The following is a 144,179-nucleotide window of genomic DNA, read 5'->3' as shown; positions in this document are numbered from 1 at the left end:
AGAACAGCTCTTGCAGGAAGCTAATTAAACTGTATGGCAAATACAGAAAAGCCTCATTCATTAAAGTTATATAAAGGCCCCAACCCCAAACTCTTTCTACTGGGACCAAACGTCCCTAAAACAAAGCAGTGCTCTGAGAAGCCCAATCAAGTGAACTGATGAACAATCTTGTTGACTTCAGAGAAGCCGGTTTCTGGACCTCCTGGAGAGCTTACAGAGCTTCGGGATAATGTACTATGCATACTGTAAGAGACTGGCAGTGGCACCTCCCTTGGTATACTCTATACCGTGGTATACTCTAGACTTAATGCTCTTACAGCTCCCACCCCCAACTCCTTTAGATGGTAATATATATTACTTCACTTGCTTCAACACATGGCAAGCCACGCCTGATGCATTTGAGGGTCTCCTGCTCATTCTGCTGAGTGGGGCCCTGGGCTTCTGCCCCAAAGGTTTGATGGCACCACTGAATGCATGAATATAAGGATGCACAATATAAGGGAGAGAAGAAGTTGTTCTTTGCATCTTTGACTAAGGGACAAACTAGATGATATGTGGGAAAATCCATGATTGGGTCTCCTGACATTTCCCCTTAAAACAAAACAAAACAAACCAGCAGCTGGGGACATGGCATGAGGGTGGGGCGTTAGTTCTTCCCCCTTGCACTGTTTACTTGATCACCTCCCCACAAAGCTGCTGGTTGCCCCACTGGAGATAACACACAAGTCTCTTTTTGTTTATAACACCTCAGGAAGATAATGTATATCAGAAAAATAGCATGGGAGAAAAAGGCTAACCTCATATCCCTAATCAAATGGGGGCCGGAGGGGAGGTCTATAACTGGAGATCTGATAATAGATCTTCCACGTCTTCTCTAGCTTTGCCCTAACATATTAAGGTCTTGTGTTCAAATTGGGGAGAAGCCAGATACACCTACCTATTATAGCATTCATACTAGGGCTACACCGCTAAATGTAGAGAAAAGAGAAAGAGATGATGATGATGATGATTAGTTTTAATAATAATAATAATAATAATAATAATAAAACAACTCCCGTTTCTCTAGTGCATTGACAATAGACAATTGTTCATACAATTTGTTATTCATGACAACAACCCTGATCCCTAATACTGTAACTTTTAGGGCTGCCTCATTCCAGCCCTTCTAAGTGTAATCTGTCTTGCCATCGTATGGCAATACTTGGATTTCTGTATGTATAATGTGTGTGTCTGTGTGCCCTCCCCAAAAAAACTTTCTGACAGAAATTTGTTGCTGCACCATCATGCCACAGACACAGGAGACACTAAGTCTCAAGAACAAATTGGGAAGCAATTGGGAGACAGCTAATATCACCTTTGTATTTTGACTGAACAAACGCAAGTTTTGCTCAGAATATTTCCAGAGATTTTTTTGCAACCAAATTAAGTTGTTCCTGGGTAAGCACAATAGTGTATTAGATTGTTTTGTTCTCACAAGACAATATACACATTTATGTTCCTCAATTAAACACTGTTGGAAAAAGCGTACGGCTACAAGTGCCACTATATTGACCAAAACACTCAATTTCTGTTGCCTTCAGATCAGATTATATTGCTGTGAGATTCATGTTGCCTTCCCCCCCATTTTGTGTGACTAATTAGCCACTTTCTATGATTTATGTGGCCCTTTTCTTCAGAAGAACATGAAGAATTTTTTTTTTTTAAGTTTATAACATTTGAGAAGACTTCAGGTCTGGGAGTTTTAAATCATCTAAACTTGACACACGTACATTAGGTGTGTATTTTGTTTTCCGTAAACACAGTGATTCCCAAATAGTGGGTCACATCACACCACTTCAGCATTGTGTAGACAGTGCTGGACATTAAGAAAAAGAGTCCCAGATACACCACATAGCACCAACATTCATGGAATGGTGATGGCACTTTGGGTTATCCTCCTTTGATGGGTTTCGTAAGGAAATGTTTACAACAGCAAAGAAAGAAAATGTGACATACGCTAGGCTTTGGACCAATTCACACCACTGTGTTCATCATGTGGTAATTCCAACCATCAAATGGCAGCTTGATTGACTGAATATATAGTCATAGATAAGTTACCGCCGATACAGCTTTATAGTTGCATCCGGTGTCCATCAATGAAATCATCTTTATGGTGTCATTGTTTGATAACTCAATTGTTATGTGAGCTAGCCCTTTCTTTATGGTCAACCTGTCTGGTTTAACTTCTGATCTGCAAGTAAAATCATTTCAGCTCTTAGTTCTGCAAACAATCTCTACTGACAATCTGGTGACCCATCTCCAAGGTTCCTGTAACCTTGCTTAGTGGAAGAGTCACAATGCTAGAGCTCACAAATAATTTCCACTGACTGCAGCTAAGCCCAAGTACATGTAACATGTAATTGCTGTGTTATTGTGACGAACTGAGTATGTTGAGATTTTAGAGGAAGCTTCCCAATTAGCCCTTATGTTAAACATTTTCTTTTAACAGCTGGGGGAAAAGGAATAGCATTCATATTAGCTTTAACAGAAACAGCATGTTGCATAAATAGTCGTCATACATTTCATGGGAGCTTCCATTCTGCAGGGGCTAGAAATAGGAGCCTTTCAGGATTTACATGAGATTTGGGGTCACTTCTAATTAGGGATGAGGGAGAAGTCTGGTTTGCATCTAAGGGTGAACCTACCTAATTCACACTCCCCAAAGCAATATGAGAACCAAACTGCAGCCATCCTTTGAAATTCACGCTTCTCCAAATTTTGCAATGCAGTTCTCCAGCCAAGTAATTTGTACAGAAATGCACTTACTAGGGGAAAGTGTGTGTAAAATTGCATATATCTGAGAAAATAACATACCAAAAGTTATGTGCTTGCATAAATGTGTATATTTGGAGAAATTAGCACTAACATGCTGATGAATGTTCATGAGAACATTTTTTGAAAACACTTTACAAATTGATGAGGAAATGTGGATACTAGAAAACGGAGAGAGAAAAACCCAAAATTACAGATTCACCCATCTCTTCTTCTAATAATAATGTTACGTGGCCTCAAGCACATGGAAGAGCATAGCTCTGATGCCACTTCCAGTTATGGGCAAACTTGTTGGCATGGAATGTCTTCCTCAGCGCTATGAACACATATTTGTTTTTTTAATGCCACCCATCTTTCTAGGAGACTCGGGGGGGGTGACTTAGGGTTATTCCACTTTATCCTCACCAAAAAATCTGTGAAGAGCTTAGGCTAAAAGGTTATGTGACTGGCCCATAGTCACCGACAGAGCCAGCCCTACTATTAGACAGAGTGAGGTGGCTGCCTCAGGCTGGTTATTTTGGGTGTTATAAAAGATGTCAAAATAAATTGGCCAGCCTAGGGGACTATGCTTCTTGACCAGGTTGGGGTGGAGAGATGGTACCATTTGATATTCCATCTCTAGCAGGAAAATGTCATTGGCTGATCCAGTAACTGTCATGTTTGAGTGGGGATTTGAACCCAGTTTTTGCCTGCCAAAATCCAACATGCTAGTCACTATGCCACAGTGGCTTTCAAGCAGAGTCCTCCTGTGATCGTGTCCAGTGTTGTTTGCACATGCTTTGGAGATAGCTTTGAAAGGTTGTTCTCATGCCCTGTAGAACTACATTACAACACTTATGCCTATAGCTAAACCCTAGACCAGGTATGGGGAATCTTTGGCCTTCCAGATGTTGCTGAACTACAGCTTCCATTAGCCCCAGTCAGCATGGCCAATGGCAAAGCATAATGGGAGTTGTAGTTCAGCAATGTCTGGAGGGCCAAAGGCTCCACACACCTGCCCTAGACCTTTCTCTAAGGCTGTAATCCTATGCTCACTTTAGAGTAAGTCCCATTGATCTGAATGAGAAAGCAGATTGTGCTGCACATGTAACAAGCAGAAGCTTCACATGCTTTGGAAATGCAAATTTATGGAAGGAAGGAAAAGAGAAAGTGTATTGTAACTGGCCTGGAGTCATTGCAGTGGGCAGAATTTCTACTGGATGAGAAGGACTTTTCTACCTTGGTAGACCAGCTTGACCTTCTTCTTGCCCTTCCTTGCACAGTTGTCTATTACTGTGAAGCTTGTAAGAAGAGATAAGAAACACAAGCATTGCAGCTGATTTGGGGGCCTCCAAATCAGGTCATTGGGCTTCTTGCCATCAATTCTCAGGAGGAGGAAACCAGATTTGGCCCTTTGGTAGTTGCAGCTGCTTACAGAGTGAACCTCTAGAAAAGCTATCAAGTGTTTTTAAATAATATTTTCTGAAAGATGCATCTCCCTAACAAAAACCATACCATTCTTCCTTTTCCGATTGCCTTTTATTCCATGCTTAAAAAATGTCATTGATGAAAACAATCTCAAGGGGGAAGGAGAGAAAGAAATCCTCTACATTTCAAATCTTTTAGGACCAAAAAAAAGGCTTTAATTTTCTCATTTTGCTTTTAATTCCATGCAGTCCTGTAGTTTGCGGGGGGGGGAGGGGAGAAATCTCTGAAAAGGAATGTGAAATGGTATCTCTTCTCAGCTCCAAATCAGCTGCTAATTAAAACTGCATTAACCCTAATGGATTGGAACACAGATCTAATTTAGAAAACCTCTGTTTATACAAGGAAGACCGAAATAAACTCAACTGGACTCACTCTGCTCCCTCACGCTGGCATCCATGATTTGTGAGATCAGCTTTACAGGGAGGGAAGGATGCTCTTCTCTCACCTTGCTGCAGCTGAAATCAGCACTGTGAGCTGCTGAGCATCAAAACACTTTTATTGTTGTATCCAGCAAAACTCCTGCCTTGAGATGAAGTTGTGCTAATCAGTGTCACAGGTGCTTATAATAGTTCACCTAATTGCTTCATTATTTTTTTGCCACTCCACAGACCAGTTTGTATTTACTGTACAGTATATATAGTTAAACTTATTACAGCTACTTATGGGGATGATTTCTAGCTATTCCGTGAATTCTCTCTTGGTTAAGGCAAGTATTGTCTTGTTTTCTTTTATTTCCCAGGTGGCTCTGCTAGAAGCATCAGGGTGGAATCTAATTAATGACAGTAGCTCCTCTAGCTTGAGTGATAAAGGTTGTTTTGGAAAAGGCAGCTTGAAACTGGGCGGTTTGGGCAGGAGGCTTTTATACGCTGATAGCCCCCTCTGCGGATGAGAATGAGCCATTGCGGAGCATTTCCCTTCGACTGTCCTCTCACCCAAAAAACTACTACATGCTTTTATCTTGGGGGGGGGATGCAAAGTAGTCTGTGCCCCCTCCCCCTGAGGCATGTTGTTCTAATGAATGCCAGACCACAAATTAATGAAGCAGGTTTGGAAAAAAACCACATTGTGATTTGTAGCCAGGCAAATCTGCTAGAAGTCAGGGCCAGCTGTTAAGAGCTAGTTAGGGTGGTGATTGTTTACAAACGAGATCTTTCCCTTGAAGAAGGGAGCCCACATATTGGTCTGTTGTTATCACTCATCCTAGACTCTAGGAAGGGGGAGTGGGTAGGAAAAGGCTGACATAAGCACTCAGCAGTGCCTAGCCAATGGAATTTTGTCCCAGCTGTAATTTCCAGTTTCTGACTCATACCTGAGGCCATTTAGCATCACTGCTGTTTTGGTGTTTTATTAATTAATTAATTAAATCTATATCCCACCCTTCCTCCAAAAGGATCCTAGGGCAGCAAACACACAAGGAATACAACAATTAAACATCTTAAAAACAATTTCAGTGCAGATGCAGACTGGGATAAAGATCTCTACTTAAAAAGCTTGTTGGGAGTGGAAGGTCTTCAGCAGGCGCTGAAAGACAACAGAGACAGCACCTGTCTCATATTTAAGGGGAAGGAAATCCACAGGGTAGGTGCCACAAAAATAAAGAGTTGTGTCTTGATCAAACCCAATAGAACACATTGTTCATAATCACGGCCTTGATGCAATGTGCAAATGGGGTTCCGTATAACCAGGGATAACTATTGTGTTCAGCATTAAAGTATGCTCCACATATGCTATGGCAGCCTTTGCCAACATGGTGCTTATCAGTCCCAGCCAGGGGGGGAGTTGAGAGTTGTACTCCAAAACATCTGGAGGGCACCAGGTTGGTGAAAGCTGTGCTATGGGAATGCATATCTGGTTTGTTCCATAGCTCTGAGGAGAATAAAACATCAAAATGCACTTTGGAGCCTCTATTTTGCCTCTACTTTGCACTTAGGTAAATAGCTATTATTTCACAACATTGTAAGTTTTTGAACATGTTCGTCATTTCAGACAGCACTGATGCTCTGGTATGTTTCTTTTCTCTGAAGTATTCAGCTGGGCACTCTTATTTTGAACAAGAATTTTCTGAGCTGAAAGGGATTCAGTTTTCCTAAGTACTTCCATCAGCATCGCGATTGGGGGATTTCTGAGAAAAGAACAAAAAGATTTGCCTATTCAGGAAGCCTCGCCTTGAATAGCCTTCATTTGCCCTCATCTTCTTGATTCTTCAGCATCGCCCATGTGAGCAGTACTTCATTTGCCCTCAGTGACAGCAGCGCATAGTGAAATCTGATTGGTTTTGTAGCATCATGAGATCATAAATAAAACATCATAAATCATGTTCACAATATGATCCCTGAGTGGCTGAGTGAAGAAAAACGAAGTCTTAAGGAAAGAAGAAAAATATGAGCTCAGCACACAGCAATATGAATGAAAGTCTCTAAGAGATGCTGATAAAATCATGGATGCTACAGGTTCAACAAGTTATATGAATAGGCCCTCTTTTTCCTTCTCACAATTTAACTCCACACAAAATGCATCCCTTTACATCACTGGATTTTCATCACAAAATGCTTGTGCATTTCTCTCTCTGTGTGTGTGTGTGTGTGTGTAAAAGAAATGCTTTCATAGTCAAACCTTTTCTTAAAAACAAGTTGTTTAACTAGGAAAACCTATTTTAAAATATGCGTGGGAAAACATTTTCATACCAATCCAATCTCTGCACTTGGGTGTGGGTATGGAGAGACTAGCACATGTCTAAACCACTTGGCAGCTTCCTGTGTTTTAACCTTCCTGCTTTGGGAGATGAACTCTAATTTGTTTTCATTGACCCATCACTTGCAGAATCTAAGGTTACCGCAATGTATCTCAACTGTATGGGAAGCATACAAGTTTCTATTTAACTCTTCTACAATACAACTTTTAAGTCTTTTTCTAGACTCAAGGCTTGTGCAACAGCAACACAAAACAGGAGTAACCATTAGAATATGCTTTATTCCAGTATGACCAATGCTGGTACTGACCCCATGGTGGTGTCTTCTCAAGATCCTCCTCTGTGATCGTGCTCCTTTCCTTTCCCCCACCTCCGGTTAGCACTTCTTATGTGTGCAAAGAACCATTCCTTTTCCATGTAAACAGTGATTTAGTGCTTGTTTCAATAACAGGATTTCTTTTTCAGTGAATGGGAACCATAAATCAAGCTGTGATCCATCAGCAACAGAGCACTAATTTCCTGATTGCAAATAAATGCAATGCATAATATCCTTTTGCCTTTCTGACCTAGGAGTATCCATTCCATTTCTCTACCAGCTGCATACTCCTCTGTATGAGTGATAAGATGCTGCAAGATTTTGCCTGATTCATGATACACTCTCCACTCCCTGCAACTCACAAGGTGCTGTCTACTTTCCCCACAACTTCTGCCTCAATCACCTTTGGCCCAGTAGTCACCCCTCTTTCTACAGATAGCTCATTCCAGTGTGAGAAAGCAGGAGTTGGGAACACAATGTATCATGAACTTCCAATTCTACCTTTCATAAAGAAGAGCCCTGCTAGATAACCACAAGCTTCATCTAGCCCACCATCTTGTTTCCACCAGCAGCCTGCCAGATGCTATTGAGAAGCCCACAGCAAAGACATCAAGGCAATAGCCACCTCTCTTCATTTGTCCTCCAGCAACTGGTATTCCAACATATTCCTGCTGAACATGGAGGTACTGTTTAGATTCCAAGGGCAATAGAGGCTGATAGACAAATCATTCTGGAATTTGTCTGATCTCCTTATTAAGCCAGTGGCCATGACTACATTTTATCACAGCATATTCCATGTAAATTATGAACACTGTGCAGTAGCATTTTCTTTTGTCTATCTTGAATCTCCTGCCAATCAATTTTGTTGGGTGACTGTGAGTTCTAGAATTATGAGAGTAGAAGAAAATTTCTGTCTGTCCCCACTCTCCATACCTTTCATAGTTTATCATGGCCTCCTTTATTATCTCCCCCATCCCTTCCATTTTTAGTAGAAGGGATGATTTTAAAATGTATTCCCTATATACTACACGGGGTCTCGTATATGTGCAGAAACTCCATGACAAACCTGTCTTGTTCTCACATGGTGGTGGTGGTAAAGTACCCTCTCTGATTTTCTGAGATAACACAATGATGCGCTACACAGATATCATCAGTTGCAATCCAGAGTCCCATGACTACTGGATCTCCTTTCTGTCTGCAGCACTAAAGTACCTTGCATGAATGCTTATGGGAGCTTCTACTTCTGTAGCCAAAAGCTGAGAAGGCCCAGTGGTATGCTGTACACTGCTTCACTGAATTATGGCCATCATGTGACTCCCTATAATGGCTGACCACCCTCTGGTTTGAAACAGTAAGTTTTAGATCAGTCTTTGGCTTGAATCAGTTTGTAACAAGAATGTAAAATCTGCATTAGCTATGCATTTGATTTCTCTTCTGTTCCATATTAGCAACATTCACACATTGCATAAATAGCATGAAAAAGGCTCTAAGGTGCATTTATGTCTCACTTGTGAAAACCTCCTAGCTTTGAACTAATAAAAAGCATCTACAGCCATTGGAAGGAAGTAATTAACAAGACTGGATAGGAACTATGTTTAAAAATCAAGTGTAAATGTAAGAACTTTAGAAAGTACCCACACAGGATTTGTGGCTCCTTAGTAATACTTGCTTACCCTTTACAAAAATTAGCTAACTAATTAGGGCAACAATGATAAGCTTCCATGCTGTTCAAAACACATTGCAGTGATGCTCAGTGTTTAAAAATGAAACTGTGTCTCTTTGTTCTAAATTTGCACAAGGTAAGAGGGACATTTCTGACTATATACAGACAAGAAGTTTTCACTACTCATTTTGCCTCGGGGGGGGGGGAGCCTATCAGAAACGGTGTATTTCAAAGGATGGTAAATAGTCCCTCCCACCTCCAGAAAGGCAACCACAATACTTAGGTGCACATCAAATGCATCTTTAAAAATATACATATAAAATGTGGAAAACCAGGTTTCTGTTACCCCAGCTGACATATCTAAACCTTGATCAGCATCAGTGAGCATTTTCACTTGGCTTGAAAGTGATTTTTATTGTGAACATATTTTGTGTGATGCTTGGAAAGACCCTTAGTGATATAAAGCAGGCTGTAAGTATAATAAATAAATTCTAAATAAGTTTATCAGCTCTAGGAAAGATGAAAAATATTGAAAAGGACTGTTTGCTGAAGAAAATGCTAATTCAGTGTTTTTTCTCTCTCCCATTTATAACACGTGGACCCTAATTCTCACCTTTAATTCTTTCTGAAGCTTTGTCTTACGGTTGTCAATCACCGTTTGTGTGTATCAGTTTCAGTATTATATCATCAGGGCTCTTTCCAACATGAAGAAGTGCTGGGAGGGGATGTCCCTTCCTAAAGTTGTACTCCCTAAGATTAAAAGCTATCCAGGTAAGTTATCCAAAATCAGTATACGCTTCTGTGTAAGCATCTGTCAAAAGGAGTAATGTCCCCTCCATTTTCCAAATTTCTGCTAATCCCAATATTTTGGGGCTGGAGAGATTGGCATTTTTTAATATATACATACTGTTTCACTAACCCAGCTTGAGCTCCAAGGGTGTGTGTGTGTGTGTGTGTGTGTATTTCACATATGTGTAAATGCAAGAATGTTACAAATAATATTTTTAAAGGTTTTTTTCTTAAATAAAAAGGAAGAAGCAAAATCTCTCGACTTCTGTATAAAACCTTGAGTGATGTTACAGGGTGAAATATTTATTTTGTTTGCTAGATAGCCTTTGGGCATCCAAACCACTTGAGGATGCCTTCAGGGAAAGGAGGAGTTAATGAAATTATCTTATATTTAGCATTAATCTTTTTTCCAGGCTTGTCAGGTAGCAGACAACAAGCCTAGGCTTGACTCTGAGTATCGGCTCTGAGCTAGCATTATCTGATGGGTAGCTCTAATGTATTATTAATTGAGTTGACATCTCTGTTGAGATCAGTTACAAATGCAGCGCCAATGTTATTTCAACAGTAGGCAGTTGGTGCAATAAAAATAAAGAGGGAGACAGTTCGCTCACTCCAACTGCATGGAGTAGAAATGTATTGGAACTTGTGCTTACAAGATGTATGACATGTGACTCATTAAGGAAGATACGCGTATGTTCCTGAGGCAAAAATATATCCTTGTCCAATTAGGGCCTTCCCAAACCATTTTAAAAGAAATGCTCTTTTCTATTTGTGTGTAATTCTTCCACTAGTGCTGACTGAATGCAAGTAGCTCAGGAGTGGGGAGCCTGTGGGCTCCAGATGTTGTTCAACCTCCATCAGTCCCAGGCAGCATGGCTAGCGACCAGGGATGATAGGAACTGTAGTCTAGCAATACCTGGAAGGCCTCAGGTCCCCATCCCTTGCAATAGCTCTATAAACTGTCCCCAAGAAATGAGAAGAGGGGGAATGCTTTGCTGAGAATATTAGGCATGCTCTTGTTTAATATGTTTTCATGCATGCTCCAGGGCTGGGGGGGGGGATGTACAGGCTTCAAATGACTAAAGAAACCACAACAAATGGTTTTTGGAATGGTAAGGCATTGCTCTGGAGGGATTGGGCTGTCTTGCTAATGTTCTCCATTTTTCTTTTTAAGGCCCCTTCTGCACTATACATTTAAAGCAGTTTTATACCATTTTAAATAGTCCTGGCTACCCCCAAAGAATCCTGGGAACTGTAGCTTGTTACAGCTGTTGAGAGTTGTTAGGAGACCCCTATTCCCTTCACAGAGCTACAGCTCCCAGAGTGGTTTAACAATCAATCACTCTTCCCAGGGAACTGTGGAAGGAGTTCACGAAGGAGTTCAATGATAGGAATTCTGAGGAGAAGCAAGTGAGGTCTCGTAGCTGATTTCAGCAGAAAAGCCAATATAGAGGGCAACAAAAGTATTTATTTATTTTATTTATTAAAGTATTTATAAGCTGCACTTTTGATAGAAGTATGTCAAGGAGGCTTACAACATACAAAGACATATTAAAGTTTAAAAACCAATAAAAACATCATTCAAAACAATAAAAAGCATCAATAAATAATACATTGGTTGGAAAACATTCATGTTAAAAGGCCTGTCTAAAAAGTCAGTAAGGCAGCTTAAATCTCTCTCTCTCTCTCTCCATATACGAGAGACCTTTGGCCTTCCAGATGTTGCTGAACTACAACTTCTACCAGCCTTAGCAAGCATGGCCAATGGCCAGGGATGATGGGAGTTGTAGTTCATCAACATCAAAAAGGCCAAATGTTTCCCACACCTGATACGTGTATGCAGACAGCAGGGGGTGGGAGGGCTCTGCAAGGTCACCTCTAGACTGTCAGCAGAAGGGATTCAATAACAAACCAGAAATGTTGGTTTCCTGGATTAAAGTGCTCTGGCACAACCAATGTCCTTTAAAAAACAACAACAGATTTTTTGTGGAGAGGAAAGAGACAGAGAAATGCACAAAAAAGTGTGGAATAAAGTGAGGGGATGAGATATAACCTCCATGCAAAAAAAAAATCAAGATGAATACTCAGTAAACAGTGGGCATTGTATAACCTTTGTGTAAGCGAGTCAGGATGAATTATCAATAAGCAGGTCATCTGGAGGAGCCCCAGGTAATTTCAACGGTAAAAATGTACCATGGTAGCAACCATTTATATATATGCTTGCTGTCATGGAAGACATTGGTATTGGCTACTTCCATATTCTCAGCATCATACGTGGGTCTCTCTTAGGAGCAGACTGGGTGGTTTGTTTAGATTTCTAGACTGTCCTTCAGTACAGAGATCACCAAGGGGGGTTACTATTAAAATATAAAAGCACTTCCTTAAAAAATAAAAATAAACCACTCAAACACCGAATAGCTCAGCAGAGTGAAACAGGTGAAAACATTTTTCACTAAGGAAAAGCTAAGGAAAATAAAAAGTTACTTGCATGGTGTTGTAAGCGCACTACAGCTGTCATCAGGAGAGTCTTCCTTGACCATTAATCTCAGCTGGTGGAAAGTGTTCCATGTTACTAAAACCACCTGAGCCTCTAGAGGCAAGTCTGGATCAATAAGCACCCCCAACTGTGAACCTGGTTCTTTAGGGGGAAGTGCAATCCTATCCAGAGCATGCTGAATGCCACCTCTCCTGAACACATGAACCACTCAACAACGGTACCTCTATCTTGTCAGAAAGGCTGCCATTCTCAAGCATCAGTTTAGCATTTCCACTGCCTTACATGAATTAAATGTAAAGAAGAGAGAAAACTGGATGTCCTCAGCATACCGATGATGCCTAACTCCCAAGCCCAGCTGACATGTTTAGAAATCTTTATAGTTTTATGTATAGAAATGACTTTTAGGAGCATAACGGAGGCTGGAGATTGCAAGAATCTATTTCAGGGGAAACCGTCCTAGTGCCCTCCAGATGCTGTTGTGTTATGACTTCCATAATCCCTGGCTGGGGCTGATGGGAACTGGAGTCCAATGCCATCTGGAGGGCACCACATTAGCTACCCCTGATCAGTTACAAGAGTGTGTTACCTTTTCTTTTTCTAGTCTAGCTGCTGTGGCCTAACAGGCCAAGCAACAAAAAAAATTGAAACAGAGGAGCTTCACCATTGAAGCATTGTTCATAATTACCGGATATTGGATGCAATTAGGACAAAAGAGCCAATGAAGCAAGCCAATGAATCCCATTCCTATCCCATTTTTTATTTTTTAAATTTATTTAGATAGCTTTTCTGTCCCATTCCAAGACGTTCTTATTGAAAACAAATATGATAAACCCTCTGCCCTTAAAAAAAATAACTAAGGCCAGTCGCTTGAGATATGAATTTTGATATGATATATTTGATTTCTACCCACCCATTCTTTCAATGCTGGAGTATCCCAAGGGAGCTTATATAACATAATAAAACACAATTACATTGAAGCTCCTTCTACATATAGCATTGTTCTTTCCTACTTAAGCCTGCTCCCCTCTGATGGGGGTGCTGACTCAACTTCCTTCACACGCTGCAGAGTTTACTTAGGTAGCCTAGTTAAGGATTGCAGTGAGCTAGCATAGTGTGCCTATGAAACGTATTGCCTTCGATGTTACTTTAATAAAACTGGAATTGATTCCATCCTCATCTCTGTCTCGTGAGTCTCGGTCTGGCCAGGACAGTGGCATTAAAAAAGCCCCATGCATCATGAGCATCTGCAAAGTGCTGGATTTCTTGAGCTTTCTTTATCCACCAGGAGTTCTTAAGTTCTCTAGTTCTTTTTTGGACCTCAGCCTTTGTACTGGCATAGATTTTTTTCTTAGCAGCACAGTTAATGTCTTTCTGCCATATTTGGAAGGCTTTCCTTTTCTTGTTGATGATATGTTCAATCTCACTATCATTCTCATCAAACCAATCCTGATGTTTCTTAGTTTGGTATACAATAGTTTGTTCATATGCTGCAATAATGGATGTCTTCAGTTTAATCCAGTGTTCCTCAACATTTTTAGGGAGTTCCATCGGTAGATGTTTCTTGAGAGTTGTTTGAAAGCAGGCTCGCTTAACAGGATCTTGAAGGGAATGGATGTTCATTTTACGCCTTGGTTTTCTTCCTTGGGGCCTACGTTGAGGAACAATATTCATGGCCATAGTGGATTGAATTAATTGGTGATCTGTCCAGCAGTCATCAGCACTCATCATGGCCCTAGTGAGGAGTGCATCACAACTATCTCTGCAACAGACAATTAAGGACAGAATATGGAGAAACTGATAGACAGGGGTGCATTTTATCACCCTATTTGTTTAATCTATAAGTAGAACATATCACATGGACAGTGGGTTTGGACCAAGATGAAAGAAGTGTGAAAATCGGAGGGAGAAATATCAATAATTTAACATATGCAGACGATACCATACTACTAGCAGAAACCAATAATGATCTGAAATGAATGCTGATGAGAGTTAAAGAGGAAAGCATAAAAGCAGGACTATAGCTGAAAGTAAGGAAGACTAAAGTAATGACAAGTGAAGATTTATATATCTTCAAAGTTGATAATGAGGACATTGAACTTGTCATGGATTATCAATACCTTGGCGCAGCCATTAACCAAAATGGAGACAATAGTCAAGAAATTACAAGAAGGCTAGGACTGGAGAGGGCAGTTATGAGAGAACTAGAAAAGGTCCTCAAATGCAAAGATGTATCACTGAACACTAAAGTCAGGATCATTCAGACCATGGTATTCCCCATCTCTATGTATGGATGTGAAAGTTGGACATTAAAAAAGTGGATAAGAGAAAAATCAACTCATTTGAAATGTGATGTTGGAGGAGCACTTTGCATATACCATAGACTGTGAAAAAGACAAATAATTGGGTGTTAGAACAAATTAAAACAGAACTATCACTAGAAGCTAAAAAGACAATAATGCTGGGAAAAACAGAAGGGAGTAGAAAAAGAGGAAGGCCAAACAAGAGATGGCTTGATTCCATAAAGGAAGCCACAGATCTGAACTTACAAGATCTGAACAGAATGGTTTATAACATATGCTGTTGGAGGTCACTGATTCATAGGGTCGCCATAGGTTGTAATCAGCTTGAAGTCACATAACACACACACAGTCTAATATATTACATTAGACCTAATGTATTAGGTCTGTGTAAGGATTGCTGAGATAATGAATGTGGACTAATCACCCAGGAGGGCTTGACGTGACTTCTTAGTGCTCGACGTGATGCCTTGGGTGCCTTGGCAGAAAGTCAGTATATAAATGCAGAAATGCAGGTGTAGAGCATCGTCTTTGCATGTAAAATGTCCCAGGTGCAGTCTTCGGCAATCTACAGGTAAGGCTGGGAAAGACACTCAGCTTGAAACTCTGGAGAGCCGCTGCTAGTCTGTGTAGGCAATACTGAGCTAGATGGACCATTTGTCTCATTCAGTATAAGGCAGCTTCCTATGTTGTTATGAGTGAGCAGAGCCCCCCCACATTATCTCAACAATCCTTATATGGCCCTAATATTTTGATTCACCATAATGTGATTGGGGGCTCAGACCAACCAAATATTGGCTTGCCTAAAGCCACCTAACAAATTCAAGGTCAGAGCCAATTCTGAACTCAGCAGTTGCCAGTTCACAGCTCATTTTCTTAACCGCTCCACTACTTCTTCATTTAAATAATGTCCTTGTGTGCCTTCATTTTACAGCTTGTGCCAGATCCTTGCTTTTCAGATCAAATCTATCATTACAACTCCAGTGGCATCCCATGCCATGTATATCAATAGGATCATACAAAATGTCAAAAGGAATTACCTCAACTGAGGTATCACACAAGGGAGAGTCTGGGAGAGTTATTCAAATTTGATACAGCTATTTGCTTTAGGATGTCATACTAGCTGCTTGTTCTGTGCTGAATGAGTGTAAAGAAGCCCCTGACAAGCTTTTGAAGTTTACATCTTTCTTTCAAACTCCGGGGAGGGGAGGGGAAAAATATAACAACCATCAGAAGAAGCACCACAGGCTAAGTCACCAAAATAGGTTTAGACATGGCGTTCTGTGCATCATCCCAACAATTGGCTGGTTCACAGGGAAAACTCAGAGCAGTGTCTCCATAGAGTCCTTTAACAAATTGAGTCACTGCATTCCTGGCCCCAGGAGTTTGGTAAACTCAGCCTCTGCAAGCAGAGAGCAGTTGGCAGGGGCAGGAGTGGGGAGGGGGAAGAAGGAGAAATGTCCGTGTGAGTAAATCAAACTGTCAAACAGCAACAGCGGATATTTCCGCAATCCAGCCTGCCTCGAAGTAAAGAATTGTGAGCTAACACCTGGCTTTCCTACTGCCTAACATGCCTGCCATTGGCACTTTAGACACAGAGCCTCATGTTATAAAGCACAGCACTTATTTATTTTAAAAATATCACACACACCCCAAAATGGATTTTCTTCTCTCCCCCACACACCCCATCTTCACTTTTTCTCAAGTGGCTGGGAAGCCTGAATGAAGATATTTATTTTGCCAGCATCAAATACTTTGCCACAGGAGACAATGAAAGAGAGGCAGGGAGTCCCACAAGGCAAGAGTCCACAAAGCCTCATTTTGGATAATTAATTGGAGACTGAAAATATAATGATGGCTTATAGTCCATCAGCAGTGTTGGCACAGAGGGTGTGTGTATGTGTGTGTGTGCTTGTGCATGTGTAAGAGAGACAGTAAGGAATACACACCTGAGCCCTGAACTCTTTAGGAAATCCGTCCCATTTCTAAGAAATGAGGAATGCTTGAAACAATAACCTTTTAACTAATTGTTGCAAAACATACTACATCGAAAGAAATTGAAAAGTCAAAATTTTGGAACATTGTTGAGATGAGCAATGTCAAATGAACACATTTGTCAATGCCCTTTGCTTTTGTGTCTGCAATTTTCTCTTTGGGGTTTACCAAGGTTTTTTCAGATTATCTATTGTTGTTTGGGGTGGGTTCCCACCATAAATTCAGTCATTATTCATTGCCCACAATCCAGATTTGGTTTTCAATAATTAAATTGCCTTGTGGTGGAGGAAGGATAGGCCTGTAGGGAAAAAAAAGTACCTTTTATAATTTCACACATTTGGGAGTGCATGAGTGCAGGGGAGAGGTCCATTCACAATCAGTTTTTGTTTTTATTCAAAAGTGCTTCTTCACTGCATGATATAATTTCATTGCTGCATTTTCAGTGGACAATCTGTTGAAATTTGCAGTTCTCTGAATTTTGTGATAACAGTTCTCTTAACAAAAACTGTGTTCAAAGCTGAGTATATTAAGGGAAAATGTGCATAAATAAACATAGTTTGGTGAAGATAACAAAATGCATTATATTGGTAAAATTGTTTGAAATAATGTAATTAGGCAAAATTGCATACAAAAATGTGTATATAAGAGAAATGCACACTAAAATGTTAATGATCTTTTTTTTAAAAAAATCACAAACTGATGTGGAAGCATTGCAAACTGAATTTAAGATCAGGAAAATTAAGAAACTGAGAGGAACCACAATTGACATTTACCAATCCCTAGTTCCCATCCCTAGTCCAATGCGATACTGCATAAAAATAATTTCCAAATTGTCTCTGGTATTAGTTAAAACTTAACTGTTGATGTCTTGAAAATAGTTGACTTGCGGTCAAACAATCCAGTGTGCACGGGGAAAACTTTAACAACTGTCATGTAATATGAGATAGTGTTATAAAAGTTACAGTAAACTAAACCTCCCTTAACAAATTCTATATGGAGATATTTCTGTGATATTATTATTATTATTATTATTATTATTATTATTATTTAGATTTATTGTCCACCCTTCACTCAAAGGACTCAGGGTGAATCACAACAGTTTTAAAATACACCATTAAAAACCGTTTAAAAAACCTAAAATCACATCATCACAAAAATTAGGGTGGGTCTTAAAAATATGCATCTCAGGTGTCAAAGGCCAGGGTGAAATGGTACGTCTTCAGCTTTTGCCAAAAAACTGTACAGTGAAGTTGCAAGGCGCACCTCTGTGGGGAGGGAGTTCCACAACTTAGGGCCTGCCACAGAGAAACCCCTCTCCTGGCCCACCATCCCCCAATCTTCTGAGGGTGGTAGAACTACCAAAAGGGTCCCTTCTGCTGATGTCAGCACTCCAGAGGGTCTGTAGGGAAGGAGGTGGTCTTTCAGATATTTTGGGCCCTAAGTCATTTAGGGCTTTAAACATGAGTACCTTGAATTGGGCTTGGAAATGAATTGCAACCAATGTAGCTATTTTAAAACAGGGGTTATATGATATCTAAAGGGAATCCCAGCCAGTACTCTGGCTGCTGCGTTTTGGACCAGTTGAAGTTTCTAAATTGTCTTCATGGTCAGCCCCACATAGGGCACATTGCAATAATCCAATCTGGAAGTTAACAGAACATGGAGTACTGTAGCCAAGTCATCTCTGTCCAGAAGAGGCCGAAGCTGGCAAACCAGCTGGAGTTGGAAAAAGGTACTCCTAGTCACCTGAGTCTCCAGTGGCAATATTGGATCCAGGAGTACCTCCCTAAGCTGCAGACCTGCTCCTTCCAGAGGAGTGCAACCCCATCCAGAACAGGCCGTCTCCCTACCTCCTGGACATGAAAACTCTGGACACATAGCACCTTTGTCTTTTCAGGATTCAACCCCAGTTTATTGGACTGCATCCAGCCCATCACTGCCTCCAGGCACTGGTTCAGCACCTCAACCGCCTGTCCTGATTAAAATGGAACAGAGAGGTAAAGCTGGGTGTCATCTGCATGGCACCTCACTCCAAACCTGATGACAGTTCCCAGTGGCTTCATACAGATGTTAAACAGCATGGGGAACAAGATGGAACCATGAGGTACACTATAGGACAGTTCCCATGGTACTGAGTAATAGCCTCCCATAACTACTCTCTGGAAGCAGCCCTGGAGGTATAAACAGAACCATTGAAGCACAGTGCCCCAACCCCCACCTCCCTGAGACACCAAGATGTGCAAGCGTCAAGGGGGCAGGTGGTTGGCCATACTTCTTCAAGTAGCTTGTCCACATTCTCAGGCTGCAATAATCAAAACTGATCTAGTACAGGTGAAACAGACAGTGCTCTGGACACCTCCATTGGATTTGCTCTAACTGTGGCCTCCATCTCTGTCTGACTTTGAACAATTTTGTCCCTAAAATACCTTGCAGTGTTGTTACAAAAACATTGTCTTGTCCAGATGACAAAAGCCCATTCGCTACTCAGAAAAGCTCTGCCAGGTGGCTGCTTGCAGATGCGATAGCGGCAAAGAAGTAAGCTTTCTTCACTGGCACATGGTAGGTACGAGGATGCAGCCTTACCCGTGGGTTCGGACCAAGATTTATGCCACCTGCGCTCTTGCTCCTTGTAATGCACCGGTACAACATCTGTTTGAGATTCTCCCCCCCCAATCAATATATTGTTTTTGGGACTTAGAACCAGCATTGTTATAGTGCTATAAGTTATATCTGTGATTCTGTTTTGAATGACATGCATAATTTGACAGGGAAGATGTACTGTTAATCCATTTAAAGGTGTAAAGAAGTCAATTTAATGAACATTATAGTCCTATTAGACTTAGAAACATCGAACTCTTTTATTGAATAAAAAGTTCAATGAGATTAACTTCCCTTAGTTGGTTTTAAAGAATAATCAAACATGTCCCACTCTGATAGTGTACTACCATTTCTCAGTGCATGAATTCTGCATACCAATGTGTTCAATGTAGGAGGGTAAGAATGAAACTGGGTGACATTATATTTGAGTTAAATAATTACAAATTAAAGAGGATCATTTCTACATTTTATACTTACTATAGTATGATAAGCTGAACTCCTTGAACTTGTAATTATATAACTGAAATGTTAATCTCCTGGTTTGGTATTCCATTTGACTGCATTAACTATATTCTTACAATTATCAAGTTTACTCCCTGACACGCAGGCACTTCTACTGGCAGACCTATTTTTTGATCATATCAGATTTTGACCATAAATACTGAAATGAAATTCTGTTGTCCAATCTCACATTGCCACAAAGCATTCTGTGTTTGTTAACGGAAAAAGCTGGGGGAGGGGGGAACTGGGTGCAAATTACTGGGTTTTTTTCCAATTTCCAGTGCTAAATAAGCTCTCATTACTTCAGCAGCTTTACCCAGTTTAAAAAAGATGGAGGGAGGGAGATTATAACTGTCACTGTTTAAGTTGAGCATTGTCTCAGTCTTTTGGAATTTAATTTTAAATAGATGTGTTTTAGGCAGTTTTCCTGTGACTAGAAACTCATTAGCTTTGGCGACAAACTCTTAAGCCTATTTTCTTTTTCCAGATTGTTATAGTATTAGCTCTTGACTTCAGTAGGTGGGAAATATGTATGTGCTCTTCTTTTTTTAAAATTTAAGGGTGTTTTTTTTTTGGCCTCTACATCTTCACTTGTGCTAACTGAAAAGGACACCCTGAAGAGAGCAAGTTTGACTAACATGCTGTCTGCCCCTGTGCACACTGCAGCAAGTTCCAGTGAGTTCAATGTGTGCATAGGATTGGAGCCTCCATCTCAAAAAATAGATGGCTTTCCCAGCAGTTGTCCAACCAGATGTAAAGACATGATCCGTTCTGCCAAAACACAACCCTATTTACTAGAGAAAAGGATGCACCTTAATATTCAACCCTCCAGCCAGATGGATGAGGATGGGCTTCAACTTGATAAGTCAGAAAGAAATAAAACAGGCATCTGGCTTGCAATGTGATCATCTATCTCCAAGGGAAAATGTATTTTGACAGCTTCATGTATAGATGTCTCCTTCTCCGGTACTGAAAATCTTCATTCCTGTCGGTTAAACTATTTCAGTGCTTAGATTGCATCTGGGGAGGGGAGGACCTTGCTACTAATTTCCATGTTCTATTAATGGCTTGCTCAAGTTAGACATCAAACTAGGGCATTTTGTAGTTTGTAAAGCAAATAAGAAAAGATCAAGAAGCAATGAATCCTGGCTAATGTACTGCACTACCCAGGGGGGATTTAGAACATAAAGAAGCAAAGACAGTGTCACTAAAAGGGCTACAATCAGGATCCTTCGCTTCCATAGGCAGAAACATCCACTTCACCATCATTGCATAAGATCCACAAAAGGCTTCTTGCCTTTGAAAGGTGGCATCATTTGGAAGTTCAACTTATTCAGACTCTGATTCGCTTTCAGTCTAGAAATCTTTATGTACAATGTCAAGCCACTCTTAAATATTCTTGCTGTGAACACAAGAACATAAGAAAAGCCTTGGTGGATCAGATGAAAGGCCCATCTAGTTCAGCATCCTGTTCTTTCTGGACTTTTGCCTTGAGGGCTCCCTTAGCTCCCGCTTTTCTTCCAGTTGCCCATCTCATTTGCTATCCTTGCTTCAGATTAGTGCAGGTCCAAATTTTGGGTTCCTTTGGACAAGATGTCTTTCAATGGACTCCTCCCTCTCTCCCTACTGCCTACTCTCCCCACTCCCCCTCCCTGAGTCCTTTCCGTTCCCATTTACAGTAGGGACACACTCATGTGATGGGTTACATTCTGGACCCCCACCAAAAAGCGAAAACAGCCAAAAAGCTGAACTCATTGAATAGAATTGTGCAGGATGCCCGAAAACCGCTGTAAAAGCGGAACAATCGCCGTATGAGTGGGGCTTTAGTCTAATTGCATCTAATTGAGACCACCACATTAGCGAAGCACCGTAAAGTGAAGTGCCGTAAAGCGGGGCCCTACTGTACTGGTCCCTCTTCCTCTGGGCCCAAACCACTACGGCACCGAGAGGGAAAGGGCAAGATGAGTAGAAGCTGCTATTCCAGAAAGAACATGTTTCTTGTTTCGTATTGTGCATTTACTATTATGTTGATTCTTTTTATTGTTGTGACCTGTCCAGATAACACGTTATTAGGTAAGCATACAAATACAGTTAATAAATAATAAATTTTCTTGCCTCCTGTTGCTGCACACTCATTGAGGGCAGGTGATAAGAAAGTGACAGCAAGGGCGTAAATGTTCTCCAAGGCAAAGGTGAACCGAAGAGATTATCCGCGGAACTTCGTTGAGCTGTAGATAGCTGGAATTGATCAGGAATCCCCTGAGATAAGAAGGCTTATCTAGCACCGGAAGACGAAGTCAGGACTTCCAGCAAGCTGTGCTGAAAAAAAGCGATACGTTTTTTTCCCCCTTAAAAACGTTCTATAACGAGCGAGCCTCCTTCTGTCTAAATCTTATCATTTGGTTTAAATTACTACAGTAAAAGAGACTTGTTTACGAATCAGCAATTGAGAAACCTGGGTGAGTCACACTTTTTCCCTTTTATATAAAATTAAAGAAGAAAGAAAATTTAAAGAACTTAATTTATAGTTTAATGACAAAAAGCTGGCCTGAATTTGGAATTATAAAGATTAAAACGGATGAGAGGCAACTTATCCGATAAGATGATTTGATTATTTGAAGGAAATATATCTGGGACTATTTTTTTTCTTTTTTTTTTTGGACTATTCTCTTTGGACGAATCTGCTGTTCGTGTATATTACTGACGGTTGGGTGCTGTGAACCAAACTTGTTTTGCATTCCTGGACGTGCAGGAGATAAGAACTGTGCTGGCTAGATCATACTAACAGGCCTGGAATATTAACTCTTTTGTTGTTGGGGGAAAAAAAAGAAACAGACTGCCTCTAGGTTTGGGAACATTGGTTAATAGCAGAAACTAAAGGTTTTTTTTTTCAAGAATGACAACTAGGAAAGCAACTAAAGCCCTGGAGCGAAGAGGTTCAACTGATGCACAGGAAGGGGCTGTCTCCCCAGACATGTTCCAGAAAATAATGAATGGGATTAGTGATCTTAAACAAGATCTCAGACAAGAGATGAAACAGGATAGACAAGAAATCAAAGATGAATTTGGCAAAATGAAGATGGAATTGAAAGATATAAATGAACATATCAAAATAGAAGTGGATGAGATTAAAGGCACAATTGGGCAAATAACACAGGAGGTAAAAAACATTAAAGGAAAGGTGCAAATCTTGGAGAACAGAACAGATATATTAAATATGGAATTGGAAAAAAATTTGGATCATATCGCTGTGATGGAATTGAGAGATAAAGAATATTGTTTGAGATTTCGTGCAATTCCTGAAGAAACAGGTGAAGATATCAGAGATAAAATGGTTAATGCTCTGGTAAAATTTTTGGATTGGAATGAAGATCTGATGGAATTTGAAATAGATAAAGTTTATAGAATCAATTCAAGATATGCAACAATGAAAAAAATTCCAAGAGATGTGCTTGTGCATTTTGTAAAAAAGAGGACCAGAGATATGGTCTACATACAACAACATTTCAATAATATCTTTAAAATTGATGGCAAGGAAATACTGGTGATGAAAGAAATCCCTATTAGACTTTTACGCAAGAGAAAAGAATATGCTTTCTTTACAGAAAAACTTAAACAATGTAAAATTCAATTTAGGTGGGATGTTCCAGAAGGAGTGATTTTTACATTCAGACAACAAAAATATCGATTGAATACTGTTCAAAAAGCAAGAGACTTCTTGAGAAAAGCTTCAAAAGACATGGAAGAAGACAAACTCAAAGAAATGGATATAATTCCTGGGAAACAAAGACAACAGGAACATGCAGAGGAGGGAAAGGAAGATGATGGATTAAAGGGAGCATCAGGTACTTTTTAAAATACATGCTTAAAGATGGATTACAAATATCTAACTTGGAATATAAATGGAGCTAATAAGTCACAGAAGAGAAAGAAAGTGTTTCATTATTTGAAAAAATTAAAATAGGATATAATTTGTCTACAAGAAACTCATATCAAGAAGAAAGATTCTAAATATTTGATTTGTAAAAATTTGGGTGAAGAATTTATTTCGGCTGGATCAAAAAAAATGGTGTTGTTCTTTATATTAACCCACAATTGTTTCCTAAATTGATATTATTGGACGACAGTGGTAGATTTGTGGGGGTTGAAATTACTTTACAAGGTACAAAAATTTTGATAGTGGGCATTTATGCCCTCAATGAAGATAAAACAAGGTTTTACACAGGACTTATGGAAAAATTGTCAGAGTTTTCATATGATCATTGGTGTGTCATGGGTGATTGGAATGGAGTAATTTTACCAAAAATGGACAGACTTTCTGAGAAAAATATTAAAGAGACACAGGGTAAATTACCGAAGATTTGTTTTGAATTGATGGAAAATTTAGAATTGGTGGATGCTTGGAGATATATAAATGACAATGCAAAAGAATTTACTTATTTTTCAGAAAGACATAAAACATTCTCGAGGATTGATATGATTTGGATGTCTAAAAACCTAGTGAAAGACATTTCCAAAATGGATATATTACCAAAAACCTTTTCGGATCACAATCCAGTGATATTGACTTTAAAAAAAAAAAAATCTTGGATTTAGATGGAGACTAAATGAATCTTTATTACAGAATGATAAAATAGTGCAAGAATGTAAGAAGAAATTAAAAGAGTTTTTTGAACATAATTTACATAAAGGAACAGATGAAAATATTGTTTGGGATACAAGTAAAGCATTTATGAGGGGATATTTTATTAAATGTAACTCTGAATTAAAAAAGAACAAACAACAGAAAATGCAATTAATCTTGGAAGAAATAAAACAAAAAGAGGAAGAATTGAAAAAGAATCCAACTAAAGTTTCTATTGTAAATCAAATTAAAATGTTACAGAAACAAGTGTCAATGTTGACAGTTAGAGAAATTGAAAGGAAATTAAACTTTGCTAAACAAAGGACTTTTGAATTTGCAAATAAACAGGGGAAATTGCTAGCATATAAATTAAGAAAAGAACGACAAAAAAAATCTTATTTTAAAGATACAAGAAGGAGATGAGATGTTGACAGACAATGTAAAAATCCAAAGGGTTTTTCATCAATATTATTCAACTTTGTACAAGTGTCAGGAAATTCCCTCTGAAAAAATAGAAGAGTATATATCTAAACAGAATTTGCCTAAAATTACAGATTTTCAGAGACAAGCTATTAATGGTCCTATTACGTCAAGAGAAATATCTGAGGCTATAAGTAAAATTAAATTAGGAAAGGCGCCAGGACCGGATGGACTATCAGCAGTGTATTATAAATGCTTGGAGGAGGAACTCTTATTACCTTTACAGTATACAATGAATTCTATTTTGCAAGAGGGGAAGATACCGGATAGTTGGAAAAATGCCAATATAACATTAATACCTAAAGAGGAGCAGGATCTAACCAAAACAAAAAATTATCGGCCGATATCTTTATTGAATAATGACTATAAAATTTTTACAACGATTTTGGCAGAAAGAATGAAAATAATATTTCAACAATTTATTCAGGAAGATCAAGCAGGGTTTCTACCTAAAAGACAACTACATGATAACGTCAGGAATGTTTTGAATGTGTTGGAATACTTAGAACAACGAAATGATAAACAAGCAGCTTTGATCTTTTTAGATGCTGAGAAAGCATTTGATAATTTGAATTGGAAATTTATGTTTAAGGTCTTGGAGCAAATGGATTTTGGAGATAACTTTATAAAATGGATTAGATCTATTTATACATCTCAGAAGGCACAGATAATTGTTAATGGGGGGGTTAACGGACTCATGTGAAATACAAAAGGGTACAAGACAGGGATGTCCATTATCTCCCCTTTTATTTATTTTGGTCTTGGAAGAGCTGCTTAGAGATATAAGGCAAGATAAAAGGATTTCGGGAATAAAGGTAAAAAAAGAGGAATATAAATTGAGAGCATTTGCTGATGATTTGATAATTGTATTAGAAACCCCTTTGGAAGGAATTAATGCATTGATGGACAAATTAAAAGAATTTGGACCGTTAGCAGGATTTAAGATCAACAATCAAAAAACAAAGATGTTGGTGAAAAATTTATCTTCAAGGGAACAAAAAGAGTTGATGGACAAGACAGATTTTAAAATAGAGGAAAAGTTGAAATATTTAGGTATTATTATGACAAATAAAAATTCAAAGTTGTTTCATAATAATTATGAAAAACTATGGACAGAGATTAAGAAAGACTTGTTAAGATGTGATAAATTACAATTGTCATTAATGGGAAGAATATCCGTGATAAAAATGAATGTACTGCCGAGAATGATGTTTTTGTTTCAAACAATACCTGTAATATCCTCTGATTTACCTTTTAAACAATGGCAAAAAGATATTTCTAAATTTGTTTGGCAGGGAAAAAAACCAAGAGTTAAATTTAAATTATTACAAGACGCCAAAGAAAGAGGAGGACTGGGATTACCGAATTTGAGACTTTATTATGCTGCCTGTTGTTTAGTCTGGATAAAGGAATGGTTTTTATTGAGGAATAAAAGGCTATTGGATTTGGAGGGCCATAACCTGAAGTGGGGATGGCATGGATATCTATGGTATGATAAAGTAAAAGTTAATGTGGATTTTAATAATCATTTTATAAGACGTCCTCTGTTGAAAATATGGAATAGATATAAACCAAGGTTTTATTCGAAAATACCATTATGTGTCTCAAGTCAAGAAGCGTTTTATAGAAGAGAAATGGCTAGAAAAGAGAAATGGTTAACATATCAAGAACTATTAGAAAATGTACATGGAGAATATATAATGAAAGAGAGAGAACAACTGATAAAGGAAGGATATTTTATTATTTATTTATTTAGTTGCATTTCTAAACCGCCCTATAGCTAGCAGCTCCCAGGGCGGTGTACAACATGATAAAACCACAATATTTAAAATATAGCAAGTGTGTATTGCACAGACAATATAAAACATTATATAAACAAAGTAAAAGAAAACTAGAAATAAAATAAATAAGATTAAAAGCATAAAATACATTAAAATGCCTGGGTGAAGAGGTGGGTTTTTACCTGGTGCCGGAAAGATGACAGGGAAGGCGCCAGGCATATCTCATCTGGGAGGGCATTCCATAATTCGGGGGCCACCACCGAAAAGGCCCTAGATCTTGTTACTGTTCTCCGGGCCTCTGTATGGGTTGGGACCCGGAGAAGGGCCTTAGACGTCGAGCGGAGTGAACGGGTAGGAATATAGCGAGAGAGGCGTTCCATCATATATTGCGGTCCAGTGCCGTTAAGGGCTTTATAGGTAAGGACCAACACTTTGAATCTGGCCCAGAAACATATTGGAAGCCAGTGCAGTTGGGCCAGAATAGGTGTTATGTGGTTGAATTTCCTCGTACCAGTAAGAACTCTGGCCGCAGCATTCTGCACTAGCTGAAGTTTCCGAATCATTTTCAAAGGTAACCCTACGTAGAGAGCATTACAGTCATCCAATCTGGAGGTTACCAGAGCGTGAATAACTGAGGCTAGGTTCTCCCTGTCCAGATAGGGTCGTAGTTGGGCTACCAGCCGAAGCTGGTAAAACGCATTTCGTGCCACCGAGGCTACCTGAGCCTCAAGTGACAGAAGCGGATCTAATAAGATCCCCAAACTACGGACCTGTTCCTTTAGGGGGAGTGTAACCCCATCTAGGGCAGGTCTGACATCAACCATCTGAGCAGAGGGCCCCCCAACCAACAGCATCTCAGTCTTGTCAGGATTGAGTTTTAGTTTGTTCGCTCTCATCCAGTCCATTATCGCGGCTAGGCAGCGGTTCAGTACAGCAACAGCCTCACCTGAGGAAGATGAAAAGGAGAAATAGAGCTGCGTATCATCAGCATATTGCTGGAAACGCACTCCATAACTCCTGATGACCTCACCCAGCGGCTTCATATAGATATTAAAAAGCATGGGGGACAGAACTGAGCCCTGTGGGACCCCATACTGGAGCACCCAGCGACTCGAGTAGTGCTCCCCAAGCATCACCTTCTGGAGACGATTCCCAAGATAGGAGCACAGCCACCGCCAAGCAGTGCCTCCAACTCCTAAATCCGCGAGTCGTCCCAGAAGGATACCATGGTCGATGGTATCAAAAGCCGCCGAGAGATCAAGGAGAACCAACAGAGTTACACTCCCTCTGTCTTTCTCCCGACAGAGGTCATGATACAGGGCGACCAAGGCTGTTTCTGTACCAAACCCTGGCCGAAAGCCGGATTGAAATGGATCCAGATAATCAGTTTCATCCAAGAGAGCCTGGAGTTGGCGAGCAACCACGCGCTCTAGAACCTTGCCCAGAAATGGAACATTTGCTACCGGCCTATAGTTGTTGAAGTTATCAGGGTCCAAGGAGGGCTTTTTTAGGAGCGGTCTCACTATCGCCTGTTTCAGGCAAGGTGGGACCACTTCCTCTCATAACGAGGCATTAATCACCTCCTTGGCGCAGCCGGCCGTTCCATTTCTGCTAGCTTTTATTAGCTACGAGGGGCAAGGGTCCAGAGCGGAAGTGGTCGCCCGTATCTGTCCAAGCACCTTGTCCACATCCTCGAGCTGTACCAACTGAAACCCATCCAATAAAACAGGACAAGACTGTGTTCTGGACACCTCATTAGATTCAACTGTTACAATATTGGAGTCAAGGTCCCAACGGATGTTTATGATCTTGTCTTGGAAGTGCCTCGCAAACTCATTACAGCGGGCTATTGATGGTAATATTGCGTCCGGAGAACCAGAGTGTAAAAGTCTCCGGACAACCTTATAAAGTTCCGCTGGGCGGTTACAAGATGACTGAATGGAGGTAGCGAAGTATTGCTTCTTCGCCATCCTCACCGCCTTCACATAGCGTTTCGTGGAGGTCTTCACAAGTGCATAATTACAGCCGTCGGGAGTTCATCTCCATTTACCCTCCAACCGTCTCCTTTCTTGCTTCATCACTCTTAGCTCCTCGGTAAACCAAGGAGCCAACTGAGCTCTGCAATGGAGAGGGCGCACCGGGGCGATTGTGTCAACTGCCCGGGTCATTTCCATATTCCACAGAGTGACCAGGGTTTCGACAGGATCGTCAGTTTTATCAGCCGGAAAATCCCCCAGAGCCCTCTGAAATCCTTCAGGATTCATTAGTCTCCGGGGACGGACCATCTTAATTGGTCCTCCACCCTTGCAGAGGGGAGAAGACAATGTGAGTCTAAATCTCAAGAGGCGATGATCTGTCCATGACAAAGGAATAGATGTAAGATTCCTCACTCCCAGATCACCTTCCCCCATTTCAGTGGCAAAAATCAAGTCTAGAGTATGTCCTGACACATGCGTTGGGCCAGTAACAAATTGAGACAGCCCCATGGCTGTCATGGAGGTCATGAAGTCCTGAGCTGCTCCAGACAAGGCGGTCTCGGCATGAATGTTGAGATCCCCCAATACCAAAAGTTTGGGAGATCGCAACACCAAGTCCGAGACCACCTCTGTCAGCTCAGTTAGGGAAGCTGTTGGGCAGCAGGGTGGACGCTACACCAACAGTATTCCCAGTCTGTCTCGCTGGCCCAACATAATGTGCAGACACTCCAGGCCATTAGCCACTTGGATGGGGTGCCTAACAAGAGAGATGGAACTTCTATAGACCACAGCAATTCCCCCTCCCCGACTCTCGGATCTACCTAGATGCTGAATCGAATACCCAGGTGGGCACAACTGGGAGAGATTAATACCTCCCAGATCGCTCACCCAGGTTTCGGTAATGCATGCCAGATCGGCCGCCTCATCCATGATTAAATCATAGATGAGGGAGGTTTTGTTATTTACCGATCTGGCATTAAGGAGCAGCAACTGGAGATCCGAGAGTTGGCTGGTAGAACTACCAGCAATCCTGTGGATGTGTGGAGGACCGGAACTCGGCACAGCCACCAGTTGTCTGGGCCGAGTTCCCCTTAACTGGCGTGTCCTCCTCACAGCGCCATACCTCCCATTACCCGTCACTGCGCTGATTGGGGCCCCCTCTGGTCCTCCCTCCCAACACCCTATCCTCTCCCCCAGGCACATAATAAAAATAAAATAAATAAAAAAATTCATACTCCATATACAATCACACACTCATTCATACAACCATTCATACACCCAAATAGCACAGCAATAACAGCAGGGTCCCAATAGCCACGAATTGCAACAGTGGCAGCTGTTCTCAATGGTTTGCCTATTTACACTTGTTAGAAAGATATAAAATGGATAAGAAAATGTATGGGTTTGAAATAAATAAATCTGATTTTGAAATAGGTTTGTGTACAAATGATGAAAATATAATTGCGAAAATGTATAAACTCTTGCTGAAAATGGATATGGAAGAAGAACAAGTAAAAGAGTGTATGGTAAAGTGGGCAAAAATTTTTGGTTATAATATACAAATGGATCAATGGGAAAATATGTGGCAAAAAGGCTTGAGATTTACATTATGCTATAATCTTAAAGAAAAATTCTATAAAATGATGTATCGTTGGTATATGACTCCAGAAAAGTTGTCAAAAATGTATAGTAATGTTTCTAATGCTTGTTGGAAATGTAAACAACAAGAAGGATCATTTTATCATATGTGGTGGTTGTGTAAACAGGCAAAATTATTTTGGGCACAGATAGGTAGGATGATGCAAAAAATCCTAAAGATAAATATTCAGTCAAAACCAGAATTTTTTTTATTGGGTTTTATGGATAAACAAATAGAAAAGAAATATGGAAGAATAATATTATATATGATTACGGCAGCAAGATTATTATATGCACAAAAGTGGAAAATGGAATCAACACCAACAACGGAAGAATGGCTATTGAAATTAATGGACTTAGTAGAGATGGATAAATTGACATGCTTACTTAGAGAAAAATCGACAGACACATTTCTTAAGGAATGGAAGCCTCTCTTAGACTTTTTGTTGAAAGATAAAAATGAAATGATGATAATGGGATTTGACAATTAATTAAGATAGACTATGGAGAACAGTGATTTTGTATGTATTAATGGACAGGTTTGATATATATTATATATTTATAGCTGATCTGTGACAAATCGGAAGTCAAATTTTTTATTTTTATTTTTATTCTTATTGTGTTATGTTTTTTTGATTTTGTTTTGTTTGTTTTGTGAAAATTTGAATAAAAATTATTGTAAAAAAAAAAAAGAAAGTGACAGCAAGGAGGAAGGACTTCAGGACCAGGAGCTCTGGGGGCTGGCAGCAGGCCCCTTCCTAGGGTCTGGGCCTTGGCATGTTGTTTTCTTACCCACCCTTCAACATGAGGTCCCAGGGTGGATTACAACAGTTTAAAAATACTATATTGAAACAGTTAAAACAAATTACAATCAAGAGAAAAGGGTGGGTCCTAAAATCACATGTCTCTGGTGTTAAATGCCAGGGTAAAGAAGTGAGTCTTCAACAAATGACAAAAACTACATCATGAAGGTGCCAGACACACCTCTGTGTAGAGGGAATTCCATAGTTTAGGGGCTGCCACAGAGAATGCCTTCTTCCAGGCCGTTGTCATCTGAACTTCAGAGGGTGGTGGAACTACCAAGATGGCTCCCTCTGCTAATCTTAAAAACTGAGAGGGTCTATAGAGAAGAAGGCAATCTTTCAGATCTTTGGGGCCTAAGTCATCTCGGGCTTTAAACCCTGATGGGAGCACCTTGAATTAGACCTGGAAACAAACTGGCAACCACTGTAGCTGTTTTAAAACAGGCTTCATGTAAGCTCTAAATGGAACCCTGGACAGTGATCTGGCTCCTACACATGCCCAACAATGACATCCCCTGCTGCCAGCCCTGCTTTTATTCCCTGTTTATTCTTGCCTTTGCATCCCTAAATACCTGAAACTCCTTGAAAATGAAGATTTTTTGAGAGATCCTCAATTTCTGTGTCTTATACCAATGTCCTTGGTTGCATGATCTCAGCACACAGTTAAGGAATGGACACAGTCCTAGTTATTTGTCCACTATGTATCCTTATCTCAGCATAATCCTAGATGGAAGTGCCCTTTGCCCAATTAAATGAATTCCCTCCCCTGCCTATAAAAAAAACACCAGTTGGAGAGGTAATAGTGGCAAAGGAACTGAACAGCTGGATAGTGGTTAGGAATCTCTTTCAGAGCTACTGAGCAAGACTAATGTCCTGTCTGTTTTGAAGATGGGTGAGTCCTGTACAAATGTTTACTAAATCATTTTAGTATGCATGAGTTACTGATTTTATCAACATGTCATACAGTATATAATGCAATATGTGTTTTCTGATATAGTCTTACATCCTCAAATCTTACTGATATTGCAATATCCATCTACTGATCCAAACCTGTTCAAAATTCAGCCTGTCTTTTGATAAGTCCGATCATGTGCAGTACACATTTTTCCTTGGACTTTCTCATCTGAGATAGTGAGGACTTATTTGGGATAATTTGGATGACTGGGAACCAGGAAGGTAATAAATGAAGTGTCAGTACCTTAGTTAAATTTCTGGTCCTCATTCAAGTGTAGCCTAAAGTATTTCAAAAAGCAAATGGAAAGAACCAGATAGTAAATTAATTGCCTTGAAAGGGGCAAAAGACTGAGCTGATAATTCCAAGCTTTCATAACTGAATGTACCTAGCAAGTCTACTTTAAAACAACATCCATCTAATCTCAGCTATCTTGTAAAACACACATTCACACACAACCTGCCATCCTCCTTCAATTTGTAGCAGCACTTGAAGATCAATATATCTTGATTTGGTTTATGAAGCCTGCTTAGATACAGTATCATAAGAGAGCAGATTGGGAAAGAGGCTGCTTCTTAACCATTAGAGATAAAGCTATGGGGGAACAGGCTTAAACTCTGCCAGTAGAATATACAGCTGTAAGATTAGGGGGAGATAAATTCTTATTGCTTAGGAGCATACACTGCTCTGCTGCTTCTGGAGGAGGACGGAAAAGTTATTAGATATGAAATTAATTCCGTAGCACCTGGAATTTCACTACCATAGGCCAGGCTAAACTAATCACTTTATCTTCACCCCCTAACACATTTATCCACCTACTAATTCTTCACCTAATTAGAGAGAAATTTGGAGAAATGCTGGTCAGGAAGGTAAGGATTAGGGTTAAGAAAACACTTGTATTTGAAACCCACTGCCTCCCCTGGTCAGTGTGAAAGATCCTTTAAGAAACTCCCACCCTAGCTAATCCATGACCCACAGCAGGGAGGAGTGTTAACAATTTAGTTTAAAACTCACACTCCCAGACAAATGCATCAAAAACAGCTTTCTTCTTTGATTTATAGGTATTAGTTGTTTTTCCAAGGCCCATTAAGGACTCTTCATCATGTACTTGCAAGGGGCATTAAGCACAAAAAGTTGTTCCCAGCTCTGTATTATTCAAAGGCAATTTACACTAATTATTGGAGTCCATGGTGTTACCCATATTAGCAGAATGATCCATCCCAGCAGGCCAGAAGTACTTTTAAAATGCTAATTTATTGTGGAGGGACAAAAATGGGCTTGCACTAAAGTGTGATTTTTCTCCCCCAGTTAAATCCCAGATTTTGTCGCACTGAAATGAGACCTGCTTGTCTGAACAGAGGGTTACATTTATCGAGGATAGACTGTGCCATCTATAAAGGGAGTGAGCAGAAATACAGCAATGTGACCTTCCCATAGTAGTAAAACACTTGTAAAATGTGTTTACAGTAAAAGATATACTCTGAATGATTGGTTTCTAAGTCTGCCCACACAGAAACCTTCATCCATCTCTCTAGCCCTTCATTTGACAAATAGATAAAAAAGTGGGAACTGGAAACAGTATTGGGACTATTCTTCTATAGGGAAGAAAATATGAGAGATCCATGAGCCTGCTGCTGCCTGTAGCAAGATCAGGACATTCTCTGCATGGGCAAGTAATGCTACTTGATACAGGTGATTTTCCATATGTTATGGTATGAATTGTTCATGGAAACCAATGTGCATTAACCCTTCCTACATTGGGGGTTATTCTGTCTTTTCTGCCAACTCTGTTCTTTTCAGAGGTTCCAGCAGAATAATCCTCTCAAATGCAAATTGGATTGTTTAAATTGAAAGTTAAGAATTTAAATTAAGAAAGAATTAAAAATGATTTCTAATAGCATGTTTTTCTTTACACATATTAGACAACACAGAGGTGAAGGTTTGTAGTTTAAGAATACAGCTTTGCACACAAAACCCAAAGAAATTAAAATTTTGTAGGGATTTTAAGGCAGGTTGATAATATTATTATCATAATATTTTGCAGATAAACTATTATTAATAATAAGAATTTCCTGACAATAAATTAAGACTTCTACAATGGGAGGAGTGGGGTGGTGATGGTGTTGTGTTCCTTTTGAGAAATGTAACTATTGCATATTGCAAGCAATATGAAAAAACAGCAATTTTCCCAAGCAAGATAATTCAAAATAATGAAACAGCAATGAAAGTGAAATTCCTATTTTATTTGCTTGTTATGGTTAACACCCCTCTCCCCGCACAAAGCAAGGTGTATTCTGTGTAGGAGTATTTCTAAAACTATCTTCATCCAAATTTCTCACTGCATTTCAGCATTTGGAATACCAGTCTTGTTTCCAAAGTTGAATTGATGCATTAGGAGTTCTCACTTATGTCATTACAAAACATAATCCTAATTTTGTACTGAGCACTACCCATGCAAAGTTTGCTGCAGCTTTTTATTAATTTTCTTACTTTTTACACTGTGACTTTCTTCCACCATGGAATTTACAGTGGCGTACATGAGGCTTCCAAGAAGTCACCCCTTCAGGCCCAGACCTCCTTAGCGCCAGCAAGGAGCTGTATTCAGTGGGTCTTATTTCTGAGTAAGACATGCAAAGGATTGTTCTGTTAATGAATTTTTTTCATTCTTCACTAGCAATGCAAGTATGCTCATTGATAAAGTGCCATAAAAAGCAACCTTGATTTTTAGGGGAAGGCCAAATGATTACCCACAACTTATCCCCCCACTTGTAGATGACAAATAGGAGGATGTTGTTTTAGGGGCAATGGTTCAACCTTTAAAACATGTTTTTGTTGGGGGGAGGGGCATTCTATGGTGGAGGCGGGGAGGAAAACTTGTCTTTTCCCCTTTCTTTTTACCATTTAAAAGCCACTGGCTCTTTGTGGTGTGACAACAGGAGAATGACACTAGAGTGTCCATATAAATTCATATAGATTCCATGTGAATTTAAAGCATGTCTCCAGTAGGGATGGATGAATCTGTCAGTTTTGGTTTCTCCTTTTTCCAACCTTAAGTTCATTTCACCCCATCTCCATATCAATTTATAATTATTTTTAAAAAGTGTGCCTTTCATGTGTATTTTCTTCTAATGAATTTTTGTACCTTATTTTCACTTATACATCATTATGCACAGTTGTGGGCTGGAGAACAGAATCATAAAATTTGGAGAAGTGCAAATTTTGAAGTATGGTTCCATTTCAGATCGTTCATTGGCTAGAGAAGTATGAATTTGTATTTTAGTCATGTTTTATGTATAATTGTACACTGCTTGGAGATTTATTTATCTTGGAAAAAATGGAAATGGATTGCCTTCAAGTCGATTCCAACCTATGGTGACCCTATGAATAGGGTTTTCATGGTAAGCGGTATTCAGAGGTGGTTCATCATTGCCTTCCTCTGAGGCTGAGAGGCAGTGACTGACCCAAGGTCACCCAGTGAGCTTCATGGCTGTGTGAGGATTCAAAACCTGGTCTCCCAGGTCATGGTCCAACACTCTAACTACTATGCCACACTGGCTCTCTTTGCAAGTGGTTTATAAATTGTCTAAATAAACAAAGGACATCTTTTACTGAATCTGCTGCATATATTGATATGAAGAAAAGGCATAGTCCACATCACAGTCAGGGATCTACCACTGTTTGCACTCCTCTTCTTTGGCATGCATGTCCTTGTGCCCTAGAGTGGAAGTGGAGCATAAGGAGAATGTATGATTGCTGCCAAAAGCTACAGCAACCCTGGGTTGCTGTCCTTCCTTTTGTAAGCATCTGGGAAATCTCAATGGATGGTGCATCATGATGTCATTGCAAGCAGCAGCCCATGAAGTAGATTGAGAATACTCTCACTGCAGTGACATCATGTCACACACTGAGATTTCCTGATGGGAGAGACTTAGGAGCTGTAGCAAAGTGGACCAAATTTATAAAAGGATATGTGGGTAAATGGCATACATTTAGCTAAAAATCAAAAGCCTGAGCCTATGATTCTAGGATGAATAAGCACGTATGTACAAGGTTAGTACCATAAAAGTGAGGGGGAGAATTGAAATGGCCTGAAATATGACAAGTGTGTGTGTCTAGAGTAAACCTGAAAGAGATACTTGGGTTTAAATTTGGATGAGACATGTTTTTTGACCTGGAAGTTTTCCCCACCTCCCAACATCAGAAGTTTGAGGGTGGCTTATTATTATTATTATTCTATAGCAGCCTTTCCCAACCAGTGTGCCTCCAGATGTTGTTGGACCACAACTCCCATCTTCCTGACCATTGGCAATGCTGGCTGAGGCTGATGGGAGTTGTGGTCCAACAACATCTGGAGGCACACTGGTTGGGAAAGGCTGTTCTACAGTGACAGTATTTTAGCCAATGAAGCTGATCTGAGACAGGTTCAGCCTAAAACATTTCGTTGCCTGAGACAAAGGACAAGATGACACTCCCTTCTCATTCCACATAAAGAAGCCACCTGTACTGACAACTGAATCTTACTTAAACTCTGGTGATGGGACAGCATCGCCCGGTGAACCTGAGGCAGCAGGCCAGTTTAGGGCCCCATGATAGGCCATATACTAACGAGGAGAATGTCCAGGGGGTGCTTAAGAGGAACAGCTGGGGGCTGCTGTTGCTGTCCCCCAGCATCTGCTGCCTGAGACGGTTGCTTCACTTGGCCTCATGGTAGGGCTTGCATTGATCTCAGGTGCTTTTTGTTGATTTAGAACAGCGATTCCCAACGTGGGCGGTAGCGCCGCCCTGTGGGGCGTTACAGCCTTTCAGGGGGTGTTCGCATGACTACAAACATTAGGGGGCGTTTGGGTTCATTAAGGGGGCATTGACACTTGGCAGTCTGATGCGACAGTTGAAGCATTTAAGTTTAATTTTATTTAATACACAAATCATTAATTTTTAAACTGTTTTGTCCCCAGTTAGAATGTATTTAATAGTCTCAATTCGTGGAAATAACACTATAAATAGTGTGTGCTGTTTAGTAAAGAAATTCTGAATAGCGGCCAGTGTCATATCAAGGAATGGGGATATTAGCCACACCCCGGCACTAGGTAATGTTCCGATGCTGTCTTGAGGGATGTTGGAACCAATCACAAGAGAGTGTTTGATAAGCTGGGTGTATTGATGGAGGGCGCATTCTTCCAATGGATGAGTGCCGTGTGCAAATGGGTGATGCAGAGAGTCAGTTATTCACTGGTTTTCTTCAGGAATGGGACACACTCGCTACCTGTTGTTTCTGTGATGTTTAAATGAACTTGTTTAATGAAACAATGCCAGTAAACTGAATGAGTTTGTTGTTAAGTAACACAGTGTATTCTATTGGTTCATACTGTGTGGACTTAATTAGTTAGGATTTAGTGCAGTGAATCGCATACAAGTGAAGAATCGAAACTGTTTGGATATTGTTAGTCATGGTGACTTAAGACTATTACTATCCAAGTATACTGCAGATATTATGAAGTTAGCCAAAACTCATCAAGCTCAAGGATCACACTAGTATTTTATAATAAATCTCATTTTATTTACTTTTCTATAACTATGTATGAATATTAATAAATCATACTAAGAATTCAATGTGTAATCTAAGTGCAATAAAAAGGCATGATAAAAACGATCAGTAATAATCACTGAAAATACCTTTTATGCATTACTGATATTTTAAGGGAAGAATAGGAAGCATTGGCATATACTTAATCTGAGGGGGGCGTTGGGCACAAAAAGATTTTGCAAAGGGGTGTTGGGTCAAAAAAGATTGGGTAATGCTGATTTAGAACATCATCACCCTTATTTAGTACAGCACTTCCTGAATTTGGCACTTTGGATCCTTTCCAAAATATAAACCAAGGCAGTTGACATGCCAGGCACAGGCAATATTGAACAACAAGATACAGGATATTAAAACAAAGGGGGAGAAATTCAGTAAAGAGGGAATCAAACTAAGATCCCCTGAAAGCATCTGTAAAATTAAAAAGCAACGACATAATTTTCTAAGATAAGGACAAATATATGAAGGAAGCAAATTTTACTGGGTGCTGCAGGTTATTATTATTATTATTAATTAATTAAATTTATATCCCATCCTTCATCCCAGCAGGAGTCACTATAGATGTTCCTGTTCATCTATATTGTATCATCTATATATATACGCAAGCATTTGGGCCTTAATTGGGGTTATAGAGTATGATTTGGTGTTCATTTTTAGTAAGGTGGGGTAGGATTTGTCTTTAAGTTATTGCAAGATGAATATTGGATGAAACCGATTATCTAGACCCATTTCAGTTGGGTTTCAGGCCCGGTTTCGGCACTGTGACGGCCTTGGTCGCCCTGTTTGATGACCTATGTCGGGAGAGAGACAGAGGGAGTGTAACTCTGTTGATTCTCCTTGATCTCTCAGCGGCTTTTGATACCATCGACCATGGTATCCTTCTGGAGAGGCTTGTGGAGTTGGGTGTTGGAGGCATTGCTTGACAGTGGTTCCGCTCCTACTTGGTGGGCCGTCTCCAGAAGATAATACTTGGGGAACATTGCTCGACACCGTGGGTTCTCCAGTATGGGGTCCTGCAGGGTTCGGTTCTGTCTCCCATGCTTTTTAACATCTATATGAAGCCGTTGGGTGCGGTCATCCGGAGTTTTGGAGTGCGTTGTCATCAGTACGCTGATGACACGCAGCTCTGCTTCTCCTTTTCATCTTCTTCAGGTGAGGCGGTCGATGTGCTGAACCGCTGCCTGGACGCGACAATGGACTGGATGAGAACTAACAAGCTGAGACTCAATCCTGATAAGACTGAGATGCTGCTGGTGGATGGTTTCTCTGGTCAGATGGTGGATACATATCCTGTCCTGGACGGGGTTACACTCCCCCTGAAGGAGCAGGTTCATAGCTTGGGAGTCGTTTTAGACTCTTCCCTGTCACTTGAGGCTCATGTAGCCTCGGTGGCACGGAATGCGTTCTACCAACTTCGGTTGGTAGCTCAGCTACGTCCCTATCTGAGTAAGGAGGACCTTACATCAGTGGTACATGCTCTGGTAACCTCACGATTGGACTACTGTAACGCGCTCTACGTAGGGCTACCTCTGAAGACGGTTCGGAAGCTACAGCTAGTGCAAAATGCGGCGGCCAGACTGCTAACAAGAACCAAGTGGTCTGAGCATATAACACCTGTTCTGGCCCGCCTGCACTGGCTTCCAGTATGCTTCCGGGCTAGATTCAAAGTGTTGGTACTAACCTATAAAGCCTTATACGGCGCGGGACCACGATATCTGCTGGAACGCCTCTCCTGATACGAACCAGCTCATACACTACGGTCTACTACGAAGGCCCTCCTCCGGGTCCCGACCCATAGGGAGGCCCGGAGGATAGTAACAAGATCTAGGGCCTTCTCAGTGGTGGCCCCCGAATTGTGGAACAGTCTCCCCGAGGAGGTACGCTTGGCGCTGACACTATTATCCTTTCGGCGCCAAGTTAAAACTTTTCTCTTCTCTGAGGCATTTTAATTTTAATTTAAGTTAATTTAAGTAAATGTTATAATCTTATTTTAAATGGTGTTTTATGTATTTGTTATATTAGATCCTGTAATTTTATTGTATATGCTTTTATGTTCACCGCCCAGAGAGCTGTTTGCTAGTCGGGCGGTATATAAGTTTAATAAATAAATAATAATAATAATAATAAGATGAGCACTTTTAGTCAATGTTTTTATTTATTTTTGATATATTTACATTCTGTATGCTATTATAATTGTAAGTTGTTTTGAGACATTTTTGTAGTGACAAATAAATGTTAATAACAGTAGTAGTAATAATAATAATAATAATAATACAGCAAATGCCTGATGGTCTACATGAAGACAATATCTGTTTTATCACATATTTCAGTGCTAAACCTTAGCATTACAATAGGGTGCAAGAATGAGTTCAAATTAAGGCTGCAATCCTATATACCTGGAAGTAACCCCCATTGAATGCAATTACTCAGGGGTAAACATGCATAGGATTGGGCTGCAAACCCTATAATGCAGACAAAGTATAGCAACTTTCTGTTCCACTGCTTCTATCTCAGATGCTTCAGCAGAAGAAAAGGAGAGAAAAAAGTAGCATATGTATGATTGGAAAAAATATACTTCCTGACCTCTGGAGATGAAGAAACATATTACTCATGTATTGTGGAAATCAGTTCCTGAATCTACTCAACATTTATTTTTAGAAGAGGATGAAGGGGAAAAAAGAATGAGCGCTGCTGAATTTATCAATGAAAGCATACAAACCACAATGTGCTACAGCAACATCAAGCCAATCTTTGTATTTGAGCAGGGGGATGGGGGGGACCCTCAGAATATTGTTTTGCTGCCTTTGGGATCACACGGCAGCTGTGCATTATGTATGCAATGCTATTGGCACCAGGCTGCTCTTGTTCTAATTAATACAAGTCAGGCTTAATCAGTGGGAGGAGAAAGAAACACCAAAAAAGAGAGAGAAAAAAACAACCCACCACCCAACCCACCCAATCCTGAAAGGAAAAAAAATCCAGATCTTCTCACAATTGCCTATTGCAATGCACAGTGCTGGCTCATCTGCATAATATTAGAGGTACCAAATATGCAAACAGATGTTTCTCTCATTAAATGGTATATGCAAATAATATGGGTAGGAGTGGTAATGTTGCTTTAGGGTTGAGAGGTCACTGGGGGTAATTAAAGGTTAATCCAGTTTTCAGTTCACAGAATGTAAGACATGAGTGGCTGTGAAGAGAAATTGTCACTTAACCTTCAATTCATTACCAACAGGCACATGGATTTTCGACTGAAATAACATAAACATATATGCATTTATCCATTATCCACTGTCTAGGCAGGGTGCATCATGCTGGCAATAGCTCAAAATGATTTGTTGTTATGAATCTAGTTAAGTAGGTGCTGGAATGCATTAATTAGGCAAACTGGAATTTGATCAGAAATTCTCAGACCCCAATCTAATGTTGTAATCTCATTAAACATATTTCAATTGCTTTGAGATCTTGTCAAATGTTAATAGAAAACCATCCGAAGTGCTTGTAGAACCATCCCCTTCCCAAAGATAATTAAAATTCTACCATTTCAGGTGCTGGGCTGTGGCAACTGCCTGAAAGTTGGGAGGCAACCGGGAGCCAGCAGGCTGCCAATCAGCACTTTTTCTCAGAGTGCCCTGCCAGGCAGATTGAAAGCAGTAAACATTTTAGCACTTAGGACTGGGTTCAGCTCACCAGATGAAGTTTTTCCCACTTCTTGTTCCTAGGAGAAAATAAAGTGATAAGTGCTTTGCACGGCAGTCTACCCAACTTCTGCTTCAGTGCTGATTGTGATGGGGAAAGGTGGGATCAAGAACAGTGTAAACACCATCAGCCACAGGTGGGAAGAGTTTAAGTGAAACACAGGGGGAAAAGTTTATGACTTTCCTGAAATACATATCTATATATTCCTGTCAAGACACCTCCTTAGCACCATTTGGTCTGCCTGCAAGAGGTCAGATTCGCTTTCTTTGAATCCCATGTCAGAAGCTACAAACAAATCCATACACTAACAACCCCTGCATGAGAGGTACTCGTTCTATGGCCGATGCGCAAAAATCTAAGCCTGCCTTCATCAACCTGGTGTCCTCCAGATGTTTTGGGCTACAACTCCCATCAGCCTCAGCCGGCACTGGAGTTGTAGTCCAAAACCTCTGGAGATCGCCAAGTCAGCAAAGGCTGATCTAAGGCCTTTGGAGTTAAATAATGAAATGATAATTGTGTCATGAGCTAGGAAGAAATGGACTGGAAATAGTACAGATTTCTTAATTATTCTGGGTTGGACTATTAGGTCAAAGTCTCAGACAAGTTGAATCCCTGTATCATGATACCTCTAGTCTTGTTCTCTTTGCACAATGGACTCTTGCCATACAACAGTCACTGAAAAATTGTAACCCAGTTGTTGCACCATCTGGGGAGTAGCTCCCCCCCTTTTTATGCTTCACATATACTTTACTTTCACTGTCTTTACTTTCACTATACTTTACCATCCCTGATAAGTGCAAATTGCACCAGCCATTCCTGGTATATTCTGGATCATCTTGTTGGGAAAACAGCTGGTGAGAACACACACGACGTATGTCCCAGTGGCTAATTCCTTTAGCTTTTTAGTCTTATTTACAACCTGACTTTTTCAGGTATGGGGATAGGGCTCACTCCTAAGGGAACAAGTGCAAGCTAATGCATATAATTCAGATGCATTTTTTTCTTTTTTTAAAAAGAACTTTTAATCTTTCAGCTACCTTGAAGAAGGTCTTTGGCTTTTGAAGGAAAACTATTCATGCTACCATACACAAGGAGAGTGGAACAGGTATAAAAATAATAAGACCTCGAGTTTTGTACATCTAATTGCTGCAATTTATTAGGGAAACAAAACAGAGAAGAGATCTTTCCTGGCTTCAGCCATATCCAAGGGGATTAATTTGTCACTCTTCAAAAACAACTCATTGGAGGAATACCCTGTTTGATTCTTTATTCTCACATTAATTAGGAGTAATAAGAACACTAGATACACTTGGTGCTTAAAAATTAGGAGCAATAAATCTGCCATATATCTCAAGAGAGGAAAAAACAACAAAGATATGAATACAGAGAGGCGAGGAATATCTAAAAAATGAACTTGACAATCTCAGATGAATGTAATTGTCTTTAAAGGTTTATGAAGATATTTATAAAGATAGAGGGTGTTTTTAAAAATGAATGCAATGGTCATAAATTCATATAATTGCTTTAAAAGTTCCAGCATTTGGGGGACAAGAAAAGTTTGAGCCAGAGCAACCCAAGTTTTAGCAGAATAGAAGAGGCAGAAATCTTACATTCCAAAGTGAAAGATTTGAAAGCACAGCATTAACATAATGAGAATATTAACCTGGTGCACAGTTATTAACATGATGGTACCTATTGTGGAATGCCACATTGCAGGAACAGTTTTCATTGGCATTCACACAGGCCATACAATGTATGAAACAGCCTGCAGAGGTACACTGAATCATTGTGTCTGACCCCAAGCAAAGCAATATTAGTAACAGGACTTTGATTGATTGTTGTGGTGTCTCAATAATGTTTGACTGAGGGGGAAGGGCCCTCTGAGTTTAGTGGTAGAGCATCTGTTCTGCATTCAGAAGGCCCCAGGTTCAATTCCCAGCATCTTCAGGTAGGACTGAGAGAGACCCATCTGAAATCCTGGAGAGCTGTTGCCAGTCAATGCTGAGCTAGATGGACCAGTTGTCGCACTCAGTATAAGGTCATTCCTATGCTCCTATTTTGCAGGGCAGGGGGCTGGGGATGTAAACATAACGATATCATCTATCCACTTCATTCTTACAAGCCACTGATTGATTGTGAGGCTCTTTGTTGATTCAGAGTCTTGGGGTAATGCAGTTTAATGGATGGGATAAATCTAACATACCCCTCTTGAGTATCTATCACAGGAAGCTGCAGTATACTAAGTCAGAGCCTTGGTATATGCTCAATATGGTTGATACCATGAATGAGGAATCTTTGGTCCTCCAGGTATTGTTGGACTACATTCCTGGCCTTTGGCCATGCTGGCTGAGGCTGATGGCGGTTGAAGTCAAACATCTGGAGGACCAAGGATCCCTCATCTACACTGACTGGCAGCAGCTCTGCAGGCTTTCCGGCTTTCCCAGCCCTACGTGGAGATGCTGGCGACTGAACCTTGAACTTCTGTAAGTCAGGTATGTGCTCTACCACTGAGCTACCTCCTTCCCTCAGTGCCAGGATAAAACTCTTCCGCATATCAGTGGAATAGAAGTGTCCAGAGTTACTGGTGAGTTCCAGTGTGGAAGGTCTGTTTTGGTGAAATACTTTGTTCCTATTATTTCCATAGCTTTTTGTTATTGGAAGACAAAACTGTGACTGCCCATTTCCCTGCTCCAAAGCACAATCATGCATCCTCTGTACTACATTGTCCTCTGAACAAAGTCTTACAAGATGTCTTTGGAAACTGTATGGCTATTTTGGATGTGGAGATGTGTTAAATTGTTCACAAGAACAGCACTGCACTCATCTAACAAGGATGGCACAACAATGGCCGTATATTACATACTATGTTTTAGCTCCTCCCTCCCATCAGCATGCTGACATCTGATGCTGTCGGCATGCTGTCCCATCTGACAAGCACAAAGCCAATAATCTTGCAGCAAGGCTCAGAGTCTTTACTCTCTGTGCCACTGGGGCAGCTTGTGAATAGAAGAAAACCTGAGCCTTGCTGCTCAACAGTGCCACACTGGCAGTGGTAGGAAGAAAGACTGCAGCTTGCCAGTCAGCTGACTTGGAGAGACAATAAAGGCCCTGCTGGCCTTATGTAACATTATTTCACATATAGCTCCGTAGTCAGGGCAGTTTGTTCATTAGTGTGGCTTGACAGACTCCTGGTGCCTTGCAATCTTCCAGAACCTGATCACTTACTTCTCTCAGATTCCGCTACCTGCCTTTGGACCCTTTGAATCCCTTTGAGCTGACCCCTGACTGCCCTGGACTGTGCTAGCCACCTCTGACCTCCTCCAACTGACTGCTTACAGCTCTGAAGCTGCTGGGCAATTCTTCAGAGACTTGGCCCTGAGAGTTCTTTGTGGAAGGAATTCTTTTTTTCCAGGTTGTTGCCACTTTCCTACTTTTCAGATCTCAGTAAACCTAGTATTAAGTCAGAGGATTCTAGAGGACACAAGAAGCAGTGTGTATTGCCAGCAGAATGCCCATCATTGGTTGGATAAAGCACTTCCTCACACATGAGACATAGGCATGGTGAGAGCTCCCCCTTGTGTTTGAAAGCATAACAGCTCATAACACTGGAAACGTAGTTTCATCCTGCAACAAGCATAGTGTTACTCCACCTCTCATGGTAAAAGGCACTGGGCCACATTTCTTGGTGGGGAAGCAGGCTTTCTAAAGAAATTACAGCAGTTACTCAGTGTAATTGAGGGCCATAGTTCAGTGGTAAAGCACATGCTTTACAAACACAAGGCTCCAGGTTGAATCTCCATCATCTCCAGGCAGAGCATGGAAACACATCTCTCTGAAACCCAAGACAGCTGCTACCAGCCAGAGTAGACACTGCTGAACTAGACAGACTAATAGTTTGACTTGCTACAAAGTAGCTTCTTATGAATATATCATTTGACCTCACCCAATCTAGAGTATGTACCTCAAGTAGATACATAGCATAGCAGCCTAACTGTATGAGTCTTTTTTTCCAGTGTTTCTGAGGGCCAATGAGTTAATCCTCACATTTTTGTGGGAATTTCATCTATTTATTTGTTTATCTAACATGTTTATAAACTGCTTGACAGTATAAAGCCATTGAAGCGATGTACAAGAGAAAAACAGAGCAAAACAAGCTCTAAAAACACTAAAAATCAATTCAAACTGCAAAAAACAATAAAACCATCCATACAAACTCCAAAAACAACAAAACAATTTCATCAGATATAACAATGATAATTCCATAAATGACTGGGTTGCACCTCAGGAAAAGCTTTCTTAAACAAAAATGTCTTTAGTAGGTGCCTAAACGTCATCAAGCTGATAATTGATTTCAGTGAGCTGGAGCTGCAACACCACAATTTTTTTTTCTTCCTGAGGCAGAAGTTTGCAGAGTCAGATATAGGAGGGACCTTGATAATGGAGTGGATCATTTCATTTTATCCATCTCATATTCTCTGCCTGTACTGATTTAAGGGGTGCATAACATATTTTTTCAGGCCTGTTCATCACAATGCATATTTATTACTGAATGGTTGTAAGAGGGCATAATGGCTTGCATGTGTGAACAGGCTATCAGATGTATACCCCCCTCCGAATAACTTTATACCACCTCAACTGTTCAGTGGTGTCAGTATACACATTCAGTTTCTAATAACTGAATGTATGGTAAACAAGAATAGAGAAACCAGGTAATTTATGAATCAGCCTCTATTATGTGCACAATGTAATGGAATACACTGTCTAATCTCATCCTGGAGCTAGATGTAGCCAGCACAATATAGTTGACCTTATTTGGGAATTCAGACTCAAAATTATGCTAATGTGCGCTGAATTTCTGAACATGAGATGTGTTAAGCCATATAAATTTCATGTTTATGACACCTCAATATGAAACTGTGGTTTCTGAAATGTAGGAAAATATACAGAACCCTGGTGGGCTCTTTCGGCTTTCTGGTGACTATACTACGTACAGCCACATTTGTGTTCCTAATGAAAAAGGAGAGCTGGATCTTAGCTTCTTCCTCATATTATAAGTTTGCAGTTTGAGGATGACAGTTAACATGTCCAAAGGAACTATCTTTGTCATGACCTGATTACATTCTGGAAGGATAAACCACTTATTTCCTGGAGTTAAACTGTAGAACCCTGGAGCAAGGCTAAAGTCAAACAAACTATTTTGGTAGAGTTCCCTGTTTTAAAAAAGTGGGCTACAGAACAGACAGACGAAACAATTAGCATATCCAAATTACTGAGAATTCTAGGTAGACTGGAATGCTGCTAACATGGGCTGTGGTAGCATGGAATGCCAAGATCCCTTTCCACATTTTGTCTAGCCCTGAACTTACCACTTTCCTCATAATGTATCCTTTATGGCCCACTTGCTTAAGGTAATTACAAGGTATAGTTCCATCCTGCTGTTTCTTCTGAAATAGAAAAACCATCACCCTTTTACTTCACTCTCAAGAAAGGAAAAGGGGAAGATGAGAATATGTTGCATGTTACTTTCAAAGGCAGATGGAAGGGTGAAGCATCTGGGAAAATAAACTTAACTTGCCAATTTGGCAAGGGGCTGAAGTGAAGATATCCTCCTTTAGATGAGCTCAGAAATGAAAGAAGTGGAGACACCTCTTTGCCCCATTGTTGATAAACAGTTCTCTATTTGCATACAGTTGCTCTCTCTTTTTACTTCCTCCCACCCAGTTTTTTTTAAAAAAAAAATACTGTTTCATTTCTTCCTGTTATGAGAAAGGGAGGTAGTGGCTGAGAATCTAAAAAGAGATTTAGTCCTAATTAAATCTATGCTGCCTAGAGAGATATGTCAAAATCCATGCCACTGGGTTTCAAAGGGAAATGAAGTTGATCTGATTAACCAACCACTTAACATGTAAACATAGGGCTTTAAGTTCCACAATCAGTAGTTGATACTTTAGAATTGCAGGGAAATACCTCTTTTGTTTTTCTCTTGAGACACTAGGGGCAGAAAATCCAAAAAGAGGGAGATAGATGTGGAAGAAATGGGGTATGTATCTGTTTAAAAGGGAAAAAAAACCTCACCATAATAATTTTGATAAGGTTTTCCCAGAAAGACCCCTTGTACAAATAATACCAAAATGTTCTATTCAAAAACTACTTAGAAGTTGCTTCAAAATACATTGATGTTCTAACTCTTTCCTTCTCCTAATAAAGGACTGCATCCAATTTGTATGTTATTCTGATGAAATGATTTAAGCAAGAGAAAATGAGGAGTTTGAAAAATAAAGGAATGGTTCCATAGAAGAAATGAAGTGCTATCACTGAAATCTTTATTTTTGTGAAAAGAAAGGGCTAAAACATTACCTCAGAATTCAGGATTACAACATCAGTGGGACATAATGTAAATCCATCCTAGTGGTGAAAACATCAGAAGCCATAATCCTTTTTCAAAGACCTTTTGTTATTTTAATGTCTGACAAATTATGCTTTTTTTAAAAAAAAAGGAGAGAAGAAGAAAAACACTTACATTTAAGAGGTTTCTTTTACTTCAGGAAAAGTAGTTTCCCTGTTTAAAAAGTTTTAATTTTCTACAAGTAATAGTATCTACTAGGCTGGCTAAGTATTAACACAAGAGCACGGTTATTTAGTTTCAATAGGTTTCAGTACAAAGTTACCACCAAAGATATTTTGCATCAAGTTGTTATGGCAACTCCACTTCTAACAAGCACTTAAAATTTAGCAGAGCCTTTTGTTTTGATAATGATAATTTGGTAACTGGTCCTTCAGATTTAAATTGCTATTATTAAAATGTATTTACATGCTTACGACAGCAACATTTATGTCCCAGGAAACCAGACATAATGTTAAAATCAACCATGATTGTGCTCTAAGAAATAACAGGTTGCTCCCACACATTGCAAAGTTAGTTCATGTTGGCTACTCTCTCATTAAACATGGAGCAACTGCAGCATTTGCTGTGCAACTGAAGAGGTCTGATCAAGCTATTTTAATGTAAGCAAAATGGAATGAGTGAGACATATTCACGTTTCTGTGAAGCGTTTGCCAGAAGTAACACTTTTGTAGACTTTTTAACTAATTGGTGATATTAAGGGTTTCCTACTTTACTGAGAATTGTGAAGTCCAGCAGCAACACTAAAAGATCCTTAACTTCCTGTTGAGAGAGTGCCCGGAATTTACAGTGTCTTGTTGTAATATCTGTTTATTTGAAAATATTTAAGCAGGGCATAATGGAAGTAAATAAATGCATGCAGCATGTTATAAAACTATTGGTTCTGCTTCAGAAACCTGCACAGCAACAGCATGGAAGCCCTCAGACACTGAAGCACACACACACAGCCCACCTACCTCCAGTCAAGCTAACTCCAAACAGTGAGAAGAAGGGGGAACCTGAGTGTTTGCAGGCTCCTGAAAGGACAACAGAAAAAGGAAAGTCTTACCTTGCTTCTCCAGAAGGATGACAGAGAGGAAGCCACAGGACTCTTCCCATGGCAGGTCAGTCCCAAGTTCCAGGACTACAATAGAAAAGGCTCTTAACAGCCTTAACTGTCTGTCCAGTGGGTCTACAGCACTGGGGTCACAGCTTTCTACTCAACTTTAGGAAAGTAGTCTCAGTTTGCTCCAGCTATTTCCAATACAGCATATGTCCACAGGTGCAGTAAATCTATTTATTTATTTAGAAAAATGTACAGTATAGACTACTTAATGAGAAAAATACATAGTAAATACATAATAAAATGATTAACAATAAAACACAGAGAAAATCAGAGAAAACTTTAAAAGACAGAATATACATTATCCAGTGAAGGATGCTGTTGCATCACCAGCATCAAAGTAAGATTCAACTGCAAGTCTGGCTGTCTTTTGTGCATAACAGGGACAGGAAAGCTCAGGCTTAGAGGCCAAATGTGGCTCTCCAGGCTTCTCCACCTGGCTCTTGAGACTCTCTCTAGGCCACAACCCTTCCCCAGCCATACTCCTCACTGGATTGCTTCATATCTGCCTTTATTCAGTCAGTTTTTGCCTGGCTGGAATGTGTCCTTGAACTTTGATAATGCTTCTTGCTTGCCTGGATGGAGGAGAGGAAGGGGAGTGTGTAAAAACTAGCCTACTATGCAAACAAGGATAACATTTATACTCATTGCTCCTCCCACTGTTTGGCTGGCTCCGTCCACCACTGGCATGTGGCCCCTGAAGTTCGCCCCAAAGGGAATGTAGCCCTTGGACTAAAAAAGGTACATAGACTGGGAGGAGGAACCATCTTTCCTTTGCCTCAGGTCACCAAATGTCTTGGGTCAGCCTTGCCTGTTCTCAAACATGAGAGCAGCCCAACAAGCAACTACATACCCACTCACTAAGTCTGAACTCCTGATAGTAAATAATAACTATGCAACTGAGAGAGTTATAATTAATATTTATTTAATTTTGGCTTTACTGAATCAGGTTTTCAGAGTACAACAAAAACCACACTACCCACAAACAAGAGGGAGGTATTGGAAGACTTCAGACAAACTTTTGGAAAAAACTGTGTGTGACAGACCTTGTCCAAGCTCCAAGTGAGTACAACAAGGTCCACTCCCCTAGTTATATCCCCCGTGAGCTAACTGTCCCACCTCACTTGAGTTATGTAACCTCTACCAAGTTACTGAAATACTATAAAATGACTGCCCCAAAATAGAAGCAGTATTATAAATATGAAGAGTGTGTGTCTTAATATGTCCTGATATGCATGGCCAGTCCTCCAGCATCATTTGTAACTTATCACCCCTCCAGCATCCAAGGGATCCAGGCATTAGTGTAAAACAAAAAAAGAACTTTTACTTGTAAGCCAAGAATTTCTGTAAGGCAAGCATGTTCAGCTGGCACCTAGCATGCTGGTTATGATGTTAGAATTCTTCACCTTTCCCTGAACTCTGTTTCTTAATGTTGCTATGTTAACCTACTCTCACCTAGCACCCAACTCTCTCTCTCTCTCTTTTAAAACTCCCAACTGAACTCTCTCTGCATCTCCCACAAAACCCATCCAAACACCCCAACTTTACTTCTAACTGGCTAAACAGTCCCTTTTAACATTCTCCCCCTTCTCAACATTCCAATGTCAGGATTGGCCAATGACAGATAAGGATGGGATCTAGCCCTGCTTGTCACACTCTGGGAGAACCCCCCCCCAAAGAGCCCCATACCTAATTACATGGAAAAATCACCTCCTGGCTCATTCATCATTGTTCCTAGGGATGAAATAGAGAGCTGCCCATAGACATCAGTGGAGAAATGAAACAACTAAATGTGGCTAGGATAGGGCAGCAGTGTGGCAGCAGTATGACCGTCCCACATATAGGGGAGGGGAACCCGAAATGGGAGAAAAAACTAAACTCCCAAAGTCCCCAATTGTCAGTCTCTGCTGGCTGCATCAAGGTGATATATGGTGCTGTAAAACAATTAGCCGGTAGCTGCCTACACAGGGGCTTGGTTGCAAAGCAGACAGACAGGGTCAAAGTGTCTCAGTGCATATACCAGGTCATCTTCCCAAAAGGCAAAGTCAGTGAACAAAGTTATGTCTAATATTCCAAAGAAGGTAATCCAGGTTTCAAGGCACGGCTGGTGAGGGTCTGATGCTGGCATCTTGGCATTGCTTCCAGCAAAGGGCAACTGGCAGCTACTGCCTTTTAAGCTCCCCTCCCTGGTTCAGCTTTTAGCAATCAGCCCTCTAACTCCCAGGAGCTTATAGTTTTAAACAGCCAGAATGCTTGCGTTGCTCTGCAGGGAGTGGAGGAGCCTCCTATTCACCCCCTGAGTCTGAATGAGGGCCCTCTGCTGTATCCTGAACATCTTCCAATGGTGGAGGGTCTGGAGCTGCTTATGGGGTGGGTCTGCTTTTTCCCTCTCCTGGATCTGCTGTGCCAATCTCCTGCTCCTCGTCCTCCTTTGAGGACTCATCTGATGGAGGCATGACACCAATGAGGGTTCAGCATGCTCAATGGGCACAGAATGCTGGCTAACTGTGCAAGAGGAGGAAAGCGAAAATGGTACAGGAGAGGGAGTGGGATGAAAGGGCTGGAAATCTGAACAGACGGACTCCATATTACAATGTTTTGTTCTGGGGCAACACTAAACTTATTTCTTATGTTACTCATCAGTTGACCCAACAGGCCTGGTGGCATCATGGGACACAGTCAGGTAGCTGACGACCACCATCTCCTTGCCATTGCCCTTCCATGTCTTTCCACTACTGCACCCTCCTTTGGAGGTGGTGCCACATCCTGCTTCTCTTCTCCCCATGGTTTGCAGAGAGATCCACTCTTACACACCTGTTCGCCAATAGTAGATTTTTATAGAGCAGAGGGAACAGGAGAAACCAAGACAGGATCTGGGCACACACATTGTCTATGCCATAGAGTGGAGGTGCACACAACTGGGAGCTAGCACTGCGGACAACGGCACAGCATTCTGGAATTACCTGATAATTGTCTGATACCAGATAAACAAAGGTGGAATATGAGTAAGTGACATTAATGTAGCTGACACTATATTCTTTCTGTATTTCTTTTTTTAAAATTGAAAACTCTCCCAGTTCTTTTGATCTTTTGGTGCAACTGGTTTTGCATATTCAAATTTTTAACATTAAAAATATTTCCACAAAAGTTATTGATGTTTTAAAAAGAAAAAGCCCTGCATCTGGTGACAGTCAACCTGATTTTCACATATGATGGTATTTTCAGCAGGTCCTTCTTCATGGATCTTAACTCTCAGGGAAAGGGGTTTCTCACTTGTCTCTGTGGGTTTCCATAGTTCTTCCAAACTTGCAGACCCCAATTTAGCAGAGTTGACAGCAGCACAAAGCAATGAGTAAATATACACACCACAGGCAACAATAGCTCTGTGATTCTCCATCTTCAATTTTTATTGCTTCCTGCTTCCAGCCTGAGCTACTCCAATAGATATTCTTATTTTTTTCGGATAGCCTAGATAACATTTGGGTAAACAATTTTTTTAGATATACAGGCTCTTATGAATTTACATAACCAGTAGCCTTGGATAATGAGGTTTATGCTGTATACTAGTAAACAATCTCAATGGATTCTTGTTAGGGATGAAGAACCTGTGGCTCTCCAGAAATTGCTGGACTACAACTCTCATAAATTTAATAAATAAATCAATAAAAAGTAACATGCAAAAGCAGGGAACAGAGAAGAATTAGGAATTGTGCGGAAAAGGGGCCTAGGAGACAGAAACAAGACAGGAGAAAGACTTATTGAATTCTTTGAAGCCAATAATTTGTTTCTTGTGAACACATTTTTTGAACATCTGAAAAGACGACTATACACGTGGACATCACCAAATGGTCAATATAGGGATCAAATTGATTATATAATTGGTAGCAGAAGGTGGAGAAGTTCCATACTTTCTGCGAAAACAAGATCAGGAGCAGACTGCAGTACAGATCATGAACTGGTCGTATCAAAAATCAGAGTAAAGCTAAAGAAGACCAACAAAGCAATCATAATGCCAAAATACAATTTAAATAACATCCCAGAAGCATATAAAGATCAAATAAGGAACAGGTTTGAAGCTTTAAACTTAGTTGACAGAGAACCAGAAGAACTATGGAATGAAGTCAGAGACATTATCAGAGAAGAATGCAAAAAGACAATACCTCTAGTTAAAAAGAAAGACCCCAATGGATGGCTGAAAAAACCCTTAAAATGGTTAAAGAGAGAAGGAAAGCAAAAGCAAAAGGAGATAGAAACGAACCCTAAATGCAACAATATAGCAACCAGTACGTAGGGACAAAGAGAACTATTACAATAGTTACTGTATAGAAACAGAAGAGGACAACAAAAAGGGTAGAACAAGAGCCCTATTCCAAAAGATTAGAGAAATGAAAGAGAAATTTAAACCATGAGTAGGGATGTTGAATAATAAACAGGGGGACACACTGACCGACCAAGATGAAATAAAAGGAAGATGGAAGCAATACACTGAAGAACACTACAAAAGAGATGCAAGAATGACAGATTCATTCAAGGAGGAACCGGATGATGCAGAACCAGAAATTTTAGAATGTGAGGTGAAAGCTGATCTTAAAATACTTGGAAGAAACAAATCACCAGGAATAGATGGCATACCAATAGAGTTGCTACAAGCTACTGAGACTGAATCAGTCCAAATTTTGACTAAAATCTGTCAAGAAATATGGAAAACTAAACAATGGCCCACAGACTGGAAGCATTCCATATACATCCCAATTCCAAAGAAAGGGGATCCCAGGGAATGCAGTAATTATTGAACTATTGCCTTAATATCCCATGCAAGTAAAGGAATGCTCAAGATTCTACAACAAAGGCTCTTACCATATATGGAGCTAGAAATGCCAGATGTCCAAGCTGGATTTAGAAAGGGAAGAGGTACCAGAGATCATATTGCAAACATACGTTGGATAATGGAACGGACCAAGGAATTTCAGAAGAAAATCACCCTGTTCTTTATAGATTACAGCAAAGCCTTTGACTGTGTAGATCATGAAAAACTATGGAATGCTTTAAAAGAAATGGGGGTGCCACAGCATCTGATTGTCCTGATGCGCAACCTATACTCTGGACAAGAGGCTACTGTAGGGACAGAATGTGGAGAAACAGATTGGTTCCCCATCAGAAAGGGTGTGAGACAGGGGTGTATTTTATCACCCTATTTATTTAATTTATATGCAGAACATATCATACGGAAAGCAGGATTGGACCAAGAAGAAGGAGGTGTGAAAATTGGAGGGAGAAATATCAATAATTTAAGATATGCAGACGATATCATACTACTAGCATAAACCAGTAATGATTTTAAACGAATGCTGATGAAAGTTAAAGAGAAAAGCACAAAAGCAGGACTACAGCTGAACGTCAAAAAGACTAAAGTAATGACAACAGAAGATTTATGCAACTTTTCAGTGGACAATGAGGACATTGAACTTGTCAAATAATTGGGTGTTAGAACAAATTAAACCAGAACTATCACCAGAAACTAAAATGATGAAACTGAGGTTATCATACTTTCGACACATAATGAGAAGACATGATTCATTAGAAAATAATGCTGGGAAAAACAGAAGGGGGTAGAAAAAGAAGACGGCCAAACAAGAAATGGCTTGATTCCATAAAGGAAGCCACAGACCTGAACTTACAAGATCTGAACAGGGTTGTTCATGGCAGATGCTCTTGGAGGTCACTGATTCATAGGATCGCCATAAGTCGTAGGAACTTGGAGGCACATAACAACAACAACAACATCTCTGACAATTGGCCACGCTGACTGGGACTGATGCAGTCCAAACACATCCAGAGGGCCACAGATTCCCTGCCACTGATCTGTGGGTATCAAAACATGTTCAATATGTGTATTAGGTGCACAGCAGCAGGCTCAGTTTTTGGCGCATTATTTTCAATATTCTTGGGAATAAAGATAACATGCAACTTAAACATGCCCACATTGTAAAATAAAATTGGAGCATCCAATAAGAGAAGTTCTCTCTCATTCAATTCATTGCCTAACGTTCAGCAGCCAGAGATTTAGAAAACTCTCCAGAACTGTCTACATGTTTCCCCTCGTGGCAGATAATAGATAACAGTTAATAGACTTGCTTCTAAAGTTTATTTAAAGAGAGAACTTAACTGTATTTTTTTTTCATGGAGGTATGAACAGTGCTAAGCTCCTTAAGCTGCCGTGCATAAGTGTTATCAGATAGGTTCCTTAGGATGCTAATATGCATTAATATGAAAGTAAGAAACCAGCTTGCATTGGTATTATGTAGATAGGGCTATTCTGTAAATAGTAGCTTTTTCAGATATTGCAAAACTTCTGGGATTTTGAAATGTGGTATTCCATGCAGCTATAACAGTAACACGAAGTGCATCATGGCTGTTGTCTTAGCCACTCTCTCATAAAAATCACCAAAAGATCAATCTCAAATTATTGCTGAAGCAGGGCTCAAACATATATAGTTAGACATAAAAATGTTTCTGGGTTCATTCATTAATCCCTGTGGCTTTAACTTAAAATAAATCAAGGGATCTATCCTGAGTTTTTTGCATCTCAGTAGTAACATTCATGATGATTCACATTAAATGGTTACATACTAATAAGAGACAGTCTCGTGTCACCATAAATTATTATTTATTATATTTGTTGTGCTTCACACACAGAAGTTATATAATCTATAGCATAAAAGACATAACAACTCCATATAAAACAATCGTAATACACAACAACTAAACCTGCTTATTCAAGAATATTTATAAAAGGACAAATCCTACACACATAACATAACCCATTACACTCCTAATGAACAATCAAAGGTCTGGGTAAACAGAAATGTTTTAGCCTGGTGCCTAAAAGCAAACAATGATGGCACCAGGTGTATTTCCTTGAGAAGAACATTCTACAAATGGGAAGCCACCACTGAGAAAGCCTGTTCTTGTACTGCTACATTCCACACCTCCCTTATTTATGTATGTATTTATATCCTGCTCTTTCTCCCAGTAGGAGCCCAGGGCATGCATGCATGCAGCTAAGTGCAAAACAGGCCATTGTGCATATTTACCAGGCATCATGGAAAATGTGCACATAGTCTATCCATGAAGAGGCAACTGTGCACATTTCTTGATTAATATACATAGCCTCCAAAGGGCTTTGGGAAATGCGCATTTTCTGACCAGGTTTTGTCCATTGTCTGGCCATTATGCATAATCCCCAACAGGGTTTGGGCAATGTGTATATATCAACTGAATTTTGTACATTCTCCAGTCAATGTAGGCATTCTTCTAGCAGTATGCATAGTATCCAAGAAACATGACTTTTCCCCTATCTCTTGTTCAGAAGTGAGCAACTTATGCCCCCCCTTCTGCTTTTGAGCCACTGTTTAATCTTAACTGGCCCACAACATACCCTCCCATAGATCAGATTAATAGCTAGAAGATGAGTAGTTTGCTGTTTCAGCAAGGCTCAACTGCAAGAGGAAACCCATTATATTACTTACTTCCTAGAATGAACCAATGACCAGCCTGGGTGGGTGGAGTCAGACTCTAGAAGGTTCTTCACAGAGTAGACTACCAGCTGTAGTTCAGCAATTCACCCCATGGGGGAGCTGCATAGAGATCTAGCAGTTCCTGACAGTTCACAATGGGTAGTAAATGTGTCTCAAAAAAATTGCAAATTAAATTGTTGTTAGGGATTAGGTTTCAGGAGGAAAATTTAATTAAGGAAAAGTAAGCACTGTTTGCTCATGTAAAATTGCCCATCACAATCTCTTAACTTTGTGTACAATGCCTTCTTGAAGATCTCCTCACAGTCATACAGGTGGGACTTGTATGTAGACTTCACTAGTGCCTGCTCTACATCTAATGCAGCTGGATCACTTAGTACTACTGGGTCCAGAGTCAGGTGGGCTCTTTGGCAATATGATTTCATTTGGGTCCCATCCATTTTGTTTTGCCCTCTTCTTTAGGGCCCACTTCATGCCACCTCACCCAGAGGGACAGAGTTGCTCCTGTTCTTTGCTTCAGTCAGTTTACTCATCCAGGACAGGTGAACAGACAGTGACGGCAAGCAGGAGGACCAGAGACTGGCGACTGGCAGAGGGCTCCTGCAGTATTGTGGATGATGCCAGTGACTGACACCAGCTCTGAAAGTTCCTTTGCACTTAGGACGAAGGGCATGCCTATCAAACACCTGTCAATCTTCCAATAAAAAGCATGTTGGCTAAACAAAACTGAGTGTGTATTGTGTCTTTCTTTTGTGTTCCCATTACCAGGGATCAGTCGCAAAGGGTATGGCCAGAAACCAGGGGCAATAAGCTGGATTGCACAGAGCTAAGGACCCATATTGTTCCAGCAGCTGGGATTTTATGTAGCCTGGTCAGCCAGACCCAGTAAGTAAGTAAGTAAGTAAAATTTAATTTTTGTGTCGCCTATCTGGCCGAAGCCACTCTAGGCGACGTACATATTAAAATTAATAAAATACAATATAAATACAGAATAAAATACAATGCAGTCAACCATAACCATTTTAAATAGCAGCAGTATAAAACAATGTAGGGCAATCAATAAACAATTTAAAACAATCATAGAAAAATTAGCCCACCCCGGAGATCCCGAAGGCCTGTCCAAAGAGCCAAGTTTTTAAGGTTCGGCAAAATGTATCCAGGGAAGGGGCATGGCGGAGATCGAACGGGAGGGAGTTCCAGAGAGTGGGGGCTGCCACTGAGAATGCCCTCTCTCTAGTCCCCACCAACCTAGCTGTTTTCGTTGGTGGGACTGAGAGAAGGCCCTGTGTGGCTGATCTAGTCGGGCGGCTTAATTGGTGGTACTGGAGGTGCTCCTTCAGGTAAACTGGGCCGAGACCGTATAGGGATTTAAAGGTTAACACCAACACCTTGAATTGGGCCCGGAAAACAACTGGAAGCCAATGTAGATGAAATAACATTGGCGTGATATGATCATGGTGGCGGCTGTTTGTAAGCGAACGAGCCGCCGCATTCTGCACCAGTTGTAGTTTCCAGACTGTTTTCAAGGGTAGCTCCACGTAGAGCGCATTGCAGTAGTCTAATCGAGAGGTGACCAGGGCATGTACTACCAGTGGGAGCTGATGAATCGGTAGGTAGGGTTGTAGCCTCCGTATGAGGTGTAGTTGATACCAAGCTGCCCAGCTCACTGCCAAAATCTGAGCCTCCATGGACAGCTTGGAATCAAGAACAACCCCAAGGCTGCGGACCTGATCTTTCAGACCCAGCTGCAACTTGTTAGCCCAGCATTCAAGGTTCCTTGTTTCTGAGGAGGTCACTTATTCTAGAGGAGTCTGGTTTTTCTGAGCCTTGATGTAGTTCAACACCCTCCTGATTCCACTGGTGAGGAAGCTGCCACAGGTGAGTCAGGTACCTGGTTCACAGGTGTATGCAAGTCCTCTGCTGCAGATGGATCTGGTGTTGCTTCTCTAGAGGTGCTGGGGGTGTCTGGGGTAGCACTTTATCTTTTGTGTGACTTAAAAAATACCAGCATTTAGCCATTCATCAGCAGGATCCTAAACTGAAGAAAGAGAATCTTATACCACTTGATGATGGGGCTGTATGGGACTTTAGTGTCCAAGGAAATATTTCCTTCCACGGCTGGGTAAAACTACCCAATTTGGCTTCTACAGGCTTTTTAAACCTAGAACACCCGCAGTTGGGTTGAAGTGTCACACTATTGAACAATGTTGAGAATCAGAACAGAAACCTTGTGAATGTATTTATCCCAGTATATATATATATTAATCCCTTTATTCTGCTGATTTTATTTTTGGTGACACAGCGGATGTTACTGTGGTTAATACAATTCTCTTGCTTTCCAGATGAATGCCTTTAAACTCCTCCTTAATCTGACTATCTTAAGCTGCCTATGACATTTCTGTGCTCCTGCACTCTTCAATCAGAGATAAATGAACCAAATACAATATGTTTCTTATTATCTAAAAGGATTCAGGTAAGAATATCATGGCACAATCACTTAAAAAAATCTGTTTCTTCATACAAAAAAAGATTTTACCAAGATTTTTGGATTGACCACAGAGGAAGCATAGAGCCTCCGGGGAGGAGGAAAAAGAAACAGTCCCAGAAATGTTTGAACATTCGTACAGGATTACTTACTTTGTTGTGTTTAATTCTAAGTGATTGTAGTTCTCATGGATGTGAACAATGGAAAACTCTGATATGAGCCACAGTTAGCATAAATGTATGGCAAGCCAGCACCCATCTGTTGAGGAATTTTTAAATCATAGAATCAGGTCCAGCCCAGGACTTTTTGCTGCCTGAGGCAAAGGACAAGATGATGCCCCTCCTTGAACAGATGCCTGCTGGATCAGTTGATGTTGGAATGTATGAGGTTCAACTCCAACTTGGTGGGTTGAGGCTGCATGGGGTTAATAAGGGTAGCTAGAGAGCTAGACCTCTTGCTGGTTGAGGCTATACCTATCCCTTTGATCCTCTGCCGTTTCTACCCTTCCTGCTAGGCTGATAAGCAAAGGAATGTTGATCCCAGTTCCTTCCCGCCTTTCTCAGTGTTCTCTTTCTCTCGAGAGGGGAGCAGACATCTTCTCTTTGTCTCTCCTCTCAACCAGGATGAGGGCCAGCACTGGGACCAGTGCAGGCTGCTCCAGCATAGCCAGCTAGATATAGAACTCTTTCCTATCAAGCATGTACTTCCAGAATAAAGTAGTTGTTTCTTATTTTAAAGCTTAAAGTCTCTGTCTGACTAATTTGCAGGGAAGGTAGAATCTTAGCAAAGATTCAAACACACACACACTAAGCTCATTCAACACTCTCCGTTCTGCAGCACTATGCAACTCTGCTATGCAACTCTGCTATGCAACTCTGCTATGCAACTCAATAGAATTCCGACAGTTGAATCTTGCTTCATCACTCCAAACAGGACAGTAACCTCCACCATACGTGGTGGCACCAAGCTAGCTTACAAGGTACAGGGCAGGCCGTTTGACACACACTGCTCTGTCACCCACTACCTTGTTGCTGCTATCTGCCCCCTTCTGCCATCTGCCACCTGGGGTGGCTGCCTCACTCTGCCTAAAGCAGAGCTTGGGAACCTCCAGTCTGTGGGCCTAGATAGGCCTGGGAGGGTACCTAATTAAGCCCAAGAGATAGTTTTCCAGAAACCACATCCATCTGCCCCATAGCCGACATCAGGTGTGGAGCAGGTAAAGACATGGCTGGGATTGGCTGCTCTAGGAGTTGCAAATGGTAGGGCTGGCCCTGCAGCAAAACTTAGATGATGTTTTAAAGGTTTCATTGTTTATGTGTTTGATGTAGATAAATAGATTTATAGGGTGTGAAGAGATCTAAGGACATCCAGACCAATCGCTCAATATATAAATGTGGGGTGGGGGAAGCCTCAACACATTAGATGATTATGATGAGGATTTTAATTTATTATTTGCATCCTATGAGACATTTCAAAGTGATTTACACTACAATAAAAATATAAAAAACAACTGCATATATGAAAACAATTACATTATATTATGTATAATTTTAAATCCAATATAGATACAAACTGGGATAAGAATATCCACTTAGAAGGCTAGGTGAGAGAGGAAAATCTTCAAGCAAACACCTAAGAGAAAATAGTGATGGCTGTTGTTTGATATATGATGGGAAGGAGTTCCAAAGGGAAGGTCCAATTTCAACATTGTCCAGAACTGACCTCCTGATAAGATGGTATCTGCAAGATGCCTTCTCATCCAAAATGCAGTGATCAATTGGGTATATGGGGATATGAGACAAACTTTTAGGTATCCTGGTCTCAAGCAGCATAGGGCTTTGTACACCAGTATCTGATTATTAATGGACCACATTCAACCAGGACTAGGGAGCAGTTCACACTGCAAAATTGTCCCAAACCACAGTGCTTTACTTTTTCTTATATGAGTGAATGGGGACTACACAGTTATATAGCAGAAATTGAAGATGTGCACTCGGGAACTCCATCTGAATGGGGGCTAAATTTGCTCTGAAATGCTACCAGTTCCACGCGCAGGACCAGCCAGACAGGCCCAGCTTCGCAGTCTCAATGCGTGGATGAGACGATGGTGTCGGGTGGAAGGGTTCGGATTTGTTAGGCACTGGGGAACATTTTGGGACAAGCCGGGCCTGTACAAAAGGGACGGGCTCCACTTGAACCAGAATGGAACCAGACTGCTGGCACTTAAAATTAAAAAGGTAGCAGAGCAGCTTTTAAACTGACTGAGGGGGGAAACCCGACAGGAGCTGAGAAAGGTCCGGTTTGGAATAAACCTCCCCCCTGGGATAAAAACCAAAGAAATGATGAAATTTTAAAAGGGGTAGGCCTAGAAGTAGGCATTGTGAGAGCAGGGGCACAGGATATCAATTCAGAAGAGCAAAATTACCACAGGCCTAACCACAAGTGCCAAAGACACTTGAAGAGAGACACTGCTTACAAGTGCCTGTACGCTAATGCTAGGAGCCTCCGAACCAAGATGGGAGAACTGGAGTGCTTGGTCTTAGAGAAGAGCATTGATATAGTGAGCATAACCGAGACCTGGTGAAATGGAGAAAACCAGTGCGATACGGTTATCCCTGGATATAAACTATATCGGAAGGACAGGGAAGGACGTATTGGTGGCGGAGTCGCTCTATACGTGAAAGAAGGCATTGAATCCAGCAAGCTCAAAACCCCAAAAGAGGCAGACTCCTCCACAGAATCGTTGTGGGTGGTGATACCGTGCCCCAGGAGGGACTTAATACTGGGAACGATCTATCATCCCCCTGATCAAAATGCTCAGGGGGACCTTGAGATGAGATATGAAATTGAGGAAGCATCCAAACTAGGAAATGTGGTAGTAATGGGTGACTTCAACTACCCGGACATAGACTGGCTGCATATGTGTTCCAGTCATGACGAAGAAGCAAAGTTTCTAGATATTCTAAATGACTATTCCCTAGACCAGTTGGTCATAGAACCGACCAGAGGGATGGCAACCCTGGACTTAATCCTCAGTGGGGACCGGGACCTGGTGCGAGATGTAAGTGTTGTTGAACCGATTGGGAGCAGTGACCACAGTGCTATTAAATTAAACATACATGTAACTGGCCAATTGCCAAGAAAATCCAACACGGTCACATTTGACTTCAAAAGAGGAAACTTCACAAAAATGAGGAGATTGGTAAAAAGAAAGCTGAAAAACAAAGTCCAGAGGGTCACATCACTCAAAAATGCTTGGAAGTTGTTTAAAAACACTATATTAGAAGCTCAACTGGAGTGCATACCGCAGATCAGAAAAGGTACCGCCAGGGCCAAGAAGATGCCAGCATGGTTAACGAGCAAAGTCAAGGAAGCTCTTAGAGGCAAAAAGTCTTCCTTCAGAAAATGGAAGTCTTGTCCGAATGAAGAAAATAAAAAAGAACACAAACTCTGGCAAAAGAAATGCAAGAAGACAATAAGGGATGCTAAAAAAGAATTTGAGGAGCACATTGCTAAGAACATAAAAACCAACAACAAAAAATTCTATAAATACATTCAAAGCAGGAGACCATCTAGGGAGACAATTGGACCCTTGGATGATAAGGGAGTCAAAGGTGTCCTAAAGAATGATAAGGAGATTGCAGAGAAGCTAAATGAATTCTTTGCATCTGTCTTCACAGTGGAAGATATAGGGCAGATCCCTGAACCTGAACTAACATTTGCAGGAAGGGATTCTGAGGAACTAAGACAAATAGTGGTAACGAGAGAGGAAGTTCTAAGCTTAATGGACAATATAAAAACTGACAAATCACCGGGCCCGGATGGCATCCACCCGAGAGTTCTCAAAGAACTCAAAGGTGAAATTGCTGATCTGCTAACTAAAATATGTAACTTGTCCCTCGGGTCCTCCTCCGTGCCTGAGGACTGGAAAGTGGCAAATGTAACGCCAATCTTCAAAAAGGGATCCAGAGGGGATCCCGGAAATTACAGGCCAGTTAGCTTAACTTCTATCCCTGGAAAACTGGTAGAAAGTATGATTAAAGCTAGATTAACTAAGCACATAGAAGAACAAGCCTTGCTGAAGCAGAGCCAGCATGGCTTCTGCAAGGGAAAGTCCTGTCTCAGTAACCCATTAGAATTCTTTGAGAGTGTCAACAAGCATATAGATAGAGGTGATCCAGTGGACATAGTGTACTTAGACTTTCAAAAAGCGTTTGACAAGGTACCTCACCAAAGGCTTCTGAGGAAGCTTAGCAGTCATGGAATAAGAGGAGAGGTCCTCTTGTGGATAAGGAATTGGTTAAGAAGCAGAAAGCAGAGAGTAGGAATCAACGGACAGTTCTCCCAATGGAGGGCTGTAGAAAGTGGAGTCCCTCAAGGATCGGTATTGGGACCTGTACTTTTCAACTTGTTCATTAATGACCTAGAATTAGGAGTGAGCAGTGAAGTGGCCAAGTTTGCTGACGACACTAAATTGTTCAGGGTTGTTAAAACAAAAAGGGATTGCGAAGAGCTCCAAAAAGACCTCTCCAAACTGAGTGAATGGGCGGAAAAATGGCAAATGCAATTCAATATAAACAAGTGTAAAATTATGCATATTGGAGCAAAAAATCTTAATTTCACATATACGCTCATGGGGTCTGAACTGGCGGTGACCGACCAGGAGAGAGACCTCGAGGTTGTAGTGGACAGCACGATGAAAATGTTGACCCAGTGTGCGGCAGCTGTGAAAAAGGCAAATTCCATGCTAGCGATAATTAGGAAAGGTATTGAAAATAAAACAGCCGATATCATCATGCCGTTGTATAAATCTATGGTGCGGCCGCATTTGGAATACTGTGTACAGTTCTGGTCGCCTCATCTCAAAAAGGATATTCTAGAGTTGGAAAAGGTTCAGAAGAGGGCAACCAGAATGATCAAGGGGATGGAGCGACTCCCTTACGAGGAAAGGTTGCAGCATTTGGGGCTTTTTAGTTTAGAGAAAAGGCGGGTCAGAGGAGACATGATAGAAGTGTATAAAATTATGCATGGCATTGAGAAAGTGGATAGAGAAAAGTTCTTCTCCCTCTCTCATAATACTAGAACTCGTGGACATTCAAAGAAGCTGAATGTTGGAAGATTCAGGACAGACAAAAGGAAGTACTTCTTTACTCAGCGCATAGTTAAACTATGGAATTTGCTCCCACAAGATGCAGTAATGGCCACTAGCTTGGATGGCTTTAAAAGAAGATTAGACAAATTCATGGAGGACAGGGCTATCAATGGCTACTAGCCATGATGGCTGTGCTGTGCCACCCTAGTCAGAGGCAGCATGCTTCTGAAAACCAGTTGCCGGAAGCCTCAGGAGGGGAGAGTGTTCTTGCACCCGGGTCCTGCTTGCGGGCTTCCCCCAGGCACCTGGTTGGCCACTGTGAGAACAGGATGCTGGACTAGATGGGCCACTGGCCTGATCCAGCAGGCTCTTCTTATGTTCTTATGCTCGTTAGTCCTAGCTGATCCCAGCCTTTGAGACTCAAGCTTGCCTCTACATGCAGAAACCCAACTGGTTTCTTTTTCTTAGTCTTATTAGAGGAGTGGTGGCTAACCTGCGGCCTTCCAGATGCTGCTGAGCCATCATCTCTGATCATTGGCCATGCTGGCTGGGACTGGTTGGAGTTGTAGTTCAACAACATCTGAAGGGTCACGGGTTTACCACCCCTGCATTGAGAGCTTGTATCATCTTTAGGCATAATGAGACTTAGCATTAAAGTGATTCATTGGAATGCTAAGACTTGGGATCAGTGTACATCAAGAATCACTTGCTCCCACAAGAATCTGCCTGGAATCTGATATCATCTGTAGAGGACCTTCTTTTTGTTCCTCAGACCTTTGCTGTCTGATGCAAAGTGGGTGTGATCTGACATGGAGCCTTTTTGGTGCTCACACCATTTTTGGAAACTCCTCCCTTTGAATTTCTCTCCCCAGAGAGGCTTGCCCTCCACCAACTATCTGTTCAGTGTCAAGTGATGACCTTTTTGTTTTCCCAGTTCTTTTAGATGCACCAACATTCTTTTAAAAAAAATCTTACCAGCACAGGGTTTTGAAATATCTGCCATAGTTGCTTATGTTCTGTTGTTTTGTGGTTTAATGTGATGATTCTTTTTAAATTGTTGGTTTTATAGTTAGCTGATCTGGAAAATCTTTTAGGAGTTTAAGACCTGTAAATAAATAAAAGTAAAATAAATGAGGAATGTTGGAGTTGATCTTTGGAACACAACCTCAGAAACCAGAAGTGAAGGATTCAACACAGTCCTTGCCTGTTATTTCAAGAGAATACTTTTCCCAATGTCAAATGCTTTGTAAAATCGCACCAGAAGAAATGGTAACATTTCAAAGTGCAAGTGCAGCTTCATAATTGTCCAGGCCCTGATTTACATATATTTGCTTTTATTGAATGGCTTTAGAATGTCCTCTTACTAATTGGCCTTGGTGCCAAAATGTAACTCGAGGCCTCAATGTAAATAATATCTGGTGTTTCCAACAAGCCTCCAGTCCGAGATTTATAAATACCTAAAGAGTGGCGTGTTTAATGGCTTCTTGCTTTCTGTATAAAGCAGACAGGCAATCCATCAAATGACAAATCTACATGTTAAACAGTGTGAGGTCATTGGTCTCATTAACTGTTGACCATTTGAAGTCACTGCATAGCAATTCATCAAGGACAGATCAACATGTATAGAAAGTTGGCTGAAAGGGCCGAATTATATGGAATGTGAACAACATTGTAGATAAATGCAGACCTAGTGGTTCATCACAAAGCAAAACATCACACAGATGCCCTCCATGCTGTCGCAGTGAAGAAAACACTATTGCCATCAGGATTCTGACACTTATTGCCACAAAACAACAAACAGGACTTTTAAAGAACAAAATTGAGAGAGGTAGAATGAATATCCCATAAAGCCCACAAAATATTACAAACACCCATATTTTTGCCAATTAAACCCTGAGATTTTCTTCATCTTACCCATCCCATAAGAAAGAAACAGAGCATTGAAAGCAATATGCTTCCATGGTGGTACTTAAGTAATGGAAACAACAACACCACTAAAGAGTTCAGGTAAATCGATTTGAACATCATAAGGAACAACACATACAGAATGAGTGGGTTGTAGTTTGCTTGATCCCCATTCTCTTTTACTTTCATAATACAAATTCTATGACATTTCTACTTTTGTATTGCCAGTGCAGGAATACAACCAGCACATTTCTTTTTAAAGCTATTATCATCATAATATGACCCTCCGTGGCGCAGAGTGGTAAGCGGCGGAAACGCAGCCGAAGCTCTGCTCACGGCTGGAGTTCGATTCCAACGGAAGGAGGAAGTCGAATCTCCAGTAAAAGGGGTTGAGGTCCACTCAGCCTTCCATCCATCTGTGGTCGGTAAAATGAGTACCTGGCATATGCTGGGGGGTAAAGAAAGACCGAAAAGGAACTGGCAAACCCACCTCATATATACGGTCTGCTTAGTAAACATCGCAAGACGTCACCCTAAGAGTCGGAAATGACTCGCACTATAAGTGTGGGGACACCTTTACCTTTATCATCATCATATTTTCCATTTAATTGGCTTGCTCAAATGACACTAGAATGTCCACATACCTGGGGTGATGCTGGCCCTGCTCCAGCAGCATCCCTCAAATCTGAGAGATCACCTTATTTCCTATATTCCTGTCTGGTCACTACAATCAGTGGCAGCTAGTCACATTTTGATGTGGTAGGCCTGCAATTTTTAACCTTGCTGTTTTCATCACAACAGGACTTATACAGCACTTATTTAGGAAAGTGTGCCTTCACACATGTGCAGAGTGCTACTGTTTCCTCACTCAACGTATATTCTCTGCACATCTATGGACAGTAGAAGAGCTTCCACATAAGAGGGCCAAGTGTGATTTTCAGACAAGATGGACTCCACACCTCTTGTTTAGAAATCAAGTTATACCACAGGACACAATTGTTAAAATTCATTCAGTATATTGATTACACATACACATCCCCTGCCAAAAAACTAAACACACACACACTTTTAAAAAATGAGGAGCACTTGCTTCCAGTTCCACTTGCAGTTGTTGCATGCAATTTTCTTCCTCCCCCAAAAATCAATTTAACTTTTCATTATCCAAAAAACACTTTTTTCTCTGAACTAAAATTACAAAGTATTCCAACCGATAGACAAATTTGTTTCATTTGATCCGGGGCATATCAGATCACATCAGAACATATCTGCAATGCATATCTCTGTTCTTAAAATGTGAATAATCTCTGCTCATGTGCAGAGTACATCTTAACACCGTAATCATAATCAGTTTCTGTAATGTCTGAAATTAAGGAGAATATCTTCCAGGTCTGAAGAAGGATTGGGAGTCATATCTAGACAGGAACAGAGCCCAATCCTTTCATTTTAGAAATTACTAACAAAACTCACCAAAAAGCAAGCTAGAAGTAATAGCACCATGCATTTTCCTCTTCATTTGAGATATTTTGAACTTTAGCTAAGAGAAGGACTTGTTGGAAACAGATTCACACACCTTTTCTGGAAAATACTCTGGAATCAGATCAACCTGCCCTGCTTCACCCAGCTTTTCATGAGTGAATGCAGGAAATGGTTAACAAAGAGTTTGTTGCAACACATGCACAAGTCATCCACTATTTCTCCTCTCAATTCACAAAAATAGATGGAAAATGGTTAAGTAAAAAAAAAATTATAGAAAGAGACTCACTGTTTTTGCTTGCTTATTTACTTGCTTGCATGCTCTCTTGCAAGAGAGGAGAGGGAAGGAGAGAGGGAGAGGGAGGGGGAGGGGAGGCGGAGAGACGAAGAAAGGGGAAGGGAATGTGCAAAAGGGAGGTGATGGGAGAGAAGAGGAGGGGAGGGCAGATTTGATCATTTATATGCTCATTGAGTTCAATGGGATTTTGTTATGTGCCTTCAAATTGATTACAATTTATGGCGACCCTATGAATCAGTGACCTCCAATAGCATTTGTTAGAAACCACCCTGTTCAGATCTTGTAAGTTCAGGTCTGTGGCTTCTTTATGGAATCAATCCATCTCTTGTTTGGTCTTCCTCTTTTTCTACTCCCTTCTGTTTTTCCTAGCATTATTGTATTTTTTAGTGAATGTCTTCTCACTATGTGTCGAAAGTATGATAACCTCAGTTTCATCATTTTAGTTTCTAGTGATAGTTCTGCTTTAATTTGTTCTAACACCCAATTATTTGTCTTTTTCATGGTCCATGGTATCTGCAAAACTGTCCTCCAACAACACATTTCAAATGGGTTGATTTTTCTCTTATCTACTTTTTTCACTGTCCAACTTTCACATCCATACATAGAGATCGGGAATACTATGGTCAAATGATCCTGACTTTAGTGTTCAGTGATATATTTTTGCATTTGAGGACCTTTTCTAGTTCTCTCAAAGCAGCCCTCCCCAGTCCTAGCCTTCTTCCGATTTCTTGACTCTTGTCTCCATTTTGGTTAACGACTGCACCAAGGTATTGATAATCCTTGACAAGTTCAATGTCCTCATTGTCAACTTTAAAGTTACATAAATCTCCTCTTGTCATTACTTTAGTCTTCTTGAAGTTCAGGTGCAGTATTGCTTTTGTGCTTTCCTCTTTAACTTTCATCAGCATTTGTTTCAAGTCATTACTGGTTTCTGCTACTAGTATGGTATAGTCTGCATATCTTAAACTGCTGATATTTCTCTCTCCAGTTTTCACACCTCCTTCATCTTGGTCCAGTCCCGCTTTCCGTATAATATGTTCTGCATAAAGATTAAAGAAATTGGGTGATAAAATACACCCGTCTCACACCCTTTCTGATTGGGAACCAATTGTTTTCTCGATATTCTGTCCTTACAGAAGCCTCTTGTCCAAAATATATGTTGTGCATCCAGAAAATCAGATGCTGTGGCACCCCTATTTCAATGGGATTTACTCCCATGCAATCATGCTGGGCCATGGGAGAGGAAGAGGGGGAGGGGAGGGGGAGGAGGGAAAAGGAGGGGCAAAGGAAGGGGGAGGGAAGAGGCAAGACGGAGGGGATAGGAGGGAGGAGGAGGGTAGGGTAGGTTTGATCATTTGTATGTTTTTTTGAGTTGTGTGGGATTTACTCCTGTGCAATCATGCTTAGGATAGGTGAAACTGACCTGGGGGAGGAAGGGGGAGGGGATGAGATTTGGTGGGTGTGCACTGGGCAGAGGGGAAGCTGTGATGATCCTGTATTAGTGTAAATAGGGTAAGTGCTGTTTGTTTAGAAGATACATGGTAAGTGGAGTGAAAGAGGAAGGGGGAGTGAATGGGCAGTAGAATGCTGGATGATTGGCTGAATGTTTAAAATGGCTGACAGTATAAGAACATAACATAAGAAGAGCCTGCTGGATCAGGCCAGTGGCCCATCTAGTCCAGCATCCTGTTCTCACAGTGGCCAACCAGGTGCCTGGGGGAAGCCCGCAAGCAGGACCCGAGTGCAAGAACACTCTCCCCTCCTGAGGCTTCCAGCAACTGGTTTTCAGAAGCATGCTGCCTCTGACTAGGGTGGCACAGCACAGCCATCACAGCTAGTAGCCACTGATAGCCCTGTCCTCCATGAATTTGTCTAATCTTCTTTTAAAGCCATCCAAGCTGGTGGCCATTACTGCATCTTGTGGGAGCAAATTCCATAGTTTAACTATGCGCTGAGTAAAGAAGTACTTCCTTTTGTCTGTCCTGAATCTTCCAACATTCAGCTTCTTTGAATGTCCACGAGTTCTAGTATTATGAGAGAGGGAGAAGAACTTTTCTCTATCCACTTTCTCAATGCCATGCATAATTTTATACACTTCTATCATGTCTCCTCTGACCTGCCTTCTCTAAACTAAAAAGCCCCAAATGCTGCAACCTTTCCTCGTAAGGGAGTCGCTCCATCCCCTTGATCATTCTGGTTGCCCTCCTCTGAACCTTTTCCAACTCTATAATATCCTTTCTGAGATGAGGCGACCAGAACTGTACACAGTATTCCAAATGCGGCCGCACCATAGATTTATACAACGGCATGATGATATCGGCTGTTTTATTTTCAATACCTTTCCTAATTATCGCTAGCATGGAATTTGCCTTTTTCACAGCTGCCGCACACTGGGTCGACATTTTCATCGTGCTGTCCACTACAACCCCGAGGTCTCTCTCCTGGTCGGTCACCGCCAGTTCCTTATAAAAGGAAGAATGTCAGGTAAATCTGGGTGGATGTGGTGTGGACGTGTGTGGACGTTGGTGGACTTGAGAGGGTTGTTTTGGTGGGTTTTGAGAGGAGAGGGTGGAGTTCGGATTAATACTAAGACCAGTACCTCAGGAATAGATGTAACCATATGCTTAAGTGCCTTTTAAAGAAATCTTGTTATCTCTGTTATATAATAAAATACTTATTTGGTTTACCAAAGGCCTGATCCTTGGCTGGGGTTTCACAGACCAGAAGGGAGGGTGAGGTAAATAACCAAGGCTGAAGAGTGACAAATGGTGGCAGCGGGTGAAGGGTAGAATAACACCACAAGTATTCAGAGCAAACCAGAATTATAAGCAGTCTGAGTAAATCAAAGGGATTGGGACAGCTTTAGCATTCAGTCACAGAGGTAACCAGATAGAGAGACTTAGGCAGAGTCTCTGGGACTACTGGTTATAGGACGTGACTGGTGGTGCTGCGTAGCAGGGAGATCTGTTGAGATCTGTGCTAGAGCGGGGAGAGAAACCATAAGAAAGGACAGTCCGGACTGGTGGAGTCCCTGGTGGTGCCTAGAGACAGGCAGTAACCACGAGCAGGTAGGAACCTGACAGGGAGAGCCAGGGAAGGGCATCACAGAAGCCCATTGCCTTTCCAAAAGGAAAATATTGTGAACAGTACCATTGCTTTCCAAGGTTTTCCCCACCTTTCTATTCTACAGCAGGCTCATGTAGCCTCCCACCCACATTTAAACCAAAGCTGTCCCAGGCCACATCCACACCAGACCTTTATTTCACTTTAGACAGTCATGGTTTCTCCCAGAGAATCCTAGTAAGTGTAGTTAGTGAAGGGTGCTGAGAGTTGCTAGGAGATGCCCTGTTTCCCTCACAGAGCTTCAGTCAGAATGGCTGTTAAACCACTGTGGCCGCTGGAGCTCTGTCACGAGAATAGGAGCCTCCTCTCAGCACTCTTCAGAAACTACACTTCCCAGGATTCTTTGGGAGAAGCCATGACTGTCTAAAGTGAAATAAAGGTCTGGTGTGGGTGTTGCCCCCAGATAAAGCAAGCCAAGTAGCTGTGAGTCTGGCTTTTAGAACACTGACAGTTGGTTCTTACTGAGCATGCCCGGGCTTACCATTGACTGTGATGCTAATTTTGTTAAATTAATTAAAAATCAGCCAGCCTTTTTGTTTTTTACTTTTAAACTGAAGAAGATGAAGGTCAGAGTATGGGGCAAGGTCAGTAATAGGATTACAGGTATTCTGTGAACATGGCTGATTTTTAATGAATTTCAACAAATTATGAGACCACTGACAGACAAAAATCGAACAGAGGTCTGTCCTTCCCCCTCTCATTTTACACTTTGAACTCTTGATTCTCTCTAACTATTTTGTGTATTGCCATGAAAATTGAGAGGGTTGTTAAGCAAGTGTTTCTGAGTTCAGGACTGTAAGTTTTGTAAGGTTTTGTTTTGAAATGAGCTTATGGGAAGCATCAGAATGGCATGGGAGTATTTCAATTTAACATTGTGATCCATGCTGGCTATAGTATACAGCTACTCTTGTGGCTATATAAAAATAATGTGTGGAACAGGAAAGAGTGTGTAGCTTTGAGTAGGGGTTGGAGGCATTTAAAAACTGCTTGACATTCCCATTGGGAGTTCTGTGTCCCAGTAACCCTAGTGGACCAGTCTTGACTGAGTACCATCATCTATGGGGGTCATACTTACGGTGCTACATGCACTAGAGGTTGTCCGGACTAGGGTCTTTAGCACAGTGGCACCTACCTTGGAATGCACTCCAACAATGTTGTTATAACTCCTCACATTTATTAGTTGCTTTTCATGAAAAGTGACACAAAATGACTTATAGGCACCACCAATGTTTATACCCTTCTGTCTTCTGTTAAATACTCCCCCCCCCCACAGGCTTTCCCAGAGAGAGGAGTGTAATCACTGACAGTATTTGTTGGCAGAATTTTATGAAAACTGCATTGTATGCATTTTATTGTATTTTGACTTAATCTTGTACACCACTATGGTAATGCTAAATGTTTTAGCAGTCCATAGATGTGTCTGAAAATAAACTAAGGTAATTTTCAGATGCCGCTATTGAGGAAGGCAAATCCAACAGGACCGCAGCATGCATGCAAGCAGGATCAATCACGTGTGCCCTTCCTATCTGATTGCTTCCCTGCTTGCTAGGCCAATAAATGCTCATGAGGAAAACCTAAGCAACTGGATCTGCCTTCATGATTCTGGTATTCATACAACGGCATTGTGGGAGCACACCATAACAAAATGACTCCAGAACCACGAACGATATGTCTGAATGGGGTTAGTCTTGTCCTCCTCTGATAATGATACAGTTAAGTCAGTAATGTAGGTCAGTTGATGTCAGATAATGCTTTCAACATCATTTCTTTTTAGGTATCCAATAAAGGGAATGGATTTTGACTTGGAGAACAAGATATAAACAATACATCTGGGTAGTTTCATTGATTCGCTTGACAGACCTTAACAGCGAGCAAATGAGGGGAATGTTTTTCGGTGACTTGTCTTGCAGCAAGTATTTGTGATTTGCATGTGTAGTATAGAAATACGGAAATGTGTTTGATGACTGAAATGTAAAAATGTTAGCTGCAAGCCTTGCTTTAAAGTATTATATGTTGTCAAAATATTGATTGATTAGAGCTGAAGTCAAGACTTCAGAAATTACTTCCTATAATCAGCATAAAGTGTTGGAAAAGCATTGTGGAGGAGAAAAAAACTGACAGTTTAGAATGCTGTTGTGCCTGTTTAAACACAACCACTATAGAAATCATTGTCAAGAATGTTGGAGGCCTATGACTCACATCAGTCATTTGGTTTCCCCCCCCCCTGTGAAATGTCCAATTACTTTTTAAGGGGATACAAATCAAGTCAAGTCCATTTTTATTGTATGGTCAACGCCACTGCAGTATTACCTAATCAAACAAAAGAAAACAAACACAATCAAGACCATATATCAGGAAAACAGCAATATAAATGTGGCCCATATCAGTTCACTGGCACAGGGTCATAGCGCAGCTGTAAATGAGCTCTGCAGTTCCAGCAGCGTCTGGGTTGGTGTGGCAGTGTTTGACAGACAAGGAGAAGTAGGAAGCAGAGGGTGCGAGTGAGCTGGAACTGGGAGGTTGGGGATCTAGCCCCTCTGATTCTAGATGTTAGGGAAGGAGAGGCAGACTAGCCTCTCCCTAAAGCAAGAAGCTTCATTGGGAACTAGGGAAATTGTTGATAAGTCAAGAGAGGCAGCAGGGCAGGAAGAGGAGCAGCCAGAGGGGCAGATCTCTATTCATTGCCAAGGCCTTGGTGCTGCCTTTGTTCATGTGAGCAGATGCAACCCCCCACCCCAAAACTACACAGGTGCAAGCACAGTATTCTCATGCAGGACAAGAATTAACTTGTTCTTTAAAAGCTTGGCAGGGAGGGCATTGGCACATCTTCATTGCTACCACACCATCTTGAATTCTGGACGCTGCTCTCGTACTCTTGTATTGTGATCCCTGTAACCCGAGCCTACTGTTGAACCTACATCATAAAGGTAAAGGTGTTCCTGCACTTGTAGTGTGAGTCGTTTCCGACTCTTAGGGTGACGTCTTGCAACATTTACTAGGCAGACTGTATATATGGGGTGGGATTGCCAGTTCCTTCCCCGGCCTTTCTTTACGTCCCAGCATATGCCGGGTACTCATTTTACCGACCACAGATGGATGGAAGGCTGAGTGGACCTCGACCCCTTTTACTGGAGATTTGACTTCCTCCTTCCGTTGGAATCGAACTCCGGCCATGAGCAGAGCTTTCGGCTGCGTTACCGCCGCTTACCACTCTTAAAGAACTCTCTTACTTGAAAGTAAGACCCTTTGTCATGGTGTTCTGAGACAGGACAATCATATGCTTTACATGCAAAAGGTCGCAGGTTCAATCCTCAACATCTCCTGGTGGGGCTGGAAATGTTCCTCAGGTAAACCTCTAGAGAGCTGCTGCCAGTCAGGGTAGACAATACTGATCTATATGGACCAGTTGGTCTGACTAGTATAAGGCAGCTTCCCATGTTATTCCTGCAACCTAACAAGTTTAGTTAGATATACGTTGTATTTCTTAATTGTTGTAACAAGAGCTTGAAAAAGAAACAGAACTAAACTAATGAAAACTAACTTAAATAAAACCGGCAACCTCAAAAAATCCATAGCAGATTTAAAAACACTGAAGATCTTAAAAGGCTAGGGAAAATAAAAACTCTTCACTTGGCATCAAAAAGGCCATAATGTAGGTCTCTGGGAAGGGCTTCCACAATAGGGCCACCACTGCTGAATAGGCCCTATCTCTGTTCACCACCCACCATACCTTATTTGGCAGGGGCACACTGAGAAGTGCCTTTAAAGAAGATCTTAAGGTCCAGGTAGGTAATTGTGAGAGGAAGCGGTTCTTCAAGTATCCTGCCCCCAAACTGTGTAGAGCTTCAAAGATTAAAACTGTCCGACCCAGAGACGAAGGAACCAAATTGAGACGAGGTGTGATCTGTTTCTCGTTTTATTAAGGTGATGGTCACATCCAAAGCAGTGCACATCATAAACCTGTCTACCCTGACTTCCCCTAGCTATTCTACCCAAGCAGTCTCTGCAGCATGTGGGGAGAGTTGACTCAGCACGAGAGTCTTGGGAGGCACCTGCTTAAGTAGGGAAGGTCTTTGTGTGTAAACGACAACTCCAGCGGAGTTCCACGCTCTGAGTCTCTCTCCTCATGCAGGGCAAGCAGGGGCGGGCCTCAGACAGCTCATCTGATGGCTGGGCTTCGCTAGGTGACAAGGCGGGCTCTGAAAGTGGGATGCTGATTTTGGCAGTGAAGCGTTTGAAGTGCCAGGCGGGGATTCCTGCATGGGCAGAGTTGGCGTGAGTGAAGGGTTGCTTCCCAACGGTTTAGGTGGGGGACTCGCAGGCAGGGCTGGAACTGCCTTGATGGGGTGCCGGCCATGGGAGTCTGCGGGCTGTCAGAGCCCCCCCTTCCTCCAATGCCCCCAGGAACCTCATCCCCATCTGTCTTGTCTCTCTGATCTAACTCTCCCTGCATCTGCAGCGCAACATCATCCCCCCTCCATGCTCCATCTCCCCCCCCCCCGGGCTTGGGCCTGTCTGGGTAGGCATCGTGAAACTCTCTCATCAGATCCGGCGTGTGGACGTCATCCACTGGCTCCCACGAGTGCTCCGCCTGGTCGTATCCCTTCCAGTGGATCAAGTATTGAAGTCGCCATCGGCACTTCCACGAATCCAAATTCTGTTCCACCTCATATTCCTCTTGCCCATTCACCGCTATGGGTGGTAGAGGCACCTCTGGTATCCTGTGGGGATCGGGGGGAGGCTGCTGCAGGGTAAGCAAGGAGCAATGAAACACTGGGTGTATCTTGAGGAAAGGAGGCAGCCTCAGACAAAAAGCCACTGGATTGATCTGGGCTTCAACTTCATAGGGGCCCACCTTCCTGTCTTCCAGTTTATGACATCACCCCTGAGTAGGCAAGTACAGCATGGACAGCCACGCCTTATCTCTCATGTGAACTTCGGGGCCCTCCTGTCGATGTTGATCTGCTACTCTCTTGTAGTCAGTCTTCGCCTTCTGTAGCTGTTCCCTCAGCACCTGTTGCATAGCCCGAAGCTCTCGAACAAAGTCTGTGGCTGCCGGAATGAGAGGACTGGCGTGAGGGGTGGCAAAGGCTCAAGAGTAATATCCCAGGTTGGCAAAGAATGGGGTCTGCTGTGGGGTAGTGTGCACCGCATTGTTGTAAGCAAATTCCACTAGAGGCACAAAGGACACCCAGTTGTCTTGCTGGTAGTTGACATAACGGAGGTACTGCTCCAGAATGGCATTAACTCTCTCAGTCTGACTATCCGTTTGTGGGTGATGAGATGACTACAGCCTCAGTTGACTCTGCAGGAGTTGCCACACAGCGCGCCAAAACCAAACCGTAAATTGAGGGCCCTGATCCAAAACCAAACTATCTGGAAGACCATGCAGATGATAAACATGCTAGATATATAGTTGAGCTGTCTCCCCTGCAGTTGGAAGTCCCAAGCACAGAATGAAATGAGCCATTTTAGTAAAAGCATCCACCACTAAAACCGTCATCTTCCCCTGTGAGGAGGGCAGGTCAGTGATGAAATCCATAGTCACCATCAGCCAAGGACCCTCGGGCATAGGGAGTGATTCTAAAAGTCCTGCTGGCCATCTCGTGACATGTTTGGCTCTGGCACGGGTGGGGCAGGACTGGACATAGCGCTCCACCTGATGCTTCATCCGTGGCCACCAAAACTCCCTGGCAATTGCTTGCAAGGTTTAAAAACTCCAAAATGCCCAGCGGTGGGGGAATCATGACATTGGTGCAGGACCTTGGCTCTCACATCTCTGGGGGGCACATGCATAGCGTCATAATGATATAGCACCCCCCCTTCAGCGTGAAGTCCTCTACAGTTTCAGGAAGTTGCCCCTCTAGTTCTGAATGCTTCTCCTTGACAAAAGGATCTACTTCCTGCACCAAGTACAGTTCCTCCTCCCAGAAATCCTGGCACACCCCCGCCACCATCTTCTCGAGGGGTATAATGAGTTGTGGCAGTTTTGGGGTTGGGTCCTCCAGATATTCTGGTTTGTAGGACAGAGCATCTGCCCACTTATTCTGCACCTGGGGAATGTAATGGAATTTGAAATGAAAGCACATGAAGAATTGAGCCCAACACACCTGTCTCTGGTTTAGCTTATGGGCAATGTGGAGACTCTCCAGGTTCCGATGATTGGTGTGCACCCCTTCGAAAAGATGTCGCCAAGCTTCAAAAGCATCCCAGATTGCCAACAACTCTTTTTCCCACATGGCATAGTTTTGCTCAGCGCTCGTCAACTTCCGTGAAAAGTATGCCTCAGAATTCCCCCCCCCCCGGCCTGGTGGCAAGAGCACCGCTCTGATGGCCACGTCCGATGCATCCTTCCCCACCAAAAAGGGGCATTTAGGATCTGCGTGTTGCAGTATAGGTTCAGAGGCAAACCAGACCATCAGCTCCTCGAAGGCTCCTTGTGCGGTGTTGGTCCAATGGAAGGGACTTGAACCCTTCAGGCAGTCTATGAGGAGCACAGTGTTGTTGGAGTAGTTAGTGATGAACCGATTGTAGTAGTTAGCGAACCCCAGGAACCACTGAAGATCCGTCTTCATTTTGGGAGGCTGCCATATGAGAACGCTGTGGAGCTTGCCCGGGTCCATCTCCACTCCGGTGGGAGAAATGCGGTACCCCAAAAAGTCTAATGTGGTTAAATCAAAGCTGCACTTCTCCAGCTTGGCGTAGAGGCGATGTTCCCTGAGGCATTGTAACACCACCTGCACATGCTCTTCGTGCTGAACTGGAGAGTCCAAATAGATGAGGATATCATCCAAATACACGATCACAAACCAGTCCAAATAGTTCCTAAATATGTCATTCATAAAGCTCTGGAAGACCCCAGAGCTAATGGATAGACCAAACGGCATGACCAAGTACTCAAACTGTCCATATCGGGTTTTGAAGGCAGTCCTCCACTCATCCCCCTCCTTGATCCACACCAGATTGTAAGCCCCCTGAAATCCAACTTGGTATAAATTTTGGCCAACAGCAGTCGCTCCAACATCTTCATGATGAGCAGCAAGGGGTAGCTGTTGGTAATGGTGACCTTGTTCAACTCTTGGTAGTCATTACACGGACATAGCTCCCCACTCTTCTTCTTAACAAGCAGCAAAGGGCCCCCCGGTCAGTGACTGTGATGGCCAAATGAAACCGCTCTTGAGATTGGTCTCCAGGAATTCCCTTAGTGCCACCAACTCTGGTTCTGACAAGGAATAAATTCGCACTGAGGGGATGTGCGACCCCAGCATCAAACTTATGGCACAGTCCTAGGGTTGAGGGGTGTGATGTTCCTATATTAATGTATATATGGTAAGTGTTGGTTGTTTAGAAGATACATGGTAAGTGGAGTGAAAGAGGAGGGGGAGTGAATGGGCAGTAGAATGCTAGATGATTGGCTGAGTGTTTAAAATGGCTGAACGTATAAAAGGAAGAGTGAGAGTGGAATCTGGGGGGAGAAGAGAAAGAGTGGGTTGCTTGGTGGGGTTTGAGAGAGTTGTTTGCCAGGAGAGAGTGGAGAAGGAGGGGGGTGGAGTTCGGATTAGTATTGAGTAAAACCATATGCTTATGTGCCTTAAGAAGAAATCTTGTTAATCTTGTTAGCTTTGTTATCTTCAATAAATACTTAATTTGGTTTACCAAAGGCCTGATCCTTGGCTGGGGTTTCACAGACCAGAAGGGAGGGTAAGGTAATGACCAAGGCTGAAGGGAAACTGTAACAAATGGTGGCAGCGGTGAAGAGAATAACAATACCAGTATTCAGAGTCTCTGGGAATACTAGTATTAGGACATGACTGGTGGTTGCCTAGCAGGGGGATCTGTTGAGATCTGTGCTAGAGCGGGGAAACAATAAAAAAGGACAGTCCGGACTGGTGGAGTCCCTGGTGGTGCCTAGTGACAGGCAGTAGCCACGCGCAGGTAGGAACCTGACAGGGAGAGCCAGGGAAGGGCGTCACAAGGGGGTAAACTGATCGGCCTCCTTTTTGTCAAACACGTCTCAGTACTCCTCATATTTGTCAGGCAAGATGACCCCTTCTGCAGTGCAGCTCCTGCCGTGCAGCTCCTGCCAAGATGTTGGTGGAAGTCTCTGCGGTTGGCAGTGCTAATGGCAATACCCAGAGATAAACACCACCATCGCTTTGTCCCAGAAGATATGGGGTTGTACTGAACCAACCAGGGCATTCCCAATACCACTGGGAAACGGGGCAGGGATTCCATGTAGAATGACAAGATTCTCCACATGTCCTGAAATTTCCATTCTCAGTGTCTCTGTAGCCTTGGTAACAGTTCCTGACTTTTAAGGACTGCCCATTTAAGGACTGTCCATCAGTGGCCTTGACGGACAAGGGCTTCTCAAGCAGCTGAATGGGCATGCCATGCTCCTGGGCAAAATGCCAGTCCATAAAACTTGAAGAAGCCTCACTGTCGATCATGGCACTGACCTGGAGACTTCGTCCCGAAGGTAGAATCAACCAGACCGGCAAGTGGAGGGCGGGCTGCGACGGGAGGGGATGATGGCGAGGCCACGGTGTCTTCTTCGCTCCCAATTCTTTGCCCTCTACAAGAGCTGGGATTTGGAGTTTTCCTGCACTGGAGCTCTTTGTCCTTTGGAGGGACACCCTTGGGCTAGATGCCCCCTTTCCCGCAGTAAAAAAACAAGCCCTCCCTCCTGCGCTTCTCCTTCTCCTCCAACAGGTATGGTCTCGCCCCTTCAATTTGCATGGGCTCCACCCTTGATGGAGTTGAGGTTCCCACGCTAGGAGTGAAATGGGCACAGGGGAGCGGTATGGGAGCCTGGGAATGTGGGGCTTCCGTCTTGCACTCCAAGCGGTGACCTTCAAGCCAGACATAGCTGGATCAGCTGTGTAAGGCTGCCAGGTGGGGAGGTGCGTGCCAGTTCATCCAGTACCTCTGTGCTAAGTCCATTCTGGTAGAAGTACATCAGTGCAGAGTCATTGTAATCCATCTCCTGACCTAGGACACGAAACATGTTAGTATAAACCCCCATGGAGCTCTTCCTGTTTCAGGGATCCCAGCTGCCAGGACACTGTCTCTTTTCGCTGAGGGTCATGGACCATCTCGGTCATGGCATCACTGAATGCGGAATACTGGGTCAGGACAGGATTATTTCTCACCAGAAACAGGGTAGCCAATTTGGCAGCTTCCCCTTCCAAGAGACTGTTGACAAAAGCCACCTTCACATCATAATTTGGAAACTCGACTTGACGTACACGCATGTACAGTTCACACTGGGGAAGAAACTTGGTGAACTGGTCACTCTGGCCACCATAATGAGGGGGTAATCCCACAGGCGCCTTAACTTGGGCAGGTGGTGCGGCAGCTTGAGCCACTCCCCCCTTGGGCAGCTTGGTTAAACAAGGCTCAGAGGTTTTGATTCTCAAGTCGGAGAGTCTAGGTTTCTGTGTGGAGATTCTGGACTTCTGCATACAAGGCTTTGATGGTTCTCTGAAGCCCCCCTTCTGCGCTGCTGGTGGCCTCCATGGGTTCGGTCATGGGAGTGTCAGTGTAGGATGGTGGTGGCTGAGTCAAGCTGTCTGACCCAGATTTGGCAGGGGCACACTGAGAAGGGCCTTTAAAGAAGATCTTAAGGTCCAGGTAGGTAATTGTGAGAGGAAGCAATCCTTTAAGTAACCTGCCCCCAAACTGTGTAGAGCTTCAAAGATTAAAACTGTCTGACCCAGAGGACAGTTCCCCCAGGAACCTCGTCCTCATCTGACTCCTCTCCCTGATCTAACTCTCCCTGCATCTGGGGCGCAACAAAAATGGAAAACAGAAATGGACTGGCAGCCAGTGCGGATGATACAGTACTGGCATTATACACTTGGAATATCCAGTCCCAGTTAGCAATATTGCTGCTCTCTTTTGGACCAGCTGAAGTTTTCAGACCATTTTCAAAGGGAACCCCACATATAACACATTGCAGTAATCCAAATGGGAGGAAACCAAAGCATGGATAACAGTAGCAAGGCTATGTCTGTCCAGACAGGATCATAGTTGGCATATCAACTTAAGCTGATACAATGCTGACTGTGCCATTGAGGCCGGCTGCACCATCAATGACAAAGAAGGACCCAGGAGCACACTCAAACTGTAGACCTAATCCTTTAGGGAGAATGTAATCCCTCAAACAGGCTAAAAACCACTCCGCTGGGCAGATGAACCACTTACTAACAACACCTCTATTTTCTATGGATTGAGTGTGTTCACTGGCTCTCATCCAGTCCATTACCATACCCAGGCACTGATTCAGAACATCCACTCCCTCCCCAGGATGAGATGCAAAGGAGAGACAGAGCTGAGCGTCATCCATATATTGGCAATACCTCAGTCCACATCTACAGCTGAACTCTCCCAGTGATTTTATGTAGATGATGCACAGCATGGGGAATAAAATAGAGCCCTGAGGAACCATATAGTGTAATTGCCCAGCACTACCATCTGGAATTGATTATATAGGAGCAGATCCACTGTAATGCAGTGCCTCCAACACCCAACTTCAGAAGGCAACAGGGTTGCTTGCTCTCTCTCTCAGGATAGGTCAACCCACAGAACAACCAAGGCAGCACAAAGACCAGTTTGAAACTGATCTTGAGAATCAGTTTCATCCAAGAGTACAACCACCCACTCAGACATCATGCCCAGGAAGGAGGGTGGGGGTTGTAAGTGGCCTATAGTTGATTGTGTCTTCAGGAGCTGTCTAATTGCTGTCTGTTTTTAGACTAGGACCCTTTCCTATTTTAATGCTAGATCCTCTTGGAAGTATGTCTAGTTTTAAAAGGGGCCTTTACCCATAAATGGCCTTGGTCCAAGAGGAATTCATCTGAAACTCAACATCTTAATTATTTGTGAATCTGAGCCAATAAAGACTTATTATTCAGAAGCTCATGTTAGGCCAATTCCTTTAAGTGTAATTTGGAAGTCTAGAATTGTCTATGAATTGCAATTTCAGCCAATAATTTAACATAAGAAACCTTATTCTGGTTGACTTAGAATATGAATCAGCTTTCAAATGAAGCCCAGCTTCAGAAGCATTGGCTGCCCCCAGATCTGCCCCAAATCTGAGTGCCACATGATATATATATACAGTTAGGCCACACATTAGTCTTGTTGTGAATACAAGAGCATTCATTCATCAGCGACTTGTTCTCAATAATTCTTGAGAGGACAGTCAGCCAGTAGAACTCAGCAAGCTGAAGACAACTTGCAGATCAACATTATCACCCACAACTAAGTCTAAGTTCAGAGCAGAAAGCTGGGTATGCAGAAAGGCCTTCTGCACACTTGATAATTGCGGAAACCCCAGCAAGGGATGCTGAACAGTGAAGGAAACACTACAAGGTGCTCAGAGTAGGATCTCTCTCAATAGGTCCTGATGAGTAGGGAGTATGTGCCCAATTGCTAACGAGCAAGGGCAATTTCCATTTTTCTTAAGTATTTGACCACTATCAAAGGTTTCAGCTCAAGTAACATAATTGCTGTGGTTTTCCTATAGCTCTTGCCACTGGTCCTCCAGCTTTGACTTAAATGAGGCTAAAATCAATTGATGGGACTTTTGTGTGTTTGAAAGCAAGGTGGGTGCCATCCTGACAAGAGCCATCTAGATTAGTAGTTCCCAAACTTTTTTTCCCGTGGACCACTTGAAAACTGCTAAGGGTCTTGACGGTCTACTCAATGATTTTTCTGCCTGTCGTAGTATTTGCACTTCCATAGAATTCACTGTAATACAATAAAATACAATATAAGAAAGAAATAAAAGCAGTAAATATACAATTAAAAATCAGTATGAATATGCAATGTAACTGATCTGCTATCTCCCATCTTCAACTGCAAATATGCAGACATGCCATGGACCACTGGAATGAACCTCACAGACCGCTATGGTCCACAAACCAGTCTGGGAATCCCTGATCTAGATGACTGGTCATCTAGCAACCACTTACAGAGATGTCTGTGTCCATGAACTGTCCTATTTGTTTTGGCATAATTAATATTAAATGGTGCTTTTGGGGAGGGTGGAAATTGGCACCCTTTAGAATTCCAGATAGAAATCAGAATGCATTGTCTCTGCACTAGCATTTTCCCATTCTGTTCATATGTCTTTTAAAATGTTTTAAAATGTCATAAAAAGGATGCACAAAATAAAAATCCTAACACCAAAGTTCTTGAAATGCTTTTATTTTCATTTCATTCAGAAGTCAATGCACATCTTGAATTTCCCATTATGTTTCAACAGTCTAAGTAATTGAATGAAATTATTTTTAAAGACTCAATGATGTCATAGCCCACAATGCACACTGATATTAGAAACTGGCAATTAAATAGAGCTCTTGCCAAGTTTTGTTGTTGTTGTTGTGTGCGTAGGATTGTTCATGCATATTAAAGTCTGCCTCTTGGCCTTATGGAAATAATTCTATTTTGGCTCATTGTTGCTGCTACTAGCCTACCCTACCTACACATACAACTGCCTCATATGGTCAAGTACTCTACTTGCTTTGTTAGTATGCTGCTTGTGCTCCTTACTCTTTTCAAACACCCATAAATCCTTCTCTACATACATACAAGCGTGCAATCTTTGCAGGACTGTACCTTGGAAAACCAGGGCAAGAAAAAAAGGATGGTTTAGAAATTTTAAAAGACTAAGTCCTTGTCGGCTGGCAATATTATTTTTGAATAGTGGCTGTCAAAATTTAGTTAAAGATGTTTCATATGGGGAGAACAAAGATAACATGAAATCCTTCACATGATATGCCTAAGTATGTGGTGATTTACTAACACCTACTTGGATAACGCATTATTAGCCCAAATGGGACAATTAATAGGCCCACTGTTTTTGATAGCAAAATATATACTTGTAGAGACATAATGAGGCTAGACAATACTTGCTTCCCTTTTCACTACACAAAGCCCCCTCCCCAAATAGTCCCCAATTGTAGAATAAAGACTTAGCAGATTTATGGGGCTCTGTGGTACAAACCTGTTTTGCCAGTGATTTGCAGACTCTGCTGTGTATTTAACTGTCAATATAATTAATTATAGTTGACTCTAGCTTACTGTATTGCAAACTCTCATCTTGTGAAATATAGTGTTCCATGAGAGATGGGGGAAATCAAACATCCTCAGGGCTATCAAACAAGAATGAACTATTCCGTATTAGAATGGAAAACTTCAGACTTGTCATATACCTTCAGATTACTATTTCTTGGCACCATGTTTTAACCCAAAGTACTGAAATACAATAAATCACCATTAAAGTAACATTTCAATCATGCTTAATAGTAAATGAAATTTACCACTTTAACTCTCATACAGGTGACAGACATTTGAAGGAGCTTCAGTGGAAAAGTTATTGCTGATTTACTTGTAGTTTTGTTTTAGGTGAATATTATAATTGCCTGGTCTCATTATTATGTAAAAACACAGGCTTTCCAAACACTATTTTGTTTCAAATAAAATTTCTTTTGATACTAATAAATAATTGAATAAATTCATGCACAGTTAGTTTCCAGATTATATTTTAATAGTCACACAACAAGCAAGAGGTTTAAATATTTAGGATATATGAAAGGAAATAAAGTGGAAACATTTCCAGGGCTGAAGATATAATATCTGAGACATATCAGGGATACTTAAAAGTATGGAATGGAAACCTAGATTGCTCCACGCGATTCCCTCAGCTACATAACTAATGCAAATAAAAACCAACAAAAAACATAATTTATGTATCTTCAATATTAACAAACATTTCCCCCCAACTTCAAAATGTTTCCCCCCTGCCAAGATGCAACTAACTACATGTATCCCATGTTGCTTTTTGTTTCCCATCTTTTCTTGGCTTCAAATCTGAAAAGAAATACAAACATATGTCAGTATCTACTGAAGTGCACTATGGGGAGTTTTCAAATATATTGGCTATATTGGAACTAGATTTTTAATACTCTAGCAATCACAAAAGGGAAAGTATAAACATTTGAATACTATATCAGTTGTAGCAAAGACTTTACATTAAGTAGATGCATTACTCAAAGAAAAAGCCAAGATCAAACTAAACAAATAAGGATTAGTACAAGTCAATTTGAAGGCAGAAAACATTCAACTCGGAATCTTGATTAGTCTTAAATATAGAAGGCTGATGACATACCCCCATGCAAGCTTCTTTCTCTTCCGGGCTTCTTGAGAAGCATCTGCATCTTGCTTTGCTTTCACAAAATTCCGACAAGCAACAGCTTTGGCAATTTCCACACCAAGCTAAAAAGAAAAGAACATAAACAAATGAGTCCAAAGGGGAAATTAGAGAGAGAGAGAGAGAGAATCCTGAAATCGGCTTTAAGACCTTTTAAGCATTTTTACATCTCTAAACTTTGCCCTGCGTCTACCATGGAACATTTCTGGATATATTTTATTTAATAACAAGTGGAAGGAAAGTGAAGTCTGTTCTGATTTTTAGCAAAACAAAAGTTCAATATTTGCCTAGCAATTAACTGTCATAACCTATACACCATCAAATCAGTAGCAGGGCGTACCTATGTTCTAATACCAATCACAGGAAATTCTGTTCAAATTCTGTTCAAGAATAAGCCCTATTTAGTTTTAGTTTTGAAAATGAGGCAGGATAGTCATGTAAAAACAACAATACAATAAATAGCCTGTCTACTAGAGTTAGTTGCACTTAAGTTTCATGTAAGAATATGTTATCTAGGAGTTGGGCAGCAATGGCTACACTGTTCAACTGCTCATGCTTTCTTTATACTTTTTAAATTGAGAGCTTAGGAGACACCATAAGAGCTGAAAGTGGCTTTTTTGAGACGCTGTATAGACATAGAAAAAGGATCTACACATTTTTATTGGGTGTTTATATGATTTTTTCCACCATTTGAAATATTTTATTTCTATAAAACATTTATGTTTGCTTTTCCACCATTACAGGCCACAAGGTGGCTACAACCAAATTATATTTTTAATCAGTCACAATAAAAACAAGATGTCAAAAATAAAATGAAAAAAGTGAATAAAAAGTAAAACAGTAACTGAAAACTAAATATTATTTTATTATCTGAATAACAAAAAGATCAATTTCAAATATCATGGTATTCCAGTAAATGAGGCCAATGTGACTAGGACAATACAAAAGAAACTCATTGTAGGTTACTTTAGTCTTGTAGTTGTAAGCCACAACAAAAATTCAAAGCCTATTATTTCATGGATATCAGTGACCCAGTCTCTGACAAATGGCTGGGATCCAACTGACCCACACAGAGAAACAGATGATTCAGATAAGGTACTCACAAAACTCATGGGTAACCTAGATAGTTCCCAGTGATGTACCACAAGAACATAAGAGCAGTACTGCTGGGTATGCCAGTATCCTGTTGTCCAGAGTGGGAAACCCATAAACACAGGGATGAAGGAAATAGACCCCTGCCCCCAAAATACATACACTACTGTTGTGCTTCAAAAACTGGGATTCTGTGATATACTTCCTCTGTACTTGAAAACTCCATTTATCTGTCACGGTTTGTGATAACCGTTCTCTATGAAGTAACTGTGATCAGAACAGAAAACTGGTGAAGGAGCACACACGGGAGCTCTTGGGCATACATCTGCATCGTTGAAGATCCCAGACAATGGAAACTTTGGATTTGATTTTTATTTTATTTTATTAAGACCTCAAATGCAAATTCCAGGGAGGCAAGGAAGGGAACACTCCATCAGGAACTAGTACTATGAAATTCCAACTAAAATAGAATTGACACAATATTGTTTTTGCCATTTGTTTTAGCAAATCTCAGTATGTACTTGTTGGATATTGCCCCCTAGCTACTGAAATTGGTTTGATTCTGCACTGCAGCAAACACCACAAGCTATCATTCTCTTGTCTAGACTCAAGGAGAAACTACGCAGATTCCCTTAATTAATTAATTACATTTATACCCCGCCTTTCTTTCACCATGGAACCCAAGGCAGCATATACATGTGCTTCCCAGGCGGTCTCCCATCCAGGCACTGACTAGACCCAGACCTGCTTAGCTTTAGCAACGTGGTGGCCTCATGTGCCTTCAGACCATACTAATACTGCACAAAGAAATCTAAATACTGTCAAGATATTATAGCAAGCAAGCTGAGAATCTCTGTTGAGGATAGAGACTCCAAAGGATTGCCAAAGACCAATAAGCCTTTCCTCCAAGTTCCAATTCTGGTGGCAACACCAAAATAGTGCAGGCTATTGGGGGGAGAGGTTGGAAGAGATGACACAGGGAGCCAAAAAAACAGAGGTGAATGTTGGACAAGATGGGACGAGAGACATGTATATTTATTTAGTCCATCTGTATACATGTACATGCATGCAAGGATCCCCTTTACCCTACATCCACCAGGAGTGTCCTCAACTGTAATTCATTTTAGAAATGAGAAGGAAACACAGGTGGCTAAGTATGCTGCTTATAAATCGTTTGAGATGACAGCAAGTGTCTACCATTTAAAATGAAAATATGTTGCTTTTACTTTAGAATTTCACCAGTCATTTGTCTTGTTAGCCTCCCCATTAGATAAACTATCAGAATAAATATGCTGAGGCAGGTACTATCTACCTCCTTGTATGCCCACTGCCCAGATTTAGAAGTTTTGATCTTTGGATGATGTTTTCATTATAAGTATGCTGTTCATTACATGAGGAATGATGAACAAGTGTTTAATGTATTTTACGAAAGAAGATTAAGACTTTATCACTCAAACACACACATTAGAGCAATGGTTCCCAACCTGGGAGCTATGACCTCAGCCCCCCCCCAATGTAATCCAGGGGGGCTGCGAACAGTAAAGAAATTATTATTTTTTTTAAAAGTCTTCACTCCCTGGATGGTCTGCTCCCCACTGCAGCTGCAGATGACACCTCCCCCTTGCTCCAAACAAGAAGGGAGGCCTTTTGCTGAAGCAGCAGAGGGTCTTTCAGGCATGCCGAGGGCAGGTGTCTGCCTATAAAACATGTGCCAGATGCCAAAGGAGGCTGAGGGTGGAACTACCAGGAAGAAGAGGGGATTACTATTGCTGATTGTCATCTCCTCGCACTGCTGCTGCTGCTACCCTTGCTCAGAACAAGAGTAGAGGGATTTTTGTGAAGCAAAAAGAAGGAAGGCTGCAAGGAAAGGCTGCTTACCCCCTTCCTTCCTGGCAGCCAACCTGCCTGTCTTTCTTGGCTCCTGCTTCACTGCCACCTTTAAATTATTCTTATTTGCAAGGCCATCCAGATCTAGCCTTCAGCCTTGACTGAGCCAAGGAGCAATGAGAAAGCTCAGAACTAAGTGTGTGTGCCATGATCCTCCCCTTTCTTCCACCTACACTTTGCCCCCCCAATCCCTCTCTCCAAAATGCTACGGCAGTAGAGGGCTTCCCCCCTCCCATTTGCCCAAATGCTTGCAGGAGTGACAGGTGTGTTTGTGTGTGTGCATGCACTGACTTGTCTTCTGCTCCACTCTCATTCCCCAAGTTCATGCAAGCCATCACTTCTGATGCTCATCCTAAGGCCTAAGAGCACTAACCCCCCCTCCTTAATTTATCCACCCTGTTGTCTGCAGTGCACAATCTATCTAGCATCCCCATCACCACCACATTGCTGCTTCTTGATTATTTTTTTTAAAAAAGCTCAGCAGGTTGGCTGACGCTGTGGTCTTGGCACTGCAGCGGAAATGTCTTTCTTTCTTTCTTATTTGATTTATATCCTGCCCTTCCAGCAGGAACACAGGGCAGCAAACAGAAACGCTAAAAAGATATCAAAACATCATAAAAACAGGCCCTAAAATACACCAAAACAAAACAACTTTAAAAACATTTTTTTAAAAAAGCTTTTAAGACATCTTTTAAAAAGGGTTAAACACATTGTTTTTTAAAAAAACATATTAAAAAGCAATTCCAACACAGACACAGACTGGGATAGATCTCAACTTAAAAGGCTTGTTGAAAGAGGAAAGTCTTCAAAAGCCGAAAAGATAACAGATAACACCTGCCTAATATTTAAGGGGAGGGAATTCCACATTTCCTATGTTGTGTGGAACGGACCTCCTGATAAGGGTTTATTGTAAACCACTTAGAGAGCTTTGGCTATGGGGCAGTATATAAATAAATAAGATGGTATTTGCAGGAGGCCCTCACCTGCAGAGCACAGTGATCGACTGGGTATATAAGGGATAAGACGGTCTTTCAGGTATCCTGGTCCCAAACTGTATAGGGCTTTGTACACCAAAACAAGAGCCTTGAACTTGGCCCAGTAGCAAATGGGCAGCCAGTGCAATTCTTTCAGCAGTGGGGTGACATGTTGGTGATACCCTGCCCCAGTGAGCAGTCTAGCTGCTGCATTTTGCACCAGCTGCAACTTCCAGACCAACCTCAAGGGCAGCCCCACATAGAGAGCATTACAGTAATCCAGCCTGGAGGTTACCAGTGCGTTATCTGAACTCAGGATCCACCAACCCACAGCACCTCTGTCTTGCTAGGATTCAGGCTCAGTTTATTGGCCTCACCTCAATCTATCCACCCTTTTGTATTCACAATCTAGCACCCCCACTACTACCACTTTGCTGCTTCTTGATTGTTATAATTATATCCCTACACCAACCCTGTGAGGTAGGTTAGGCTGAAAGACTGTCTGGTCTAAGGTGACCCAGTGAGCTTCATTGCTGGGTGGGGATTTGAACCTGGATCTTAGTCTAACACTGTAACTCAGCGGTGTTGGGAGACAGGACTGTACATCTTCAGACTAGGGGGGAGGAGGGAGGCAGACAACAATTTGATTGGACCTTTGCATTAAGACATCAACACCCCCCTTTCTGCAGGGAGCTTTTTATAGAAAGGAATATTTGGAGATGTGATTTTGCCACACACCATTTTTTTCAATTAACAGAGACTAAAATTACAATTAGCATGGGGGGATTCATGAAATTTTTTGAGCTTACAAAGGGGGTCCCGTATTCATAAAGGTTGGGAACCACTGCACTAGAGGACAACTTACAATATACAAAATTTCAAAGCAGAAGCTGATCCTTTCCAACTGACAAAGTTAAAATTGGTTCACTTTGGTCCTACCACATCACTTTGGTCCTACCCACCACCTCGGAACTGCATACAGAACCTGGTGCGTCTTCTACATGACTTTGATGGACCAAGTGGCTCAAAATAAACTTTTGCCTCAACCCAGCAGCTCTGGAATGTTTATAGAGAAGACTCTGATATACATACAGAACTCCATATAAACATGGGTTTGTGTGAGCAACAGCAATGTAGCAAAGTGATGTTCACAGGATTCTCCACAAATAGCAAGCAAAATGAGGTTGACTATGAATGTGTGAAGCTCTGAAGTATGTGCTTTGGAATCCCAGTTTACAAACAGGCAAAAATATCAAAATCCCAACATCTCAGGTAACGCTTTTACCATTGCAATGAGGAAGTTAAATTTAACTTGGTTATGAAATAATTAAAATATTTTGTGGTTGGTTGTACACTGTCATTTTTGATAGGTACAGTATGTTTCTGTAAGACATTCTGTGACAGTGACTTAAACTGACACTATTACAGCAACATCACTGAAAAAGACATTTGAAACAAATAAATCGGGGGCTGAACAAATAATGAATGGGTATAGAGAGGGAACTTGCCCAAAGAATCAACTATGTTTTAGCTATGACTCAGATAATTAGCAACAGGGCTCAATATTTGTATTAATACAATAAACTAAGTATTCAGGAAGATATATTAATAATCGTAAAGCCCAGAAAATAACTGTCTTTTACATTAGAAGTATGTTTTACAAATACCACCTTTTTATATTCCAGAGTGCCCATTTATTAATTTCTGCCATTTTAAACAATCATAAAGTCCATTCAAGTACCTAGAATACCCACAAGCCTGTAGCCCTGATCTTGGCACTGTAAGCACAAAGGTGGGTTATCTGCTATTAGCTAGTGTGCAGTTGTTTGCCTGGCTAATAGGGCTTGGCAAAATTCTCTGGATTGCTGCCTCCTTCAGATTTCTGTGGAGTAAAACACTTACTAACTTTGCAAAATATGGGTCTAGAATGGGTTAAAACAGCCCACACTATTGTGGAGAAAGGGAGAGACAAACATTTTGCAGTATTAATATTACTGTGTAAGGACTGTATTGATGCAACTTTTAAAAGACAAATATGTTGTGAATAAAGCAGACACAGCCATGTCTGATTTAGTCAAAGCATTTTGCCCTCCCATCCACACCTTCACATACAGCTTCACTTCCTTTCCTAACAGAAGCCCCCGAAATCTTACTCAACGGGCTTTATATTTTTTAAAAAAAAATGTTTTCAGGTCATCAGATAATACAGCAAAATACAATGTTGCAAGAAGTAATAAAACATGAATAAAAATACAACAATTTCATGTGTAGTCGAAGTATCAGCATTTTCCATACAGAACATCCAATATTTTGCTGCATTTTAATTAAGGTGTCTAAACATTATCACAAAGAACTGCAAATTGGTCAGAGCACGCAGTAAGGAAAATTAAGCTCTAAAGGCTTTTTATCACCACATTTCAGGAACCAAGGGTGTAAAATGTTCTAATTTGGGATATATTAAAAGCTATAAAAGGTCTTTCAAAAAGATTAATGGTACTTTGCTTGGATTTAAGATAAGGGCTTTAGCTGGTTGGAAAAGCAGGGCCCTGGCTAGACCCTTGAGGCATTCATCTTTACAGCCACTTGGAAGATTTGTAAAAGCGTCTGCATAACCTCAAGCAAACGCACTGCGACACTTTTTAAAAAATTCCTTTCAATTTTATAGGTTTAAAGTGTGTAAATCATATTGGGAAGTAATGTAGATATAATGGTTCATCTTTGTAACACAGTATAATTTTTTAAGAGCCAAACTTTTAAAATCAAGTTAGTTTTCTAGGAGGCAAAATCATTCTTACAGAAGTTCACATATCATTTTTTAAATCTTGTTCTTGCAGCTTAATACAGCATAACGGCAAACTTGCTATCTATTATTTTTCATTTTAAAAACTGTATAGCCATGAAGAATACCTGGTAACAAATTTTTGGATCTTCTCTTTCCAAACCACATGAAGACATGTATTTTAAAAATACCAGTTTTCATACTTAAGACTTTTTTGTGGACTAACAGGTTTCTATGAAAAATATTTATGCTATTCACTTTTGTTCTTTAATTAAATGAAAACAGATGTTTTCTGAAGTAAAGCGGAACCATTACTGAAGTACTTAAAGTGCTAAGGTCTTTAATTTTTATATCAGTTTGGTCTACAATTCCTGATTGTCTTTACTCAAGCTCAACATTAACGTCAAGCAAGTTACCTAGGAGACGAAAGAGATCAAAGAGACAAAAACCCCTCAAATGTCTGATTAATCAAGCCTGCAAACAGCTTATTTCTTTTAGCCTGCATGCAAGTATGAAAATGAGATTCAGGGAGCCGTACATTGTGCAGATTTGTTCATTCTTATCAGAACAAAGCCAGCGGCAGCTTATTTCATGGATCATTGGCACTGTCATCAGTGCTACACAGAACGGGTGACAGCTCCTCATTTTGAGGCTTGAACAAAATTAGCAAAAAGTCGGCACAAATTAGCCTCTCATCTTTTTAGTAATATGACATTATTCATTTACTTTTTATCCAATTTTTAATTTTTTCCCTTGTCAGCTATCCCTTTCTAGTGTTTCTTGCACAGCATCATAAAATCCTTTTAAAAAAACTCACAAAGGAATGGCTGACGTTGAAATAGTAAATAAAGTTGAGGAAGTGAGAGGTAAATATATGCTCTTATAAGCTGCAAAAGATATTTACTGCAAATTTTAAAAAAACATCACAAAAAAGACATCTGATTGAAATGTTAGAGGGCAACCATTTATGACCCATCATGGCCCTTGAAATCCATTGAGGATGCTCTCCTGGAGGTGCCATTTATGTGCCAAGTTAAACCATTGAGGGCAAGTGAGCAAGCTATCTCAGCAGCAACTCCCTAGCCGTGGAACTTATTCCCTTTGGAAGCACCCTTGAGTATAAGCCTGGCTTACTTCTGGAAGCCATGCAAAGCTATTTCGTTTAGGCTGGCCTTTAGTGACCAATGACAGATGCCTCTATTTTGAGCTGCGTATTGGTTTTACTATTTTGTATTATGGTATCTTATGGTTTATAAATAATTGTATTTTACCTTTTGGGTACCACCTTGAACCTCTGGGTTAATGGTACAAAATTCCCAGAAAAGATAAAGATTTATTTCAAAGACCTACTATAAGATACATACTCTCTAGGATATGAATAATATGACTGAACATTCAAGGCTAGATTCAGAAATGTCATATGTAGGAATGTTCTATGAAAGGCTAAACCCAAAGGGGTTTTAAAACAACATCTCTATTCTAACAGGTCTTGAAGCATCCTGTGGTCTATCAGAGAAACCAAACAGCCTTTTAATACTATATTACAGTTTCTCATCAAAAATGAATCTAGTTATTTCAGGTTCTGCCCGTGGCTATGATTTTCTCCTTTTATGTTGTGGAATGTTATCAATTTCTGATATATATTAACTATATAAAGCAAACAAGAATACTGAGTGGATTTTGAAATGAGAATGATCTTCTGTCAATTATTTGTTCAACTTCTAGTACAAAATACTTTGTAATATCTTTGTTGGGTTTCTATAGCTCAGTATTAAATCAAATTATATAGACAACTCTGTTATATACCGTGGACATTAAAATTGTTCTCACATATGAGCTTCGTTTTAGATTCAAATATTTATATGCAAGTAACTTCTTCCATTCATAAAAAACAGCATTAAAAATGAACCATAAGCTGTTAGATGTTTTACACAGTCCCCTTGTAAGAAAGGCTGGTTTTTTTTAAAAAAAGAACTGTACTACTGTTTTCAGCAATTTCTTTATCTCTGTTCTTCTAAGTAAGAAAGCTTATTAACAAGCTTTGAACTTAAAATCACATTTACAATAATGTGCCATCAACAGTTTTATAAGCTAATTAGAAAAAAAGATTAATTAATGACTGGCTGCTAATAAAATGGCAATCATGAAGAAAGAAACCAAGGGTGCTAAGCTTCAACTACCACCAATTAAGAGCTAATTACAAACAAATTATATATGTGTTTTGCTGTGGGCTTTAATTTACTAAAATGGTTTTAATTAAAAGAGAAAACATGCTGATTAATTGAACTGCAGAAAAAATCTACAGTATAAACTGTGCTTTGTCTCTTTAATTAGACTTGTAACATCTGATTTTTTTAAGGTTTGTTAAAAAGAAGATATACATAATTAAGACAGCATATGAATATAATCCTAGGTGATAACCCCTGTCATATACTAAAGGTTAAGAGAAAACAACCTCATTGAAGAGAAACTCAGAACCACCTTCACTAGGAAGACAGAAAAATTAACAAGTGCATTGCATTTGTCTCTATTTTCCCCTTGTACATAAACATTAAAAGACATTTTGAAATTATATATGGATCTTGTATGTTTTTTGAATTTTTTCAAATCCTTTGAACACCTAAAATATTGTGGCAAACTTTGTATGTGATTTTGGAAATTACTGACTCCATATTTTCATGGCAACACATCAGTTCCCTGTATAACATATTGTGTCTATGATAAATAATCTGCCATGATGTTCATGTGCTATATAAATTATGGAGAATGTCCAAAAGCATCAGCCATTCATTTTCAGTAGGTCTTGTGCAGGTAAATTCCCAGATTGTGCCTCATTTGTTCATTCAACCCCATGTGTTCATTCAATAAAAAGATCTCTGTAGGATCTGATAACTGTTAATCCCTTTTAAAAGCGGGATTTTTTTATATTCAAAAGGGAAACTTTATGGGGTCATCCAAATCCATAAACTTTAAAAACCTTACCTACATTCTTACCATGCACTATCATCAAAACTAAATTCCTTTAAAAAAAGACTGCTCATTTAAGTATTAGCAGAGCAAACAGGGCCCAACAGAAATCAATGGAACATATTTAAAAAGATGGAAGAGTACACATACCAGTTGGGTAGTAATATATGAATGACAGAATTGTTAAAAATAATATTCAATTATTATGAATCATAAAAAAACTAACAAGAACATACGAACTATTGTTTTTGTAATCTCTTACACTAAAGGTCCAAAAACTACTGGGTGAATGCTTAAGCAGTTTTGACAGCATTGTTCTTACTTGGAGAATGACAGGCACTGTAGTAATTGAGTTTTATATATATTTCAGAGCATTTTCAAACTTTTTTTTGATAGGAAAAATCAAATACAGTCAGGGCTTTTCGCTCTTCCAGTTACTGTGCTCAGGTTAATGCACCATTAGAAAACGGAATCATTCAGCTTTTAAGACACATAGCAACAAATGGAATTAAAGTACTACAACTAAACATTTTTTTCTTTAAAAGAATAGCACAGTTAATACTGAAGAAAAACTGAAACTGAATGGTGCCTTGCAATACAAAAATACACAATTTGTGAATCATGAGCCATATATGAGAAGAGCACCATCACCTTTCTTCTGAGGTTCTCCAGCCACTCGGGATTGAGCTACAGTGTATGCTCCATTTGGAACCTTAGGAAATGTAGCTTCTTTGGCTACTGATAGGCTTACTAGGGATTCAGTGCCATCCACCCCTGCCAACTCATACCACTCGTACCCTTTTTCTTGAAGTTACAGTGTAGAAGATAGAATCAGTGGCCAGCAGTAGAAGCTTCAGGCTTAATATCTGGATTCTTCTCCAGAAAGAATGGAAACTGAAGTTCCCAAAGCTTCCCAACTTAATCCCCTAACTATATTTCCTACGCTTCCTTGTAGCAATGCACATGGTTGGGCATGGCAGCTCCATACCCCCCCCCCAGAAATTGGGAAGAGGGATTGTGGGGAGGCTCACAAGTGGAGAGTTGGGACTCAAAAGTCTTCTAGTCTTCTTGCATTAGATTATTGAAGATGTAGGCCCTGCTGACCTGATCTGGAGTGGACGGGGGTGTTCGTCAATGGAAATGAAATGGACTGCCTTCAAGTTGATCCCGACTTATGGAGACCCTAGGGTTTTCATGGTAAGCGGTATTCAGAGGTGGTTTACCATTGCCTTCCTCTGAAGCTGAGAGGCAGTGACTGGCCCAAGGTCACCCAGTGAGCTTCATGGTTGCATGGGGATTTGAACCCTGGTCTCCCAGGTCACAGTCCAATGCTCTAACCACTAATATACTGCTGAACCAATGTTTTTAAAAATGGTCACAGACTTAAAACTATATTGCATAAAAGAAAATGTGTTCAAATGATTAAGAGTCAGTCAGCCCCATACAGTAATCAGAAAATATTTAAATTAATATATGAATTTGGAAGTAGCCCAGAGAGTCAGGATGTTTTCACTGAGATGTAAAAATTTAACTGTCCATAATTTACACTAATCAAAGTTACTCTAATAATAATTCATTAAAGCCTTACTATAGGATGCAAAATGGAGTATCATTTAAGGCCAGTATAATTCAGGAATTCTAAATTTCTTAGCACATCTAAAGGAATAATTAGGTAACTGAATAATGTGTACTGTGATTTTCTGTGACACCCAAGATTAACAAGAAACTTTACATAATTTAGCTATAGCTTATTGAAAATTCTTAACTTTGGCTTGGATCCAAATGTGCTCTTGTATAAGCAGAAGGCACTCCCACAAATTTAAAGTGGCCCAATTTCCACCAATTCCTCTTCTTGCTGCAGTACCCTACACATCACAAGCTGTTCTGGACTCTCAGGTGGCTTTTCAGGATGTGCAGGAGGCTGCCTTGCTGTGTGAGCACAGTTCTGCTTTAGCAGAATCCAAGCCATTATAAATAAGAGGAGCACATGAATTCAGAGGAAACTTTTAAGCCTGCTGGGTTGCATCCAATTTAGCAGACCCACTGAAGTCAATATATCTGACTAATTTAATTTCTTCCTTCGTTCCTTCCTTCCTTCATATATATATATATCCCACACTTCCTCCCAGTAGGAACCCAGGGTGGCAAACAAAAGCATTAAAAACACTTCAAAACATCATAAAAACAGACTTTAAAATATATTAAAACAAAACATATGTAAAGACATTTTTAAAAAGGTTTAAAAACATCTTTTAAAAAGGTTTAAAAACATCTCTTTTTAAAAAAAGAAGGTTTAAAAACATATCAAAAAGCAATTCCAACACAGATGCAGACTGGGATATAATCTCAACTTAAAAAGCTTGTTGAAAGATGAAGGTCTTCTGTAGGTACTGAAAAGATAACAGATGGCACCTATCTAATATTTAAGGAGAGGGAATTCCAAAGGGTAGGTGCCACTACATTAAAGGTCCATTTCCTATGTTGTGCGGAACAGACCTCCTGATAAGATGGTATCTGCAGGAGGCCCTCACCTGCAGAGCGCAGTGATTGACTAGGTATATAAGGGATAAGACAGTCTTTCAGGTATCCTGGTCTCAAGCTGCATAGGGCTTTGTACACCAAAACTAGCACTTTGAACTTAGCCCAGTAGCTAATAGGTAGCCAGTGCAATTCTTTCAGCAGTGGGGTGATATGCTGGTGATACCCTGCCTCAGTGAGTAGTCTTGCCACCACATTTTGCCACAGCTGCAGCTTCTGGACCAACCTCAAGGGTAGCCCCACATAGAGCGCATTACAGTAATCCAGCTTAGAAGTTACCAGTGCATGGACAACAGTGATCAGGCTATCCTGGTGCAGAAATGGCCACAGCTGTCTTACCGGATGAAGCTGTTAAAAGGCACTCCTAGCCACCAAGGTCACCTGGGCCACTAGCAACCAAGATGGATCCAGGTCAATGGTATCAAAAGCCACTGAGAGATCAAGTAAGAGTAACAGTATCACACTCCCCCCGTCCTTCTCCCGATAAAGGTCATCCATCAGGGCGACCAAGGCCAATTCAGTCCCATAACCAGGTCTGAACCCAGGGATGGGTCAAGATAATCTGTTTCATTCAAGAAGACTTGCAATTACTGCACCACATCCCTCTCAATCACCTCCCCTAAGAAGAGGTTATTTGCAACCGGTTGGTAATTGTTACAAACCAATGGGTCCAGGGTGGGCTTTTTCAGGAGTAGTTGGATACCACCTCTTTCAGGGCGTCTGGAACCACTCCCTCCTGCAACAATGTGTTGACAACACCCTGGGTTCACTCAGTCAAACCCCCTCAGCAAGCTTTAATAAGCCAAGAAGGGCAAGGGTTGAGAGGACACATTGCTGGCCACATCATCGCAAGCACTTTGTCTACATCATCAGGCCGCATCAACTGAAACCATTCCCAAGAAGTTGCAGCAGACGTTGCACTGGACACCTCACTGAGGACTACAGTAGATATAGATGGGGCATCAAGATTGCTATGGAAGTGAGCAACTTTACCCTCTAAGTGCCTTGCAAACAATTCACAAGGGGCCTCCAAAGGGTCTAAAACTCAATTTCCTGGCATTGATGTCAACAGACCTCTGACAATACAGAAAAGCTCCACTGGATGGATACTTGAAGATGCGATGGAGGCAGAGAAGTGGGCCTTCTTCGCCACCCTCACTGCCACACAGTAGGCATGGTTATGATGTTTTACCGGTGCACAAGAAGCCTCAGAGCACATCTTTTGTCATTTGCACTCCAGCCACCATCCAGCCTGTTTCATTGTCCTTAGCTCACTGGTGTACCAAAGTGCAAACCAGGCTCCACTATGCCAGAGAGGGCACTTGGGGACAACCGTCTCAAGAGCCCAATGTGCCTTGCTGCTCCATAGCATGACAAGGGCTTCTACAGGGTCACCTGCTCTATCTATTGCAAACTCCCCCATAGCATTCAGGAATCCTGTGGATTCTATTATTCTCTGGGGGTGGACCATCTTAATCTGTCAACCACCCGTGCAGGGGAGGATTGGAGCCATAAGTCTAAGCTTCACCAGGAAGTGGTGTGACCATAACAATGGGGTGACATCCACCAACACCCCCATCTCCAGACCACCCCTTCCTCCATCTGGAGCAAAAACCAAGTCAAGGGTGTGCCCTACTCCATGCGTTGGGCTGGTAACAACTTGAGACATCCCCATGGTCGTCATGGAGGCCATGAAGTCCTGAGCTGGAAGACTACAGGCAGCCTCTGCATGGACATTGAAATCACCCAGCGCTATTGTTCCAGGCTCCTCCAATACCACAGCCAAGATGGCCTCCGCCAGCTCAGTCAGAGAAGCTGCTAGGCAGCAGAGTGGATGGTACACCAGCAGAAACCCTAGTTTACTGTCTCCTTGTCCTGACACCAGGTGCAGGCCGTCACAGCCAGCTCCAAGACACAGTGGTTTCATGGTGACAGAGATGGAAGTTCTGTAGACCACAGCAACTCCTCCCCCCCTCATCCCTGCAGCCTGTGCTGGTGTTGCACTGAGTATCCACATGGGCAAAGCTGGGTCAGATCAACACCTCCCAGCTCACCCACCCAGGTCTCAGTAATGCACACCAAATCGGCACCTTCATCCACAATCAAATCATGGATGAGTGTGGTCTTATTGTGTACCAATCGGGTGTTAAACACCACACAGAGACCAGTGGACAAGGCAGATGAGCAATGTGGAACCCATCTATGAGAGGACTGGGAGCAAGGAACAAGGCGTAGATAGCTTTGCCCTCGTCTTCTATGGTAGTTCACCACCTCCCCATGGCTATGCTTCCCTCTACCCATTATCACTGAAATTGGGATGGCATCACCCATGTTCCTCCTTACTAAGACTCCTCCTAAACACCTGATATGAACCCAACGAGAGCCCCCCAACAAAATCTACCTGAACCAGTTATCCCAGTAGGCCTCTGAGAAAATTGGGAACAGTCAGACCCACTCAATATCTTTCACACATTTCCCCATCTCACACCCAGGGCGGGCCAGCCTTCTGCCAGTTGCAGACTCTCACTCTGAAGGCATCTAGCGACTTTCCCCTATCATTCAGTTCACTGCACAGGCTCTCACCCTGCACAGGAACTACACATGTGCCATACTCCCTCCCCACTACCAATCTCTAGATTGGCTAAAAAAAGAAATGGAAGGGGGTTGTGCCCTCACCCTCAGGACTCCCTAAAGGGCTCTCCAAGGGCAGCCGGGCTTTATGCCTCCTGACCCAGCCAGGAGCTGATGCAAGAGGCGGCAAGATTAACCGCAGCCTCTCTCTGGAGCCAAGGTCACGCAGGGGGTCCCAGTCCTTGCAGCACTTACCAGGGACTTCAGCTGTCTCAAGAGACAGCAACCCAGAGGAGCAAGCAAACAAGCACCTAGATGCTCAGATACTCACTCCCAGGGCAGGTCTTCTCCAATCCCCCAGTGCTGCAGCTGTTCTCCATTTATTTTAATTGGTCTAGTCGGAGTATGACTTGGTTGGATACAGCCCCCACGTTTCATAAAATATTATCAATTAACAATGCATTGCTAGTTCAGATATCTGAACCATCTTCAGCTTGCATCTCAACCTTTATGGGATAATTCCCAACTTACATTTAAAGAATATTATTCCATGATGTGTGCGAGGGGTTTTTTTTAACTGCTTCACAGTGCACTGATCATGAAGAGGGGCTGATCATTTTATGGCCATGAATTGTATTGCACCCACAGACTTCACAGATCACAAAAAGGAAATGTAGGGAACTATTTCTGACTGTGTCAGGTAAACTGGTGGAAAGCATTACCTAAGCTAGAGCTGCCAAATATATATAGAAGAACAAGCCTTACTGAGGAACAATCAGAATGTATTCCCCAGAGGGAAGCCTTTTCACCAACCTTTCAGAATGCTTTGAGAGTGCCATGAAACATGAGGGCAGGGACAAACTAGTAGGAATTATATACCAGGATTTCCAAAAAGCTGTTGATGATGTCACTCATGTTATGCTTCCACAATTTCATTATCTCGAGGTTGTAGACACACATAGAAACATAACAAATCTGACGTTAATCTTACTCACTGCTTTATGAACATGGCTGAAATTTCTACTGACACAAATAGATAAAATCAAGTCTTGTACGATATAATCCATGTTATAAGTAGACACTTAACAAAATAATCAACTATACAGTATATCCTAACCAAGTACACTAATCCATCAGATTCCTGTCATCTCAGGGAGAAATAGAAATTAGTGAGACAATTTAAGATGTTTAAAAAGAGAAAAAAAAGATTATACCAGAAGGCCCAGAGAGAGGTTTACAATGGTTAAGAATCTTTCAAGTGCTAGGATGCAAATACCCCACATAGCACAGCTCTATGGATATCAAACAATTTCTTAATGCACTCTGTTGAATCAGCTGTACAGTAAACCTCTGGAAAAAAACCTAGAGCAGTGCCATAGCATAATAGTCTGCACCCAAATACAACCTGCAACAAGTGCTCCATTGCAGGGAACCAAGTTATCCCTCATGTTTCAAGAATATACATTTCCCATTCTACTCAGTCTGTCCCCAGATTATGTATGTTCTTTAAATCTCTTTTTTATTCTAAGGCAATCTGATTCCATGAAAAATGGTTCTCCCTGTGAAATAATGATAGAAGACTAACAGCTATGTTGTGGCATTCCCTAGCTTTTCAGGGCATATTTTCATAGCCTCCTCTTAGCCATCTTTTCATTTTTGCCTCTCCTCCATCCCAATACTGGTGCTGTTTTATCAGTTTCACAGCTTATAAATGTTATACATCAAAATTAGCCTCATTTATTAAGGGAGGAAACAGCTCTAAGAACTCTGAGATCAGTATCTCAAAGCAAAGGTGTTATCAGAAGGTTCCAGTTACAACTTCTTGAAACAGAAAATACCATCAAAAACTTGTACAACTGATTTCCTAAGAATGCTCACCCATTGAACACATTCATTACACTCTTAAACAGCTGCACCCACAAAAACAGGTAAACCCATGTTTCTATTTAGCATGAAAACACAAATGGGTAATAGCATATAGCTCCACATTACCTGGTGAGTGTCTGTTTCTACACTGGACTTAGGCTGCAAATCCACTATAAACTTATCTGGGAGTAAGTCCCACTGAACCCAATGGTGGTTACATCTGAGTAGGCATGTATTGGATTGCAGCTTTAGATAATGTGAAATAATATAAATCAACTGTCTTTAATCCTACATATATTCCTGAAAGATTAAGATTTTTGGTGTACGGTAATCACATCAAGGCAAGGGCTTAGGAAGCCCTTTACGGATCTCAGTGGTGAAAGGTCAGTTCCCTTTACTGCCCATACAAACTCTAATTGAATGTGAGCCAGCTCTGTCTTTGTTTTTATCGCTTCATTTTGGGGTGATGCTAAGCTGATGATACCCAGCTCTATTTCTCAGTATCATCCAAATCAGGAGAGGCCATATGAGCCCTAGATGGGCGCCTCCAGATTGGATTACTGCAATATGCTCTATGTGAGGTGCCTTTGAGGTTGACTCAGAAGCTGCAGCTAGTGCAAACTGTGGCACTTTGGATGCTCACTGGGGCAGAACGTTGCCATCATATTACCCTGCTGGTGAAAGAGTTGCACTGGCACTGAATTAGCTACTGGGCTAAGTTCAAGGTGCTGGTACTGGTGCACGAAGTCCTATACAGCTGGGGACCAGGATACCTAAAAGGTTCTCATCCCTTACATACCTTCTCCTACAGATCATGGTGCTTTGTAGGAGAGGGCATCCTGCAGATACCCTCTTATCAGGAGGTCCATTCTCCAAGATGTCAGAATCAGGCCTTCAGTATGGAGGCAACTATCCTTTGGAACTCCCTCTTGTTACATATCAGACAGGCACCATTTCTATGATCTTTATGGCACTTGTTTTCCTCTTCCAACAAGCCTTCTAAGTGGAGACTGCTACCCCATTTGGTATCTGTACAGGATTCAAAATTGTTTTTATATATGCAGTTATTTTATATATGTTTTTATTATGTTGTGAAATCACTTTAAGATGTTTCACAGGAAGTAATCCAGAAACAAATAAATGGGAAAAGTACATACGAGTACCTTTCTACACAGCTCTCCATGGGACTCCGTGCATGTATTGTTCATTTCCTACAGACACCTGCTTAGCTGCTGTGGGAACAGAATCCTGATTTGATCCAGCAGGACTCTTTTTATGCATTTTAAATACAGAATTTTAAAAAAGAACAAAACTGAGGGGAATGGAAAGGAAAGCAGCTTCCCCAGGGGAAAGTGGCTAATAAAATGTGTTTAATATATCATGTTAAACATATAGCCCTCAAACATTTCTCTCTCACATAGACTGAGGGTCACAAACAGAATACCTATTTGAAAGGTGTCTGGAGGCTGCGCATGGCAACCAAGAGGTCTTCTGTATCTTTAAAAGTTGTGCAGGGGGAAGGGAGAATTCCACTTTGTGGTTTTTCCCATTATAGTGTTGCAAGAACACCTGCACTTGGCTGAATTTTCTCTTCTCCTAAAGATACAGGATCAGTCTCAGGCCCTGAACCTGACAACCCTAGTCTGGACACATTACAGTGGGGAAGCAACAGCATTTGTTACTGCACTGGCCATATTTCTTCTTTACAAAGGATGCAACCGGAGAAGTTGCTTAGGTCCCATTGCTTTTAAAACAGCTCAATTGAGGTTAAGCTTTAAAACATACTATTCTATGATTGTGTGTATGAAATTAATTTCAATCGAAAAAGCAACAAACTAGGATCAGTTTATAAAATGAGTGCAATTAAAAAGCAACATTTTTCCTGGACCATATTGCGTCAGGTCACAGATGTGAGACTGCATGTTGAAATGGTCTCTCCTAAAAATGATCCTTGTTGAACTGGAATTTCTTGTTCTAGATCATAGCGTATTTTCCTCTCATGCAGGATCATTATGGAACCTTCCAGCCCATCTTTACCCTGAATTGATAGTCTCCACCCCCACCCCCCAAAAAAAGAAAAAACATGCTTTCCTACTACACTCTCCTGAATATATAAGCTTGCTTTTACAAACAAGATATGATGATAATCATGGGGGACTGGAATGCAACAGAGAAGAACTATGAATTGTGGGGAAATGGGGCTTAGGAGACAGAAATGAAGCAGAAGAAAGACTTATCAAATTCTGTGAAGCCAATAATTTGTTTCTTGCGAACACATTTTTTGAGCAACTAAAAAGACTGTACATGTGGACACCACCAGATAGTTAATATAGGAATCAAATTGATTATATAATTGGCAACAGAGGATGGAGAAGTTCCATACTTTCTGGAAAAACAAGACCAGGAGCAAACTGAGGTACAGATCATGAATAGTCATATCGAAAATCAGAGTAAAGCTAAAGAAGAAGAACAAAGCAATCATAATGCCAAAATACAATTTAAATAACATCCCAGAAGAATATAAAGATCAAATAAAGAACCGAGTTGAGGCTTTAAGCTTAGTTGACAGAGAACCAGAAGAACTATGGACTGAAGTCAGAGACATTATAAGGGAAGAATGCAAAAAGACCATACCTCTAGTTAAAATGAGAGAAAGACCTCAATGGATGACTGAAGGAACTCTTAAAATGGTTAAAGAAAGAAGGAAAGCAAAAACAAAAGGAGATAGAAACACGGTCAGAACCCTAAATGCAAATATACAACAACTAGTACGTAGGAACAAAGAAAACTATTACAATTGTTATTGTGTAGAAATAGAAGAGGACAACAAAAAGGGTAGAAAAAGAGCCCTATTCCAAATAATAAAAGATTATTCCAAAAGATTAGAGACATGAAAGGGAAATTTAAACCATGAGTAGGGATGTTGAATAATAAACAGAGGGACACACTGACTGACCAAGATGAAATAAAAGGAAGATAGAAGCAATACACTGCAGAACACTATAAAAGAGATGCAAGCATGACAGATTCATTCACGGAGGAACCATATGATGAAGAACCAGAAATTTTAGAATGTGAGGTGAAAGCTGCTCTTAAAATACTTGGAAGAAACAAATCACCAGGAACAGATGGCATACCAATAGAGTTGCTACAAGCTACTGAGACTGAATCAGTCCAAATTTTGACTAAAATCTGTCAAGAAATATGGAAAACTAAACAATGGCCCACCGACTGGAAGCATTCAATATATATCGCAATTCCAAAAAAGGGGATCCCGGAGAATGCAGTAATTATCTAACTATTGCCTTAATATTCCATGCAAGTAAAGTACTGCTCACGATTCTAAAACAAAGGCTCTTACCATATATGGAGCAAGAAATGCCAGATGTCCAAGATGGATTTAGAAAGGGAAGAGGTACCAGAGATCATATCACAAACATACACTGGATAATGGAACGGAGCAAGCAATTTCAGAAGAAAATCACCCTATGCTTTATAGACTACAGCAAAGCCTTTGACTGTGTAGATCATGAAAAACTATGGAATGCTTTAAAAGAAATGGGGGTGCCACAGCATCTGATTGTCCTGATGCGCAACCTATACTCTGGACAAGAAGCCACTGTAAGGACAGAATATGGAGACACTGATTGGTTCCCAACAGAAAAGGGTGTGGACAGGGGTGTATTTTATCACCCTATTTGTTTAATTTGTACACAGAATATATCATACGGAAAGTAGGACTGGACCAAGATGAAGGAGGTGTGAAAATTGGAGGGAGAAACATCAATAATTTAAGATATGCAGATGATACCATACTACTAGCAGAAACCAGTAATGATTTTAAATGAATGCTGATGAAAGTTAAAGAGGAAAGCACAAAAGCAGGACTACAGCTGAATGTCAAAAAGACTAAAGTAATGACAACAGAAGATTTATGCAACTTTAAAGTTGATAATGACAGCATTGAACTTGTCAAGGATTATCAGTACCTCAGCACAGTCATTAACCAAAATCGAGACAATAGTCAAGAAATCAGAAGAAGGCTAGGACTGGGGAGGGCAGCTATGAGAGAACTAGAAAAGGTCCTCAGATGCAAGAATGTATCACTGAACACTAAAGTCAGGATCATTCAGACCATGGTTTTTCTGATGTCTATGTATGGATGTGAAAGTTGGACAGTGAAAAAGGCGGATAAGAGAAAAATCAACTCATCTGAAATGTGGTGTTGGAGGAGAGCTTTGCAGATACCATGGACTGCAAAAAAAGACAAATAATTGGGTGTTAGAACAGATCAAACCAGAACTATCACTAGAAGCTAAAATGATGAAACTAAGGTTATCATATTTTGGACACATCATGAGAAGACATGATTCACTAGAAAAGACAATAATTCTGAGAAAAACAGAAGGGAGTAGAAAAAGAGGAAGGCCAAACAAGAGATGGATTGATTCCATAAAAGAAGTCACAGACCTGAACTTACAAGATCTGAACAGGGTGGTTCATGACAGATGCTCTTGGAGGTCACTAATTCATAGGGTTGCCATAAGTCGTAATCGACTTGAAGGCACATAACAAAATTGTCCCGCCCACACTTCCTAATAGCAGTTCCCATAGAACATGACATTCTAATTTTTACATTCACTTGAGTATCAGTAGTAACTGATTCAGAGCAACATGGAGTTTGGAATTAGTAGTGGAGAGACCTAGGTTCAAATCTCCACTCAGGCACAAAGTTGACTGGGTGACACTGGGTGAACTACCATCTCTCAGGTTTACAGGGTTGCTGTGGGCAGCGGCGTCGCTAGTGGGAGTGCGGGGGGGGTTCAGACCTCTGGTGCGCGCCCTCCAAGGGGCATGGCCGAGGTGACCGGGTTTGCGCGCACACTCGAGGCCAGCCACCCCGTCCATGCCCCTGGGAGGGCGCGCACCGGAGAGGCACCCAGCCGGAGGAGGCCTGGGAACGCCAGTGCGCCTCCCTCGCCCCGCTGACGCTGCTCTCAGTCTCGCCCGCCCGCCCGCCTCCGAGGAGGAGTTGGAACAGCCTTGCCAGGCAACGGCGCAGGGTGGCTCTGGGTGTCACCCCCCTCATGGTGACACCCGGGTGCAGGCCACACCCTCCGCACCCCGGTAGTGACGCCCCTGGCTGTGGGTATAAAATGCTTCTTTCCCTTCCCCTACCCATGGATGCTGCCCTGAGCTCCCTGGACGAGGATAAAAAAATGTAACAAGAAGTTATGCAAGAAATGTGACAAGCTGCTGTTACATAACAATAACTGAGTCCTACTGCTCATAAAGAGCTGGTGTCTTTGGAATGAGGTCACTTTCTGTTTTCATGGTTTATTTCCACCCAGAATGACTTCAGGGTGATGTCTGTCCCAACAATAGGATATATTTACAACATTTCTCAAAGAATCTCTGTTCCTCAAATATGATTGTTGAAACAAGTGTTGCTAAAAGGCATAGAGGATTAAGAAACAGAGAACTCTACATAACCATAATTTTAGCTATATCGTAACAGATTTATGTGTAAATTTTCAAAAAAGGTCAACCTACCTCTCGAGTAGCTAATCTATCACTTAGCTCCTCCGCTTGTGCAATATCTCCTTTGGTCAAAGATCTGTCTATGCTGATTTCAAGGCCAGACTGGAAGAAATATCAAAGAAAATGAAAAGTTCCCACCACAAAAAAGTGAACATTGTAAACATGTACTCAAGGACGTTTGTCATATTCAAAACAACAGTCACTCACGGAGCTGTAAACACATACAGGAATGTATTTTAAAAGATACAGTATCATTAATTCACAGAACAGTTGTCTGAGAACAAATTGTTGTATTAGTTCCACCTTATGTGTTGGATAAATACTGCACTTACACAAAATTACATGGATTAGTTTACGCCGGTCACAATAAAATTTTATCTCAGTATCTGTCTTATCTGTTCCCTGAAGCTTCTTTTAACAAAATGTGATGTGTTTGTGTCAAATATATGACATCTGCCAATTACTATTTTGTCTTTGCAATTCTTAGATCTTATCTTTATCCAAAAAGTGAATTCTGGCATGCTGTCACTTCACTACATTACTGAACCCAAGCCTGCAAATTGTCAACGGTAAAAGAAGAGAGGGCTACATTTTTTATCTCTAAAAACAAGCAAAAAGAATGAGCCTTAATAACACAGGCAAATCCTAACTTGTCTTGAGTTAACATTTACAAATGAAGGATTGTTAATGAATGCAATAATAATAATGTAATAGATTTCTGCCCTGAAACTCTATGTTCATCTTTATTGAACACTCCACTGAAGAAAAGACAAGAAGGAAATAGAATGTTGATTACAAGTTGACCTGTTAAGACTTTCCTAGAAAAATGTCATCTTCCAATTAAAAATAATTATTCATTGCATCTTAGTTTTGTTTATATTTATTTTTATACATTTTTGTGGGTTACTCCATTCACTTTCTTATCTATGGCTAAATGAAAATATATAATTTGTTACTGACTGTTAAGAAATATCAATAATCAGGCAACACTCTAGGGCTTTTGTCAGAACAGAAGACAAAATAACACAAGGCTTGGCAGCAAAAAAGTGTTATTTTATATCATGACAGAGCAGCTTGTCTCAAAATCTTACACTCCTATTAAATGAAAGGCCATTCTTTCAGTTATAAACATCAACATGAAATACATTTCTGTGGCAATACATGGGTTAGATCCAGAGTAAGTTCGCCATGCTTTAGCGCAATTGATTTCAGCACTACACTTATTAACATGGGAATAAGCTCCATTGAACTCAATGAGGCTTATTTCTGAGAAGAAGTATATGGGATTATGCTGTAAAGGACTAGTCTGTAAGCAAAATATTTCTTCATTTCTTTGTCTGAAGATGGACAGAGATCCCCATCTTTGTAATTTCTATCTAAATCTTGGTTGCTCCTAAGTACTTAAAACAATACCAACATATGTTCTAGAACATATCTGAAGTGCATCTATGATACACTGTATGCTTGGTCTTTAGATGTAGTAACTACAGTATATTCACATAATCTGGGATTGGGGACTGGGACCAGGGAACAAAGGTTTCCAGGTCAGAAGGTATAGTTGCAAGGCAGGCTTCAGCTCAGCAGCTGGACAAATACCATAATGAGAACCATAAAAAGGTGGTTTGTAGTAAGTGCCTGATGTGAGCAATTGCTTGAAAATGACAAAGGAAGCAAAAAGACAGACAAAGAGATACAGGCATACCCCGCTTAACATCACTACACTTAACGTCTCATCGCTATAACGTACATGCTCCATATGCCTGCATTTCTCCAGAAACGCAGCACAGCAGCAGAGGCTTTAGAGCGCGGGGGTGGAAATAGACGCGATTGCGCCACCGCAAATCAGCTGGGAGGCGCGATCGTGATCAGCTGAGAGGTGCAGCAGCGCAGCAGCAGAGGCTTTAGCGCGGGGCTTTGAGGCTCCGCATGAAGGAGAGGTAAAAAAAGTTTTAAAAGGTAGTGCTTCACTTTAAGGACATTTTCGGTTTACATACTCGCTCTGGTCCCATTGAGTACGTTAATGCGAGGTATTACTGTATATACTCTTAAGCAAATACTCTCTGAAGAAAGCATATCATTGCTTATTATATGAAGGCATGATTAAGTTATGCTTAGTGTTTTTATGTTTAAAAATAGAAGAGTACACATATTAAAGTTAGGAGTTTTGTACAGCAAGTCACCTTTGGAGGGGCTTCCTTGCTTGAAAGTGATTTAAACCTATCATTGATTCCAAAATACTGAGTAAGCTCTTTCAACTGACTTTCCTTTATGGATTGTTGGCTGCAAAGAAGAAAAAAAGAAAACATTTTTAGGGGATTCATATTTCATCAGAAAAGTGTTTATTATTGAAATGTCTATTCAAAAATTCTTATTTGTAATACCTTTAAATCTAGAATAAAATGCTTTTCCTGCACATTGAGCTATATTTGGAAATGGTTAAACTGCAATGAAGTTTTGCTTTTGTATCCTTGATATACAAGGGCATAACCTAACTGATGAAGTTAAGCCCAACATCACTAAATGGAGGTATGTGGGGTTAGACTTCATTAGACAGGTCATATGTTCTTATACACTGAAGGCAAGTAAGTAAAATTTAATATTACATTTAAAAGTTTCTTTCATTTATTGTATATCTTAGCTTTCAAATCAAATTCCCTGATGGGCACAATTAAGCCCGTGTGTACAAGAAATGATAATGAACCTCAACAGGAATTGCACACGAAAAAAGCAGGATACTTCTAAAATGCATTTCAAATTATAGTAAGTTTTCAAATACCTTTCAGTTACTTCTTCATTTTTCTTTTTTGATTTAGCTGAAAAGAAAAAAAGTACTCTAGGTTCAGTACATCTTATACCTTTCTATACAAACCTATGCAAAGAGACTTGGGGCTGAATCCAGTTCACTGTGGATGCAGCACTGAGCACAGAAGAATTCTCACAGGGCAGGGGTGGCTAACCTTTTTTGGGCCAAGGGCTGCATTGACCCATGGCCAACCATCTAGGAGCTGCATGTTAAAGTGGACAAGATCAAACCAAAATTCCTTATTTTTTTTTCTGTACATAGTTATGTATGCTGGTTGTGGCCTCCACTTCCATTTCAGCTACCTCTACCCTCCAATTCTGTCTTATATTCTAATGAGGTGGTTGTCTTTCTTTGGTGAGCCCCTCATTATCCGCTGGCACTGGCAATGTGGCTACTTGCAGCTAGCTTTCCAAATTCCGATCTGTTAATCTTGCTTGAAGAAGGCTCTTTGTATGTTAGCATTGATAAGAACTGCTCACACAGAAAGGAATCCCACAACGTGAGGGAAACATAAGTTCATGTCTCCACAGGGTTGGACATTTTTCTATGGCTATGTAGTGCTCATGGAACTCCAACATTTTTATTGTGCTATATTTACCCTACAGTTCAATGAAGCTTTGTAGTTTTATAAGTTCCATTTGAAAATTCTCTGGTACATTTGATACTTGAATGGTGAAAGGCGATGCAAATTCAACTGCATAGGATTTTATGTCCTGAAAATGCTCACTGAATTTCTCATGCAAAATTTCCACACTGCATTGCATACCCTGCTGTTGTTTTTGCTCTATGTTTCTTAAGGGCAGTGAAATACCCTGTGTTTCTTCTTTCCAGCTGCATTTTGAACAGCTGTAGTCTCATTTAAAATGTTGTTACATTTCTCTGTAGAGTAGTAAGCAGCAGCTGATTTTCCCTTGTAATTGGACATTCAGCTCTGCCTGGTATTTGGCGACGTCTACCAAGAATGCAAGGTCACAAAACCACCGGCATGCAGTTCTGGCAGTTTCCCCTTGAATCCCATGCTCAGACATTGTAATTTGCAGTAATATACTAAGGCTGAAATCCAATACACACTTACCTGGGAGTAAGTCCCACTGAATCCAACAGAGCTTACTTCTGAGTAGGCATATATTGGATTGCAGCCTAAGTCACCATATTCTGTTTCAATGTCCTTGAGGATCTCTTTAAACTGCCAGCTGTTCAACCCTTAACTTTAAATAAAGTTAATGCATGAAACAACTGTTGTCATCACGTGTCTTAGACGTAAGGCTTATGCACACAGATTCTCCTAGTAGATAATGCAGTGACACACAATCCACTCATCTGTATCAATACTGTGGCACTCAATTTCTTTATAAGGGCAACCAATCTCTTCTGAGCTCTCGTGATAACTAGTGCTCTATCTGTGGGAAGACCACGGAGATTGCTAAATGTAAAAACCTCCATTTGGTGGACTGCAGATAGAGCTCTCTGAAAGATATCTTCTCCTTTTGTGGTGTTCATGCATTGCTACCATAATGAGGAAGTCTTCTCTAGTTTTGAAGTTTGATGAGATTTCCATGCATATAAATTGCCATCTGGGCACTGTCAGTTATGCCAGTTGTCTCATCAATTGCCAGTAAATAGAAAACAAATTCAGATACAACTAATTTGAGAGACTGGTCAATATTATCTGCCAAATCATTAATTCTCTCATGCAGTCTGATGGAATAAGCTTATATTTTCAAATAAGGAAAGCTTCTCTGAACTTGTGAACAGGCACTCTTTCACAAACTCACCTCCTGCACATGGACTCAGGCAAACTTTGGCTCTCACTCTGCTGCTACTTTTCTGCTGCTGGTTTTTGACCTTTGGCTGCTCCCATCGTAGCTTGTATCTGATTGGCCTTCTTTTGCTTTGTGCTTTGACTGTTGCCATCAGAGATAATCTCTCTTTGGCAGCAAAGCTACAGGAAGCACCATGGACAAAGAAGTAAGGAAGCGGCAGTGGTGCAACTTTTGGGATACTTGTACACATTTTTGGGAACACCCACAGAATTCTTTTAACAGTGATCCAAACAAAGTGGCAAGTAAAAACATTTTTTTAAGGGGTGTGGGGGTGGTCTTTGGAGGCCACAAAAAACCTCTGAGGGTGGATATGGCTTGTGGGCTACTAACCCCTTTTATAGAGCGTAACAGAGGTGCACAGATATACAAGGTTATGCACTGGAAATTTGTCTGGTTTTACAGGGAATGGGAGACCTCTGCACACCTCCAATATTCCTATAACAGTTTGGTGCTCTGAGGAATTATATGTGCATGCTGTGGAGGGAGGGGTGGTGAATAGGGCTATGTCATCTTCCATTGGAACCCCTCTGTACATTGTGCTGCATGTGCAGAGGACTGGACTGAGACCTTACTAATCTAACCACATCTTTAACAGCAATCCAAAACATACTTAACTGAGAATAAGCTCCATTAAACACAGTGGAACTTATTTACATGCATTGTATTATGGTACAAAATAACTATTTTATATTATTGACGTTGATTTATACAACTTCTTCATACCCAGATCCAAATTATTTACATAGAAGTCAGCTCTAGTGACTTCAATTAAACATGCCTCAGTATAACAGCCCTAATCTCACTGTTGTCTTGGGGGAGGGGAGGAGGAACAGGTGCATGGACTAAGTTTCCTCATTTCCCCAACCACAACATCAGCACTATCAGACCTGACTGCACTCACTGGCAGCATACCACTGAAGAAATAAAAGCACTGTTCAATCCCACTCCTTCAACAGAATCCTTCTTTATGAAAAAGTGATATATGAGTGATATATGAGCATAAACCAATTCCCCACAGAATAGTTCAGGTACATACAATTAAGCTTAATAAGATGGTTTTTGGCACAGAGGTTCAGAGAGCTGAATCACATAAGAATCTACAAAAATTTAAGGGTTCCCTCAAAGCCACCCTGACAAGTCATTATTTAAATGTTGAATTACCTTAGAATAAAAATACACAGGGGAACCACCGAGGTTTAATTAGTAGTAGTGTACAAGACCCAAACTTGATATTAAATCCCAGCTCAGTTACTGAGTTTGTAGGCAAGTCACTCTCTCTCACTTCAGTTCTCCAATAAAATTAGAATGACCTATGTAATATGGTCACGGAAAGAATAAATGACACACACTGTATAGCAGCACTACATAAATGGGCCAAGATTCAAAGAGCTATTGCAGACATACCCAAAGTTCGATATTTCACAAAGTATGTCACTGCTGCCACCCAACTCTGGCTTTAACTATTTTAGAACCTAATTACACACAGTGTTTTCAACCAACTATTAACAGTATTTCCCAGGACTTATAATTTAAACAGAATACCTTTTCTGGAACGCTTTCTCTTTTGTCCCGCGTCTCTCTGATTAACTTGGTTTTTGATTTCAAAGTTTTTCTTTTGCAGGCTCTGAAATTTCTACTGAAAGAGAAAAACATGAACTGAGAACTCTATAATGTACAATTTTCCCCCAAAAGTCTACTGTATAATATATTCCTGACAGCTGCATTCACAGGTCCTATCTGCAAGGATTAAAAATTACAGACCCTAGAACAGACACATAACTCCCAAGCAGTGTGGGTTTTTCTATTCACTGCTCCATGAGTGCAAGGGAGATAGATATGCATGCTGTTCATGACATAATGAACAGGAAAGACTATACACACACAGCATCCCTATGCATTCAGCTCAGCTTTGACATACGTAATGGACCTCTGGTCTACATTGACAGTCCACACACAGATCTCTATGTGATCTCTTCTGCTTTCTAAATCATTAATTATGCAGGAATGCTCTTCAGAGTAAATCTCAACCATATGCATAAAGGCTGGGATCCAAGAGATGCTTCAGCATACCTAAAGGTTTCGGCATACTCAATGAGATTTTTTTTTCTTTGAAAAACAGAACATCTGCCAATACCATATCATGAACTGCTTTTAAAACACCTCTTAATGTGAAAAGTTAATGTTACATGGCATGGGTAGTGGTTGTTTGAAAAACATAATTCCAAAGCCTATTTGGACATGAACAACTGCTTGAGCTGTTTTCTGGACTCAGAAAAGATATAAAACAAATATGAAATACACTGAAAAAATAAAGTAAGAGTACTGATGGATAGGCAGGTTGTAATTACTGGCAAAGGAGAAGGCAGAGTAGAGTGCTTAAAAAAAAAACTCTTGATAAAGAGCTACAGACCTAAACCTGGTCTGCTTATCTATTCAAGCTCTACAGTTCGCTCTTTCTCTACATGAAAACTTCCTGTATGAAACTAGATCTTGATAAACCATGGTAGTGCTAAAACACTTGTTGAGAACCCGTACAAGAGAATTCATCACACCTCTCTCCAATCCTATTAAGTTAGCAACCTCTTAAACAAAGTTATTACAACAAAAAACAGAAGTTTCTTCTCCATAGCTGAATGGCTTAAAATGTCAGACCATGTTCCATTCAAAATAATTTTGCTTCTTGGTTTGACCTGATCTTTCCAAAATGATACCTGCCTAAGTATCAACTACAGGACCTATTACACCACACTTCAGTTTCTGTCATGTCCCCCCGGGAACTTCAGCAGCAATGATACAAGATGAAACCGGCCTCCCCCCACTAGGTGCACATATTCATCTGACCCTTTTGAAGTTTAGGAGATTTGCTAACACACCTCAGGGCAAGGAAATATTAAAACTTTGCCTTGAACATCCATTTGCTTCTACCTTATGGGATAGGAAATTAGATCAAATACTACATAGATATCACCTTACTATAAAGGATTATGTCTCCCTATTAACAGGAAAAAAGCTACGCTAAGCCATTTTCCAACATTGTGCATACCTAGACAATCTAACTTTAAATAATTCTAGGGTGGCCCCATGGTATGGGAGGTTTAAAACTGACCATCATTGTTCCTCATACCTTATGCAGCCTTCCCCAATTAACCTCAGACATGCATTCACAGCACTACGTTTCCTCTCTTTGCCTAATGCTGACAGAGAGGGAAGGATTGCTGGCATTCCGAAGGATTTAAGAAAATGTGTTTGTGGATCCCAAACAGAGGATCTCCCACATATATTACTCCATTGTCCAATATACCTAGAACTAGATTTTTTAAGAAGTGGTTTGATGACTACGGGTTGTCCACGGAAGATGAAAAAATACTCTTTTTAATGTCTGATTTAAATTCGGAGGTGACTCACAAGGTATCTCTGTTTGGGATAGCTGATCGGAAATTACGAGCTAACCATGTTTTAGAATCTTAAATGAAACAGATGTTTTGTAACTGATTTTATGTTTTAAACTGTTTTGTAAAATTGCTATAGTATAGCAAAATCTGCTGTACTCATTTTAATATTGTGTCGGCCTATGGCCCTGCAATTTATAATAAACTTGACTCATGTGCGGAGTTATAATCAAACGTACCTTCCACAAATCTAAAGAAACTCCAGGAGGACATGCTTGGAATTCTTGTCCTTTATCTGCCACTGCTGCCAAAGCAGGTTTGCTTTCAGGTTCCTGTGTCTCAGAGCCAGAAGACGGAATGCCTTTTGGATCCTTTTGTTCTCTTTCCTCCTTTAAGATAGGCCCAGGCCCACCCCATGTTTCTTCATCATCAGAACTCGTGTCAACATCATTTTCATTCACACCAGGAGGTAACAGACCACTCCACATTTCTAGGTACAAAATGAGAGATAAAACACTCATTATCATTATAAAAATATCTTTAACAAAATCATTAAAACTGTCTTTAGGACTTTTGCAGTCTCTTCAGCATAAAACCAAGGTAAGAACTTCTTGTGCATCTTACTTCTTAACTATTCATTCATCAATGTCAAAGTGAATTCAGATTGTCTAAGATCCAAGGCAACAGAACGTGAAAACAAATCATTTGGACCTAAAAAGAGAATTAGAAAAATACAATGTTACAAGAATTTTTTTTCTTTCATTTGAAGTTTTAAGTGGCTTAAACAGGCTTTATTAGAATTAATGTCCAACATCTTAACATTTATCAAACAGGCAGTTTATACAACAGTACAAAACAATGGTTTATTATTATTATTATTTTATTTTTATTATATGTTTTGGCAGTGTCTGGCAGCCATCATCCAGAATCATATTATGCTCCAAAAAAAATAAAAATAAAAGGGATGTCCGTGTGCAAGGTTTAAAGGACAGAAGAAGAGAACCATAATTCAGATGTAGTAATGACCTGAATAAAATGTAATCTTTTCTTAAAAGTTCAATATTCTACATGTAATTAATCAATATATGATTATTTCATACATATGGGGATTTATTTAGACCCTGCTTTTATGACTGCAAACTCCTCCAATGTTTTGGTTGGAAGGGAGTTAGGATGGCACACAGGGTATTTGGGGTGGGGTGATACAAGGATCTACAGATTCCTTAAGAAGCCTTGGGCAGCTCATTTTGCCAGCCTGGAAATTCCCAGTGAAGAAATTTCCCCTTCCAATCCACCAGGCACAAACTAGCCTGGCTTGGGATATGGTGGTCGATGCACCACCTAACTCCCCTCTCCCCAAGTCTGTTTATGATTGCTCTGTATTTTCATCTCCTCTAAGCATGACTACTAAAAAGAAAGTTTATATACCACCACAAGCATTTGTACTAAGAGTTTGCATATCAAAAAAAAAAAAAACCCAGCACCACAACATTTTTTTTAAAAAAAATAATCAGGAAATACCCCTGGCAAATAAAATAAAATTTAATAAAAATGTGGGGTTTCCCCAACCATTAACAAAGTTGGTGTTTAATTTTATTTTAAGCATTCATACACCACTTTTTAATTTTGCCAAAATTTTACAAGGCAATTTCCAATATAGATATGTTATCATAACAATAAAACCATACCAAATAAATCAACATAAAACAGGGGAAAGCTGCAATAAAAATTACAATTTTTAAAAAACCAGCATGTAAAAAAAATCTGCCACTTGGTAGGCTGTCTACCATATCATGATCCCACAGTTTATTTATTTATTTATTATTTGATTTACATCCTGCCCTTCCTCCCAGCAGCACCCCAGAGCGGCAAACAAAAGCACCAAAAACACTCCAAAACATCATAAAAACAGATTTAAAAATACATTAAAACAAAACATCTTTAAAAACATTTTTTTAAAAACTTTGGTAATATCTTAAAAAATAAAAATAAAAAAGGTTAAAACATATTGTTTTTCTTTTTTAAAAAAGGTTTACAAACATATTAAAAAGCAATTCCAACACACATGCAGACTGAGATAAGGTCTCAACTTAAAAGGCTTGTTGAAAGACGAAGGTCTTCAGTAGGTTCTGAAAAGATAACAGAGATGGCGCCTGTCTAATATTTAAGGAGAGGGAATTCCATAGGGTAGGTGCCGCCACACTAAAGGTTCATTTCCTATGTTGTGTGGAACAGACCTCCTGATAAGATAGTATCTGCAGGAGGCCCTCACCTGCAGAGCACAGTGATCGACTGAGTATATAAGGGATAATACGGTCTTTCAGGTATCCTGGTCCCAAGCTGCACAGGGCTTTGTACACCAAAACTAGAACCTTGAACTTGGCCCAGTAGCAAATGGGCAGCCAGTACAATTCTTTCAGCAGTGGGGTGACATGTTGGCGATACCCTGCCTCAGTGAGCAGTCTAGCTGCCGCATTTTGCACCAGCTGCAGCTTCCGGACCAACCTCAAGGGCAGCCCCACATAGAGCGCATTAAAGTAATCCAGCTTGGAGGTTACCAGTGCATGGACAACAGTAGTCAGGCTATCCTGGTCCAGAAACTGCCCCAACCGTCTTACCAGCTGAAGCTGGTAAAAGGCACTCCTAGCCCCTGAGGTCATCTGGGCCTCTAGTGACAAAGATGGCTCCAGAAGCACCCTCAGACTACGGACCTGCTCTTTCAGAGGGAGTACGACCCCATCCAAAGCAAGCAACTGACCAATTATCTGAACTCAGAAATTTAGGACAGACCAAAATCAAGGTCAAAATTGGTTCCTTTTTTTCTTTCAATGGGCTTACATCTGAGGAGTCATGAATAGAACTGCCTTGCAATATGCATGTTTTAAGAACCTAAGAAGCTGCTTGATCAGACCAGGTGTCCCCAAATTTTGCAGAAGAAAAACTGGTGATTCTTACCGTCTGCAAAAACAAAACAAACAGGAAAAACAACTATACCTCTCCCCCAAAACAAATAAATAGACAAAAAAATCAGGCAACACTTCCCCCAAAAGACACCCCCTAACAAATTTCTCCCCACAAAACTAAAAAAAAAAGTGGCTGGGGCATCAAGAGAGGTGTTTGAGGTGCTGTCCTGCTCATGGGTGCCATATTGGGGACTCCAGGTTCAGACCAAACTCTTTAGCCTTTCCTCAGTTTGGTATAATTTTTGAGACTGGGTGACAAGAACTCTAAACAGTATTCCAAATGTATACATAGATTTTTATGTAGCCAGTTTTGGCAGGGTATCCTGCCAACTGTACCCTGTTGTGTCCAAAGACACTAACCTCTGACTACCACTCAGAACTCCCTTCTGCCAGTTGGGCAGAGAGTTATAAAGCCAACCTGATCTTTTCAGTAGCCACCCACCACAGCCAGCTGTGCATGGTGCAACAGACCCTCAGTGTTTTGTGAGAAAGTCAGGGCCTATTCCCTTTCCATTGACCCACTAATCCATCCCAGATGGTTTTCACCAAATCATGGCATGGTCTGTACAGCAACCTTCACTGGGGCTCTTGGTGGTTTCCTTCTCCACTATCAAAATGCCAATCCCAATCCCTGTCTCAGCGGAGGATGGCAAGCTGTAGGGGTCACTCCCCTTGGCATCAGATGAAGGACACAAACAGTATGAACTCATTATGATAACCAATTTATTTTCTTAATAACAATAACCCCCACAAAGATTTTGCATTTTTCACTGCTGCTGCATAAGAACATGCTTTCTTGTTGAAAGAGTAAGAACACACAAAAACTAACAGTTCAGTCCTAACCGTTTCCTAATAAGCCCCATTGAATTCAATGGGGCTTACTCCCAGACAAATAGGGTTAGGATTACAACTTAATTTGTTATCTTCTGTTCGCTTACTTCCCCGAGCTATGTCTAGTTCTGTATTTCTGAGCCTCAGTGTTCCCCAGCTGTAAAAAAGGATTTTAACACTTAAGTATGCACCTGTAACAACATGCTGTTCTTTAAAAATATCAAATAAAAAAAATATCTTGCCACAGATTCAGTGTCTAACCTTGGTCGAAACCAGGCTTGTTATGTTTCAGATATTGCCCGATTACAACTCCCCTCATCCCAGATTGTTGGCCATGCTAGCTGGGGCCACTGGGACCTAGGAGTTCAACAACATCTAGACAGCCACAGTTTCTTCATCTCTGATGTAATCAATACAGGTCAGTGTTACCTCTTCAACACCCAGCTCTGTGTAGTCCTATGAAATATCTGATTATCCTAAGAGCCCAGTAAGACAGTGGGGCTCAATTTACGAGGGATGCCATTTGTTTGCACAACTACAGCTAGGTTGGAAGTAAAGCACAAAACTACCTTCTAGAAAGGGAGTGGAGTCTTGAGGTTTTGCTTCTTGTTTTCTGGGATGGTGAAGGGCACTGTCTTGCATTACTACTAAACTGCAATTGGAAACGGGCAGAAACGGGTTGGAATAGGAGAAAAGCAACTGTTTTATTGGCAATCTATCAGCAACAAGACAAGTTTCCTTACCTGGGAGTAAACACTACTGAACTCTATGGGACTGACTACCGAGTAGGCACGTACAGGATGAAGCTGTTCCTCTTTCCTGAATGAGACTGGGGGAAAGAAAAACTGCCGAAGCTCACAGTCCCTCAGCCAAGCGGCAAAGGCAGTTCCCTCTACGTCCCTTCAAAACTCAGTCCTGCCCCACAGCTATCCCAATAATGCTAGAGAGAAAACTCTAATGCCCCGTCCTCTACCTGCCTCACTTACCACCAGAACGTGTTTACATCGCGGCCATCTTGAAGCTTCTCTCACAGCCCGCCCTTGAGGCACTAGCTCCGTCCCTCAGCCAATCCGACATGCCAGGCTCGTAGATTCGGCGGTCTCCATAGCAACCAGTCACGGGGTTTTCTCAACCAAAGGGCTACAGGCCTAAATAACTTTCTAACAAAACTTCCGGTTTCCATTTACAAGTGGTTGACTCATACGGAAGAAAGTCTGGCGACAACGCATAGGAGTTAATGTAACAGTTCAGTTAAAGAAAGCGGCTTCTTTTCAGGAGGTACAATGATGTGAAAGAAAGGGGAAAAGAAAAATTCAACTGGAGAACCTTGTTGGGAAGGATTTAAAACATTTATAGTCTCTCTTTTGCAAAAGTGATGTTCAAAGCTTCATTCCTATGTTTTTTTTTATATATAAATAGAAATTTACGAACTCTTGATGAGACTCAGCTGACACAGTATCTCAGCTCCAGGAACACAGCGTCGAGGCGAAGGAAATGCATGTCTCGAGTTAGATGCCAGATGGGCAATCCAGAGAAGCCTTTGCCAACCTGGTGCCCTCCAGAGGTTTGGAATACAATTCCTATCAGCCCCAGCCAGTATGGCTGAGCTGCTGGGGACTGATGGGAGTTTTATTCTAAAATACCTGAAGGTCACCAGTTTGGTGAAGAAGACTAACATAGAGGTTTAGAACTTGGGAGCAGAATCTGGGGCAGGGTGTTATTTTATTTTAATATTATTTTGAAAATTTTATATACTATTTATGAGAACATCTCAAAGCACTTTACAATAAAATCCATGGGAAAAAAATACAACTCCAATAAAAATAAATCCAATAGCACTGACAGTCGGCACAACATTGATCTAAAAAGTTATAACAATTAGCTGGCATCAAGAGGAGCAAAGACCTTGGTGAACAAACAGGTTTTTAGCATGCAGTGAAATAGCATCCATCATTGTTGCCCCTTGCCATATTTCTAGGAGGAGGCTTTTTCAGACAGTGGGTGCCACAACAGAAAATGCCCTTCTGCTGGTCACCCCAAGATGAACTTCTGCAGGCTCTGGCACAACCAGGAGGGCCTCAGTGGATGACCTCAGGAACTAGGCAGGCCTATATGAAGAAAGGCATTCTCTCAAATAACCAGTTCCAAATTGTTTAGGGCTTTGTAGTCCAATACCAAATCCTTACATTTGGTCCAGTGGCAAACTGGCAGCCAGTGCAATTGTTTTAATAGTGGTGTTTTGTGCCCATGACCAGGAGCTCCACCTAGCACTAGCTGCAGCTTCCAGATCACTCTTAAAGGGAGCCCTGCATAGAGCACAATGCAGTTACCAACTGTTTTGAGGTTACCAACACATGAATCGCTGTGACAAAACTGGTGAAAAATGATCATAACTGGCATACTACCCAAAGCTGGTACAAGACGCTTATAGTCACTGTGCCCACCTGGCTTAAGTGACAGACAGATGGATCCAGGATCACTCCCAGACCACAAATCTGTTCCTTCAGAAGGAGTGCAACCCCATCCAGAATGTTAAATTGCCCAATTCTGAATCCTGGACCCAGAAACCACCCACTCACAAAGCCTCTGTCTTTTCAGGATTCAGCTGATTGGCCCCCTCAGCCCACCACTATGTCCAGACAGATACAGGACTTAAATGACCACACTTGATTCAGATGTAACAGAGAAACACAGATGGGTATCATTAGCATACTGATGACACATGCTTCAAATCCCCTAATGACTACTCCCAATGGCTTCATATAAATCATGTTAAATAGCACTGGGCACTTCAGCACCCTATAGTACAACTGCCAGGTATAGTCATCCAATGCTACTCTCTGAAACTGACCCTGTAAGTAGGAGAGGAACCACTGTGAAACAGTCCCTCCCACTCCTAACTTAATAAGCCAGTTCAGCAAGATACCATGCTTGATGGTATTAAAGGCTGGTAAGATAGGGAGCAAGAGCAACAAGGTTGCACTTTCCCTGTACCTCTCCCAATAAATGTCATCCATAAGGGCAACCAAGGTATGTGTCATTCTGAAATCAGGTCTGATCCCAGACTGAAATGAGTCAAAATAATTGGTTTCCTGCAGGAGTCACTGGAGCTGGACTGCCACCACCCTCTTAAGCACTTTCCTCCAAAAGAGGGTATTAGCAATTGGGCAATAGTTATCAAATACCTCTGGGTTCAAGGTGGCTTTTTCTGAAAGAGTTGCACTACTACCTGTTTTAAGGGGGGGGGCAGGCACCACTCCATCATGTAACGATCCATTCACCATACCCTGGACCCACTCATTCAACCCCCATTTAGGTAGTTCAGATTAGCCACAATGGTCAAGAGATTAAGTGGTTGGCCAAACAGCTTCATGGTGCACCTTTTTTATTTCCCACCTCATACATGTCACCCATGGAACTTAGCTGCACTGCACATAGCTCACTGAAGAGAGACTGTGGGACTTCAGACCAGTGAAACGGTACAGGCTCAATATACAAATCACCCTAGGTCCAATACCTGGCCCTGGCTTCACAGGAGAAAGGCATGGGAGGAATCAGAGAGAACGCTTCTAGCCAAGTGGAAGGTGGGTGGAGGCTTAGGCAAGCAAGAAACATCCTTCACAGTTTGTGAATCTGGTCCTTGGATGGGTCAAAGATTATACACAGGAGCCCTGGGAGACTAAAATGGAAACATCATAGAGAGAGGAAGAGCTTCTGCTCTTGCTGTTGGCCTTTATCCATTGACTTCAACAGGAATATTTCAGCTTACATCAGCTATTTTTGCAGGCATACTGTTACACTGTTTCAGAGGGTGGAGAACATGCTCTGAGCAAACATAGGATTCCTCCTAAACTCCATACCTCCCCTACTATATCCCTCTCTGACCACTTTTTGACTCTTACCAGAAGCTTCCCCCTGATGGAATGGAGTCTCTAGGCCAACAATGATGGTTTTCCAGCAATGTAGCACTGTGTTCCACTGGTACAGAGAAGTTAGGAGTGATCCCATCCCTGTCCAGTAGGCACATCTCAAGGACAGGATTACATTGTAGATTAATGTTTTTATTCCCTGCAATTTTAATACCTTGTGGGAAAACATAATCATCCCTGCACTAAGGTCAAGGATCTACAATGTATTATTATCCTTTCTTTTAGTGCAGGGATGGGAGAACCTGTGGCTTTATTCAATCTCTCAACAGGCCCAGCCAGTGTCGCCAATGGTCAGGGATGATGGGACATCTGGAGGGCCACAAGTTCCCCATCTCGAGTTCAATTGCTTTTCAGGCTGTTTCTTCTGTCTTATAAGACAAGTGGACAAGAATAATTTGACTTGAGTCCACAGGCATGGCAGCATATGAACTGAAATGAGTGTCTCCTCAGCGCACCTGTCCTTCATAGATCATACATTTATTTCATGGAGGATAAGGCTATCAATGGCTGCTAGCCACAATAGCAACATTCTGCCTGTACTGTCAGAGGCCAGTTGCTGGGAATCACAATTGGGGAGAGCACTGTTGTACTCTAGTCCTGCTTGGGGACTTCCCCTAGGCATCTGATTGACTATTGTGAGAACAGAATGCTGGTCTAAATTAGTGTCTGGCCTGATCCAGCAGGGCTCTTCTTATGTCTATGTATTAGAGGGAATGAAGCTTAAATTATATTCAATCCAATTTATGCTTTCCATGTGTGTGTGTACTTTATACCAATTGTGGTCTCTGTATCTCAAATGCTCAACATCTGATTTATTTCTTGAAGTCAGTAGAGCTAACTTCCTTTCTCACGTAAGCTCTAGTCTTGGAATCCATCCAAACAATAATTTATATGAGCAAAAGAATCATGTGTCAGGGATTCTCCAGAACATAAAACAGTCAGAAAGATCAGTAATTAAAGTGTAGGCTGTAGAATTATGAATGCTATTAACAGAAAATTTAATACCATGAACTATAAAAGGCAGGTGTTGTGATAACTATACATCTGTGTCAGTATTCACTGTAGGCCATCCATCTGTATCACAGCAGAGTGTGCTATATGGAGAACACCATTAACAAGCTAGGCCACATTTTTTCAGCAAGGGATAAAAGGAGATTGGGCATGTCTAAATACCTTGTATGGCCAAAAATAAAAATAAAAATCCAACCCTAGAGGGAAAAAACAATTATAGATGCCACAAATAAGTGAATGGTTCTACAAAATACAGCCAGCTACACAGTTATACCACTCAAAACAGTCATGGCTTCCCCAAAGCATCCTAGGAACAGTCATACTCAGTTGACTGTTTATTTATTATTATTACTCAGAGTGGCTTAACCAGTGCCTTTTGTTTGTTTGTTTTTGGTAAAAAATGAGGTGCCAGTACTTATATATTTAAAAAAGTGCCATGGGCACCAGCACAAAATGGCTGTCATGGGATGACATGGCTTAACACAAAATTTGAAGTAAATTCATTGATGCTTCCTTCTTCCTTCCTGACAATTTCATACATGCTGTGGGAAGTCATCTATGTCTTGCTGGTCCCAATGATGGAGAACATACTTTTGATTTTTCTCCATACACAATGATTCTGTCATTATGTAACAGCAACAAGGAGCTTTCCTCAGTTCTAGAGAAAATGTACAACGTGGCTGTTCCACTCTCTCCCACACAAGCCTACACAAGCACTTACAGAGCATGAATATATCTTACACACACACACACGTCCCTTCTTTCTCTCAAACACATAAACACACAGAGAACACACATACATTCCCTCTTTCTCTCCCTCCCCTCCCTCACAGACCAAGCATACATTTCCCCTCTATCTCTCTTTAACACACACAGATCACATATCCCTCCCTCCCAGACCATGCATGCATGCATGCATGCATCCATCCATATATACAGTATTTCTCTCTATCACACACACACAAAGAGTCATGGAATATATCTTCCCTCTCTATCAGCAGAAAGAAACCCATCTTTCTGTGGTGCACTTATGAGTGCAAGCACATGGCACAGTGAGCAGAACACACATACCCTGAAAAATCAAGAAACCCCCTTCCTGGGGTGAAGCAAGTGCCTGCAGTGCAGTACAATGGAGCAACTGTGTTGATTCTTTTTCTCCTGTGCCCCAGACAACCAAGAAAGCTTTCTTGATTGGGGGGGGGGGAGAAAAGAGCAATGGGGTTTGTCCAAAAGGGTGATTTTGTTGTACTTTTCTTTTCTGCACCTCAGACAACCAGGAAGCTTTTCTTGATTGGGAGGGGGGGGGCTGTAGCCAGGGTGGGGCAAATGGGTGCACCGTCACCCAGTAGATCTGTGCTTCACCTCCCCCATTTTTTGTGGAAAATTGTCTTTTTAATTTGTGCAATGACAGACAATGGCATCCTCCACTTGAAGAGCAACACCTTTTTTAAAGAACAGGAGCAATTTAAGAAAAGGACCCTCTGAAAAAAAAACAGTGAATAATGCAGGTCAAGTGCCTCAAACTCTTCTCACTCAAGACTTTCCCTGACTAAGTGAAGATTTTTCACTTATGTAATTACATAATTACCGTGAAAAAAAACACAGCCTGACCAATATTAGAACTTTGTATTATGGGCTAGAGTTAGAATCCACTCCTTGGACTTTCCTTTGCACTGGTTTTCTGTTTCAGTTTCAGTTGTGTTCTCTACCCAGCCAGCAATAAAGAAGCCTGTTTGTTTGTGTGCAGTAAGAAATAAGAGTTTGTTTATTCTGCAGTTATTATGATGAGTAGAGCAGGACTGTGTGCCTATTGCTAAAGGATGAAATAAACAGATCTGGAAAATAATACCCTAACTTACCCTTTATTCTTTTAAACACTCACTATAATGATCTGTTGTTGTTGTGTGCCTTCAAGTCGATTATGACTTATGATGACCCAATGAGTCAGCGACTTCCAGTAGCATCTGTTGTAAACCACCCTGTTCAGATCTTGTAAGTTCAGGTCTGTGGCTTCCCTTATGGAATCAATCCATCTCTTGTTTGGCCTTCCTCTTTTTCTACCCCCTTCTGTTTTTCCCAGCATTGTCTTTTCTAAAGAATTATGTCTTCTCATTATGTGTCCAAAGTATGATAACCTCAGTTTCATCAGTTTAGCTTTTAATGATAGTTCTGGTTTAATTTGTTCTAACACCCAATTATCTGTCTTTTTTGCAGTCCATGGTATCCGCAAAACTCTCCTTCAACACCACATTTCAAATGACTTGATTTTTCTCTTATCTGCTTTTCTCACTGTCCAACTTTCACATCCATACATAGAGATCAGGAATACCATGGTCTGAATGATCCTGACTTTGGTGTTCAGTGATACACCTTTGCATTTGAGGATCTTTTCTAGTTCTCTCACAGCTGCCCTCCCCAGTCCTAGCCTCCTTCTAATTTCTTGACTATTGTCTTCACTTTGGTTAATGACTGCACCAAGGTATTGATAATCCTTGACAACTTCAATGCTGTCATTATCAACTTTAAAGTTACATAAATCTTTTTGTCATTACTTTAGTCTTGACATTCAGCAGTAGTCCTGGTTTGTGCTTTCCTCTTTAGCTTTTATCAGCATTCTTTTCAAATCATTACTGATTTCTGCTAGTAGTATGGTATCGTCTGCATATCTTAAATTATTGATATTTCTCCCTCCAATTTTCACACCACCTTCATCTTGGTCCAATCCCACTTTCCATATGATATGTTCTGCATATAGATTAAACAAACACCCCTGTCTCACACAGTTTCTGATGGGGAACCAGTTCGTTTCTCCATATTCTGTTCTTACAGCAGCCTCTTGTCCAGAGTATAGGTTGCTCATCAGAACAATCAGATGCTGTGGCACCCCCATTTTTTTAAAGCATTCCATAGTTTTTTGTGATTTACACAATCAAAATCTTTGCTGTAATCTATGAAGCGCAGGGTGATTTTCTCCTGAAATTCCTTGGTCCATTCCATTACCCAATGTATGTTTGCAATATGATCTCTGGTGCCTCTTCCCTTTCTAAATCCAGCTTGGACATCTGGCATTACTCGCTCCATATATGGTAACAGCCTTTGTTGTAGAATATTGAGCATTACTTTACTTGCATGGGATATTAAGGCAATAGTTTGATAATTACTGAATTCCCTGAGATCCCCTTTCTTTGGGATGTATATTGAATGGTTCCAGTCTGTGGGCGATTGTTTTATTTTATGACATCTGTTCCTGGTGATTTGTGTCTTCGAAGTATTTTAAGTGCAACTTTCACCTCATATTCTAATATTTCTGATTCTTCTTTTATATAATTCTTCAGTGTATTGCTTCCACCTTTCTTTTATTTATCTTGGTCAGTCAGTGTGTTCCTCTGTTGATTATTCAGCATCCCTACTCTTCGTTTAAATTTCCCTTTGATTTCTCTAATCTTTTGGAATAGGGCTCTTGTTCTACCTTTTTTATTATCCTCTTCTATTTCTGTACAACTATGGTCTGTACAATTTCTGTGGGACTAATCTGGCAACGGGGAATTTACCTATGTTGGATGGGGTTACACTCCCCCTGAAGACCCAGGTTCGCAGCTTGGGGGTGCTCCTGGACTCTGCCTTGAATCTGGAAGCCCAGGTCTCGGCGGTCTCCAGAAGCGCCTTCACCCAGCTAAGGCTGGTCCGCCAGCTGTGTCCGTTTCTGGAGACGCCTGAATTGACTAAGGTGGCACACACCCTGGTTACATCCCGGATGGACTACTGCAACGCACTCTACGTTGGGCTGCCCTTGAAGACTGTTCGGAAGCTAAAATTGGTTCAACGTGCTACAGCTAGGTTGCTGACCGGGGCTAGTTTTCGTGTTCACACGACTCCCCTGTTACAGCAACTTCATTGGTTGCCGATTTGCTTCCGGACCCAATTCAAGGTGCTGGTGATGTCCTTTAAAGCCCTTCACGGCTTGGGCCCTGTCTATCTGTCTGATCGATTGTCTGTTTACGAACCCCCCCGTCCTTTGAGATCCGCTAATGATTTTCTTCTTACAATTCCGCCAGTTTCACTAGTTTGTCTTTCAGGGACTAGAGATAGAGCATTCTCAGCTGTCGCTCCTAGACTCTGGAACTCGTTACCTGTAGACATACGTTCTGTCTCTTCGCTTTTGTCATTTCGCCGCCTGGTTAAAACGTTTTTATTCCGGATTGCATTTAATTTAAATGAATAATTAGAGTTTTTAAGTATTGGATTGGGCTTACTGTGACCTCTAAATATAGCGATTGTAATTTTATTGCTGTATTTGTGCTTTTATCTACATGTTTTATTATGTTGTTCGTCGCTCTGAGTTTCTGTGAAAATAGAGCGGCTTATAAATATTTTTAATAAATAATAAATAAATACAATAATTATTGCAGTCGTTCTTTTTGTCCCTATGTACTAGTCACTGTATTATTGCATGTAGGGTTCTGACCGTATTTCTATCTCCTTTCGCTTTTCTTTCCTTCTACCTTTAACCATTTTAAGAGTTTCATCACTCATCCACTGAGGTCTTTCTCTCTTTTTAGTTAGAGGTATTGTCTTTTTGCATTCTTCCCTGATAATGTCTCTGACTTCAATCCATAGTTCTTCTGGTTCTCTATCAGCTCGGTTTAAAGCCTCAAATCTGTTCCTTATTTGATCTTTAAATTCTTCTGGGATGTTATTTAAACTGTATTTTGGCATTATGATTGCTTTGTTGTTCTTCTTTAGCATTACTCTGATTTTTGATATGACCAGTTCATGATCTGTACCGCAGTCTGCTCCTGGTCTTGTTTTTGCAGAAAGTAGGGAACTTTTCCATCTTCTGCTTCTAATTATATAATCAATTTGATTCCTATATTGACCATTTGGTGATGTCCATGTGTATAGTCAACTTTTCAGTTGCTCAAAAAATGTCTTTGAGAGAAACAAATTATTGGCTTCACAGAATTCAATTAAGTCTTTCTCCTGCTTCATTCCTATCTCTTAAGCCCCATTTCCCCATAATTCCTAGTTCTCTGTTTCCTGCTTTTGCATTCCAGTCCCCCATGATTGACAGAGCATCCTGTTTTGGTGTGTGATCAATTTCTTCCCGTACTGCTGTGTAAAATCTCTCCATTTCCTCTTCTTCTGTGTTTGCCGTTGGAGCACACCCTTTTTGGATGATGGTTATGTTGATAGGTTTCCCATTAAATCTCATTGATATCACTCATTCAGACCTTGCGTTATAGCTCCTAATTGCTTTTGCTACATCACTTCTCACTGTTAGAGCAACCCCATTTCTTCTTAATTTCTCATTTCCTGCATAAAATATGTTGTAACCTACTTGAAAGTGTCCCATTCCTGTTCATTTTAATTCACTCACACCAAGTATTGTAATACTGATACGTTCCATTTCTTGCTTGACAATTTCTAACTTTCCATGGTTCATGCTTCTCATATTCCTTATTCCTATTGTATATGTCGTACAAGAAATTGTAGCTCTGTGAGGGGAATAGGAATCTTCTATCAACCTCACTACTCTTAACAAACTACAGTTCCCAGGATTCTTGAGGGGAAGCCATGACGGTTTAAAGTGGTATAGTACTGCTTTAAATTCGTGGCTGTATACTACGGTATAGTCAGCATGGATTCTTTCCAGAGCTTGGAAAAGTTACTTTTTTGAACTACAACTTCCACCAGCCCAATAATCCAGTGGCCATGCTGGCTGGGGCTGATGGGAGTTGTAGTTTAAAAAAGTAACTTTTACCAAGCTCTGGAATTTTCACATTCCTCAATGTTACATTGAAAATACCCCCATGCCATTCTGATGCTGCCCATAAGCTCATTTCAAAACAAAACCTTACAAAATGTACAGTCCTGAACTCAGAAACGCAGAGCTATCCTACCAGGTTGGGGGAGGGAGAGTCGAAGAAGGTCAAAGCAGGGCTTATGGTATGGGAGGTGGGGGAGTTTCATTGCTCCTTTCATAGGCTTTTCCCCCCTGAATGGATTTCCCTTCCTATTGGGAATGAATAAAAGCACCCTGAGAGCTAGTGTAGTTTTACCCTGCTCCAAGAGTGTGTTTGGCAAAAGGGAGGGTATAGGATCCTGTAGATCAACCTTTCCCAACCAGTGTGCCTCCAGATGTTGTTGGACCACAACTCTCATCAGCCTCAGCCAGTGTTGCCATTGGTCAGGGAAGATGGGAGTTGTGGTCCAACAGAATCTGGAGGCACACTGGCTGGGAAAAGCTGCTGTAGATCTACAGCTTCCTATGGTACACCCCCCCCCGGTAGGGATGGAGGAGAAATTTGAATTCAGTTCGCATTTAAAACTTAATCTATCACATTCACAGCTTCCAAAACAATATGAGAACTGAAACCCAGCCATCCTTTGACATTTGCACTTATATGCAATTCTTCCATTTTTTTTCTGCCTCATTCACAGAAGTTATGCCCCCCATCAGCCTGGTAAGCATTATTGTTCAGCCATCTCTCTCCACCATGATATGCTCCTCAAAAATCATATGAGAAGTATGACCATTTTTTTTTCTTTTTCCTGTTTCTAGTTCTGCAAACTATACTGGCAGTATTGATGGACTAAACAAAGATGTCATGACATTATGAGGATCACAGTTTAATTTGTTCTACTTGTTATAGTAATTTATTCTTGTTGATGTATGCAGATATACATCATGCATTGGCCTGATCCAGCAGACAGTTATTATGTTCTTATAAAACAATAAAATATATATTTTTAAAATCACAGGGCACTTTGCTGTTGTTGATACTGTGTAAACGGGATATCAAATAAATTCACTGGTGCTTGGTTTTGGAGTATCTAGATTTCAGTGTCAGAGATGCTACAAACTGGGCAAAGTCCAGTAATTTAATCAGATATACAGTATTCTGTATTTTATTTTATTTTTTAGAACTTCACACTAAACAATTTCACTCTTGTTAACGGTTTGACTGGAATAGTGCTTGGTGACTTCACAGTTAGATAGCAATAAATGTTCTTTGGAATGTACATATTCAGTTATTTGTACAAAAGAAGGCAAATTATATAATCCCGATGTTAAAATGTATATTTAAGATAAATTAACTAAATAATCACTGATCACTAGATGTTCTTGACAGTAGGTGGCAAGGAATGAATCTAAAGGTCCTTTCACTCACAATTCTGGGGAAAATATTAATTTTCTTCATTTTAGATAGTGTTTTGGAAATAATTTGAAATAATCAAGAACAGGGTTCTTGTTTAAACATACTTGGAAGAACTTACCGTATTAGTAGATTACAGTCATTGTGTTAGTATAGTATCTACCCTGTATTCATTTTTGTGAACATAATGGGAAATTGTCCAGCATGATTGTGTTTTAATAAAAAAAAGGCTGAAAAGAAATAGTAATGATTTTAGAAAGAGATCCAAGACAATACAATGACCTTTAAAATTTTACGGCCCTTTTACTATGTCCCTTACTTTTCAGACTTTTGTTTTAATCCTTTGAAACAATAACTTTCAACTGAACATTTAATAGATAGATAAAAAAAGATTTTATGATCTTTGGGGCAGTGAATTTTCTGTAGTTTGCAACTGAAATGCAATGGAATTCTAACATCATTTAGGTCATAAGGAGTACTGTAAGTGCAAATGATGCATAAAAATAATATAGTACAGTAGGGCCCCGCTTTACAGTGTTCCATTTTCCTGCATTCCGCTGATGCGGCAGCTTTCAATTAGGGGAAGTTCCCCATTTTAAAGCCAATTTTGTGCTTTTGCGGCATTTTTGCGTCATTTTCATGTCATTTTTGTGTGACGCGACCCATTATAGTCAATGGATTCTGCTTTACGTCGATTTCTGCTTTATGGCAGGGGCCTGGTCCCTAACCCGCCATATAAGCGGGGCCGTACTGTACAATTATAATCATATGCCAAGACTGGTTGTGCTGATAATGATCCATACACGCCTTGAAGAAGAACTGAGGATAGCCCTGTATGCAGTAGGGATGGGATCTGTTGGCTGGTGCCAGTTCGAAAGCATTCTGTTGACCTAAGAGGCTGGCATTGATTCGAGTTGGTTCTTTATCCACTAGCCGTTGCTTTTACTGAACAATATATTTCACTCGGAAAAACAATGTCAATATCAATATTTTGAAGGAAATATCAATGAAAAATGAAAGGAACTGCCTTCAGGTCAATTCTGACTTATTGTAACCCTACGAATAGGGTTTTCATGGTAAGCGGTATTCAGAGGTGGTTTACCATTGCCTTCATCTGAGACTGAGAGGCAGTGACTGGCCCAAAGTTACCCATTGAGCTTCATAGCTGTCCGTTTTTAAAATTAGTTGCAGAAATTTTCTACGTCACCACGTACCATATGCTCCGAGACAAATGTTACCAAATTCTTCCAAGCTACACAGAAAGTGCATTGGACCATGAAAGACCAACCCAAATTGTGTTTGCATTTTGACAAATTTGTAGAGCAGTACAATATCTTAGAGAGGAGGTCAGGTCTCCTGCTCCCCTGGTGCATTCACTAGAGCTACCCAATTACCCTGCTTTTAAAGGTTTGATAGAAATATCTGTTTGCTATAGGTACATTCTCAAACGGCAAGGGTTTTTTTGCCGATTAGTGAATTTCTCTGCTTTTTAATCCAGGAGGTGAGAAATGGGATCCTGTGCAAGTTTGTTGAGAATGGATTGATCATTTGCATGCTTACTGAGTTCAATGGGATTTACTCCCCTGCAATCATGTTTAGGATTGGTGAAAGTCACCACAGGGAAGGAGGATGGACGGCAGAGGAGAGGGCAGGGAGAAGGTAGAGGAGAGACAGCAGAGGGGAAGAGGGGGCATGGGAGCAGGCAGGAGCGGGAGGGAAGGAGAAAGTCAGGTTTGATCATTTACATGCTTATTGAGGTCAATGGGATTTATTCTCATGCAATCATGCTTAGGATAGGTGAAAGGAGGAGAAGGGAGAGGAGGAGAAGGGGAGGGGAAGGGAAAGGAAGAAGAGGACGGGGAGGGGAAGGAGGTGAGAGAGGGGGAGAGGAGAGGAGAGGGGAAAGGCAGGTTTGATCATCTGCATGCTTATTGAGTTCAATGGATTTACTCCTGTTGAATCATGCTTAGGATAGGGAAACTGAGCATGAGGGAGGGAGAGGAAGGGACAGTTAGGGAGAGGGGGAAGGGGGAGGGTGGAGGAGAGGACAAGGAGAGACAGGAGGTAGAGGATAGGAGGGAGGAGGAGGGGAGGGCAGGGTTGATTATTTGCATGCCTATTGAGTTCAATGGGATTTACTCCCATGCAATTATGCTTAGGATAGGTGAAACTGACCTTGGGGAGTGGCAGATAGGGGGAAGAAGAAAAGGGGAAGGGAGGAAGGGAAGGCAAGAGGGAAGGGAGAGGGGAGAAGAGGAGATTGGATGGGTGTGCACAGGGCCGAAGGAAAGCCCCTTTCCTTTCCAAAAGAAAAATATTAATAGTATAATTTTTTGAGGTTTCCCCCACCTTTTCATTCTACAGCATGTAAAATAGTCTTCCACCCAAATTTAAACTAAAACTGTCCCTGACCACATACGCTCCAGACCTTTATTCCACCGTAAACAGTCATGGCTTGCCTCAAAGGATCCTGGGAGGTGCAGTTTGTGCAGGCTGCTGAGAGTTGCTAGGAGACACCCTGTTTCCCTCACAAAAGTACAGTCCCCAGAATTTTCTGGGAAGATGGGCTGACTGTTAAACCATTTTGGCCACTGGAGCTCTGTCAGGGGAATAGGAGTCTCCTAACAACTCTCAGCACCCTTCACAAATTATACTTCCCAGGATTTTTGGGGGGAAGCCAGGACTATTTAAAGTGGAATAAATGTCTGGTGTGGGTGTGGCCACCTGATTAGTCAAGCCAAATAGTTGTTAATCTGGTTTTCAGAACAGTTGGTTCTTACTGAACATGCCTGCTCTATCATAGACTTCAATATTAAATTTCTTAAATTAATTAAAAATCAGCCATGCATTTTTTAAATTGTTAAACTGCAGAAGATCAAGGTCTGAATCTGGGGCAAGGTCAGTAATAGGATTACAGGTACTTTGTGAACATGGCTGATTTTTAATTAATTTCAACAGATTATGAGACCATTGACAGAAAAAAGTCCAACAGGGGTCTGGATTTTTCCCCCTCTTGTTTTACACTTTGAACTCTGGATTTTGTCTGAGTGTTTTGTGTATTGCCATGAAAACTTAGAGGGTTGTTAACCAAGCATTTCTGAGTTCAGGACTGTAAGTTTTTGTTTTGAAATTAGCTTATGGGATGCAGCAGGATGGTGTGGGGGATATTTTCAATTTAACATGGTGGAATGTGAAAAATCCATGTTGGCTATAGTGGCTATATAATGTACTACCCAGAAAGTATAAATATCATTTTTGAGGATAATGAAGTGCATTTCCCATTTTGAAATCTGGTATTTCCAGTCAGTTTCACCTTCACTAAAGCACTCTAACTAATGTTATTGAAATCTAAGACTGTCCAAGAAAAGAACTTGCAAAAATCAAATGAAAATACATCACAGTACAGCCTTGATCCACTGGCAAGTAGATCAGGCATTAATTAAGGAACTGAGCTATGTTGCAAAGTGCTTTGCTTTGATCTGGCTACCTCAGCACTTGGGTCTTTAAAAAAATTGCAACATACCTGTGAGATTGATAATGTAAACTTTGCAATATGGTTAAGATAAAAGTGTTAAATCTGAGCAGATAGGTAGGTGAGCCTATGTCTTGCACATAGTCCTCACAGAAGATGCCTAACACAGAATGTGCAAAGTAGGACAATAAAAACCAGCTGTTAATATTACCTGAATCCTACTATTCTACTTCCAAGAGTATTAACATGGAGCATCTTAATGCTTTATTTCAACCATACTTTTAGGATGTTACCTAAATGAATGCAAATACTAAAATATTTGTCCTTTCATCATGGGTCAAGTAGTAAAGGCAGGAGGAGGGGAGTCCAAGGTCAGGGGGAGGAGTCTAAATCTCCAGTTGGATTTTCATAACTTTGCAAGTATGTCTCCCAAGCTCTGAACACACTTTTCCTGTGCTATGAATCCAGAGGTCATGTGATTTTGGAATGTGTATCCAAAGATAATGCTACCTTCAGAAGACTCTACTTACAGGTAAGTCTCTCCTTTAAAGGAGGTATCTTTGTGTAGCAGACTGTTTATGGGAGCAATTTGAATTGAACTTTAAATGAAAAAGGCATATCTCTGTAAGTGGTAATAATTTTAGTCATCTCGCTGTGGCTAGGGGTTGTGGAATTCATTAGCACAGATTAACATATAAAGTGGGTGAGATATCTAATAGCAAACGTAGAGGTTTAGGGACCTTAATACATCACTGAATGAACAGCGTGTACAGTATTAGGGACTATGAAATTTTTAATTTACACAAAGTGTCCAAGAATATAGGGAATAAATTTAAACCCAAAACAGATAATGGAGCTGTGCCCTGCCTCACTGGCAAGTTGAATTGTTTTTACACTGAGTGAAGAAAGCTAATTATCCCAAGCACAAGGAGACTGCTAAAAATAATAAGATTATAAAGAATAATTTGCTGATATAATTACAACAAAATTGGGTACACACAATCGTCAGATACATGTATTGCTTGACCTGGGTGAGAAAGTGAAATAAATCCTTCTTCTATAGCCTTCGTAAATTTGTTTTTATCATCTCAAAGTGGTGTTTGCATAGGCAACACAATTTGCATGTGTAATGTGGCTGTACAAATTGACAACAAGTAAATTATTCAAGGAAATAGGCTGGTTGCGGGTCTGAACTATCTCCACAAAGCCTATTCATTTTGAAGAATCACTGAGACGTGAAGCTCATACATCAACCATTTTCTGACAATCCTCAGACTTATTGTCTCCTAAAATGTCATTATGGCTATTATTTATGAAGCTAATTCATTTATTAATATATATTTAACTCTGACTTGTCATGCACCTTAGCAGGCTTTCTGTGCACTGCGTATTTTTGAACAGATGAAAGAGTTTTGCATGCTTTAATGATTTCTCTAAGCTGCTATAGATTTATAGAATGCAGCTTTATTATCTATTTGCATTAATACCTTTTCATAACTTTTTTCCCCTTAAGGCCATCAAATATAAATGGCAAATGACATATCCAAAAGATTGTGTAAAAAGAGATTTTCTTGGAGTTTGCTGAATGTTAGAACAAAATGGGTTAAATGACTATTTAAAGCTTAGCTCATTTTTAAGAGAATATAACAGTTATATCAGATCCCCCCATTTCCCCTAAAAGCAAATTCAGATTATACCAATACAGATAGAAATGTCTGTATATTTAAATTCTTTTCATTTTGGGGGAAAACTATAGATTATTTATTTATTTATTTATTGCATTTGTATACCACCCCACAGCCGAAGCTGTTTGGGCGGTTGACAATAATTAAACAACAGGAACAGCACCAACGGAGGTGGGGGGAGTGCGGTTAAATATAGACCTATCCTAAGGAATAAGTATCCTGCTGCTCAAAATATTTCACAGAAGGATATTGGCCATGATTAACAGATTTCTGCTCTTCAGCTGCTTAACTGTAAATATTGTAAGAAGCTTGGTACTACGTGTGAGAAAACAAAAACTATATTTACAGTGAGAGCTGATAAGCCTATATAAATTGCGTTAAATTTAATTTAAATTCTGTCATCATCATGCCTTTTTTATTCAACTATGATGTCCCCCATTCCATCTCATAGGCTTTGTGCTGATAACTGGGTTAGCTCCTTCCTCTGAAGTGAATGGGGAGGCTTTGCGGATATCTCCATGGACACTGGCTTGTCTGCACTGAATTGCTCCAGTGACCTCATTTAGAGTTAGTATTTATTTTGACTTGATGGATAAATTTGATAACTACATAAATAAATAATCAGATATGAGGGTAATGTAGTCATGTATCTGAGTTAGAGTCTGAGCAAGATATTTTGAATATGAATCTATTTTTTATTATTGTTGTTGGATTGCTTAGCTGCTCTTCACCATAAGGTCCCAGAGCATGTTACAACAATATCAAAATACAATATCAAAATAAGTTAAAACATTTTACAATCAGAGGTATATGGTGAATCCTAAAAAAAAAATCATGTGTCGAAGGCCACGGTAAAGAGGTATATCTTCAGCATAAGACAAAAACTTCACAATGAAGGTACCTAATCAAAATATGAGCATAGCTTGGCAGGCATCCTATATATGTCACATTATTTCTCCCATGCAAATAACTCAACAAAACATCAACCTCCATGCAAAACCTGACATGTAGAACTGCATGATAAATGTAAAACAAAGGTCCTGATTTCCATTTGTAATAAACTTTCATAAACAAAAAAGGCTCAAGTATTAGAAGTTTGTGAACTTGCCTACTTGTCCTGAAAGTCACTACCAGACTAACATTATTTTTGGGGGTGGGATTCAATTGCATACCAGCAAAATCAGGTTGCACAATTAAAGTTGATTTGGCATTCTTAGAACTGTTCCCACCCCTCCACCCCTGGGACTTTTTGTGATAAGGAAAGTAGTTGTAAAATGCACTGGAAAGTGTGGGATAACACTTCCTTGACGCAAACTCATATATTCTCCCCTCCAACAAATCAGGGTGAATGCTTAATAAACAGTTCATCTGGAAGTGACATAACAATGGAGTAGCATTTGCTTAATTTCAGTTGCTGAAGTTTGGAAATGCTGGCCTCATTCATTTCTTATAGTAGCACAGAGAGAGCACGTGTAATCTTCAATGGTGGACTGGATTGAAAACAGTCATAAAAGAAACATGTTTTTAATATGCAAGACTATTTAAAATAACCACTGGTTCTTCAGTAAAGGAAGAAGCTTCCTTTCTTTTCATAAGAATACATTTAGATTATTTCCTCCCCTCCCCCCCTTGAATACACACATTCCAAGGGAGATAGTGATTATCAAGACTTGGAGAACATAATTAAACCTTGGACTATATCATCTAAAGAAAAAGGAAGGAATGTAACTCCTTGATCCTTTGAAAGAAACTGCATTCATAATTACAGAGTAAAAGAGGAAGTATTGCACATTTCTTATGATGCTGTACAAATGCTTTCTAAGTGTCAGATGAGTTCATTACGAATGAAACTTTCCAGGTAATCACACACTTGGCCATAAATGTTCAAAGGCCATCACCTTGAACTGTTGTGCTAAGAGCATAGTGAAAACTGTTGTGCTAAGACGCAATGCATAGTGTATTGGGAGCAAGAATGATAGTTGTATGCTATATTGATTTGTTAATTTTGCTTTTATTTTTTCACACAAACAAAAAAGGAGCAAAAACATATGAGGTTCTAGAACATAAGATTGTTGGATGTCATCCAACTGTGCCCTTGCACTCATGAAAGGGCTTTTTATGAAAGGGCTTTTGATCTAGCAGAGGCATCTGCTAATGGAAGAGGACAGGAGGCAATTTTTGCCACTCTTATCTCTCCACTGCACTCTCCAGCATCCCCTGCAAATCAACTTCAGAACATTGATGGACCTCTGGAACAGGGTGGAACATATGTGTGTGTAACTGACAAAAATCACCTTTCAACCTCTTCTGTTAGTAGATTCTTGTTGTTATACGTCTTCAAGTCAATTACGACTTATAGTGACCCAATGAATCTATCTATCTATCTATCTATCTATCTATCTATCTATCTATCTATCTATCTATCTATCTATCTATCTATCTATCTGTCTATCTGTCTGTCTGTCTGTCTGTCTGTCTGTCTGTCTGTCTGTTCATAGGGTTTTCATGGTAAGAGGTATTCAGAGGTGATTTACCATTGCCTTCCTCTAAACCTACAGCACCCGGTATTCCCAGGCAATCTCCCATCCAAGTACTAACCAGGCCTGACCCTGCTTCGGTTCCAAGATCAGATGAGATCAGGCATGTTCAGGGTAGTATAGCCATAGAGCTCTTAGTGGATACCTCTGCTAAATCTGTCAGAATTTCTCTATTGAGATGTGTAGCAGAGTTGTGTAGTGCTGCGGAACGGAGAGTATTGAGCGAGCTTAGTGTGTGTGTGTTTGAATCTTTGCTAAGATTCTACCTTCCCTGCAAATTAGTCAGACAGAGACTTTAAGCTTAAGATAAGAAACAACTACTTTATTCTGGAAGTACATGCTTGATAGGAAGGAGTTCTATATCTAGCTAATTAGCTATGCTGGAGCAACGAGCACTGGTCCCAGTACTCACCCTCATCCTGGTTGAGAGGAGAGACAAAGAGAAGATGTCTGCTCCCCTCTCGAGAGAAAGAGAACACTGAGAAAGGCGGGAAGGAACTGGGATCAACATTCATTTGCTTATCAGCCTAGCAGGAAGGGGAGAGACAGCAGAGGATCAAAGGGATAGGTATAGCCTCAACCAGCAAGAGGTCTAGCTCTCTAGCTACCCTTATTAACCCCATGCAGCCTCAACCCACCAAGTTGCAGTTGAACCTCATACATTCCAACAAAATCAAAAGCCCTTCTACGAGTTCAAGGGCACTAATGGAATTGCACCCACTGTTTTTATAATCCTCCTATCCCAGCCATATATTCACCCCTTAGCTTTAGCTGCTGTATCTCAACTGTAATTTTCCATCTGTAAAACTGATACACGAAGTAAGAATTGTAAAATGCTTTATATACATGTTGTTATTAATTCACTAATAGGCAAAAAACCTTGCAGTTTAAGAAGGTACCTATAGCCCACAGATATTTCTATCAAACTTTAAAAAGCAGGGAAACTGGACAGCTATAGTGGATGCACCAGGGGAGCAGGAGACCTGACCTCCTCTCAGAGATATTGGACTGCCCTACAAATTTGTTAAAATGCAAACACAATTTGGATTGGTCTTTCACAGTCCAATCCACTTCCCGTGTAGCTTGGAAGAATTTGGTAACATGTGCCTCTGAACATATGGTGAGTGGTAGCAACAGCTATCTCCAAAGAAGGAGAATTACATTTTTGTATGTTTGTTGGTGTTTTTCTTACTTTACTTCATTCCTGTGTTACTACTGTTTCTACAGAGAATCTAATATAGAAAATTTTATTTCCTTAATTATTCATCCTAGAAATCTGTGTCAAATTTATTTTTATTAATTTCAAAGCCTTTTTATTGGTCAATGTCATATGATGGTGAAGACAGCCTTTTGTGTTATGTTCTATTTCTATTTTGGGTGCATTAACAGTTGAATCTGAAACTGCAGTTTGATGTAAAATCAGACTGACTACAATATGTTGCTACTTCAGGAATTACTCTAGCTGTCGGAAAAAAACAAACTTGGCCTGCCCAAGATGCATGTTTTCAGCCTGCTATGTTTAAACCACTTCATTTAAGACAAGGTGGGCATGGTCAATTAAAAGCATAGGGCACACCTAGAATTTTGCTAGAATATTGTTATGAGCATGGGGGTTGGGATGGATGATTCCTGAGGGTCACCTTTCTAGCCTCTGATTTGGAATCCTGTGCCTTGGAATGAGGACCTCTCTGCTGGTCAAATGAGTGTTTTGTTAACCAAACAGATTGGCCAGGTAAGATATGGGACAATCAGTTGCCTAGTAACGGTGAATGGGCCAGGGAGATCCTTTTGTCATTGAAACTCTTCAGGAGAGCCTCCTTTTTCCCCCCCTCCTGGAGCCAAGGAGAGTTTTGTGTTTTTAGTGTGTCTAGAGAATAGCTGGGAACTGGAAAGCAGGGCAGAGAGAGACTAGGTCTCTGCGCCGTGGCCTTTGGGGTGCCTTCTGCAACCCAGATGGAAAAGCTGGATATTGGACTGCTGATGCCTTGAGCTCAGGTTGGAATGTGTGTAAATAAATAAACCATATTTCATAAAGATAACGCAGTCTCCACTGACCTTCTTCCCAAAGGAAACCAAACCCTGGATGGGTTCAGGGACCCCCAAAATCTCACCGCTGGGAGATTGGGGGAAGCGCGCAACACTGGTGTCAGGAGCGGGATTGAGTTTCCTGGGAGAAGCATTGAGAGCAAGGTGTGCCCAAGTCAAGATGGAGGAGATAACAGCAACCATCCTGGAACAGATGAAATTGCTTTTCCAGCTGTACCAGGAGGACTGGGAACAAAGGCAAAGAGAGCACCAAGAGGAATGGGAGCAAAGGCAAAGTGAGCACCAAGAGGAATGGGAGCAAAGACAAAGAGACCGCCAGGAGCACTGGCAATGAATGAGGGAGATATTGGGAAGTACCTCTGAAGAAGAAAAGGAGACCCCATGTGAGGAGGTGAGAGCCCTGTCTGATCAGCCTCTACAAGGGGTCGAGGGTGATCCGGGAGTCCAGCTGCAGAGCACCCAGATGGGGGTGGCTAAAGAGATCCAGAAAGTGGATGGGCAGCTGGAGGGAGTGGACTGTAAAGATGTCTGCTCCCTCCCACTTTATCATCACGATAACCCTGTGAGCAGAGCTTGGAAAAGTTACTTTTTTAAACTACAACTCCCATCAGCCCCAGCCAGCATGGCCACTGGATTGGGCTGATGGGAGTTGTAGTTCAAAAAAGTAACTTTTCCAAGCTCTGCCTGTGAGATAGGTTAGGCTAAGAGATGAGTCACCCAGCTTCATGGCTGAGAGTAGGAATTTGATTCCTTCCAACTCTACAATTCTATGGGGCAATGCTTCATGACAAAACTCTCTCCAATCTATATAATACAAATTCCCTGGACTGGAACACTGGTCTTTGCCTTAGTTACACTTACTCAGCTGCCATACTGCCCACCTACTCCCCAAAGCCCCTCCTAATGTAGTCTGAGAAATGTGGCACATATTCATTGGCTGCTTATTTTTCTCTGGACCTAATTTCACAGATTTTTCCTAAATAGAAATTGGCAGATGATCCCACTGACTATCCAGATGTAACACTGTTTCTTGAGAGCTATGGATTTCTTCCTTAACTGGCCAAGGTTTCCTTTTCTGCAGATGGCTGGAGCCATCAGCCATAACACATTTGCAGCTGGGAGTATTGGCAGATAAATAGTTCTACTTTACCAAAGGTAGCAGCCAAATTTGGGAAGCCATGATGACCCATAGTTACTGAAGTGAGTGGAAAATAAGGAAGAGGAAAAGAGAGATACTATATTTCCTAGGGGGTGAAAAAGATTTGCTATTTGACAAGGCAAAGGCTCTTGTTCCCATGATTGTTGAATCCATGAATGAAACAGTGTAGCTGACCACGATTTTCTAATTCCCTAATGAAAATCAGAACAGTATTTGGTGTTCCTAATGATAGAAGGTAGCCATGGTTGCAACGATCTACACAAATAGTTGCTGCCCTGGGCTCTGGCTGGGAGGAAGGGGAGGATATAAATCAAATAATAAATAAACAACTAATAAATAGTTTGTGACTACTAGTGGTGATGAACCTTTGAAATGCTTGTATTAGAAATTTTCTAAATAGGAATATGGGAATCAAAAGTGAATCTCTAGATTTCAGAAAAAAAATAATTCCCTCCTCCCTTGTGAGTACATAAAACAGTAGCATCCAACACAGGGAGTATGACACTGAGACTTTACTATATGTTATCATATTGCTGTGCTACTGTTTTTGTAAGAGCTAGACGTTCAGTATTTTATGAAAAACCTGCAAACCACATAAAAATGCCTTGTCTAAAATTACATTGTCTATGGCAGGGATGGGGAACCTGTAGCCCTCCAGTTGTTGTTGGACTCCAACTTCCATCAGCCCCGGTCAGCATGGCCAATAATTGGGGATGATGGGAGTTGAAGTCCAGCAATATTTGGAGGGCCACAGATTATCCAGCTCTGGTCTATGGGTCATACATTGCACATCCTGTCTTTGCTGAACACACTTACCTGGGAGGGGTACATGCCAATGAACTCAGAAGGGCTTGCTTCTGAAAAGCCATCTGTAGAATTGCACTGTACATGCTGCCAGTACATGTATAAAAGGATGAGCAATGGGACATTTGATGATGATGATGATGATGTCTCAACATATCACTGTCCCATGAATCCCACTGCTGAAGCCCAGACTTTTAACAAGGTTTGTGAAGCACAGAGTTGGCCCATTATCAAAGATTCTCAGAACATGAGACAATATATGCTGTAGAGTCCACATTCACATTAAAAAAATGTAAAACTAGGTGGGCCTGTATCACAATCTTTCTAAGTTAATATTTCTAAGTGTGAAGCAAGTGAGCCTAGGTTAAGACACAACTCTATCTTGAACCTCTTCCCTGCCAAGCCTTGATGCATTTTGTACTGTTGAGCTGATGAATATGAAATTAAATGCACCTCTATGTTTACTATGAGGACACAGGTGGAATTACTGTTCATCACCATTTTCATCAGCTCTTCATTTGTACAGCTCCAGGCTAGGTTTTTAAAACATACAAGTTTTTTTTACATTATCCTAAGAAAACTAATGGTAGCATCCTCAAAGGAATGAATGGCAGTAAAAACTACTTACTGAGAAAGGTGTGTTGCTTGCCTTCAGATGATTACACATCTGGACACAATCTGATTTGAAAGATAGGGAGGGAGTGGAGAGGGAGAAAGAATGCTTAGCTTATTGTGATGTCATTTCCTACTGCCCTCCTTTCCCCTCATGCCCCCTTCCTTTTCTCCCTAAGTATAGTGGGAACTATAGTGGGCCAGATTATTATCAGAACCTAGACTCATGGGCAAAATTTGACAGGTGGGCAAAACTGCCCACCTGTTAATCACCTGATGCCAGGTGACGTGTGTTTTGAAGTCTGGAAGTACTGCTGTGCTCTAAAGTGCCTGAGACTTCATCTTTACCAGCCATCTGCTGATGGTTACAACAGAAGGTCCAGAGACAGTGACTAATACTAGTCTAAGGCATTATGGCTCAAAAAGATTTGAACCTGCACTGTAGCAAACTAATTCTTCAGGTTCGCTCTCTGATGGAGGCTCAGAGGGTGGTGACAAAGAAGAGGACCTTTTCAGATGTGGATCCCTGGCTATGGAATGTGCTCTCCAGTGAGGTCCACAGCCAGGTAAAGACTAACCAGGCTTTTGGTACACTAAGATGATACTGTTTGTGTTAGTGTGTTACCAAAGTTTCCTATGGCTGTTATATGGGTGGTTGTTGTCATGTTTGTTGTTGTTGTTTATGGTATAATATATTTGTGCTTTCAACAGTGTTGCAATTTACTTGGAAACCTTCAGATAACAAGCAACTAACAGATCTAAACAACTACAACAACAAATCCTTCTCAACTTTATATTTCTGCCCCCAAATGTGGCTTGAGATAGATCACTGGCAGCTGCTATAACCTTAAGGAAGCTCAGACCATTTTTCTTAATGTAGGGAATTGCAGGGACAAAGCTGAGAGTCTACCTGGTATCATTTAACATAATGTACATTAGCTAAATTCAC

General features: G+C 40.9%; 1 protein-coding gene, 2 long non-coding RNA genes and 1 pseudogene across 9 annotated transcripts; 1 reads left to right on the top strand and 3 right to left on the bottom strand.

Moving 5' to 3' along the window:
* Positions 1–40,955: 40,955 nt before the first annotated feature.
* Positions 40,956–48,573, bottom strand: LOC133388418 (uncharacterized). Its single transcript, XR_009763801.1, has 3 exons — positions 48,520–48,573; positions 46,527–46,604; positions 40,956–41,179 (listed from the first exon to the last, which is right to left on the bottom strand). It is a non-coding gene; the product is annotated as an uncharacterized LOC133388418 (long non-coding RNA).
* On the top strand, positions 48,094–73,487 carry LOC133388417 (uncharacterized). Of its 4 annotated transcripts, none has more exons than XR_009763799.1 (6): positions 48,094–48,165; positions 48,456–48,666; positions 49,615–49,727; positions 56,969–57,085; positions 58,543–58,673; positions 72,351–73,487. It is a non-coding gene; the product is annotated as an uncharacterized LOC133388417 (long non-coding RNA). The 4 variants fall into 4 exon arrangements; XR_009763800.1 differs by having other exon boundaries at positions 56,969–57,089; XR_009763798.1 differs by having other exon boundaries at positions 56,969–57,093.
* A 9,304-nt stretch (positions 73,488–82,791) lies between these two features.
* Positions 82,792–119,909, bottom strand: FAM204A (family with sequence similarity 204 member A). Of its 4 annotated transcripts, none has more exons than XM_061635866.1 (9): positions 119,805–119,909; positions 115,649–115,735; positions 115,264–115,514; positions 113,178–113,268; positions 109,786–109,822; positions 109,190–109,289; positions 107,022–107,111; positions 84,753–84,859; positions 82,792–84,454 (listed from the first exon to the last, which is right to left on the bottom strand). In XM_061635866.1, exons 3-9 carry the CDS (start codon positions 115,510–115,512, stop codon positions 84,403–84,405), a joined length of 726 nt encoding a protein of 241 aa, XP_061491850.1. In that variant the 5' UTR covers positions 115,513–115,514; positions 115,649–115,735; positions 119,805–119,909; the 3' UTR covers positions 82,792–84,402. The 4 variants fall into 4 exon arrangements, with proteins under 4 accessions (XP_061491850.1, XP_061491851.1, XP_061491852.1 ...); XM_061635867.1 differs by lacking the exon at positions 119,805–119,909 and adding an exon at positions 119,562–119,797; XM_061635868.1 differs by lacking the exon at positions 119,805–119,909 and adding an exon at positions 119,388–119,407.
* An 18,712-nt stretch (positions 119,910–138,621) lies between these two features.
* LOC133389776 (5S ribosomal RNA) lies at positions 138,622–138,740 on the bottom strand (annotated as a pseudogene).
* Positions 138,741–144,179: the final 5,439 nt, after the last annotated feature.

The sequence above is a fragment of the Rhineura floridana genome, chromosome 7, assembly GCF_030035675.1.
Source record: "Rhineura floridana isolate rRhiFlo1 chromosome 7, rRhiFlo1.hap2, whole genome shotgun sequence".
Classification (NCBI taxonomy): domain Eukaryota; kingdom Metazoa; phylum Chordata; class Lepidosauria; order Squamata; family Rhineuridae; genus Rhineura; species Rhineura floridana.
The sequence above is the reverse complement of the archived record's forward strand: the minus strand, read 5'-3'. Positions and strand labels throughout refer to the sequence as shown.

Bases quoted from the DNA above. Each gene is read 5' to 3' on its own strand.
- FAM204A (XM_061635866.1), bottom strand. From the start codon at position 115,512: ATGTGGAGTGGTCTGTTACCTCCTGGTGTGAATGAAAATGATGTTGAC. The intron at 109,290-109,785 runs GTATTTGAAAAC...TCTTCTTTGCAG, and splicing joins AATGAAGAAGTAACTGAAAG to CCAACAATCCATAAAGGAAA. The intron at 84,455-84,752 runs GTATGTCATCAG...ATTTCTTTTCAG, and splicing joins AGAAAGAAGCTTGCATGGGG to ATTTGAAGCCAAGAAAAGAT.